This window comes from Spinacia oleracea, chromosome 2 (genome assembly GCF_020520425.1).
Source record: "Spinacia oleracea cultivar Varoflay chromosome 2, BTI_SOV_V1, whole genome shotgun sequence".
Lineage (NCBI taxonomy): Eukaryota > Viridiplantae > Streptophyta > Magnoliopsida > Caryophyllales > Amaranthaceae > Spinacia > Spinacia oleracea.
The window spans coordinates 11,691,746-11,835,924 of NC_079488.1; the positions used below are offsets into that span (position 1 = coordinate 11,691,746).

General features: G+C 38.8%; 4 protein-coding genes and 3 long non-coding RNA genes across 16 annotated transcripts; 3 read left to right on the forward strand and 4 right to left on the reverse strand.

The window, feature by feature from the left end:
- Nucleotides 1–2,917: 2,917 nt before the first annotated feature.
- On the reverse strand, nt 2,918–3,415 carry LOC130467229 (uncharacterized). The gene has a single exon (XM_056835670.1). The coding sequence runs from the start codon at nt 3,413–3,415 to the stop codon at nt 2,918–2,920; it is 498 nt and encodes a 165-aa protein (XP_056691648.1).
- A 4,134-nt stretch (nt 3,416–7,549) lies between these two features.
- On the reverse strand, nt 7,550–15,526 carry LOC110797677 (O-fucosyltransferase 35). The gene is made up of 9 exons (XM_022002783.2): nt 14,517–15,526; nt 12,436–12,594; nt 12,274–12,346; nt 12,089–12,159; nt 11,587–11,675; nt 10,938–11,070; nt 10,602–10,834; nt 9,577–10,053; nt 7,550–8,216 (listed from the first exon to the last, which is right to left on the reverse strand). The coding sequence occupies exons 1-9, from the start codon at nt 15,042–15,044 to the stop codon at nt 8,018–8,020; spliced, it is 1,962 nt and encodes a 653-aa protein (XP_021858475.2). The 5' UTR covers nt 15,045–15,526; the 3' UTR covers nt 7,550–8,017.
- Nucleotides 15,527–19,620: 4,094 nt separating this feature from the next.
- On the forward strand, nt 19,621–74,201 carry LOC110797679 (uncharacterized). Of its 8 annotated transcripts, none has more exons than XM_056836498.1 (7): nt 19,621–21,395; nt 22,524–22,620; nt 67,053–67,141; nt 71,343–71,433; nt 72,953–73,185; nt 73,541–73,824; nt 73,923–74,201. In XM_056836498.1, exons 3-6 carry the CDS (start codon nt 67,124–67,126, stop codon nt 73,664–73,666), a joined length of 468 nt encoding a protein of 155 aa, XP_056692476.1. In that variant the 5' UTR covers nt 19,621–21,395; nt 22,524–22,620; nt 67,053–67,123; the 3' UTR covers nt 73,667–73,824; nt 73,923–74,201. The 8 variants fall into 8 exon arrangements, with proteins under 8 accessions (XP_056692476.1, XP_056692475.1, XP_056692477.1 ...); XM_056836497.1 differs by lacking the exon at nt 22,524–22,620 and adding an exon at nt 22,983–23,059; XM_056836499.1 differs by lacking the exon at nt 22,524–22,620 and having other exon boundaries at nt 72,953–73,228; nt 73,519–73,824.
- LOC110780800 (uncharacterized) lies at nt 24,300–37,019 on the forward strand. Its single transcript, XM_056835672.1, has 2 exons — nt 24,300–24,630; nt 35,578–37,019. Exons 1-2 carry the CDS (start codon nt 24,300–24,302, stop codon nt 37,017–37,019), a joined length of 1,773 nt encoding a protein of 590 aa, XP_056691650.1.
- Nucleotides 67,963–70,476, reverse strand: LOC130467754 (uncharacterized). Of its 2 annotated transcripts, XR_008927489.1 has the most exons (3): nt 70,109–70,476; nt 69,786–70,016; nt 67,963–68,206 (listed from the first exon to the last, which is right to left on the reverse strand). It is a non-coding gene; the product is annotated as an uncharacterized lncRNA (long non-coding RNA). The 2 variants fall into 2 exon arrangements; XR_008927488.1 differs by having other exon boundaries at nt 69,786–70,476.
- A 15,909-nt stretch (nt 74,202–90,110) lies between the features above and the next one.
- Nucleotides 90,111–93,474, forward strand: LOC110777612 (uncharacterized). 2 transcript variants are annotated; one of them, XR_002530497.2, is made up of 4 exons: nt 90,113–90,287; nt 91,930–92,078; nt 92,166–92,866; nt 92,979–93,474. It is a non-coding gene; the product is annotated as an uncharacterized lncRNA (long non-coding RNA). The 2 variants fall into 2 exon arrangements; XR_008927490.1 differs by having other exon boundaries at nt 90,111–90,287; nt 91,930–92,866.
- A 4,251-nt stretch (nt 93,475–97,725) lies between these two features.
- Nucleotides 97,726–100,301, reverse strand: LOC110777611 (uncharacterized). Its single transcript, XR_002530496.2, has 2 exons — nt 99,683–100,301; nt 97,726–98,143 (listed from the first exon to the last, which is right to left on the reverse strand). It is a non-coding gene; the product is annotated as an uncharacterized lncRNA (long non-coding RNA).
- Between the last annotated feature and the right edge of the window lie 43,878 nt (nt 100,302–144,179).

Consider the following 144,179-nt stretch of genomic DNA (forward strand, 5'->3'; position numbering starts at 1 on the left):
TGGCGTCAACAAGAGTGGGCATGGGCTTGCAACTGTCCATCTTTGCCCGATGAATTATTTCCTCGGCATATTTTTGTTGACATAGGAACATACTCTGCGGAGTACGAGTGACTGAGATACCCAAAAAATAGCTTAACTGGCCAAGGTCGGTCATGGCGAATTCAGACTTGAGTAGTTCAATAAGCTGTGTTTTTAGAAACTCAGAAGAAGAAGTTAGAACAATATCATCCACATAAAGTAACAAATAATCTGTATCGTTCCCCCGTCGATAAATAAATAAGGATGTGTCACTTTTTGCACAAATAAACCCTATGCCCATAATGAAGTTCGCAAAACGCTGGTACCAGGCCCGTGGGGCCTGTTTAAGACCATAGAGAGCCTTACGTAGTTTGCAAACATGAGTCGGTGCGGCTTGGTTTACAGACCCTGGTGGTTGATGCATGTAAACTGTTTCTTTTAAATCACCGTGAAGAAATGCATTCTTCACATCTAGTTGATGAATTGGCCAATTTTTACCCATAGCAATACTTAGGACTGTTCGAATGGTAGCCAGCTTCACTACCGGGCTAAAAGTTTCATCACAATCTATGCCCACCTGTTGAGAGTTTCCATTCACTACAAGGCGTGCCTTGTGCCTTTCAAATACTTTATTGTCCCTGTATTTATGACGATACAACCACATGCAACGAATAATATTCACCCCCTCAGGTGGTCTGGGAACAAGATCCCAAGTATGTTGTGACATAATTGCATTATATTCCTCAGTCATAGCTGTATTCCAGTTAGGGTCTAACATGGCTAATTTGGGATTTTTAGGCAAGGGCGAGATTGACTGAGTTGTAGAGGAGAGGTTGAACATGGTTTTAGGTTTGAAGATGCCGTGAGTAGAACGGGTTGCCATTCGTTGGGGTTGTTGTATTGGTGTAGTGTTTTTGGGTATTTGAGAGATTGGAGTATTAGGAGGTAAGGAGCCAAATTGGATTGGGCTGGTTTGGCAAGGGAGTGGATTTCGCTGACCCACTGGAGTGCAGGGGATGCGTGGGTTGGTCTCCAGTGTGGGCCGTTGGTGAGCTGTAGGGGATATGGGCTTGGGAACATACTTCTCAGCAGTAGGCGGATGGGGAATGGAATTGGCTGGCTGGGCTTGTTCCATTGGTCCGTGTTGAGGAGAGATGGTGGATTGGGCCAACATGTGAGAGAGTAGGGGAGATGGGCCATAATCCCTTAGAAACTCAAATTGGTTTTTATTTAATGTTGCCAATTTCTGGAATGGGAATTCATTTTCCACAAAAGTAATTTATTTGTGGAAATGTAATAACACTTGTACCCCCGGTGACTAGTCGGAAATCCCAAAAATATGCATGGTGTGGATCTTGGAGCGAGTTTGTGTTTAGAGGTGGAGGTGAGATTTGGGTAACACAAGCAACCGAAGACCCTGAGATGAGCATAAGAAGGAATTTTGCAGAACAAAATTTCCATGGGTGCTTTATTATTTAGCGTTCTAGTGGGAAATATATTGAGGAGATAAACGGCCATATCCAACCCATGAACCCAAAAAGAAGGAGGTAGATTTGCATGGATAAGGATAGTGCGAGCGATATTATTAATTGTTCGAATTAATCGTTCTGCTTTCCCGTTTTGAGAGGAAGTGTGGGGACAGGAGAAACGGAAAATCATGCCATGATCAGATGCTAGCTTAAGAAATGGATTGTTGTAAAATTCACGGCCGTTGTCACATTGGAAGGCTTTGACATCTTTCGAATTGAGTTTTCACATAGGTTCGAAAGCTTAGGAAATAAGAAAATGCTTGGGACTTGAATTTAAGCGGAAAAACCCAAGTAAAGTGAGTGAAATCATCAAGGAGCAACAGATAATATTTATGACCAGATTTACTTGGAATAGGAGATGTCCACAAATCCGAGTGAATGATATCAAAAGCACTAACTGTATTATTCATAGAATTATAAAAAGGATGTCTGACATGTTTCCCTAAAGGACAAGATGGACATGATGTATGATCAAATCTTTTATTACAAGAACTAGAATGACTTTGTCTAAGTAAGCTAAAAATTGGAGCTCCAGGATGCCCAAGGCGGTTGTGCCAAGTAGAGGGAGACACAATAGATAGAGCGGTTGGTTGGTTGATAGCGGAAGACTTTGAGAATGGATAGAGATCCCCCACGCTATTGCATCTCGTAAGAGTTGTCCCCGTATTGAGGTCCTTCACAGAAAATCCAAAAGGGTCAAGCTCAATAGACACATGATTATCACTAGTAAATTTACGTACAAAAATAAGATTAGTGTTGATGTTGGGTGCATAGAGGACATTTTTAAGGGTGAATTGGGGTTGGGGTGGTGGTGTAGTGGTGGTGCCAATACCTTTAACTGGAATACGATTACCATTACCAACCAAAATAAACTGAGAATTATTAGAATGCAACATATTTGAGAGATTACCTGAGTTTCGAGTGAGGTGAGAAGAGGCTCCTGTACCCATGTACCATTGATCATCGGGTTGTTGCATAGTCATGGTGTTGAAAGCAGATCCGAGATCAGTTAAGGGCATGGGATGTCCATACTCATAATTTTGAACAGAATAAGCCTGCTGCTAGTTGTATGGGCCTCGCGGACCAGGCCCAAGGATGCTGGGAGGTGGCCTTGTTTGAGCTTGATTGCTTATATATGGATAGGGGCAAGAGGCAGTGGCCCAATTCTGTTGTTGGACATATTGTTGAGATGGTCTGGTCCAAACAACTTGTTGTTGGATTGGGGGTTGCCATTGGGCCGAATGAGATTGGGCTTGATTCTGACTATTGGAGTTGTTGTAATTGTTGTTATTCTGATTATTGGAGCTGTGACTATTATTGTTGTTGTTATGCGCTCGACCTCCACCCCTTCCCTTGCCTTTCCCACCTCGCTAGTTGCCGTTGCCACGACCGCGGCCTGACCGACCACCGCGGTGATGTCCACCACCACGTGGGGTGTGGTGATGGTGGTTTGCTGGTGGCGTGCTGCTGCCAAAGGTCGGCTGATTTGGAGCGACAAGGGCAGTGTCAATATTGTCCTCCTGGTTTGCGCGTCGCCGTTCTTCCATCTGAAGGGAAGAGCGCGCCTCAGAGAAGGTGGGTAGTGGTTTGGATTGCTGAATCATGGTCGCTATGGTGTCGTACTCACCCTTGGATAATCCTTTAACCGATTGCAGGACCATTCTTTTTTCTGAGATTGAGTTGTTGACATCCGCGAGTTGATCGGAAAGAAGTTTTAATTGCTGACAATATTCGGTTGTATTTGCAAATTGTTCAAGGCGGGTGTTCGTGAATTGGTCCTCCAGATAAATTGCTTGTGTTGTCATATTGTCATGGAATAATCCTTCCAGCCGGTTCCATAATTCTTGGGCGGTGGCTCCGGGTTTCATAATTGTATGGGCAAGATCTTGAGATATTGTGCCGTATATCCATTATTTGACAATAGCGTCCAACCGTTTCCATGTGGGATCATCGATGTCAGTAGGGCGGGGAACAGCAGGGTCAATGTGATCGATGACGTTGAATGCACACACATGAATTTGGAAATATTCCACCCAAGCGGCATAGTGACAAGTTTCCTGATCAAGAACCGTGGGGATGGCGTTCTTGATGTTACTTACGGCAAAGGCGGGGTGAAAAGTGGTTGGAGGAGGAGGAGGGGTAATTACGGAGTCGTCGTCGGAGGGGGACGACGGCTGCACCATAGCTGCGGGAGAAGGGAGTATGGCGCAGGAAGGGTGCCGGGTAGGATCAGAAAAAACTAGAGTATTTTTCCTTAGGCTGTGATACCATGTAGAATTGTGTAATTCTCCCTGAGTTGGGTATTCTCATTAATCAATATTTATAGGTGTACAATATTACAATCCTAATTCTATGAGAATACTAATTACACAATTCTATCTTTACAGAATATAGGGAAGAATAATATAAACATATATTCTATCAGTAACAACTGCCAAATAAAGAACTACTTTCTCCTCTCTTATGTGCATAATACAATTGAGTTTTGGACACGTGCTATTCACGCAAGATCCTTTATTTTCATTTTGTGATTTATACTTAAGAAAAAACATAGTTATGTGGGTTCTTATTAGATTCGTCTCAATAAATATTTTTTAAATATCAACTTTTTATAATTATTTCTTATTCGTATTTGAAGATTAATGTTTGAAACCGTGCATTGGAAAACGTGCCTAAATAATTAGTTTTTCGTTTGAATGTTAGCCTTATACGCACGCAACACGTGGGAATATAAGAAAAAATATATTTGCATTATTACTCCGTATATCTTAACTTGAAATAACATGAGGTTTTATAGAATGTCTTATGGCATTCTCCTTCTCACCGATCTACAAATTTTAAACGGGTGAAAAAAACTATGACTGCAGCAAGAAACTACAATAAGAAGTGGGTATGAGGCAGTCCGGGAGATTATAAAGGGGGATTGATAGCTGATTGCAAATAAGATTGTATTCCTTAAGAATTAAGGAGTGAATAAAGGGATTACAAATTTAAGGGAGAGAGAATTAAGAGATTAGAAATTTTCATAAACTACGAATGAGAGAATTTAAGTTTTCAAATTTAAGGTGGTTGAACATTATTTTAAATCCGTTGTTGATTTTTGGCTGTCAAATTGCAAAGGTCTTTCATATACTAAAATATAAGACAATTTAATTAATTACTAAAATAATCTCAGGAGTTTCAGGATATACAAACTGATGTAGATGGGATTCGATCTCAGGTCTTAGATACCACCTCCTCAAGACTTTACCAATTAAACTAGTTGACATCCACAATTATTGAATATTAATGCTCTTAGTAAGTTAGCAAAACATACTTTGTAGTACTAAAGATGAAGTTGTTTATCATTCTATGACCTCTAAGTAATTAAGTAAAACCTCTCTGTAAGAAACAAGTACTCCCTCCGTTTATTTTTGTTTTTTACGTTTTGTATTTTTCACGCGCTTTAACGAATAATTAATTTGCATCGAGATTCCTCAATTTTTTTTTATTTAAATAAGATAAATTACGTTTATTTATAATGTTTTCACTTTTATCAAAATTATGATATTGGGAAATGAGAAAATTTTAATGTCCCACTGGAAAAGTGTGAGAGATTAAATGACCCAATGGATTTAATTGATTAAAATAATAATTGGACACAAATTTTGATAGAATATAAGTTATTTATGTGATAATATAAAAATAAATGTAAAGAACATTTTGAAATACCCAAAAAGGAAAACGTAAAAAACAAAAAGAGACGGATGGAGTAGTATTTGGTGTACCTCGTAATATGTAGGAACTTCAAAGATTACCTTTAAGTAATTGTTTTGATCCCTAATACTATAAGACTCTGTTTAATTTAACACAAAACGTTTTAAAGTGAAAAAGTAATCCTAATCCTGACACCTACTTCGTATAAAGCCTTGAACTTCTATTACTATTCACCAATAGTGCACTTACTACTTTACATCTTTTTTGTACCTTCGTTTTTTTGTCTTATTCTTATCAATAGTGTGGGGACAATTATACCCTTGGTCATCTTGCTACCATTTGTCTCTTCTTTTTTCTCTCCCTCTTTTGCCTTTTCTTTTTCCTTTGTTGGCAACCCAATAATTAATTCATTCCACCGAATTTCTCCCGTCACTCTTTCTAGCCTAGCTTTCCTCCGTCTCGTCTCTCCTATTAATGTTGTTTGTGGAATGCTACAATATCAATGACACAAATATTTTAAACGTATGTATAATTTCATATTATTAATTACATGCAAATCGAACTTTAGAATTTAACGTAAATGTGTAAATGTCAATCTTTTACTTAATATTTCTACAAAATAAATTTATATAATTTGGAAAATCGTGCACCCGTTAGTACACTGCCCAACAACTAGTTTCTAGAAAAACGTTTTATACCATACAAAAACTCCTCACCTCGAGTTTGATTTTTGGAATGAAGATTCTTTTGACATAATAATTGATTCATTTGGACCCCTACTAAACTCTTACAAGTCTGTGGTCCACCGTAACAGGACGATAGTCTCGTACAAAAATATTAGTAGTACAACGGATAGTACCATGCGCAAAATACAACCAATTTCAACGGACAAAATGAGACTCAAATTATTATGAAAGTGGGAAATATGTAGAATAACTAGTTATTGGTCTGGGGCGATGTCTGTAATGTTTGGAAATAGTTTGAGTTTTATTTAGTCATTTCAAATTCACTTATAGATTTCTTTATATATGCAGTTTAATAATAATATGAATTTCATTATATATATATATAGCTTAACATGGTTATCCAACAATCGCTAAACTAATTTTTGATTAATTTACATTATTTGTGTAAATGTTTTTTATTTCTTTTGTATACTGTGTTACAAGTTGAAATACATTTTGAAGGACAAAAAAAGACACATTTGATTAGCTAAAAGAAAGCGAAACAATTTTTTTTATTCTTTTCTCAGTGATTTCATGGATATATGTTTGATTTAAATAAATTTACAGAAAAAATATATAATTTGATTAGTAAATGAATAAAAATTAAGAAAAATAATGTTATTATAAATTGTTAATCATGTACATACGTAGTTAATTGTTAATCAAATACATTCATAAAACCAATTTTTCTCTTTATTTAATTGTATTAGTGGCATAAGTTGTATCATTGGAGTTGTGGATAAAGGTGATGAGTTCAGAGATGGATATCAATATTTTTTTATGTGAGGGCACAATAAACAATAAAGTATGTGTATGACATAGTGCGACACTTACCAAGTCATATCGACACATAAAAAAATGACATGAGTTGCCTTAGAATTTTAATAATATACTTAAAAGATAACAATTCAAGAAAATAATAAGGTAAAAGCTAGTGGTGGTTCACAATTTTTCTAAAAGGTAGCTAGCAGTACATGTTCTACTCATATCAAACTATGACATCATTATCTTCACCTGGTCTTATTTGATTTTCTAGTTCATGTGAGGGTTTTTTTGCTTTTTTATATGATCTAATCTAATAAACAATAAGAATACACAATTTCTTCTTTGAACGTGGTGTACAATAATTATTGTACATGAGAGTAAATGTTAAGTTAAAATGCTTAAAAGTTAATCAAATATAATATAAAAATTATTTATTGGTGATAAAAATTTTCATTTTTAACAAAAAATTATTCATTCAAAATCACTAGTAATGCATATATAAAGGTAACTACTTAAGCCTTTAAAATGTTTATCCATCAGCTTTTTTCATAATATAAAAGTTACAAAAAAAGAAATATAAAAAATTACAAAAACTGTGTAAAAGTGATCCCGGTGTAAAATAAATTTATTGTACACCTTGTGCATACAAGACATTTTGTTCCTATTTCCGCTACATGTATTAAAAACACACGGAGCATTAAAAGTTACAAAAAAATAGGTAAAAATAATCCCAATATACAATAAATTTATTTTACATCACACCTTGTGCATGCAAGACTTTTTATCTCTGTTCCCACTACATGTTATACAAAGATCATCTGTCTGGAGAACTTAAAATCAAGCGGCGCATTTCATTGCAAGTCTAAGGGGACACAGGGCTGGAGTAAATTATACAGGTAAATATGTAGTTTCTTCCCACTTTATTTGTTCATATGAAATTAGCTACTCTATATTGCGTATTAGACAAAAAAACAAAACTTTCACCAGGGAAAAAAAAAACAAAATTTCTTGCTTACAGAGAAAGCATATTTACTTTCTATTACAACAGCAATATTAGTTGCCCTTAAGAATGATTAATTTGATCCAAACAGCCCCCATGATATTCCCCCATCCATCAGCTCAAGCTCCTGTACCCAGCTACATGTTTAAGTGAGTTCCATATTCACAAAGTTCGGTCTTCTTCTTCGTCTTCTGAGCATCTCGGGTAACAACTTTCCGAGAGTGATTTTCAGCAAAACTAGCAATAATGTTCGGATTCTTCATCTCAGAATGTGGATTGGATGACTATTTCTTCATTGATTCACATATACATCCCGGAAGTGGATTTGCATAGAAACTTTCCTCCAACTTCGGGAACTCTCCCGGTTCCCTGTAATATGGACCTCCTAATCGGTCTTTATGCTGTTTCTGCACTTTAGAACTGAACTTCTTCCAAGTGACCTTTTCTTCATCAAATTCATCAATAACTTTCACCAAATTCATCCTGCACAGGCTTTCTAATTAGAAAATCATCATATTTGTATGAGAAAAGTAGCTCAGAAAAGGATTTTATGTAAGTGGGTATTGGGCACTTCGTCAAATATAAAGTTATAACATAAAATCTGGCGAATGTGGCAAATTAGCCCCATAAGTTTTATCTCGTGTGCAAATCAACCCTCCAACTTTTAGATGTAGCAAATTAACCCCATAACTATGGTACAATGTGCAATTAGCTTCCAATTGTCATTTTCCGACTTAATTCTACCGGAAATTATTATTGTCGTCGGAAAACATATACTTTGTGTATGTATTCGAAAGATAATTCGTATGTCTTTAATTAATTTGGTAATCTTTTTGCATTATCCTCACTCTCCCTGACTGCCTTTCTCCTTCGTATCTTCATCTTCTACCTTTCTGTCTCCTCTATGTATGGCCCCAAGCAGATTTATACAATATACAATTTTCATAATATCCTCCGCCAACAAATAAAAAAGAGCTAAAGTGTATTTGGTAATTTAAAGACCTCAGAAAATTATATGGAAGTATATTGATGAAGGATTACACTAATGGTGTTCGATCTAATGGTTGGCTGCTTTTTCATATATTTTTTTAAGCTTTGTTTCTCAAAGTCATGTTTTTCCGGCAATTACAATACATTCCGGTGGAATTTAGATGAAAATTAACAATTGGGAGTTAATTACACATTAGAGTAAACTTAAGGAGTTAATTTGCTTCAATTAAAACATAAGGGGTAGAATTGCTCATCATAGTAAACTAATGGGGCTTATTTGCCGCTTCTGCCCATAAAATCTTCATGAAAGTTAATCAATTATAGAAGGAAATGAAGGGCAACTACATTGCTGGTGTAGAACATCAAGATAGCAAAGTTTTGAAGTTACCAGCCCTCCCATGTAGGGGTGGCAATCAGGCCGGGTTCATGCTCAGGTCAACTTCAGGTCGGGTTCGTGTCGACCCATTCAATTAATCGGGTTGAAAATCTCAACCCAAACCCGCTATTATCAGGTCGGGTTCGGGTCGGATTATCAGGCTGGGTCAGCTTTTGCTAGCCCTACTCCCATGTACCTTGTTGGTAAGAACCTTTCCGAAGTTCTCCTAAGGTCAGGGGTTATATATGGTTGGTAGGATGAGAGAAATGCTATCTTAACATTTGAAGTTTAAGAAAAAGTAATTGAAATTACCTATAGTGACCTTGTACTAAGATCTAAGGGCCGTTTCTCAAAGGTGTTATAATTCGAGTTCAGGGTTATTTTAGAGACTGGAATAAGTGAGATACTGCTAAGTACCTAATCACATAAGAAACAAATATCCCCCAAAAAATTACATCAATCATAGGGATGGTTTACCTGTCTGGGTTAATGGTTTTCTTAAACCCATCAAATCGCCTATGACCTTGAACCGCCTTTGCCATATTTCCATCATAGGTGTAGACAAATACATCACTCTCAAGTGCAACAACATAGTCTAGACCAGCCAACATATTCTGATGGTTCTTGAAAGGTTCCAACTCCTCTTCTGTAGCGAGAGTTGAATGTGAGAAGATATTTGGAAACTCATCTGTTAGGTACTGCATACTTCCATTTCCATATGCTTCCCCAGCAACTAAATAGATCCTTGTGTTTGATGGGAAACCCAGTCCTTTTAGAAGTAAGGAAGTCTCCCTTGGGGTTAATGGACAGCCACCAAGTCTCCTCCGCTCTGCTCCATCGATTTCCTTCTCCTTCCAATGACTGACCTCATACCGCATCTTTCGGAGCTCCTCATCTTCTTCGGCGGTCAAATTGTGACCACAACCAGTAAAAGCAAGCATATCCTTCTCATACCTGACATGCCACAAGAATAATTTCAGAATTAGGCTTGTTCAACTTATTTCCACTTATTTCAGGAAAAATAAGTTCAGTTAAGTTTACTTAAGTTAAGGAAAAATAAAGGTTACCCAATTACAATTTATAACTAAAATAAGTTTTGATAAGTTTTAATAACTTCTGTTAAGTTCAGATAAGATAATTTCGGGAAAAAAATAAGTGAGAATAAGGTAAATAGAACGCACCCTAAGTAGCTAAAGTAAATTACTCCCTCCGTAACAAATTACTTGCACCATTTTGACTTATTGCACTATTCACATAATTCACTTTGACCATATTTGATTTCTAGTATATGAAAACAAATGTTAGCATATAATATATTGTTGGCTTCATCTTAATATATATTCTCAAATATTAATATTTTATAAGTTTTTCTAATATGGTCAAAATTGTGCATTGGCAAGCCAAGTAATATGGGACAGAGGGAGTACACGGGATGCATGCATCATTGACCCGAAAGCATATAGGAGTAAACTCGGATTTCTGATGTAATTAACTGAACTGACCTCAGATGGAGAGCAAGATAAGGGCCTCCATTTTCTCTCATTCTTGCAACCAAGGTCTTCCCAAGTTCTTCAATGGGGGTTGAGTACTTTAATGCCCTGTAATTGACTCGACACCTCAGTTTTTGTATGCCATTGGGGAGACCATTGTTAGCAATCCGAGAATCAGTATGCGTGAAGTATATCACTTTGTGCTGCTTCAGAAGTGGAAGGACTTCTACTTTATAATAGCTGACCTGATAAATGGTAGTTTTAGTCAATTGCTAATTATGATAGACAATGTTGATGTTTCAGGGCATATAAAAAGATCACAAATTGAGGTGGATGTCTTTATCAAACCTTAGACCATGATATGGGTGTCTTTGAAAAAGGTTCAATATCTGCAAATTCTTGCGGCAATGCTTCAACTATATGAATTTCATCCTTCAGTGTCTCCATGAAGTGCTGCCAATCAAACAAGTCTTTAAACCCACTGTCAATGCATAACAAAATCAGTTAATTCTAGTTGTACAACCACCTTGTGATACATGCAGTTATTTTCCTAGGAAAATAAAAAACCAAATATGCATAAAATAAAATATCAACGTAAAGAAATTTCATGGTTTTATTCTGAGAAAGATCAACACCGGCGCAGAAGGATAGAGAAGAATGAAAACAACATGCTGTATCGAATACACGTGACTAGACCTGATATTACAAGATTATGCCAGTGAATCCCAATTCCCAAGTCAACCACTATGCACAAAATCTCTTACTAGTTTTACTAAGTTTCAGATAACGTAAGTTAACACAAACAGTATAAAGGAGTGCAGGAAAGTCTTAGTCTTCTCCTTTGGGAATGTAATGAGGAAAACCAGTATTGAACTGCTGTGGCTGACACTTGGTGAGGGACATGGACCTAAGGGCTAATTCTGAGTGTTGGATAAGAGAATGAAGATCAAACGCAAAATAATACAAGGGAAAGATTGTAGAAAAAAGAGTTCTTTACCTTTCATCAGCCCAGTAAGAAGTGTGATCTAGAGAAGGAAGAACAAGAGTAGCCTTCAGGATCTTAGCAACAGCAACCATATCACAGATCTGCACTCTAAAATTAGTACTTATGAGATCATAGTCGAAGCTAATACTCCCTCCGTATTTATTTAAGAGATACACTTGGCCGGGCACGGGTATTAAGAAAAATAATTGAATGAAATAAAGTAATAAAGCAAGTGGGGTTGGGTAGATATTTTAATAATTAAACAAGTGGGGACCATGTCATTTTGGGGGGTGGAAGGTGGAGTGGGTTTATGAAATTATTTGTTTAATAGGATGGTGGGTCATAGGGTAAATTAGATGTATTATTTAATTAGATGGTGGGGTTGATAAGTTACTAAAAATGGCAAGTGTATCTCTTAAATAAATACGGTCGGAAAATGCAAGTGTATCCCTTAAATAAATACGGAGGGAGTAACTCATTACATTAATACCATGAAAACAAACAACCACCATACCCCAAATCTCATCTGATTTAAGCCACCATTAGCGTTTATGAGAATGTAACCATTTGTCTTATCATCCAGCTCTGCCAAATGAAAGTTGTCAGAATCATTACATAAAAATGGGAATATACCCGTATACTAAAAATAAAAATAAAAACTTATAAAATGTAATGCACAACTTCTACGTGGATTCATACTTTTATGCTTCTTTGGGAAATCAATGCACTGGCTGAAGTTTCCGCTGTTTGGTCTGGACCATATGTCCGAACACTGCAATATAGATTTAAGCATGAGTGATGCAACATCTGAAAAAAGTTATAAAGCTTTAAATATGATCTGTATATGTATGTTGGACTTACTTTACTCACACTTTTGTCATTACCCACTACACCAGAGGACACCATCATTAAAGTCCGTTCAATATCACCGCCTTCGGCCCTAAAATTTAAGCTCTCTCTATAGCCATAATCAGGAAAGTTTTGATCTGTCTTATATTGGTTGTGGGAACCAGAATGAACCTAAGATGAAGAACATTCAAACTGTTACTGGAGGAGAAAAGGATTAAAGGACTAATTAAGCTTGACTTTTAAACAGGAACTTAAAGACACGCGTTATATCAACAGCCTCAGATTATATTTTGCATGACTTGCCCTTGCTTATATACTAAGTACGTAGTAGCAAGACACCACAAAAACAGCTAGGTCATTTTCATATATTCTTATCAAATAGCCTTGGCATTTTCCACATTAACAGAGAGGATCCTTTTTTAAAAAGTTGAATGGATACACTACATAGACCGCTGACAAAGAAAAGGTTACTCAATCTTATGGACCTGAGATCATGGAGGCAACACTGCTAGCCATATTTACCAACTCTAGGACATGCACATTGAAATAATGTTTCCTATCTTATAGCGCTTAAAGGATTAACTAGATTCTTAAAACTTGGAAAAGAGATGATCTTCCATCCAATCCAATTTCCCGTTACTTCTGCAAGATACTTGTTGGGACAGAGGGACAGCAGTCAGACATAATCCCGTCATGAATCTTCGTCCAAATTTCTTCACCTGGATAATAAATGGAGAACAGGCAAGTCCTGAACTAGAAAAGTCATTTCACCTCAAAGAAAATTTCTCTCCCCCCCTCCTTCCGTTTCATATAAGACGTGAATACATACTTTGTATAGGATGAGGCATTTCTCTTCCTTGCATTCCACTCCCCCCCCCCCCCCCCCCCCGTCCCTTATTTTTTGCTCCATTTGACTTTTCACATCTTCGAGACGTGACTTAAAACGTAAATATCTCCAATTCTATACGTGTAAAAATTATAAAAAAGTTGTTATTCTAAAATTATATATTGAACCAAGTCTAACAAGATCCAACATGAGTCACAGAACTATATTATTTCTTATAGGTTATGCAACGGGGCAAACATTTAGGGACAGAGGGAGTATTGCCATTCCAATCTTTTTCTTAGCTTCATATGACAACTGGATGACTTAGGTATCCAATCCTACGGACCTTAATTCATGAACGCAACACTGCTTGCCATATTTACCAACTCGAGAATATGCACGGCTTAAATGTATTTCCTATGTCTTAGTACTTTAGGGCTAAACTAGAATCTTATACCTCAGAAAACAGAGAATCTCCCATCATGTCCCATCGTCTTTATTGACACCTGAAGTCATTGGAGAAACAGGAAGTCCTAAATAGAAACTTTACGTTCTCAAAATCACCTCACCCAACTTTTTCTTCCCTTCTTGTAGAAGATCAAACACATAAGGATGAAAAATTCCTCAACTTACATTCTATCACCTTCCTCAAACTCCTTTTCCTACCTTCATACCCCAGCACCAACAAATGGATTAATTACATTAAAGTACATAATTACCAACTATCAAGCGGGTTAATTTCCAATCAACACTACAAGGAAGCAACAAATTACTACTCCAAAGTCCATTTTGCACCTAGTTCACCATGATTTATTGATCTAGCTCCTTGTATTTCACACATCAACCGAAATCCGCCGAAATATATTATTGTTACTTTAAATTCAAAGATGTTAACTTTATAAGTCAACCTAATTGTCCTGCATACTCCTAACGAGCACAAGTTGGAAATTCATAAGTTCCCCATAATAAGAAATGATAAAAGAAATCATAGTTATGAACTTGTGATAAATTCCTGTGTCAAATCAATTGAAACTCTGATTGTCACACCAGCCAATTGGTCCAACAGACCAAAACATATGACAAGTCTAAAAATCAACAACCTTAATTCCATATACTTACTTAACATAGTAATCCATACAAAACATGCCAAAATTAGAAATGAAACAAACAACTAACAATTCATCAAATTACTAAAAATAGATAATGAAATCCAACTATTTAAGATAAATCCCAAACATGTTCATCAAACAAATTAAGCTAGTGTTACCTGAAGATTAGACTGAGTTGATTCAATTAGTGAAGATCCAAATAACCCACCTTCAAAAATCCTACAAACACCCAAAAACAAACAAACCCCACAAAATAGAAAGAACATCCATTGACCTAATTTCTTCCTCTCTCTTAAACCAAGCTCAACAACCCCTTTAACAGTAGCAGATCCAAGAACAGAGGAAGAGGGCTTCTTAATTCTATGATTAAGTAACCCAAAATGATTCTGGGTTTGTTTCTTTTCACAAAATGAATCAAACCCATCTGGGGAAAGTGGAGTAGAAGCAGGATCAGATCTGGGGGAGTTAAGAATCAAGTCGATTTCATGATGGGTGGTGAGAGAGTTCACGCCGCCAGTAGGGGTAGTGTTAGTGGAAGTAGCGTCGTTTGCGGCGGTTGCAGCGGCGTTGGTAGTTCGTTTAAAGGAGGGAGCACGGCGGGTCATGGAGCTAGAGAAGCGTGGGCTGTTGACGATTTGAGGGACGCCATTGTCAGTGGATGAGGTGCGGTGGTGATGGAAACCCATGAAAATGATGGCGGTGGTGGTTTAGGAGAGAGAAAGCTAAAAGGAGTGGACAATCATCACCGTTAATGGAGGAAGTCAAGGTGGTGGAGAAGTGGGAGTATGGTGGTATCGCCGAACGCGGTATATGATTGATTTGATTGGTTGTATAAAAATGATTTGTTTATTGGAATTGTTGAAATCTTAATTTGATGTTGATGAAGTACGGAATATTTAATTGTTTGAGAAATGATGGGAAATAATTCAAGTAATGGTGTTTTTCATGATTGCACGACCTTTTGTAAAAGAAACGTAAATTAGATTAGCCTCCTTTCGAGTAATTCCTAAAGAATCACCTGGATTAACCAATTTTGTCAATAAACAACGAAATAATGCTACCAATGTGATTTTGCGTTGAACTGTGGTCAAGGGCCGTTAACGTTTGGAATTGACGGTGGATGATAACTGAAGAAGTTCTTGAATTGGAACTTCTGATTGAGAGAAGAAGAGAAGAGATTTTATTGAGTAAGAATTAGAATGATTCTTGTTACAGATTACAAGAGGAAGCACACCAGCTTATATACTAGTGTGTTAGTTTTCTAGGCAAACAAACACAGCTGAAAGAGTTAGTTATAACTAACTATTACATCATGTAACAACTTGTGCCATGTCACTAATCTGTGTACTAGAGTGCCATGTCATTAATCTGTGCATCATGATCTTCAACTGTCAGTAGTTGAGAGAGTAAAGCAGTGATCAACACAGCTCTTGTAGTGGACTGATCTGTGTTGCTGTCTTGCTTCTGATCATATACTCCAATAGCCCCCCTCAAGCTAGGTGGAGATAACATACCTAGCTTGGATAACAAGTCAGAGTGTTGAGGATAGGACAACACCTTTGTTAGCACATCAGCTAACTGATCAGAAGTAGGAACAAAAGTGAGATCAATCAAACCTTCTAACACTTTATCCCTAGTGAAGTGACAATCTAGCTCAATGTGTTTAGTTCTTTCATGATGAACTGGATTCTTTGCAATGTGGATTGCAGACTGATTATCACACTTAAGTTGAACTGGACTTAGGTTAGAAATACCCATTTCTTGCAATAATCGAACCAACCAAGTAATTTCTGAGGCTGCAGCTGCCATGGCTCTATATTCAGCTTCAGAAGATGATCTGGATATGGTACCTTGCTTTTTGGATTTCCAAGATATAGGGCTTGTACCAAGAAGCATGACATAACCAGTTACAGATCTTTTGGTATCTGGACAAGCAGCCCAATCAGAGTCACAATAGGCTTGTAAAATCAACTGAGAAGAGGATTGAATGAAAATCCCTTGACCAACTGTGTGAGCCACATACCTAAGCAGGTGATGCAAAGCATGAAAATGAGACACCTTAGGGGATTGCATAAACTGACTAAGAGTTTGCACTGCAAAAGAAAGGTCTGGCCTTGTGTGAGTGAGAAAATTAAGCTTGCCTACCAAACATCTGTACTGAGTAGGATCAGTATATGGCTCATCCACTGAATCAGTGAGCTTAAGTTTGACAGGAAGGGGTGTTTTAGCTAGTTTGGATACATCCAAGTTACAGTCTGCCAAAAGTTCCCTAGTGAACTTGGATTGTGTGAGAAAAACACCATTCTGAACTCTAGAAATTTCAATTCCCAGAAAATAGCTTAGTTCACCCAAATCCTTGATGCTGAACTTTTTGTGCAAGTGAGACTTGAGAGCAATGATTTCTGAGTGATGAGGCCCAGTGACCAATATGTCATCAACATAAACTGCAACCAGAGTGTGTTCATTGTTCTGTGTCTTAATGAAAAGAGAGTAGTCATTTTTTGACTGAACAAAACCAAGATGAAGCAGTTCAGAAGTAAGTTTGACAAACCATTGCCTGCTTTCTTGTTTCAAACCATATAGGGACTTTTTCAACCTACACACCTTGCTTTCTGGATTAGGAATACCATCAGGAACCTTCATGTATACTTCTTCTGTGAGATCACCATGCAGAAATGCATTATTAATGTCCAGTTGATGGATGATCCAACCCTTAGTGACAGCCAAAGCAATCAAACACCTGACAGTTGCCATTTTTACAACTGGTGAAAAAGTTTCTGCATAATCTATTCCATACTTCTGAGTAAACCCTTTAGCCACAAGTCTGGCTTTGAACCTTTCAATAGAACCATCTTTCTTCATCTTTACTCTGTAAACCCACTTACAACCAATAGCCTTCTTGCCTTTTGGAAGAATACACATATCCCAAGTGTGATTAGCAGTGAGAGCATCAATTTCCTTGTTCATTGCTGCAACCCAATCTGCAGACTGAGAAGCTTCATTAAAGTTAACTGGTTCAGGAGCTTTAACAGCTTGTGATACCAAAGCTTTGTGAAAAACAGGAAGTTCACTGTAACTGACAATGTTGCACCAACTTAGTTCAGAAACAGTACACACATAATCATCCAACCAAGTTGGAGGTTTGTGTATTCTAGTAGATTGTCTAGGTTCAGGATAGAATGGTGGTTCAGGATTGAATGGTGGTTCAGGTTCAACAGAGATGTGTGTTTCAGGTTCAAGAATTGTGTGTGTTTCAGGTTCAAGAATTGTGTGTGTTTCAGGTTGAAGGTCTGTGTTTGATGAATTTGTATCTGTAGTTGGGGAATCTGGTTCTGATGGTATATCAAATACATCAGGAATGTCAAAATCTGTATTTAAATCAAATGGAGTGTGGATTGGAAGGAAAATAGGGTTTGTGTTTGTGTGTTGGGTGGCTGAAATATGAAATGGTAGATGTTTTTCATGAAAATGGACATCCCTAGAAACAACAATCTGTTTTGTTTCTAGATTAAGCATTCTATAGGCCTTCTGATCAGGTGGATAACCAACTAAAACACAAGGAATTGATCTAGGATCAAACTTTGATCTATTGGCTTTGATTGTTGAAACATAGCCAAGACAACCATAAACTCTTAAGTGATCTAACTGAATTGGAGATTTGTTTAACCTCTCATAAGGTATTTCAAAATTGATGCTACTTAGGGGCATTCTGTTGATAAGATGAGTAGCAGTAAGCAAGCATTCACCCCAAAATCTCACTGGAAGTCTAGATTGGAAAAACAAAGCTCTAGCTGTTTCTAGTAAATGTCTATGCTTCCTCTCAACCACTCCATTCTGTTGTGGAGTGTCTGTACAGCTTTTCTGATGTTTGATCCCAAACTTATGATACAAAGGTAAGATTCTGCCTTCACAAAGTTCCTTGGCATTATCAGTTCGAAAACATTTCACCTTCAAGCCATACTGAGTATCAATAAAATTCAAAAAATTGGATAGAATATCAACAGAATCAGATTTATGCTTCATTAAGAAAGTCCATGTATTCCTGGAATAGTCATCTACAATTGTAAGAAAGAATGTACAATTGTCATGAGTCTTTGCTTTATAGGGGCCCCATACATCAATGTGAAGTAACTCAAAACATTGAAAAGTCTTAGTATGACTAATAGGGAAAGGCTGTCTACATTGTTTAGCTTTAGGACAAATTTGACAAAAACTGTCACAATTTCTTCCAACAGATGGCAAAGATTTATTCACTAGATGGAGTTTATCAAAAGGTAGATGACCTATCCTTAAGTGCCACAACTTGATATCTTCAGTAACTGAAACCAGAACTTCTGAACTCGTGTTGTTCTGCAACCTTTTAGTCTCCAAATCACTTTCAACCACAACATACAATCCTGACTCTATCTTACCAAGAACCACTGAAGTTTTCTGAGAATGTTCCTGAATCATACACTTGTCATGAGTGAATATGATGTCACAGGAAAGATCTTTACACAATTTATGAGTAGAGATAAGATTAAAATGACAGTTAGGAACATGTAGAACATTCTTAAGCACAATATTCTTCCCAATTAAAACATCACCAATATGTTTTACTTCAACTTTCTTACCATCAACAACTGTGATGGTTCTAACACCTTCTTTCAACTCAGAAAATGTATGAAATAACTCCAAATTAGAACAAATATGATCTGTAGCTCCACTATCAACAATCCACCTTGTATTAAATGAAGTGATTAGACATGTACCTGCCACATTGGCTGCATGAACAGGCTGTTCTTGCTCATTGATTAGGCTTAAAAACTGCTGATATTGTTCTTCAGAGATGTGAGTGATACTCTCATCACTTGGAACATCTTCAGTACCTTGCATCACTCCTGCAAATCTTTTGCCTCTGTGACCAGGTGGATATCCATGTAATTTCCAGCATCTTTCCATTGAATGACCTGCTATGTTGCAATGATTACAGAAGAAGGAATTTCCAGTTCTTTTGTTTGAAACTGCAAATTTGTTATTGCCAGGACCCTGTATTATCTTGGGCTGATAAACCCTGTTGTTATTGTAGTTGTTATTCCTTCTATCATCAGCAACTGCAAACACCATTGGCTTCACTTCTTGGTCTTCAGACATTCTTTGTTGCTTTTCATCTTGAACAAGCAATCTGTAAGCAGTAGCTATGCTTGGTAAAGGATTCATCATAAGAATGTTAGTTCTCACTTGAGAGTGTTTCTTGTGTAACTTCATCAACAGCTGGATTAACCTTTCTTCCTCCTTTTCTTGAACAAACTTCTGACTGACATTACAAGTACAGCCAGTACAGATGCAAACTGGTACAGCCTTGGCACTATTCAGTTCATCCCAAATCATCTTTATCTTGGTGAAAAAATCAGTGATGCTGCTATCTCCTTGAGAAACTTCACTTAGACTTTGTTGCAATCCATAGAATTGTGGTCCTGAAGTAACTGAAAAACGTTCTTCCAAATCCTTCCAAATGTCTCTTGCAGTTGGAAGAAACACTACACTTTTAGCAATTGTAGGACTCAGAGACCTTAACAAGTATGCCATGACCATGCTGTTGCATCTATCCCATGCTTGATAGTCTGCATGATTGAGAGCTGGTTTAGGCAAAGATCCATCAATGAAACGAACTTTGTTTTTGACTGCAAATGCTAACAATATGCCTCTCTTCCATTCTGCATAACCCTCTCCATCAAATTTGTCTGATACAACTGCAGCATAAGGATTTTCTGAAGTATGTATGAAGTACACACTGTTAGGATCTTGCATTGCTTCTGTTCCCATGATAAACTCAAGAGATAATCTTCAAGAAACGAAACAGAGAATTTTGATTGAACTTTGATTTGAATTGTCAGGATTGTTTTCTGATTTTGATTAACAGATTCTGGAAGAATTGCTAAGAAAAAAAACTTGCTGCTGTTCTTTTAACAGTTTTATTGAAATGCGGAAAGCTTAGCAGGATCTGTAGCCTGCTCTGATACCATGAAGAAGTTCTTGAATTGGAACTTCTGATTGAGAGAAGAAGAGAAGAGATTTTATTGAGTAAGAATCAGAATGATTCTTGTTACAGATTACAAGAGGAAGCACACCAGCTTATATACTAGTGTGTTAGTTTTCTAGGCAAACAAACACAGCTGAAAGAGTTAGTTATAACTAACTATTACATCATGTAACAACTTGTGCCATGTCACTAATCTGTGTACTAGAGTGCCATGTCATTAATCTGTGCATCATGATCTTCAACTGTCAGTAGTTGAGAGAGTAAAGCAGTGATCAACGCAGCTCTTGTAGTGGACTGATCTGTGCTGCTGTCTTGCTTCTGATCATATACTCCAATAATAACGGTTGTTAACTCAAAAGCGCGCATCATAAATCATAATAGTGTAAAGTTCATTCTCCAAACAAAAATCTCAAGAACCTAAAAAAATATTCTCTCTCCTCCTATCTGGTGAGTGGTGAGGCGATTGTGTTGAGTTCACTGTTTTCCATCTCTTTGACTTGAGATCTCAGTTAGACCTAGTTATTGGACAGGGTATTCCAATGGATATCGGGTTAGGATCAAGTTAATAGGGCTTTTATTGGGCAGGGCTCTTATTGGACAGGGCCTCTATTGGACAGGGTCATTATAGGGTCAAACTTATACTACAATTATTTTGAACATTAAAATAGTAATGATACAAAAAATTACGTGTATAGCTTCGTATTTACTTGTACTTGCACATGGCTCTTTTGTTTTTCATTTTTCATTGCTCGTTTATTGACCCGCCCACTAATGACCCGCTATTGACCCGCGACCCGCTTTTGACCCGCCCATTATCGACCCGCTAAAAATGACCCTTTCAATACCCGACCCTCTTTTGACCCGCACCGACCCTGACCCGCCCCGCCCGATAACCAGGTCTAATCTCAGTCCGTCTGAAAATCGATGATCGCTCGTCGGTGTTGGAGGGTGAATTTTGCTCAACTGGTGGTGGCAATTTCATAATCTTCCCGGGTCTGATTTTACATGCAATAAGGTAATTTAATCTACCTAAATATCTTGGATTGTTTAATTATTATTGTTATTTCTTCCCTCTAACTGTGGAAAACAATTTATGAATTACAACTTGAAAATTGTTTATGGAAATAGCAGTACTTAGGTTGTGGAAAAACTATTGAAAAAATTTCTGGGATTCGTAATTGTAAAAAAATGGTTGGATTCGTAATTGGAAATAGTAAGTAGAATAAAAGTACGCCGACATTGGAAATTGTAAGTAGAATAGAATTCCGCCGATGTTTGTGGGCTGTCTTTGATGATGTTACTTGATTATGCTAATAATCATTAAGCAGAGAAATTGAATTTCTTGTTTTTAACCACTTTGGAAAAAAACCAAGTGAAGTGTAGTTAAAAATATAAGGGGACTGACCCAAAAGATTAAAGTGATGAAATGAAATACAAGAAAATGAAATTGTTTAAAAAAATTAGTTGAAAGTGCATGAAAATGAGTAGACACGATTAATTTAATTGCATTTTTATGATAAGGTATACTATAGTTAAAAATATTAGTTGACTAGGCATGAAATTGTGTAGACCACGAAAACGTCTTAATTTGAATGTTAGTGGAGGGGATGAAAGTGAAGTAAATAGAAGTGAACAAGATGACAGACAAGATGTACTGCAAATAACTCATTGTTGCATAGTGTTTAGAAAGCAAAATATTATAAGAAATCTGAGTTTTTGGAGGCAAGGAGAGGTTACGACCCGAGCTATAGCTGGAGGAGTATTGGGGGGGGCAAAGTCTTTACTGTTAGATGGTCACAAATGGAGTGCAGGGAATGACACGAGGATTTAGGTTTGGAAAGATGCTTGGTTACCAGGAGAAGGTACGCATTTTGTTCCAACTCTGAAGGATGACAGCAACCCTGATTTATGAGTTGATGATCTTATTGACTTTGTGAATGGGTGCTGGAATTAGGATATGGTGGCTGCCACTTTCTCTGAAATTTAGTACTGGATATTCCACTCTCACGCTATGGGCCTTGTGATTTGAGATATTGGTGGCTCACTGTTAAGTTTTTTGCTTGGAATTTAAACAGGTCATGTGTAAGAATTATCCTGAATAAAGCTGGAATAAGCTGCTCTTTTTCTTGTGTGTGTGTTGAAGGTTCCCGGGGAGAGGGGTGTGGAGGATCAGGGAGAAGCTGCACTTAGCTATATGATTATTGAAGAACATAAACTCTGTCAAGTCACTGTTAGTATTGGTAGGTTGAGGCTGAATGCAATGTGTACTTAGCAATGTGGTGTAGGAGTTAGTGTTATTAGAAATTTGCATCGTGTTTCCATTAATTTCACATTGTAGTTTGTGTGCATTTTTATATGCGGGATTCTGAGCACTGTTTGTGAAATTGGATTTAAGACTCACCTTACCAGCCTAATTACTTCTCTTACTCAATATTTTATTGAATGTTGGTTGGGTTAAATTCCGAGAGCAGATGGTTGATAAATTGGAGTCTGCAAAGATGTTTTAAGACGTACTTTCATTTATTCTACTGTTATCATGTCTATTCAAGCTAATTTTTCTCAAGTCTTGTCTGACACGGATTTACTCTGCATTTGTGGACAGCTGTTTCTTCTCTTTTTGTCCTTTTCTTTGGTTGTGGAAGCGCTTCACGCATACATACAAGACGAGTCAGAGCATAAGTAGGTTCATAGAGATATGATGTGGTCTTGCTTGTGAATATCAGTTGGTTATTTTGTTAAGATTTGTTTCCTTGAAAGTTGAAACCAACTACTATTATTACTCTTTATGACAAATTGCATTGTGTAAAGAAGCTCGGGAAAGGTTCTGCAATCGACACATGTTCTATTGTGTAATCATCATTCTAGGGTTGGGAGCTAAATCTGGAAATAGAATTGGTATAGATAAAACAAGGAAAGAAAACTATTCCACAATCTGTTATGTCTTTGGTGATTTCTCCTTTTTCTGGGAGGAAGATGGAGTGTTTTGTCTATGAGATTTTTGTGTATATTTGTAACTTTTCTAAGAAAACCTACTGATTTTGTGGCTTTTGTTTGTATCATTTTAGGTCTTGACTAGGACCTCATTATGTCCATAAAAAAATTCATGGGCTTGTTTCATAATCTGAGTACATGTTGTAAAAAGAAAATTGGATCACTCTGGATGATTTGTCTGATTTCAGAAATGTTATATATAATAATCCCAGGTTGTAAGTAGAGAAAAGGTGGGTTTCTTTTTGGTGTGACATCAGGTCATTTAATGCTTATTGTACGGGTGTGTTACCAGGATGCCGGTATCAACCCTTTCCAGTAAGGATCTACAGGCAAAATATTCCTACCAGCAGTCTTATTTCTTACCAGCATCCCTAAGAAGCTGGTAGGAGGACGGCACGTGGGAAACCAAGGAGTCAACGGGTCGCTATCAATCGGGTAGGACCCTTATTAATCCGTACACCCGACCCGCGCCTATATATATGGGCATCATTTATTACAAAAGGTACGCAATCCCCATCATTAACACCTAATACTCAACATTCACCCAACATTCTATCTGACTTTAGCATCGGAGGGGGGATCCTCGAATCACCCTCGAGGCTAGTTCATCTTTGTTACCTGTGCAGGAATTCATCTAGATATCGGCACCTCATAATCTGGAAGACCTCTCCAACCGTTCCCAATCCATACCGGAACAATTGGCGCTAGAAGGAGGGGACTTCCCGGCCTTGTATTAACGGTCATCATGGATACATCCACAACCAGCAACAAAAGAGCTAGAAGTAACCTCAATCCCCCGCAACCGGCAATAAGTCTTACCCCAGTACCAGTGGTGGGAATCACAGCAGCGAAACCACCTACCCTCCCAACCAGTCAAGTCGCATCGCATGTAAATCCCACCCCAAAAACACTCAAATCCCAAATAAGTATGCCCCCTGGTTTTGAAAGCCCGAACGACGTGATCATAGAGGACGAGACGTCTTTGGAAGAAAGGGCACAGAGTACTCCATCCCCCCCACCGGTACAAAGCAACCTCACGGCATTATCTCAAAGGTTCACACCGCCACAGCTTCTGACGACTTCTGCCGTCATGAAGGCAATGGCAGAGTTGTCCAGTAGAAGGGAAGAGGGGAATCAGATTGTGGCTGCCAGTACTCCTCCAGGTTCGATGCCTGTCAGGAACCTCTATGAAACTTTGGAGTGTGAAGTGATGCTACCAGTGCCACCAGAACCAATACTTGTCCGCAATGAACCTGCTGGTAGAAGGCACCTGTTAGGTTATGATACATATGATATTACATAAATCATGCGGAAACAACCATTAACCCAGGATTACATATTATTTACACATAATCATATAGCATAATTTAGATGCATACTCTTTGTTGCGTGCCCTCCCTAGCTGCGCCCGAACCGAACAAGAACAAGTCTTTAGGACTCCAAGTGTTGTCCCTCCGTAGATAGGCCACAGCACGTCCGGATCCGCCTTAAGATTGACCAACTAGAATCGCCCTTAAGGTACTAGAATTTTCGGCACTTTTGAGCAAGATGTGTGGCTGAATTTTTCTCTCAAAAACTCACTTTGAATACTTTTAAACTCGTTATAAATTGTGAACCCAGGCCACATATTTATAGGGTTATGGAAAGGGAATTGGAATCCTATTCAGATACAAATTAATTAAACCTAGAATCCTACAAGAACTCTAATTTAATTAATTTATCAAATAGAATTAGGAATTTAATCATTAACCGAACTCTGCACGTTTTAGGAAACGTGCACGAACACAAACACTTACGCACACACACACGGCAGCCACGATGGGCCGCCCATGCGTGCGTGCGAGCAGCAGCCCACGCAGCGAGGCCTGCGCGAGCCACAAGCCCACGCAAGCACCCGCGCGCGCTGCGCGCGCTGTGCGTGCTGCCACGGCCTGCTGGGCCTGGCCTTGCGCTGGGCCTGGCGTGGCTGTTTGTGTGGCGCGCTTGGCTTGCTGGGCGATGGCCTGGCTTCGTGCTGGGCCCTCGTCCGGCAGGCCTCGTCCGATGCTTTTTCGTACGATACGCTTCCGATTAAATTTCCGATTCCGGAATTCATTTCCGATACGAACAATATTTAACATTTCCGATTCCGGAATTAATTTCCGTTTCGAACAAATATTTAATATTTCTGTTTCCGGAATTATTTTCCGATTCCGGTAATATTTCCGATTCTGACAATATTTCCGTTTCCGGCAATATTTCCGATTCTGGTAATATTTCCATTTTCGATAATATTTTCCGATACGTACCATGTTTCCGTTTCCGGCAACATCTACGACTTGGATAATATTTATATTTCCGATACGATCCATATTTCCGTTTCCGGTAATATCATCGTTTCCGGAGTATTCATTTCTTGCCTGTGACGATCTCAGCTCCCACTGAAACCAAGATCCGTCGATTCCGAATATCCATAGATAGAGTATTTAATGCCATTAAATACTTGATCCGTTTACGTACTATTTGTGTGACCCTACGGGTTCAGTCAAGAGTAAGCTGTGGATTAATATCATTAATTCCACTTGAACTGAAGCGGCCTCTAGCTAGGCATTCAGCTCACTTGATCTCACTGAATTATTAACTTGTTAATTAATACTGAACCGCATTTATTTAGACTTATCATAGAATGCATACTTGGACCAAGGGCATTATTTCCTTCAGTCTCCCACTTGTCCTTAGGGACAAGTGTGCATTTCCTAATTCCTTTGTCGCTCGATGCTTGCTCTTGAACATAAGGTAAGAGTTGTCATCCTTATTATGTCCAGAGGTGTTCCTCGGTTTCAGAGTTTAACTGATCAAATAAATAGATAATCATAGCCTATGATTCATCCGAGCACGGCCATGCATTTCATAGTTTCTAGCTCTCCGAGTGGCCTTGTACAACTTTTAAGCATCTCATCCCGATTTATGGGAGGACAATCCCAATCTTGCGATCTTGAGATTAGACTTCGTTTGATAGGTGATTACCTGAGCGTTGCCTTTATAGCCTCCTTTTACGGTGCGACGGTTGGTCAACGTCAAAGCAACCAGTTCTCAAACAAGTAATCTCAAATCACTCAGGTATTGAGGATTTAGTGTCTAATAATTTAATGAAATTTACTTATGACAGATTTTCATCTCTTACAGTAAAGTTTCATAGGTCTTGTCCGATACTAGTCTTCCCAAAGTAAGTATCTATGCAAATGATTATGACATTGCCATGTCCACATAGTTCAAGAAACAGAACTACTAGTCATCTTGCATTCTAATCGTCTAACGTTTTCTATGCGTCCAATTTTATAGAAAACTCCGACTAGGGACCATTTTCAACTTTTGACATTCAAGTTCACTTGATAGACATTTCTTAGTCACAGGACTGGTCCTGACAGTCTATCTTGAATATATCGTCAAATTGAAGGGACTCATCATTTAATAAACCACAAATTAAATGGAAAAATGAATTCTTTTCATTTATTGTGAATGATTAACCAATAATGTTTTACAAAGATTTAAACTCTAAAACTTTAAAACATTAAACAGAGACATCAAAGCCATTCTCCAATATGCTTGATTCCCATAGCTGCAGTGTGCGAGTTGTGCTTCGCCTGCGGCAGAGGTTTAGTTAATGGATCTGATATGTTGTCATCAGTTCCAATTTTTCTTATCTCGACTTCTTTTCTTTCAACGAACTCTCGTAGAAGGTGAAATCTATGAAGTACATGCTTGACTCTCTGGTGGTGTCTAGGCTCTTTTGCCTGTGCAATAGCTCCGTTATTATCACAATACAGGGCTATTGGTCCTTTAATGGAGGGGACTACACCAAGTTCACCTATTAACTTCCTTAGCCATATAGCTTCCTTTGCTGCTTCATGTGCAGCAATGTACTCCGCTTCAGTTGTAGAATCCGCAATGGTGCTTTGCTTAGCACTTTTCCAGCTTACTGCTCCTCCGTTGAGGCAGAAGACAAACCCAGACTGTGATCTGAAATCATCTTTGTCGGTTTGGAAACTTGCGTCCGTATAGCCTTTAACAATTAATTCATCATCTCCACCATAGACCAGGAAGTCATCTTTGTGCCTTTTCAGGTACTTCAGAATGTTCTTGGCAGCAGTCCAATGCGCCTCTCCTGGGTCTGACTGGTATCTGCTCGTAGCACTGAGTGCGTACGCAACATCCGGGCGTGTACATATCATAGCATACATTATTGAACCAATTAATGATGCATATGGAATCCCATTCGTTCGTCTACGCTCATCAAGTGTTTTTGGGCACTGAGTCTTGCTTAGAGTCATTCCATGAGACATGGGTAGGTAGCCTCGCTTGGAGTCCGCCATCTTGAACCTATCAAGCACCTTATTGATATAAGTGCTTTGACTAAGTCCAATCATCCTTTTAGATCTATCTCTGTAAATCTTGATGCCCAATATGTACTGTGCTTCTCCTAGATCCTTCATCGAAAAACATTTCCCAAGCCAAATCTTGACAGAGTTCAACATAGGAATGTCATTTCCGATAAGCAATATGTCGTCGACATATAATACTAGGAAAGCAATTTTGCTCCCACTGACCTTCTTGTATACACAAGATTCGTCTGCGTTCTTGATGAAACCAAAGTCACTGACTGCTTCATCAAAACGTATATTCCAGCTCCTGGATGCCTGCTTCAATCCGTAGATTGATTTCTTTAGCTTGCATACCTTCTTAGCATTCTTTGGATCCTCAAAACCTTCAGGCTGTGTCATAAACACAGTTTCTGTTAAAATGCCGTTTAAGAAAGCAGTTTTGACATCCATCTGCCATATTTCGTAATCGTAATATGCAGCGATTGCTAACATTATTCGAATAGACTTTAGCATTGCAACTGGTGAAAAGGTTTCATCGTAATCCACACCGTGGACTTGCCTGTAACCTTTTGCAACCAATCTAGCTTTGAAAACTTCAAGTTTCCCATCCTTGTCCTTTTTCAGTTTGAAAACCCATTTGCTTCCAATGGCTTGATAGCCATCTGGCAAATCGACCAAATCCCATACTTGGTTTTCAGACATGGAGTCTAATTCAGATTGCATGGCTTCTTGCCATTGCTTGGAGCTAGGGCTCGTCATAGCTTGTTTGTAAGTCGCAGGTTCATCACTTTCAAGTAATAGAACGTCATAGCTCTCGTTCGTCAAAATACCTAAGTACCTTTCCGGTTGAGATCTATATATTTGCGATCTACGCGGGGTAACATTTCTAGATTGACCATGATTCTCACCAGATTCTTCTAAAGATCTCTGAGTTTCATCCTGAATGTCATCTTGAGCATTCTCTAGAGTTTGTTGTTCGACTCGAATTTCTTCGAGGTCTATTTTTCTCCCACTTGTCATTTTGGAAATGTGATCTTTCTCCAAAAAGACACCCTCTCGAGCAACAAACACTTTGTTCTCAGATGTATTGTAGAAGTAATACCCCTTTGTTTCCTTTGGATAGCCCACAAGGATACATTTGTCAGATTTTGGATGAAGTTTGTCTGAAATTAATCGTTTGACGTATACTTCACATCCCCAAATCTTAAGAAAAGACACATTTGGAGGCTTTCCAAACCATAATTCGTATGGAGTCTTTTCGACAGCTTTAGACGGAGCTCTATTTATAGTGAGTGCAGCTGTATTTAGTGCATGTCCCCAAAATTCTAATGGAAGTTCGGCCTGACCCATCATTGACCTGACCATGTCTAGCAAGGTTCTGTTCCTCCGTTCCGACACACCGTTCCATTGTGGTGTTACAGGAGGAGTCAACTCTGATAGAATTCCACATTATTTCAGATGGTCATCAAATTCATAGCTCAGATATTCACCGCCTCTATCAGACCGCTGTGCCTTAATCTTCTTGCCTAATTGATTCTCTACTTCACTCTGAAATTCCTTGAATTTGTCAAAGGATTCAGACTTATGCTTCATTAGGTAGACATAACCATACCTACTGAAGTTATCAGTGAAAGTGATAAAGTAGCTGAAACCACCTCTAGCATTTGTACTCATTGGTCCATATACATCTGTATGGATTAAACCCAATAGTTCATTTGCTCTTTCTCCAACTTTAGAGAAAGGTTGCTTTGTCATTTTGCCAAGTAAACATGATTCGCATTTACCATAATCCTCTAAGTCAAATGGTTCTAGAATTCCTTCCTTTTGAAGTCTTTCTAAGCGTTTCAAGTTTATATGGCCTAATCGACAATGCCACAGATAGGTGAGATCTGAATCATCCTTTTTGGCCTTTTTGATATTTATGTTATATACTTGTTTGTCGTGATCTAATAAATAAAGTCCATTGACTAATCTAGCAGATCCATAAAACATCTCTTTAAAATAAAACGAACAACTATTGTCTTTTATTAAAAAGGAAAATCCCTTAGCATCTAAGCAAGAAACTGAAATGATGTTTTTAGTAAGACTTGGAACATGGAAACATTCTTCCAGTTCCAAAACTAGCCCGGAGGGCAACGACAAATAGTAAGTTCCTACGGCTAATGCAACAATCCGTGCTCCATTTCCCACTCGTAGGTCGACTTCACCCTTGCTTAACTTTCTACTTCTTCTTAGTCCCTGTGGATTGGAACATAAGTGTGAGCCACAACCTGTATCTAATACCCAAGAAGTTGAATTAGCAAGTATACAGTCTATAACGAAAATACCTGAAGATGGAACGACTGTTCCGTTCTTCTGATCTTCCTTTAGCTTTGGACATTCTCTTTTGTAATGGCCTATTCCATCACAATAAAGACAGCTTGATGTGGACTTGTCCTGCTTTGATTTAGCATTGCCCTTGGACTTTCCACCTTTCTTGAATGGTCTCTTTCTAGCCTTGAGTAAATCTTTGGCTTCACAGTCCAGTATTATTTCAGCCTTTCTGACAAGGTGAAAAAATTCTGCAACTGTTTCTTCTCTTGGTTCACTTAGGTATAGTTGCTTGAAGCGACCAAACCCACTATGTAGTGAATTGAGCAAGACAGAGACTGCCATCCTTTCGCTTATTGGTGTTCCTAGTAGACTTAGGCGATCAAAATATGAACACATAAGATCCACATGGAACCTCAGTGGGACGCCTACCCTCTGTTTAGTGCGAAGGAGCTGAACATGTGTTTCTTGGACCTCCATCCTATAACACCTGTTGGGAGAACTAACCTTTAGACCAGACATTGATTCAATCAACTCATGGACGTTCAGGTCCCTGTCCTCCGTACTTCCACGACAGATATCCCTCAGATTCTTGATGAGCGTAAAAGGTTCATAGGCTACAAACCTTTTAGCCCAATCATCAGGGATATTGTTCAGCATGAGACTCATAACCTTTTTGAGATCCGCATCCCAGGCGTAAAATCTCTCAGGGGTCATGTCTCTGGCATAGTAGCTTGGCATGGGATGTGACAGTACATACTCAAGTCCATTGAGTTTGACTATTTCAACTAGCTTAGCTTCCCATTCAAGAAAATTTGTCAGGTTCAGCTTGACCATAAGCTCAGAACCCATGATGATGTTTTGATTGTTGTTTGCCATTTTAAAACTACAATTGAAAAGAATAAACAAATAAATAACCATTCACAGTTTCTCTTAATAAACTTAAATTCTAGCATACATGCATAATTCAATGTTTATTAAGCATTTTATTCAAATTATGTGTTCTGGCAGGTGTGAATAAAATGATTCCAAGATCCTAAAATCATTGAAGAACTAAGCACAGTTTGTCGACTTAATCCTAGAACATCTTAGGTAAGCAAAAGCCTTTTGCTAATAGTCTAGAAACTATTCTTGGTTGATAGGTACGTCTAAGAACTTATTAGGTAAACCTATCGATTTTGCCACGACATAAAATGACTCCTTACTTATATCGTTGAGTTTCACCAAAACTAACATGTACTCACAATTATTTGTGTACCTTGCCCCTTTAGGACCAATAAGTAACACCTCGCTGAGCGAAAACTATTACTAGATTGATGTAAAGGATATCCAAGCAAGTGTATATTTTGGCATGGCACCTTTTAACTCAATTTTTAAGTTTGGACCTTAAGGCTCTTACTATGTTGGTTAGATTTTAAGTGAACTAAAATCCTTAATCATGCAACATAATCAAGCTTTTGATCTCATGCATTTTAAGACATATTTAAAGCAATAAATAACTTAAAGCATGCATAAGATAGATGTGATCTAGTATGGCCCGACTTCATCTTGAAGCTTTGACTTCAAAGTCCGTCTTGAAAATCTCCGTGGGAGGCACCATTTTCTTCAAATAGGATAAGCTATAACTAATTACAACTATTTGATGGTACGCAGACCATATTTGAATTGAAAAATAACTTTGGTACTTTAGACCAATTACATTCAAATTAATGGTGCGCAGACCATATTTTCTATCCTATTTGGGCCATACTAGTCACTTCATAACCTGCAAAACAGTACATATACAATATATACCATTCACCCATTCATTATCATGAATGGCCCACATAGCTGGTTAGTAAAACACATTATGCATCACGTAAACATTTGCAGCAATTAATCAAGGGCACCAATAATCTACCAATTATTCAGTCCTTATTAATTCTAATCAAGTTGTTTTAACCTTAAGGATTTGTAGACCTAATCAAGAGTTTATGACTAAAAAGAGCTCCCACTTAAACCAATAAATTCATATGCTTTACTAATTTTAAACATAAAAATGTATTTCTAGTCTAACCGGAAACATACAAATTTAATTAAAATTTAAAGCTCATATGAATTTATAATTGAATCCAAAAGTTTAATTTAATTTCAGTCGTGTTTAAATTAATTCATGATTTTAATTTTAGTAAAATAATTAGAATAAATAAAATTTATTATAATTACAATATTCAAAATTAAAATCCAAGAAAATAATTTGAAATTATTAATTTTAAAATTAATTAAAATTACGTGAACTGAAATTTTCAAATTAAACTTTCAAAACGATCTAATCGTAACGCAAACACCCTACGCATTGCACGCCCATGGGCCGCTCGCACACAGCCATCGCTGGCCATGTGCGCGCAGCCCATGCGCTCGTCGCATAGCTGCTGCATCTCCATCGCAAGCCATTGCACGCTGTGGTGCTTGCTGCGCGCGCGCCAGCGCTCGTCGCACGCGAGCCATCGCTCGCAGTGCGCGCTCGCCAGCGCTCGCTGTGCGCGCGAGCCATCGCTCGCTGGGCGCGCGACATCGCTCGCTGTGCGCGCGACATCGCTCGCTGTGCGCGCGACATCGCTCGCTGTGCGCGCGATATCGCTCGCTGGGCGCGCGACATTGCTCGCTGTGCGCGCGAGCCATCGCTCGCTGTGCGCGCGAGCAACGCTGGGCGCAGCGCTCGTGGCACGCGAGCTTGCGCTCGCTGCGCGCGAGGCTGCGCGCTCTTGCGCGAGGCAGCGCGCGTTGTGGCGCAGCTCGCTTGCTGCCCACACGCGACTGCCTTGGCTTGCCTTTCGCCCATGCCCATTCGTCCATTGCTCGTGGCCCACGACACAAGGCAGGGCTGCTGCCTTGTGCTCGTGCACTACGCCCTTGCTCATTGCATTCGTGCCGCACGGGCGACGAGCTCCCTTGCTCGTCGTCGCATGCCCGCATTATACAACACCCCTTAAGGGTAACACGAAGCGTCCATTGCTTTGTGCGTGCAAGTTATATGAACGAATCGCATAAAAATTTAAAATTTATATTTAAAATTAATGACAAATTAATAAATAGTATTAATTTCATGATTTTAGGGCGAAAAATCGAAAATTTATTATTCAATTGATTTCCGATTGTTATGGATTCAAGTCTAGGTCATAAAAATTTAAAATTTATCATAAATTTACAATTTTTATGGTGGTTTTTAATCATAGGTTTCTAATTAAATTATAATTAATTATGAAAATCAAATTAATTCTAAATTATTCTAATTTTCAACAAATTAATCATAATTACAAATCAGATTGCATAATTAACAAGGCTAGGCATTCAAACTTGTTAAACATATGCAGTAGGTCAATCAAAAATTCAAGATTTATCAACAAGAATCGCAAATATTTAATTTAACATCTTAAATTTACGAAATTTTGCATTCGAAAAACTAAAACCTCCGAAAAGTCATAGTTAGGCTTCGAATTTGAGAATTTTGGGTTCGGCAGAAAAAGACTCTTTTTGTCAAAATTTTAGAATGCCTTTTACATGCGGAATTGACACAAAAATCACTCGATTTGGATGAGTAACGAAGAAACTGCCTAAAAACTGCGTACGTATAATTAAATAAACGCAATTTGCAATTAATTAACAATTACGAAAATTAATCACCCCTTTTAATTCTTGCAAATTTGTAATATTTAACCATGTTCATGAAATTTAGATTATGAAAATAATAAGGGGCTCGTGATACCACTGTTAGGTTATGATACATATGATATTACATAAATCATGCGGAAACAACCATTAACCCAGGATTACATATTATTTACACATAATCATATAGCATAATTTAGATGCATACTCTTTGTTGCGTGCCCTCCCTAGCTGCGCCCGAACCGAACAAGAACAAGTCTTTAGGACTCCAAGTGTTGTACCTCCGTAGATAGTCCACAGCACGTCCGGATCCGCCTTAAGATTGACCAACTAGAATCGCCCTTAAGGTACTAGAATTTTCGGCACTTTTGAGCAAGATGTGTGGCTGAATTTTTCTCTCAAAAACTCACTTTGAATACTTTTAAACTCGTTATAAATTGTGAACCCAGGCCACATATTTATAGGGTTATGGAAAGGGAATTGGAATCCTATTCAGATACAAATTAATTAAACCTAGAATCCTACAAGAACTCTAATTTAATTAATTTATCAAATAGAATTAGGAATTTAATCATTAACTGAACTCTGCACGTTTTAGGAAACGTGCACGAACACAAACACTTACGCACACACACACGGCAGCCACGATGGGCCGCCCATGCGTGCGTGCGAGCAGCAGCCCACGCAGCGAGGCCTGCGCGAGCCACAAGCCCACGCAAGCACCCGCGCGCGCTGCGCGCGCTGTGCGTGCTGCCACGACCTGCTGGGCCTGGCCTTGCGCTGGGCCTGGCGTGGCTGTTTGTGTGGCGCGCTTGGCTTGCTGGGCGATGGCCTGGCTTCGTGCTGGGCCCTCGTCCGGCAGGCCTCGTCCGATGCTTTTTCGTACGATACGCTTCCGATTAAATTTCCGATTCCGGAATTCATTTCCGATACGAACAATATTTAACATTTCCGATTCCGGAATTAATTTCCGTTTCGAACAAATATTTAATATTTCTGTTTCCGGAATTATTTTCCGATTCCGGTAATATTTCCGATTCTGACAATATTTCCGTTTCCGGCAATATTTCCGATTCTGGTAATATTTCAATTTCCGATAATATTTTCCGATACGTACCATGTTTCCGTTTCCGGCAACATCTACGACTTGGATAATATTTATATTTCCGATACGATCCATATTTCCGTTTCCGGTAATATCATCGTTTCCGGAGTATTCATTTCTTGCCTGTGACGATCTCAGCTCCCACTGAAACCAAGATCCGTCGATTCCGAATATCCATAGATAGAGTATCTAATGCCATTAAATACTTGATCCGTTTACGTACTATTTGTGTGACCCTACGGGTTCAGTCAAGAGTAAGCTGTGGATTAATATCATTAATTCCACTTGAACTGAAGCGGCCTCTAACTAGGCATTCAGCTCACTTGATCTCACTGAATTATTAACTTGTTAATTAATACTGAACCGCATTTATTTAGACTTATCATAGAATGCATACTTGGACCAAGGGCATTATTTCCTTCAGCACCGACATGTTTCTCGAAGAAGAGGGAGGTCCTCCCGACATAACGAGTCGATGTCCGAGCAGGAGGGATCGATCCGGGATGATAGGATTTCAACACCGCATCGAGAGGAATACATCGTACAGTCTCCACAACCCGGCTGGAATAGATACGAAGGGTACATGCCTCATCAGGAGCCGATGAGACGAACCATACATCCCAAAGACTCTCCCTTGTGCAGGGGCATACTGGAGCAACCCATGGAAAAGGTAAAGATGCCGACGTGCAAATACAACGGGACCACAGACCCCGAAAATCACTCCACCGCCTTCGAACAACACATGATGTTGTACTCTGACTCAGACGCCATGTGGTGAAAAGTGTTCCAAACCACCCTTTCAGGGGTGGCAGCCGACTGGTATAAAAAGTTACCAGCAGGATCAGTATTCAGCTTCCGGCAGATACAAGAGGACTTTGTAAGACGGTTCATTAGCAAAGTTGAACGAAAGAAGACATCAGGAGAGCTGATGTCGATCTCGCAAAGGCCGAAAGAGTCGCTGAGAGAATACCTGACCCGGTTCAACAACGAGTCCATCACCATTCCTGATTTGCAACAGGAAATAGCAGTTTTGGCCCTGTTAAGAGGAATGCAGGAATGTGAGTTCAAGAGATACTTGGGGAGGAAGTCGTTCACTTCGCTAGGGGAGGCTTTGAGAAAAGCAAATGAATACATCAGGAGCGATGAGTTAATGCTGATATCACCCATGGTAGCAGGGAAGATAGTGCAGCCAGCCAGGAAGGATCAGGCTCCCACACAACAGCACAATTACCGAAAGGATAACAACAGAAAAGAGGGCCTCCAGCAGAGAGGAGGATTCCAGAATAGGCAGTCGGTAGGGGCGTATCAGGTATATACCCCACTCAACACTGCCAGAGCCACCATCTACGCAGTGAACAAATCAGCCGCATGGAGGAAGCCGTTACCGTTGGATTCTCCAGGTAACAATAAGAACTTTTGTGCTTTCCATAACGATCATGGTCATTGCACGGAACACTGTAAAGAGTTGAAAGACAACATCGAAGAGTTGGTAAGGAAGGGATATCTTTCCCAATACAGAGCCCGGCAAGAGGGCCAAGGTGGAAGCAACAGGCAGGGCGGTTCGCATAGTCACGCCCCATACATACCTACTCAACCGGGGTACCCACAGTCCGCTGGTAGGATCGAGCAAGCACCTCCACCAAGACAAGAAAACCGGTCATTGGCAGAAACGAGTAAAGAGGGGGCTGATAGAGGAAAGAGACCCACCATTTGGGTGATCTCAGGAGGGACCGTGCACGGAGGAACGATTAGTGGGGCAGTGAAGAATCTGAAAGAACATCGACACTTGGTAAGCTACCATAGTACGAGAAAATGGCCAGAGCCACCCCCGTTGCCGGCCATCGCTTTCACTTCAGAGGATTGTCGTGGCATCATATACCCCCATGACGACCCGTTGGTATTAGAGCTGGAAGTGGCGAACTTTCCAGTCAAGAGATGCCTGATCGACGGAGGCAATTCGGCAAATATCATCTTCTGGGAAGCTTTCGTCCAGTTAAACATAGACCACACAGAGTTGTCAAGAGTAAACTATCCTGTGATCGGATTCTCAGGAGCTAGCGTATACCCCGAGGGCAGCATCCGTTTGCCAGTTCAGATAGGCAAAGGAGCATCGGCCAGAGATATGATGGTCGATTTCTTGGTGATCAAGGTACCGGCAGCATACAATGTCATAATTGGTCGACCGTTCATCCATGACGCACAGGCAGTAGTTGTTAGGTTATGATACATATGACAATTCATAAATCATGCGGAAAAACCATTTAGCCAGGAATACATATTATTTACACATAATCATATAGCATAGTTTAGATGCATACTCTTTGTTGCGTGCCTTCCCTAGCTGCGCCCGAACCGAACAAGAACAAGTCTTTAGGACTCCAAGTGTCGTCCCTCCGTAGATAGTCCACAGCACGTCCGGATCCGCCTTAAGATTGACCAACTAGAATCGCCCTTAAGGTACTAAAGATTTTCGGCACTTATAGTCAAGAAATGTGTCTGAATTTTCTCTCAAAAACTCACTTTGAATACTTGAATAATCTATGAAAATATGTGACCCTAGGCACCTATTTATAGAGTTATGGAAAGGGTTTTGGAATCCTATTAGGATACTAATTTATTTAATTATAACCCTACTAGGATTCTAATTAAATAATCATTATCTAATAGTTTTAGGATTTAATCACACTTCGAATCCCGATTGCTTCAGGATTCCCGCACAAGCATTGCACGAGTACCGTACACCCGCGCAAGCCTTGCGGCCCACGCTAGGCGCACAACGCTCGGCCCACTGCTGTGCTCTCGCGCGCGCGCCCAAGGCCTTGGCTGGGCCTGGCCTTGCGCTGGGCCTGGTCGAGGCTTGGCGTGCGATGGTGCGCGTTGGCTCGCTGGGCGACGGCCTGGCTTCGTGCTGGGCCTTCGTCTAGCGGGCCTCGTCCGATGCTAATTCGTACGATACGCTTCCGATTAAATTCCCGATTCCGGAATTCATTTCCGATACGAACAATATTTAATATTTCCGATTCCGGAATCAATTTCCGTTTCGAACAAATATTTAATATTTCCGTTTCCGGAATTATTTTCCGATTCCGATAATATTTCCGATTCTGACAATATTTCCGTTTCCGGCAATATTTCCGATTCTGGCAATATTTCCATTTCCGATAATATTTTCCGATACGTACCATGTTTCCGTTTCCGGCAACATCTACGACTTGGATAATATTTATATTTCCGATACGATCCATATTTCCGTTTCCGGCAATATCATCGTTTCCGGAGTATTCATTTCTTGCCTGTGACGATCTCAGCTCCCACTGAAACCAAGATCCGTCGATTCCGAATATCCATAGATGGAGTATTTAATGCTATTAAATACTTGATCCGTTTACGTACTATTTGTGTGACCCTACGGGTTCAGTCAAGAGTAAGCTGTGGATTAATATCATTAATTCCACTTGAACTGAAGCGGCCTCTAGCTAGGCATTCAGCTCACTTGATCTCACTGAATTATTAACTTGTTAATTAATACTGAACCGCATTTATTAGACTTAACATAGAATGCATACTTGGACCAAGGGCATTATTTCCTTCAGTCTCCCACTTGTCCTTAGGGACAAGTGTGCATTTCCTAATTCCTTTGTCGCTCGATGCTTGCTCTTGAACATAAGGTAAGAGTTGTCATCCTTATTATGTCCAGAGGTGTTCCTCAGTTTCAGAGTTCAACTGATCAAATAAACAGATAATCATAGCCTATGATTCATCCGAGCACGGCCATGCATTTCACAGTTTCTAGCTCTCCGAGTGGCCTTGTACAACTTTTAAGCATCTCATCCCGATTTATGGGAGGACAATCCCAATCTTGCGATCTTGAGATTAGACTTCGTTTGATAGGTGATTACCTGAGCGTTGCCTTTATAGCCTCCTTTTACGGTGCGACGGTTGGTCAACGTCAAAGCAACCAGTTCTCAAACAAGTAATCTCAAATCACTCAGGTATTGAGGATTTAGTGTCTAATAATTTTAATGAAATTTACTTATGACAGATTTTCATCTCTTACAGTAAAGTTTCATAGGTCTTGTCCGATACTAGTCTTCCCAAAGTAAGTATCTATGCAAATGATTATGACATTGCCATGTCCACATAGTTCAAGAAACAGAACTACTAGTCATCTTGCATTCTAGTCGTCTAACATTTTCTATGCGTCCAATTTTATAGAAAACTCCGACTAGGGACCATTTTCAACTTTTGACATTCAAGTTCACTTGATAGACATTTCTTAGTCACAGGACTGGTCCTGACAGTCTATCTTGAATATATTGTCAAATTGAAGGGACTCATCATTTAATACTAAACCAAGATTAAATGGAATATGAAAACACATTTCATATATGATAAATGTGAAGGAAATAATGCCCTTGGTCCAAGTATGCATTTAATCTTAAGTCTAATAAATGCGGTTCAGTATTAATTAACAAGTTAATAATTCAGTGAGATCAAGTGAGCTGAATGCCTAGCTAGAGGCCGCTTCAGTTCAAGTGGAATTAATGATATTAATCCACAGCTTACTCTTGACTGAACCCGTAGGGTCACACAAATAGTACGTAAACGGATCAAGTATCTAATGGCATTAGATACTCTATCTATGGATATTCGGAATCGACGGATCTTGGTTTCAGTGGGAGCTGAGATCGTCACAAGCAAGAAATGAATACTCCGGAAACGATGATATTGCCGGAAACGGAAATATGGATCGTATCGGAAATATAAATATTATCCAAGTCGTAGATGTTACCGGAAACGGAAACATGGTACGTATCGGAAAATATTATCGGAAATGGAAATATTGCCAGAATCGGAAATATTGCCGGAAACGGAAATATTGTCAGAATCGGAAATATTATCGGAATCGGAAAATAATTTCGGAAACGGAAATATTAAATATTTGTTCGAAACGGAAATTGATTCCGGAATCGGAAATATTAAATATTGTTCGTATCGGAAATGAATTCCGGAACCGGGAATTTAATCGGAAGCGTATCGTACGAATTAGCATCGGACGAGGCCTGCCGGACGAAGGCCCAGCACGAAGCCGGGCCATCGCCCAGCAAGCCAAACGCGCGCCACAAGCCCAGCCAAGGCAGCGCCCAGGCCTACCGCAAGGCAGGCCCAGCGCGCGCCAAGGCCACGGCTGCGTGGGCCTCGCTGCGTGGGCTGATGCTCGCACGCACGCGCATGGGCGGCCCTTGTGGCTGCCGTGTGTGTGTGTGTGAGTTTGTGTTCATGCATGATTCCTAAAACTATTAGAGTTAGTGTATGATTAAATTCCTATTCCTAAAAGGATAAATTAATTAAATTAGAGTTCTTGTAGGATTCTAAGTTTAATTAATTCGTGTCCTACTAGGATTACAATTCCCTTTCCATAACTCTATAAATACGTGCCTAGGGTCACATATTTTCCGAGATTAATTCAAGTATTCAAAGTGAGTTTTGAGAGAAAAATTCAGCCACATTCCTTGCTCAAAAGTGCCGAAAATTCTAGTACCTTAAGGGAGATTCTAGTTGGTCAATCTTAAGGCGGATCCGGACGTGCTGTGGACTATCTACGGAGGGACGACACTTGGAGTCCTAAAGACTTGTTCTTGTTCGGTTCGGGCGCAGCTAGGGAAGGCACGCAACAAAGAGTATGCATCTAAATTATGCTATATGATTATGTGTAAATAATATGTATTCCTGGGTTAATGGTTTTTCCGCATGATTTATGTAATATCATATGTATCATAACCTAACAGTGGTATCACGAGCCCCTTATTATTTTCATAATCTAAATTGCATGAACATGGTTAAATATTACAAATTTGCAAGAATTAAAAGGGGTGATTAATTTTCGTAATTGTTAATTAATTGCAAATTGCGTTTATTTAATTATACGTACGCAGTTTTTCGGCAGTTTCTTCGTTACTCATCCAAATCGAGTGATTTTTGTGTCAATTCCGCATGTAAAAGACATTCTAAAATTTTGACCCAGAATTCTCAAATTCGAAGCCTAACTATGACTTTTCGAAGATTTTAGTTTTTCGAATGCAAAATTTCGTAAATTTAAGATGTTAAATTAAATATTTGCGATTCTTGTTGATAAATCTTGAATTTTTGATTGACCTACTGTATATGTTTAACAAGTTTGAATGCCTAGCCTTGTTAATTATGCAATCTAATTTGTAATTATGATTAATTTGTTGAAAATTAGAATAATTTAGAATTAATTTGATTTTCATAATTAATTATAATTTAATTAGAAACCTATGATTAAAAACCACCAGAAAAATTGTAAATTTATAATAAATTTTAAATTTTTATGACCTAGACTTGAATCCATAATAATCGGAAATCAATTGGATAATAAATTTTCGATTTTTCGCCCTAAAATTATGAAATTAATATTATTAATTAATTTGTCATTAATTTTAAATATAAATTTTAAATTTTATGCGATTCGTTCATATAACTTGCACGCACAAAGCAATGGACGCTTCGTGTTACCCTTAAGGGGTGTTGTATAGTGCGGGCATGCGACGACGAGCAAGGGAGCTCGTCGCCCGTGCGGCACGAATGCAATGAGCAAGGGCGTGGTGCACGAGCACAAGGCAGCAGCCCTGCCTTGTGTCGTGGGCCACGAGCTATGAACAAATGGGCATGGGCGAAAGGCAAGCCAAGGCAGTCGCGTGTGGGCAGCAAGCGAGCTGCGCCACGACGCGCACTGCCTCGCGCAAGCGCGCGCAGCCTCGCGCGCAGCGAGCGCAAGCTCGCGTGCCACGAGCGCTGCGCCCAGCGTTGAACGCGCGCAATTGCTCGCGCACAGCGAGCGATGGCTCGCGCGCACAGCGGGCGATGGCTCGCGCGCACAGCGAGCGATAGCTCGCGTGCACAGCGAGCGATGGCTCGCGCGCACATCGAGTGATGGCTCGCGTGCACAGCGAGCGATGGAGCGCGCGCAGCGTGCGCTGGCGAGCGCGCACAGCGAGCGATGGCTCGCGTGCGTCGAGCGCTGGCGCGTGCACAACGAGCACCACAGCGTGCGATGGCTTGCGATGGAGATGCAGCAGCTATGCGACGAGCGCATGGGCTGCGCGCACATGGCCAGCAATGGCTGTGTGCGTGCGGCCCATGGGCGTGCAATGCGTAGGGTGTTTGCGTTGCGATTAGATCGTTTTGAATGTTTAATTTGAAATTTTTCAGTTTACGTAATTTTAATTAATTTTAAAATTAATAAATTAAATTATTTTCTTGGATTTTAATTTTGAATATTGTAATTATAATAAATTTTATTTATTCTAATTATTTTACTAAAATTAAAATCATGAATTAATTTAAATACGACTGAAATTAAATTAAACTTTTTGGATTCAATTATAAATTTATATGAGCTTTAAATTTTAATTAAATTTGTATGTTTCCGGTTAGACTTGAAATACATTTTTATGTTTAAAATTAGTAAAGCATATGAATTTATTGGTTTAAGTGGGAGCCCTTTTAGTCATAAAACTCTTGATTAGGTCTACAAATCCTTAAGGTTAAAACAACTTGATTAGAATTAATAAGGACTGAATAATTGGTAGATTATTGGTGCCCTTGATTAATTGCTGCAAATGTTTACGTGATGCATAATGTGTTTTACTAACCAGCTATGTGGGCCATTCATGATAATGAATGGGTGAATGGTATATATTGTATATGTACTGTTTTGCAGGTTATGAAGTGACTAGTATGGCCCAAATAGGATAGAAAATATGGTCTGCGTACCATTAATTTGAATGTAATTGGTCTAAAGTACCAAAGTTATTTTTCAGTTCAAAGATGGTCTGCGTACCATCAAATAGTTGTAATTAGTTATAGCTTATCCTATTTGAAGAAAATGGTGCCTCCCACGGAGATTTTCAAGACGGACTTTGAAGTTAAAGCTTCAAGATGAAGTCGGGCCATACTAGATCACATTTATCTTATGCATGTTTAAGTTATTTATTGCTTTTAAATATGTCTTAAAATGCATGAGATCAAAAGCTTGATTATGTTGCATGATTAAGGATTTTAGTTCACTTAAAATCTAACCAACATAGTAAGATCCTTAAGTTCCAAACTTAAAAATTGAGTTAAAAGGTGCCATGCCAAAATATACACTTGCTTGGATATCCTTTACATCAATCTAGTAATAGTTTTCGCTCAGCGAGGTGTTACTTATTGGTCCTAAAGGGGCAAGGTACACAAATAATTGTGAGTACATGTTAGTTTTGGTGAAACTCAACGATATAAGTAAGGAGTCCTTTTATGTCGTGGCAAAATCGATAGGTTTACCTAATAAGTTCTTAGACGTACCTATCAACCAAGAATAGTTTCTAGACTATTAGGAAAAGGCTTTTGCTTACCTAAGATGTTCTAGGATTAAGTCGACAAACTGTGCTTAGTTCTTCAATGATTTTAGGATCTTGGAATCATTTTATTCACACCTGCCGGAACACACAACTTGAATAAAATGCTTAATAAACATTGAATTATGCATGTATGCTAGAATTTAAGTTTATTAAGAGAAACTGTGAATGGTTATTTATTTGTTTATTCTTTTCAATTGTAGTTTTTAATATGGCAAACAACAATCAAAACATCATCATGGGTTCTGAGCTTATGGTCAAGCTGAACCTGGCAAATTTTCTTGAATGGGAAGCTAAGCTAGTTGAAATAGTCAAACTCAATGGACTTGAGTATGTACTGTCACATCCCATGCCAAGCTACTATGCCAGAGACATGACCCCTGAGAGATTTTACGCCTGGGATGCGGATCTCAAAAAGGTTATGAGTCTCATGCTGAACAATATCCCTGATGATTGGGCTAAAAGGTTTGTAGCCTATGAACCTTTTACGCTCATCAAGAATCTGAGGGATATCTGTCGTGGAAGTACGGAGGACAGGGACCTGAACGTCCATGAGTTGATTGAATCAATGTCTGGTCTGAAGGTTAGTTCTCCCAACAGGTGTTATAGGATGGAGGTCCAAGAAACACATGTTCAGCTCCTTCGCACTAAACAGAGGGTAGGCGTCCCACTGAGGTTCCATGTGGATCTTATGTGTTCATACTTTGATCGCCTAAGTCTACTAGGAACACCAATAAGCGAAAGGATGGCAGTCTCTATCTTGCTCAATTCACTACACAGTGGGTTTGGTCGCTTCAAGCAACTATACCTAAGTGAACCAAGAGAAGAAACAGTTGCAGAATTTGTTCACCTTGTCAGAAAGGCTGAAATAATACTGGACTGTGAAGCCAAAGATTTACTCAAGGCTACAAGGAGACCGTTCAAGAAAGGTGGAAAGTCCAAGGGCAATGCTAAATCAAAGCAGGACAAGTCCACATCAAGCTGTCTTTATTGTGATGGAATAGGCCATTACAAAAGAGAATGTCCAAAGCTAAAGGAAGATCAGAAGAACGGAACAGTCGTTCCATCTTCAGGTATTTTCGTTATAGACTGTATACTTTCTAATTCAACTTCTTGGGTATTAGATACAGGTTGTGGCTCACACTTATGTTCCAATCCACAGGGACTAAGAAGAAGTAGAAAGTTAAGCAAGGGTGAAGTCGACCTACGAGTGGGAAATGGAGCACGGATTGCTGCATTAGCTGTAGGAACTTACTATTTGTCGTTTCCCTCCGGGCTAGTTTTGGAACTGGAAGAATGTTTCCATGTTCCAAGTCTTACTAAAAACATCATTTCAGTTTCTTGCTTAGATGCTAAGGGATTTTCCTTTTTAATAAAAGACAATAGTTGTTCGTTTTATTTTAAAGAGATGTTTTATGGATCTGCTAGATTAGTCAATGGACTTTATTTATTAGATCACGACAAACAAGTATATAACATAAATACCAAAAAGGCCAAAAAGGATGATTCAGATCTCACCTATCTGTGGCATTGTCGATTAGGCCATATAAACTTGAAACGCTTAGAAAGACTTCAAAAGGAAGGAATTCTAGTACCATTTGACTTAGAGGATTGTGGTAAATGCGAATCATGTTTACTTGGCAAAATGACAAAGCAACCTTTCTCTAAAGTTGGAGAAAGAGCAAATGAACTATTGGGTTTAATCCATACAGATGTATGTGGACCAATGAGTACAAATGCTAGAGGTGGTTTCAGCTACTTTATCACTTTCACTGATGACTTCAGTAGGTATGGTTATGTCTACCTAATGAAGCATAAGTCTGAATCCTTTGACAAATTCAAGGAATTTCAGAGTGAAGTAGAGAATCAATTAGGCAAGAAGATTAAAGCACTGCGGTCTGATAGAGGCGATGAATATCTGAGCTATGAATTTGATGACCATCTGAAAGAATGTGGAATTCTATCAGAATTGACTCCTCCTGGAACACCACAATGGAACGGTGTGTCGGAACGGAGGAACAGAACCTTGCTAGACATGGTCAGGTCAATGATGGGTCAGGCCGAACTTCCATTAGAATTTTGGGGACATGCACTAAATACTGCTGCACTCACTATAAATAGAGCTCCGTCTAAAGCTGTCGAAAAGACTCCATACGAATTATGGTTTGGAAAGCCTCCAAATGTGTCTTTTCTTAAGATTTGGGGATGTGAAGTATACGTCAAACGATTAATTTCAGACAAACTTCATCCAAAATCTGACAAATGTATCCTTGTGGGCTATCCAAAGGAAACAAAGGGGTATTACTTCTACAATACATCTGAGAACAAAGTGTTTGTTGCTCAAGATGGTGTCTTTTTGGAGAAAGATCACATTTCCAAAATGACAAGAGGGAGAAAAGTAGACCTCGAAGAAATTCGAGTCGAACAACAAACTCTAGAGAATGCTCAAAATGACATTCAGGATGAAACTCAGAGATCTTTAGAAGAATCTGGTGAGAATCATGGTCAATCTAGAAATGTTACCCCGCGTAGATCGCAAAGATATAGATCTCAACCGGAAAGGTACTTAGGTATTTTGACGAACGAAAGCTATGACGTTCTATTACTTGAAAGTGATGAACCTGCGACTTACAAACAAGCTATGACGAGCCCTAGCTCCAAGCAATGGAAAGAAGCCATGCAATCTGAATTAGACTCCATGTCTGAAAACCAAGTATGGGATTTGGTCGATTTGCCAGATGGCTACCAAGCCATTGGAAGCAAATGGGTTTTCAAACTGAAAAAGGACAAGGATGGGAAACTTGAAGTTTTCAAAGCTAGATTGGTTGCAAAAGGTTACAGGCAAGTCCACGGTGTGGATTACGATGAAACCTTTTCACCAGTTGCAATGCTAAAGTCTATTCGGATAATGTTAGCAATCGCTGCATATTACGACTACGAAATATGGCAGATGGATGTCAAAACTGCTTTCTTAAACGGCGTTTTAACAGAAACTGTGTTTATGACACAGCCTGAAGGTTTTGAGGATCCAAAGAATGCTAAAAAGGTATGCAAGCTAAAGAAATCAATCTACGGATTGAAGCAGGCATCCAGGAGCTGGAATATACGTTTTGATGAAGCAGTCAGTGACTTTGGTTTTATCAAGAACGCGGACGAATCTTGTGTATACAAGAAGGTCAGTGGGAGCAAAATTGCTTTCCTAGTATTATATGTCGACGACATATTACTTATCGGAAATGACATTCCTATGTTGAACTCTGTCAAGATTTGGCTTGGGAAATGTTTTTCGATGAAGGATCTAGGAGAAGCACAGTACATATTGGGCATCAAGATTTACAGAGATAGATCTAAGAAGATGATTGGACTTAGTCAAAGCACTTATATCAATAAGGTGCTTGATAGGTTCAAGATGGCAGACTCCAAGCGAGGCTACCTACCCATGTCTCATGGAATGACTCTAAGCAAGACTCAGTGCCCAAAAACACTTGATGAGCGTAAACGAATGAATGGGATTCCATATGCATCATTGATTGGTTCAATAATGTATGCTATGATATGTACACGCCCGGATGTTGCGTACGCACTCAGTGCTACGAGCAGATACCAGTCAGACCCAGGAGAGGCGCATTGGACTGCTGCCAAGAACATTCTGAAGTACCTGAAAAGGCACAAAGATGACTTCCTGGTCTATGGTGGAGATGATGAATTAATTGTTAAAGGCTATACGGACGCAAGTTTCCAAACCGACAAAGATGATTTCAGATCACAGTCTGGGTTTGTCTTCTGCCTCAACGGAGGAGCAGTAAGCTGGAAAAGTGCTAAGCAAAGCACCATTGCGGATTCTACAACTGAAGCGGAGTACATTGCTGCACATGAAGCAGCAAAGGAAGCTATATGGCTAAGGAAGTTCATAGGTGAACTTGGTGTAGTCCCCTCCATTAAAGGACCAATAGCCCTGTATTGTGACAATAACGGAGCTATTGCACAGGCAAAAGAGCCTAGACACCACCAGAGAGTCAAGCATGTACTTCGTAGATTTCACCTTCTACGAGAGTTCGTTGAAAGAAAAGAAGTCGAGATAAGCAAGATTGGAACTGATGACAACATATCAGATCCATTAACTAAACCTCTGCCGCAGGCGAAGCACAACTCGCACACTGCAGCTATGGGAATCAAGCATATTGGAGAATGGCTTTGATGTCTCTGTTTAATGTTTTAAAGCTTTAGAGTTTAAATCTTTGTAAAACATTATTGGTTAATCATTCACAATAAATGAAAAGAATTCATTTTTCCATTTAATTTGTGGTTTATTAAATGATGAGTCCCTTCAATTTGACGATATATTCAAGATAGACTGTCAGGACCAGTCCTGTGACTAAGAAATGTCTATCAAGTGAACTTGAATGTCAAAGATTGAAAATGGTCCCTAGTCGGAGTTTTCTATAAAATTGGACGCATAGAAAACGTTAGACGATTAGAATGCAAGATGACTAGTAGTTCTGTTTCTTGAACTATGTGGACATGGCAATGTCATAATCATTTGCATAGATACTTACTTTGGGAAGACTAGTATCGGACAAGACCTATGAAACTTTACTGTAAGAGATGAAAATCTATCATAAGTAAATTTCATTAAATTATTAGACACTAAATCCTCAATACCTGAGTGATTTGAGATTACTTGTTTGAGAACTGGTTGCTTTGACGTTGACCAACCGTCGCACCGTAAAAGGAGGCTATAAAGGCAACGCTCAGGCAATCACCTATCAAACGAAGTCTATTCTCAAGATCGCAAGATTGGGATTGTCCTCCCATAAATCGGGATGAGATGCTTAAAAGTTGTACAAGGCCACTCGGAGAGCTAGAAACTGTGAAATGCATGGCCATGCTCGGATGAATCATAGGCTATGATTATCTGTTTATTTGATCAGTTGAACTCTGAAACCGAGGAACACCTCTGGACATAATAAGGATGACAACTCTTACCTTATGTTCAAGAGCAAGCATCGAGCGACAAAGGAATTAGGAAATGCACACTTGTCCCTAAGGACAAGTGGGAGACTGAAGGAAATAATGCCCTTGGTCCAAGTATGCATTCAATGTTAAGTCTAATAAATGCGGTTCAGTATTAATTAACAAGTTAATAATTCAGTGAGATCAAGTGAGCTGAATGCCTAGCTAGAGGCCGCTTCAGTTCAAGTGGAATTAATGATATTAATCCACAGCTTACTCTTGACTGAACCCGTAGGGTCACACAAATAGTACGTAAACGGATCAAGTATCTAATGGCATTAGATACTCTATCTATGGATATTCGGAATCGACGGATCTTGGTTTCAGTGGGAGCTGAGATCGTCACAAGCAAGAAATGAATACTCCGGAAACGATGATATTGCCGGAAACAGAAATATGGATCGTATCGGAAATATAAATATTATCCAAGTCGTAGATGTTACCGGAAACGGAAACATGGTACGTATCCGAAAATATTATCGGAAATGGAAATATTGCCAGAATCGGAAATATTGCCGGAAACGGAAATATTGTCAGAATCGGAAATATTATCGGAATCGGAAAATAATTCCGGAAACGGAAATATTAAATATTTGTTCGAAACGGAAATTGATTCCGGAATCGGAAATATTAAATATTGTTCGTATCGGAAATGAATTCCGGAACCGGGAATTTAATCGGAAGCGTATCGTACGAATTAGCATCGGACGAGGCCTGCCGGACGAAGGCCCAGCACGAAGCCGGGCCATCGCCCAGCAAGCCAAACGCGCGCCACAAGCCCAGCCAAGGCAGCGCCCAGGCCTACCGCAAGGCAGGCCCAGCGCGCGCCAAGGCCACGGCTGCGTGGGCCTCGCTGCGTGGGCTGATGCTCGCACGCACGCGCATGGGCGGCCCTTGTGGCTGCCGTGTGTGTGTGTGTGAGTTTGTGTTCATGCATGATTCCTAAAACTATTAGAGTTAGTGTATGATTAAATTCCTATTCCTAAAAGGATAAATTAATTAAATTAGAGTTCTTGTAGGATTCTAAGTTTAATTAATTCGTGTCCTACTAGGATTACAATTCCCTTTCCATAACTCTATAAATACGTGCCTAGGGTCACATATTTTCCGAGATTAATTCAAGTATTCAAAGTGAGTTTTGAGAGAAAAATTCAGCCACATTCCTTGCTCAAAAGTGCCGAAAATTCTAGTACCTTAAGGGCGATTCTAGTTGGTCAATCTTAAGGCGGATCCGGACGTGCTGTGGACTATCTACGGAGGGACGACACTTGGAGTCCTAAAGACTTGTTCTTGTTCGGTTCGGGCGCAGCTAGGGAAGGCACGCAACAAAGAGTATGCATCTAAATTATGCTATATGATTATGTGTAAATAATATGTATTCCTGGGTTAATGGTTGTTTCCGCATGATTTATGTAATATCATATGTATCATAACCTAACAAAATGTTCAACCCCAATGTTTTATAACCATGGGCCTCAAACCCATCTTTAAAACAGTTCATGGAATTCAAAGCTATGCTTGATTTCCAGTGCCACAATGTGAGTGTTGTTTCTCACTTGTTGCATAGGTTTAGTTATCATGCTTTGCCAATCTTAATATCCTTTCATCGAATGTTCTTCGAGATATGATGATAAGATCTTTGGAGTGTGTTTATTTTGTGATCTATTCCTTCTAGCTACAAGAGTAGTTCTACGCATCTTGCAATGAAGAACCATCAAGTCAGAAGACATATGATCTACCCAAGTTCAGTGAAGAAACTCTTTAACATAAACAAACAACCCTGTTTTATTGCTTCTTAGGCAATAAGTACTTTTACTTCAACTGTTTAGGTTGCTAATGATGCTTTGTTTGGATTTACTTATCTAAGCAGTTCACAGATATGTGGAAGACTTTCCAGTTGTATCTTAGAACATAGAAATTAATATTTAATTTCCCACGCAACAACTCATGGTCTCCAATCCATGTTGTCATTTCAAAACACGATGCTCTATAGCTCGTCCTTGCCAATGGTTAACTCCAAGGGAATCTTGCTTGATCCTTTGCCAGTGTTTATGCGTGTAGCATCAATATTTAGCATATCTTTATTTCCTTGAGTCAAGAACTAATCTTATGTACCTTTTCAAGTACCATAAGTTTTTCTTGATCTCAATCTAGTTGATCTTCACTTAGATCAATAGAGATTGGTATATGTTCGTCATGCCCAAAGTCATACGATACGTTTTTGGCGATCCTCATATTATATCATACATGATAAATTCTTTTGCAGAATAATTCCCAATTGAATTCTATTCATGTAACTTTAGCTTATCTAGTTTCAGTAGATACTAATTTCAACTAAATTCTTTGACATATAATATAGGTTAAGAATCTCATTTAGACTCTTTGATGTTTAACTTAGTAAATGCTTATACATAGTTCAAACATCCTTTACTTAGATTTATTCACATGGGTCGAATATCTCCAATGGAGACTTTCGTGTTTGATTTAGTAAATGCCATTACTTAATCTAAAACAATATTATAAGATATTTGTAAATAGATCTTAATACCCAATATGTACTAAGTTTTTCCATGGTCCATTATTGATGAATAATTTCAAATCTAAGTCATTAGCATTTGAATGTTATTTCACAATAGAGAGATATGTGTGTGATACACATAGGACCAAATAAGTTTTTATGTGCTCCCACTAAACTTCTTATACATCTATAAGAATCATGTATATTTTATGAAACTAAAATGCTTATTAGCTTCACTTAAAATACAGTTCCAATTCCCAATTGCTTGCTTAAATCTGTACTTAGATTTTATAAGCTAGCTTTCCTTTTCAAGCATTTATTTGTATCCACAAATTCTATGACATACCATGTACATATTATATTCCAACATTTGATTGAGGAATACGTTTTGTCATCCAATTGCCATATGTACCAATATGCAATCATTGCTTGAATTATAGACTTAAGCATTACGATTTTGCATGAGGTTTCAACACAATCCATGCCATGAATTTGCTTGTAACCTTTAGAAACTAATCTAGCTTTGTGTGTGAACACAATTCCATATTTGATGGTTTTTATCCTTAAAACAAACTTGCAACCAATAGGTGTGAAACTATTCTTGCAAATCAACAAAATTTCAATTTTGTCATCAAAACATTGAGTATGTTTTATGGCCTCTAACCATTTTAAAACATTTGAGTCTATATATGGCCTCTAACCATTTTAGGGAATCTGGGTTTCGTCATAGCTTTCTTACAAGTCACAAACTCATTAATCTACATGATAATAGTTTGACTGCAAGTTGTAGGTTTCTTCACTATTTAATAGAAGAATCTCATAGTTTCATTGACCTGATCTCTATGTTTCTTCACTATCTAATAGAAGAATCTCATAGTTTCAGTGACTTGAATTCTATGCCTACTTGGGTATAGAACATCAAACAATAGAATATCAATAGCCACTTGAAAGTCCTTTGAATATTATGTTCTCCTTGAAGCACTTGTAAAGTCTTCTAAGAGATGTCTATTCTTTAAAGCCACTTCTAAAGTCCTTAAAGAATAAGTTCGGATTTTCTGAAGCACTTCGAAAGGCCTCCGGAATGTCCGTTTATGTTTGTTGTTCGCCTCGAAAACTTTCGAGGTCTATTTTCTCCCACTTGTCATTTTGGAAACGAATCTCCAAAAGGACATCATTTCGAGCAAACAAACATTATGTTCTCAAAAATTCGTGGTAGAAACAATACCCTTGTGTCTCATTTGAATAAATCACAATGAAACATATATCTATACTTGGGCCTTAGTTTGTTGAATAACAAACACTAAGCTCCCACTGAGTTTAGCAACTCTCTAGATATATATTATCGAAAAGATATTCTGAAATTTCTTTTCTATAGCTTTGACGAATTTAGTTTAGTTTGGTGGTAGTTGAGCATTTTGTTTTAGAAATTAAAGGAAAAGTCTTTATGATCCATCATTGATCGAATCAAGTACTAATCGACTTCGATCATTCCAACTTAGATATGCCATATCTTATGGAGCTAGATTGTGAATTTTACTACACAATCATTGATGATCATTCTTGATTTAAGTAATCATCAACATGATCTAACCTAGATCTTTATGATTTCTTACCAAGTGGGATTTATACTTCTGAATCTTTGAACTAGCCAAACAGATTCAAACTTATATCACATTGAGTAAATAAACCTATATTCACTCAAATCTGTGTGAAAATAATAAAGTCATAAAACCTTTCTTCAGCTTTGAACTCTATTGTCTAGGCGTTCTAACAATAGTTCATATTCTTTGTTACTTTCAACAAGTAAGACTAGCTTGTCTTAAGTTGATCTAGAAATCAACCAACTTTCAAAAGTCCATTAAAATAGAGCTTGTGAATGTTAACTTGTTGACATGGTCTAAGCAACAATGCCAAAGATTAGTGGAACTCAAATCAAGGGGTTGATTTGAACCTAGTAAAGTTCTTTAAAGAGTTGTTTGTTTTAATCAAGCATATTGACTCAACCTGTAATTGACCATTTCATTCAAATAAACAAACAAACATTGTTTTTGTTTTTCTTGAATGTGAGTCTTTCTGTGTTTGAAAACAGAAATTTAGGTATGTTGATTATGGAACAAAATAGCCATTAAGTTCCAGCCTTTGAAAGGACTTAAAACAAACTAGATGACCCTACAACTAATGTAGCATTGCCATGCTTCATTTCCCACTTGTAGGTCATCAGTGTATCCTAGCTTCCATTGTTTGAGTTATTACCGAAGTAAGAACCTCAAGCGGTATATGATACCAAGGAAGTTTGATTGCTAGGTCACTTCTCTTTAAACATAAACTTATAGGTAGAAACGGAATCGTAAATTCCTTTCATTTGTTCCTTTGTTTTCCTATTTCTTGTACCCTTTCTTATAGTCTTAAGAATTGAATTCTTTAGTGTTGACTTTTATACTTTGCTAGACATGTCCAATGTCACCAACAAGGTTTTTACCATTTTAATTTATGTTGAATATTTTGCTTCAACTAGATGATCTTACCAGAAGCTTCTAAAGTTCTCTAAGCATCGATCTATTCGAATGTCTAGGGACTAGACTCATTCGAGAATTAAATGGACAAAGATATTAGGTTGTTAACCATTGGTAAAGCTGAGTGTTTAAACTCAATGCTTTATGATCTCAAAACTACATTGTATTTTGAATTCACAAGCACCAATCGGTTTGCCATTCGACTTTGAACCATAAAAGTCGATATAAGAAACTTACATTTTAAATTGCTCACTTTCTCTCATTTCCGTGAATCGTTCTTGGATTCATTACCAATCGAGGAAATTTACTGTTACCTTTCTAAAAGGATTTACCGCAGTGCAAGATATTTAATTATAAACAATAATTAAAACATTCATTGAAGTATGCAAAGTCTAAACATTTATCATGAATAATAACTTGAAAATGAAAGCAATCATGCAATTTAAACAAGTTATTAGCATTTTATTCGAATTTATTGTTCCGGAAGGTGTGAATAAAATGATTCCAAGATCCTAAAATCATTGAAGAACTAAGCACAGTTTGTCGACTTAATCCTAAAACATCTTAGGTAAGCAAAAGCCTTTTGCTAATAGTCTAGAAACTATTCTTGGTTGATAGGTACGTCTAAGAACTTATTAGGTAAACCTATCGATTTTGCCACGACATAAAAGGACTCCTTACTTATATCGTTGAGTTTCACCAAAACTAACATGTACTCACAATTATTTGTGTACCTTGCCCCTTTAGGACCAATAAGTAACACCTCGCTGAGCGAAAACTATTACTAGATTGATGTAAAGGATATCCAAGCAAGTGTATATTTTGGCATGGCACCTTTTAACTCAATTTTTAAGTTTGGAACTTAAGGCTCTTACTATGTTGGTTAGATTTTAAGTGAACTAAAATCCTTAATCATGCAACATAATCAAGCCACAATGTTATGCATAATTAAGACATATTTAAAGCAATAAATAACTTAAAGCATGCATAAGATAGATGTGATCTAGTATGGCCCGACTTCATCTTGAAGCTTTGACTTCAAAGTCCGTCTTGAAAATCTCCGTGGGAGGCACCATTTTCTTCAAATAGGATAAGCTATAACTAATTACAACTATTTGATGGTACGCAGACCATATTTGAATTGAAAAATAACTTTGGTACTTTAGACCAATTACATTCAAATTAATGGTGCGCAGACCATATTTTCTATCCTATTTGGGCCATACTAGTCACTTCATAACCTGCAAAACAGTACATATACAATATATACCATTCACCCATTCATTATCATGAATGGCCCATATAGCTGGTTAGTAAAACACATTATGCATCACGTAAACATTTGCAGCAATTAATCAAGGGCACCAATAATCTACCAATTATTCAGTCCTTATTAATTCTAATCAAGTTGTTTTAACCTTAAGGATTTGTAGACCTAATCAAGAGTTTATGACTAAAAGGGCTCCCACTTAAACCAATAAATTCGTATGCTTTACTAATTTTAAACATAAAAATGTATTTCTAGTCTAACCGGAAACATACAAATTTAATTAAAATTTAAAGCTCATATGAATTTATAATTGAATCCAAAAAGTTTAATTTAATTTCAGTCGTATTTAAATTAATTCATGATTTTAATTTTAGTAAAATAATTAGAATAAATAAAATTTATTATAATTACAATATTCAAAATTAAAATCCAAGAAAATAATTTAAATTATTAATTTTTAAAATTAATTACGTAAACTGAAAATTTCAAATTAAACATTCAAAACGATCTAATCGCAACGCAAACACCCTACGCATTGCACGCTCATGGGCCACTCGCACACAGCCATCGCTGGCCATGTGCGCGCAGCCCATGCACTCGTCGCATAGCTGCTGCATCTTCCTATCGCAAGCCATCGCACAAGTGGTGCTCGCTGCGCGCGCGCCAGCGCTCGACGCACGCGAGCCATCGCTCGCCAGCGCTTGCTGCGCGCGCTCCAGTGCTTGATGCACGCGAGCCATCGCTCGCTGTGTGCGAGCAATTGCGCGCGATCAACGCTGGGCGCAGCGCTCGTGGCACGCGAGCTTGCGCTCGCTGCGCGCGAGGCTGCGCGCGCTTGCGCGAGGCAGTGCGCGTTGTGGCGCAGCTCGCTTGCTGCCCACACGCGACTGCCATGCCTTGCCTTCGCCCATGCCCATTCTTCCATAGCTCGTGGCCCACGACACAAGGCAGGGCTGCTGCCTTGTGCTCGTGCACCATGTCCCTGCTCATTGCATTCGTGCCGCACGGGCGACGAGCTCCCTTGCTCGTCGTCGCATGCCCGCACTATACAACACCCCTTAAGGGTAACACGAAGCGTCCATTGCTTTGTGCGTGCAAGTTATATGAATGAATCGCATAAAATTTTAAAATTTATATTTAAAATTAATGACAAATTAATAAATAATATTAATTTCATAATTTTAGGGCGAAAAATCGAAAATTTATTATTCAATTGATTTCCGATTATCATGGATTCAAACCTAGGTCATAAAAATTTAAAATTTATCATAAATTTACAATTTTTATGGTGGTTTTTAATCATAGGTTTCTAATTAAATTATAATTAATTATGAAAATCAAATTAATTCTAAATTATTCTAATTTTCAACTAATTAATCATAATTACAAATTAGATTGCATAATTAACAAGGCTAGGCATTCAAACTTGTTAAACATATACAGTAGGTCAATCAAAAATTCAAGATTTATCAACAAGAATCGCAAATATTTAATTTAACATCTTAAATTTACGAAATTTTGCATTCGAAAAACTAAAACCTTCGAAAAGTCATAGTTAGGCTTCGAATTTGAGAATTCTGGGTTCGGCAGAAAAAAACTATTTTTGTCAAAATTTTAGAATGTCTTTTACATGCGGAATTGACACAAAAATCACTCGATTTGGATGAGTAACGAAGAAACTGCCGAAAAACTGCGTACGTATAATTAAATAAACGCAATTTGCAATTAATTAACAATTACGAAAATTAATCACCCCTTTTAATTCTTGCAAATTTGTAATATTTAACCATGTTCATGCAATTTAGATTATGAAAATAATAAGAGGCTCGTGATACCACTGTTAGGTTATGATACATATGACAATTCATAAATCATGCGGAAAAACCATTTAGCCAGGAATACATATTATTTACACATAATCATATAGCATAGTTTAGATGCATACTCTTTGTTGCGTGCCTTCCCTAGCTGCGCCCGAACCGAACAAGAACAAGTCTTTAGGACTCCAAGTGTCGTCCCTCCGTAGATAGTTCACAGCACGTCCGGATCCGCCTTAAGATTGACCAACTAGAATCGCCCTTAAGGTACTAAAGATTTTCGGCACTTATAGTCAAGAAATGTGTCTGAATTTTCTCTCAAAAACTCACTTTGAATACTTGAATAATCTATGAAAATATGTGACCCTAGGCACCTATTTATAGAGTTATGGAAAGGGTTTTGGAATCCTATTAGGATACTAATTTATTTAATTATAACCCTACTAGGATTCTAATTAAATAATCATTATCTAATAGTTTTAGGATTTAATCACACTTCGAATCCCGATTGCTTCAGGATTCCCGCACAAGCATTGCACGAGTACCGTACACCCGCGCAAGCCTTGCGTCCCACGCTAGGCGCACAGCGCTCGGCCCACTGCTGTGCTCTCGCGCGCGCGCCCAAGGCCTTGGCTGGGCCTGGCCTTGCGCTGGGCCTAGTCGAGGCTTGGCGTGCGATGGTGCGCGTTGGCTCGCTGGGCGACGGCCTGGCTTCGTGCTGGGCCTTCGTCTAGCGGGCCTCGTCCGATGCTAATTCGTACGATACGCTTCCGATTAAATTCCCGATTCCGGAATTCATTTCCGATACGAACAATATTTAATATTTCCGATTCCGGAATCAATTTCCGTTTCGAACAAATATTTAATATTTCCGTTTCCGGAATTATTTTCCGATTCCGATAATATTTCCGATTCTGACAATATTTCCGTTTCCGGCAATATTTCCGATTCTGGCAATATTTCCATTTCCGATAATATTTTCCGATACGTACCATGTTTCCGTTTCCGGCAACATCTACGACTTGGATAATATTTATATTTCCGATACGATCCATATTTCCGTTTCCGGCAATATCATCGTTTCCGGAGTATTCATTTCTTGCCTGTGACGATCTCAGCTCCCACTGAAACCAAGATCCGTCGATTCCGAATATCCATAGATGGAGTATTTAATGCTATTAAATACTTGATCCGTTTACGTACTATTTGTGTGACCCTACGGGTTCAGTCAAGAGTAAGCTGTGGATTAATATCATTAATTCCACTTGAACTGAAGCGGCCTCTAGCTAGGCATTCAGCTCACTTGATCTCACTGAATTATTAACTTGTTAATTAATACTGAACCGCATTTATTAGACTTAACATAGAATGCATACTTGGACCAAGGGCATTATTTCCTTCAGTAGTGTCTACATATCATTTGACCATGATATATCTCTCAAACCTGGAAAGAACCGAAAGGGTGCATGGCAGCCAAGAGACCGCCAGATCATGCTATCTGACAGCTATAAAAGCACCGGGAAGAATGGTACCTAAGACCAATCTGACCCGAGAAGTAAACGCGCCAACCAAGAAACGAAAAGGAGAGCTCAGTATGGAAAATTTCGACGATAGGCCTGTTTGCATCTCTAGGCCGGCATCGGATGGAGAAACGCGAGAAATTGAGTTGGTGAAAGGAGTCCCAGAAAAGACAGTGAGGATTGGGGCTGACATGGAATTAGATCAGCAGATCAATCTTATCGGTTTATTGCGAGAACACGCAGATGTTTTCGCCTTCTCAGCGGATGAAATGCCAGGAATAAGCCCAGATATAATAGTACACCGCCTGAATGTCGACAAGACAGTCAGGCCGGTAAAGCAAAAGAAGAGAAATTTCTCCAATGAGAAAAACATTGCAATAAAGGAAGAGGTGGAGAAACTGCTGGCAGCAGGGTTCATAGAAGCTTGTGATTACCCCGAATGGTTGGCCAACGTGGTCATGGTGAAAAAGCCAAACGGTAGTTGGCGAATGTGTGTAGACTTTACCAATCTGAATGGGGCGTGCCCTAAAGACTGCTATCCGTTGCCGCGAATAGACAGATTGGTAGACTCAACCAGTGGCCATGCTTTGTTGAGTTTCCTGGACGCTTTTTTGGGATATCACCAGATAAGCCTAGGTAAGGCCGATAGAAAGAAGGCCGCCTTCATCACAGACACAGGGGTATACAATTACAGAGCTATGCCATTTGGGTTGAAGAATGCAGGAGCCACCTACCAGAAGCTGGTAGACAGGGTATTTGCTTCCCAGAAAGGGAGAAACATAGAAGTATACGTGGATGATTCAATAGTGAAAAGCCGATTGGCTAGTGACCACATGGATGATTTGAGGGAAACGTTCGAAACACTAAGGAAGTTTAGGATGAAGCTAAACCCCAAAAAATGTGTGTTCGGAGTCCGATCAGGAAAGTTTTTGGGTTTCCTAGTAAGCGAAAGGGGAATCGATGCCTATCCAGACAAGGTGGAAGCGATCATGACTTTACCAGAGCCTGGCTGCATTAAAGACGTGCAAAAATTGACAGGAAGGATGGCTGCGTTGACTCGTTTCATCAGCAAATCAGCAGATAAGTCGTTGCCCTTCTTCAACGTACTAAAGCAAAACAAAAAATTCCAGTGGGGAGAAACAGAGCAAGCAGCGTTTGAAGCCGTAAAACGGCACTTGCAAACCTTACCCACAATAGCAAGGCTAGAGGAAGGAGACACACTGCAACTATACATATCTGCTTCTGAGCACACAGTAGCAGCGGTACTGATAGTAGAAAAGGATAAGACCCAGATGCCGGTGTACTTTGTCAGCCATATCCTACAAGAAGCAGAAAAAAGATATTCGTTGGTAGAAAAGCTGGGATTGGCAGTACTGATTGCAGCCAGAAAATTAAGACCCTACTTCGACGCACACGGCATCGAAGTTCTCACCAACTATCCACTGGAGAAGGCAATGCAAAAAATGGACACATCAGGTAGACTCCTGAAATGGGAAATTGAACTATCAGAGTTCCACATGAAATATCGACCCAGAACAGCTATAAAAGCGCAAGCGCTGTCTGACTTCATAGTTGAAACGTCATACCAGGAGGAGGAAGTAGAAGAGGAAAAGTGGAAAGTGGCAGTAGATGGCTCTGTTACCAAGTCAGAAGCAGGAGTTGGAGTAGTAATTACTTCGCCAGAAGGAGATCAGTTCGAATATGCTATTAAGTTCTCTTTCCAAGCATCGAACAACGAGGAAGAATACGAGGCTGCAATTGCTGGAATACAAATTTGCGTGACAGCTGGTGCCCATAAAGTCATACTCACTACCGACTCACAGTTAGTAGCCAACCAGTACTCAGGAGAGTACGAAGCAAAAGAAGAGTCTATGAAACGATATGCCGACAAGCTCAAACAATCAGTAGCCCAGTTAGCCAGTTTCGAAATAAGTTTAGTGCCTCGATCGGAAAACACACTAGCAGACTCCCTGTCAAAGCTAGCCAGCTCAAGTGTTTTGAGCAAAACAGTGATGATCGAGGTCATGCATCGAAGAAGCACAGAGATAGCGGGAAAGGAAGTCATGGTAATCACAAATCAACCAGAATGGTATGACACCATGTGGGCATACAAAAGAGACGGAACTCTGCCATTAGAAAATATTGAAGCACGAAAGCTGGTGAGGGACTCGTGTTGGTTCATAATCATCAGGGGTCAACTCTACAAACGGGGTTTCAGTGTGCCTCTGTTAAGATGCATATCAGCATACGAATCCGCTCGGCTTATAGAGGAAATGCACGAGGGAACGTGTGGGAATCATTTAGGAGGGAAAACCCTTGCGCTGGTATGTCAAAGGCAGGGATATTACTGGCCAACAATGTTAACTGAGGCTCAAGAGTATGTCAAGAAATGCGAAAAATGTCAAATGTTCTCGGCAGTCATCAATCGTCCAGCGAACGATCTCATGCCAATCTTAAACCCAATACCATTCGCCCAATGGGGAATGGACATACTGGGCCCATTCACGACGGCATCAGGTGGTCAAAAGTTTCTGATTGTGGCAGTGGATTATTTCACCAAATGGATAGAGGCAGAGCCAGTTGCAAAAATAACCGCGAATCAGATAAAGAAGTTCATGTGGAAGAATATAATCACCAGGTTTGGATTACCTACGGCAATCGTCATGGATCACGGGGTGCAGTTTGACTGCTCACTAGTACAAAGCTTCTTAGGCCTATACAACGTTAAATTTGCCTACTCATCTGTTTGTCATCCTCAAAGTAATGGACAGGCAGAAGCTGCAAACAAGCAAATACTGGCAGCAATGAGAAAGAAACTGGACGATTATAAAGCTGGCTGGGCTGACATTGTTCCAGAAATACTATGGGGCAACAGAACCACTATCAAGGAAGCAACGGGAGAGAGCCCTTTCCGTCTATGTTACGGATCAGAAGCAGTCATACCAGCAGAAGTGGGATTACCCACATTCAGGGTCCAGCATTACGCAGAGGATAAGAACGACCAGTTGTTAAGACAGGAGCTGGACCTTCTTCCAGAAGTTAGGCTCAGAGCAGAAATAAGGTCGGCAGCATACAAACAGCGTATCAGCAAGGCTTACAATAAAAGAGTGAAACACAGACAGCTGGAGGTAGGAGACTTGGTGTTACGGAGAACTGCAGCTACTGGTAAGGCGAAAGTGCAAGGAAAACTGACCCCAAACTGGGAAGGGCCATATCAGATATGGGAGGAGATCGTACCAGGAGCATTCAGGCTAATGGACATGGGTGGAGTAGCGCTAAAAAACTCATGGAACGCCAGTGTCCTTAGAAAGTTTTACGTATGAACCATCAACTGTAATCACTAACTCAAAAGGCCGGTAGAGCCACGCCCGTTATGGCCCATGAAATGAAATCGAGAAATTATAATCAAAACTTGGATTCAAACCCTTAAAGTAGGTCAGCAAGGCTCCTATCAGCTTGCTGACTCGGGGTGATACGATTCAAACCCTTAAAGTAGGTCAGCAAGGCTCCTATCAGCTTGCTGACTCGGGGTGATACGAATCAAACCCTTAAAGTAGGTCAGCAAGGCTACTATCAGCTTGCTGACTCGGGGTGATGTATGAGCAAAATTCGGATTCAAACCCTTAAAGTAGGTCAGCAAGGCTCCTATCAGCTTGCTGACTCGGGGTGATACGAATCAAACCCTTAAAGTAGGTCAGCAAGGCTACTATCAGCTCGCTGACTCGGGGTGATGTATGAGCAAAATTCGGATTCAAACCCTTAAAGTAGGTCAGCAAGGCTCCTATCAGCTTGCTGACTCGGGGTGATACGAATCAAACCCTTAAAGTAGGTCAGCAAGGCTACTATCAGCTCGCTGACTCGGGGTGATGTATGAGCAAAATCCGGATTCAAACCCTTAAAGTAGGTCAGCAAGGCTCCTATCAGCTTGCTGACTCGGGGTGATACGAATCAAACCCTTAAAGTAGGTCAGCAAGGCTACTATCAGCTCGCTGACTCGGGGTGATGTATGAGCAAAATTCGGATTCAAACCCTTAAAGTAAGTCAGCAAGGCTACTATCAGCTTGCTGACCCGGATCCAGCAGATTAATAAATTAAAGAATAAAATAACAGCGCAAGAATATGAACATAAAACACCATCTGATAGCATAAATTCGACAGCCAACACCAAGACTAAATTTCGTTAGCTGTTAAAACGGCACAGGATAAGTTTAATAAAGTTTACAAAAACGGGCTTAAAATGATCTAAGGAAAAGGTGCCACAAACAGCTGGTAACAAAAGTGCGTTTAGAAAAAAGAGACTAATCACGATAAGCAAAAACGCCAGATGAACCGCAGGAGGATACCGGTGATGACTGCCCGCATCTTCAACCTTGTGGATGATCCGTCTGGTTGGTGCTGGAAGATAGGATGGCAGGATCCAGATAATCTTCTTCTTTCAACTCAATGGGAGGAAGAGTCAAGGGATCAGCATTCTGAATGATCTCCTCAGGAATGATCTGTGACTCCCAACCGGTTGGTACCTTGTGCTTTTCCTCCACCAGAAAAGCGTACTCAATATCCTCATAGTCCTCCTTGGTAAGGCCAATACCATGAACACCACAACGGTGGGCAGCAAACCAGCCACCGTTATGACTATCCGTGATACGTTTACTATAAGTCTGGGACCGAGAAAATCGCAAGGCGCCATCCCGAGCACCGGTCTTGTAAGCAGCTTTGGCCTTCTCATCCGCCTCCAGCAACTTCTCAGACAGCTCTTTGTTCTTAGTCTCCGCTGCCTCCAACTTATTCGCAACATTCTCCAACTCTTTGTTGCGTTGCTTCACCCTTTTCAGCTCAGAAGATTTCTGGTCCAGATCATGTTTGGCGTCATTCACCTGCTTCTCCAGATCAGCCTGCCTTTTCTGGAGGTCTTCATTCTGCTCCTGGTAGCAGAGGTACAGCTTCACAAGCTCCACTGCCGAGTTGCATGCCTACAAAAGACAGTTCCTTAAAAGCAGCAAAAAATACAAAACATAAGACCAAAACATACTATAAAAATGAATACTGACTACATACCTTGAGCATATCATTCATATGTTGGGCAGCCGGAGCGTCGACCTCAGCAGCAGGATTGTCACGAGGGGTGGCCAAATTTTTCAAAGTCCTCCAACCCATGCAACCACCTCCTTTGCAGTCATCAGTAAGCACTGACTCGCCGCGAAGAAGGTCAATCTCCGGTTTCCAAGGCTCGTTAGGCTCACCAGGAGGAACCTCAAAATACTTCATCTTCCTCGGGGTCAGCGGTACCGGAGTCTTTTCAATCCACTCCCCAGGACGAACAAAAACACCCATATTCAAGCCAGAGCTGGTACCAGCACTCTGACCAGGACGGATGTACCCAGAAGAGGTATGCACAAAGGGAGGAGGCAGGACAGGAGGAGTCTTCTGGCCCATACCAGCAGCATCAGTATCGTTCACCTCCTGCTCCTGATTCTGACGACTCGGGGTCATCAAATCTACAACCATCATCTCAGGCTGAGCATTCGTCTCAACATTACCAGCAGCATCATCCCCTTGTCCAGCAACATTGATCTCTGCACCCAACCCAAGCTCCTTCTCAGGAGTTTTGTCTCGAGGCTTTTCAGAGTCAGGTTGCGCAGACTCGTTATGGCGAGACCGAGTAGATCGATTAAAAGGATGATTACGATCACGGGGACGCCTACCAGCTAAAGTAGCCCCACGACCACAGTCCAAACTCTTAAAACCCCCCGCCATTTCAGAAATACCGGCAGTGGATGTCGTACCAAAAGTTTTGGGAGGAATGACTTCAACAGTCCAACCGCCGGTAGAAGCAACAATTGGTTCGCGAATAGTAAGAGGTTTGGGTGCAGGAAGGGAACTTAACCTTTTGGTTTTCTTGGCAGGGGACGCACTAACAGGCTCCTCCCGAGATGAACCGCGTTTCTTGTTTGCCTTTGTTGCGTAGCTGGACAAAGTAGAAAATACGCCTTTCGGGTTTGGAGGATTGTTGGTAGTAGGACGACCGTCTGTGCCCAACCCAAGAATACCAAAATCAAGAGTGTGTAGACCTGGTAAGAAGCAAAAATAAAATAGTCAAACACAGACAGCAAAAACAAAACAGCAAAGTATACTTAAACAATATAGAAGGGGGATATAGCTATCAGCCCCACGACCATACCAAGAGTATGGGTGTGGCACAAGCCAACTGCAGACAACGGCCCATTTGCCAGAATATATTTGGCAGGAGGCAACCAATATTTGGGAACCGTCACAGACTTCTGCAAACCAACATCAACATGTAAACAAGACACAAACTGATGCGCCCTTTTTTCCCGGAAACCCAGCTCCCGAATAGGGTAATGGTTCATATGAGGACGGGGGACATGAAAGCGAGTCCGAATGGGGAAGTCAGACGGCACTCTCAACCAGTAGAACTTCTTCTCCCAATCTTTACAACTTGACAGCTTGGGGTTGACAGTCATTTTGCTTGCCTTGGTATAAAAAGACCACCACCCCGATTTCTGCTTATACTTTTTCAACCAGATCAATCGCCTAAACAAGTTAATAGTTTGGGGCCATTGCTTAAAAGACAGCAACCAGGTAAAGGCCACCACATTCCTTACTACCTGAGGCGTTACTTGCGCCAAGCATACGTTCCATGCCCGAAAAACTTTCACGATAAAAGGATGTAGAGGAAATCGGAGGCCAAAGTCGATATGATGGGCATATACACCAACGTGACCGGGAGGACAATCCAGCATCACACTCCCCTCATCAGGTACCACAAGACGGTAACCTGTAGGCAACTTCAGGTACTCTTTTGCCCAACGCGGATGATTGTCCCTGACAGCCCTATCACGAAAGCTGGTAAGCAGCTTAACTTTACCAACAGCACTACCCGCAGGAGGGGGGCACTCAACCCTGAACCTCATCTCCTCTGTATCAGAATCCGGTTCCTCATCCAAATCTCCTTCCCTCACAACCTGCTCACAGAGAGAGGTAACATCCTCACCATCGTCCCACAACAAGTTCAAATCATCATCAGACTCTAAAACTGAGTCCCCAATATCCTCATCCTCTTCCCCATCACTACCAGCAGAATCATCAGCATCGTGGGCACGACTGCTAACTTCGCCACCATCCATTTGACGGCTCCCACCAGCCACATTCTCCAAGTGAGCACCCTTAACGACATCCTGGTTAAAAGACACAACAACATTGCCAAAATTAGTGCCGTAATCACCATATCCTTTACCGGCAGGGTCCAAAAATTGCGTCCAGGATCGCAATTCATAGCCAAGGGAAATAGAAGGGAAATCCACTGCCGGAAGTGTTTCGGAATTATCTAGTATGTTCAAATCACGACGAATGTCAGCCCGTACCTGATTCCGCACATGAGCGCGTAATTCAAAGGCAGCATCCCGGTAAGAAGGCTCAAAGTAGTCCGAGGTAGACGGTCGGTCGTCATCCTCAACGTTAACATCCTCGGACGCGGAGGCGAGATCAGCATCATCATACCCAACCCCACTCAATTCGTTCTCACTATCCAACTCACTCGACATTTCAAACTAAAAAAAAAAAACAGCACAAATGGTACTCGAAGGGAGGAAGCAAAAAGAAGTAAGAATATACCTTCAAAACGCAGCAGGTATATCGCAGCCCAGAACCGGAAAAACACACCTCCACAGAAATCTACCTTGTCCGAAGCAAGTAAAGCGGCAAAGGAACGAAATTATACACTTAGGTCTTTTGCAATTCCAGAAAAAGGGAAGAAATTTTCACAGAAGAAGAGAGAGGGTTTGAAAAGGCAAGAATGGAAAAGTTTGCTAAGAATGTGAAGGAAAAGCTAAATAGTCAAAACAGAAATGCGGGTGATTTGACAGTTAAAAGAAGTTAAAAAGGCAAAACAAATCTCAGCCGTGGAAATAATGTAACCGTACGACACGTGTTACCCAAGGCACAGATGAGCGACACGTGTAGCAATTTTGAGCGGTACAAATTCAAAAACCTTTTCAAATTCTAAATCTATAAAAAGTCTCAAGGGGGCTAGTCAGCACCAAAAGTCCCAAGGGGGCTAGTCAGCACCAAAAGTCCCAAGGGGGCTAGTCAGCACCAAAAGTCCCAAGGGGGCTAGTCAACATCAAAAGTCTCAAGGGGGCTAGTCAGCACCAAAAGTCCCAAGGGGGCTAGTCAGCACCACAAGTTTCAAAGGGGCTAATCAGCGTCGCAAATCTAAAGGATATTCTTTGAGAAAGCCCTCGTTGCCCTCCTTTTTCTTTAAGCAGCGTACTTTCACAAAAGTTCAGGCAGCATTCATTATGAGGGGGCTAGTCAACATTCGAAGCATAATCAACACGCCTGAACATTTCGCAAAAATACGCGGTCTAGGGGGCTAGTTGTAGGGGGAGATTCCTCTTTTCAGAGCAAGCACGTCAGTCCAGCCCGATGTGCTTACTCTGAGGGGGCTAGTTGTACGGGTGTGCTACCAGGATGCCGGTATCAACCCTTTCCAGTAAGGATCTACAGGCAAAATATTCCTACCAGCAGTCTTATTTCTTACCAGCATCCCTAAGAAGCTGGTAGGAGGACGGCACGTGGGAAACCAAGGAGTCAACGGGTCGCTATCAATCGGGTAGGACCCTTATTAATCCGTACACCCGACCCGCGCCTATATATATGGGCATCATTTATTACAAAAGGTACGCAATCCCCATCATTAACACCTAATACTCAACATTCACCCAACATTCTATCTGACTTTAGCATCGGAGGGGGGATCCTCGAATCACCCTCGAGGCTAGTTCATCTTTGTTACCTGTGCAGGAATTCATCTAGATATCGGCACCTCATAATCTGGAAGACCTCTCCAACCGTTCCCAATCCATACCGGAACACTTATAATTGATACAGTCTCATAGCAAGTATATATATGTGTCTCAGAAATAATATAATCTCAAAATTCTCTCAACCCTGAAGTTTGCGGTCCTATGCTGCTTGTAAATCGTTTTATCGCTATTCAAATGTTTTCTCGTCAGTGGCATCAATTAAGATTTTGTAGGTCCAATTTGTTTGCATGTTATTGATATAGTATCCCTTCAAAGACCACAAAGTAAGATGCTTCATTTAAACTGATATGCTTTGTGTTGTATCTATGTCGTAGTGATCATTTTATTTCTTTCCTTGTAGGCATTATCTCATTGTTTCAGCAGTGACAAATTCGTTGGTCAATCTTGTTGGTGTTTGGTTCTTTAGGAACTATGCTCGAAGAAATCTTGGTAAGTTTACCATCCTTTTTCAGTTGTCTTCTGTTTCTTTTCTTTTCCGTGTCAGATTTTTGTTTCTGGTATTTTCTTTGTCAGATTCTTGTCTTTAGAGGAATCCAGAAAGTTCCATATTTGTCAAAAGTAAGATATTTTGAGATAAAGTTTGGAACATCATGCATGGCAACCAAGGTTTGATTAGCCATGTTTGTTCATAGCCTATAAATAGAGCAATCCATTCTTCATTTCCTTCTTTATCTTGATTTAATGAAAAGTAGTTTCCTTTCCATGACTACCAAAAGTTGTGAAATGCGAATGATGATTACCGGTTTGATGAGAGAGATGAATTTCTGGATAAAACATAACAGCACAATGCCTCTAAGAGGCTGAGGCTGATGCGAAGCTGGCTAAGAGTTGTTGGACTTGCATAACTGCTCCCATGTGATAATTGAGGAGAGATTCCAATTAACCCTAATCTCTAACGCGATGACTGCTTGCTGCTCACAAGTCTCAAGAGTCTCAAGAGTCTCAAGAAGAAACAAGTACTAATTGTTTATTTTGAGGATTTAGTCCATTATAAACGAAAAGCAAATACACGGAGTATTAATTGATATTTCAGCTCTATTGGAAGAACACTATGTTTAGAATACCAAGGTTTGATTAGCCATGTGTTGTTCCATAATTTTTTCTGTTCTTTGAACTGTTCCATTGAGTGTTTACTCTCTTTAACATAACCTTTTTACTTTTCTTGGTCAACTTTCGTGAAGTCGTGGACGGTTCCTTATCGTTCATGTTAGCTGTAATAGCCTATAGTCTAACCCTGGATTAACGGGATACCACACAAGGAACCATCCTTTAAGTCATTACAAAACATGATATGTTTGAAGGTACTTGACCACAATAACATAGATAATACAAGACTTACAACCCATTCCTTCAGCCAAAATACATTACTTGTCTACATACGTAAGACCAGCTAACCACGAAACCCAAGATACTACTTAATTACATTATTCATCACACAATATATACATTAAGCAAAAGAACCACCATCGGTCTACCTGCACGATCCACAAGGGTCTGCCCCCACCAGGACAGGTTCAAAAACAAAACACACAGTCAGCACAAAGCTGAGTACACATCAGTTTGAAATAGGGAATAATGTGGAACATAATAATAAAAGAGAAGAAAAATGGAAACAAAATAGTCACCTTATATGCAAAACAAACTATCGATTTCAGAATCAAATGTTTACAACACTTTTTTATAAAAAAAAAAAACTTGGTTTAAAGAAGTTCTTCAAAGGGTTGCCTTAAGGGAAAGTGAACACGAATAGGGAGGGATTATTCAACCAACTGTACCTAGACCAGTGGGGCCGTCGCCTCCTCTTTAAACTTACGCTTGCAAGACTTTACTAGGACATGTCCCTAATTACGGGTCTATCCCGCCTCTACGAGTCTACTTTTGTAGCACTGATCGCTTTACGGCCAAGCCGCTTTAACGGGTCTATCCCGTTGAACTACGAGTCCACCATTGTGGCACTCGCTTTAAATGTTTTTCATCACTGTGATACACGGCTACTTCCCTAGACCAAAAGGTTTTAGCTATTTAATTATGTAAAGTTGGTTTGATTCAAGACAAATCATGGCTTCACACCCTAGTACTTTTAGAAAGAAAACTCAAATCAGAGTTTTACTTAAGTCAAAATTTGAAGATTCACTTAACAACTTGATTTTTGTTTCTAAAGCAATGTGGTTGGGTAGTAACCCACCCAAACACTTCTTTAACTTATTTGAAAAGATATTATTTAAAATAATCTTTAATAGTTGTCATTGCCTTAGTTCAACATCGTGGTTGACCATAGGAGTTAGTCTTAAGAAAAATCAATTCAAATCACAAATATTTCAAAATAAATTTTTTGGAAACCGGTAGTAAGAAATTTAGTGAGGCTTAACTTTTGTGTTAACACCTTATCGTTTATAGTTGAAATCCCTTGGGTGAAATCTAATGAATCCATGTGAACATCGTAAGAATTTAATTCCTTGACAAATTGATTTTAGAAATTTAAAAGTAATTTTCTCTTAAACACGCTTTCAATAAGGATTTCGGTTTCAATTTAAATGCTTATAAAGGCCTAATAGTTGAACTTTTCTAAAACCAAATTAGTAAACACCCTTATTCTACTGAAATTTATGATTAAAAAAGGGGAATAATGTGATTTCAGAATTAGTTTTCTATTTGGTTGTTTAAGCAAGTCACACAAGAATTTATTAATGGAAAGCCCAACTAGATTAAATTTTGAAAACATGCAACTTAAGAAATGCAATCTTCCTCACAAAACCAAGGGGCTATTACTCTTTTCATACAATCAGAAATCTCAAGTTACCATTCACAACAACAAATCACCACAAAAAGATAGAAATTCATCACCAAAACCCTTAATCACCAAGATATTAAACTAAGGCAATTCTTGTTTGGAAAAATCCATACTTTCATAACATGCAAACATTCTAAAACATTTTTGATATCAAATACAACAAGAAAACATGGTTATTAAACATTCACAAGCCCCACAACTCTTTAATTCGACCAAGAATTAAAATCCATCCATAAATCTCAATTTCATTGTTTTTTCAAAATTCCAGTTCTGAGTGTGTACCTTACAACAGAGATTTTGTGGACCTAAACTCCTCTTTTTCCCACGAAATTTTACACCAAGATGCACCTCATATCAATGAACAAAAATCATCAAGAAGTCAGTCCAAGATCTCCAACGCATTTTTATTTATAACCTCAAATAGTGACTGAGTTCCAGATTTACCTGATTAAAATTTTGCCTCTAATTCTCCAAGTTCCCAAGATTTTTCCTACGAATATCTTGCTACCCACTCTGTAATAAACATCAAATATTAGTTTGATAAACTTGCATGCAAGAAAAGAGAAGAGGAAAACGGAGGAGAAGAGAAATGGTAGCTCAGCTACCTTCGCTGGTTTTGGGCGAGTAGAAGAGAGAGAAAGAAAGGTTCTGGGCAAGTGGTAAATGAATTATAAATGGGTGGAGGTTACTATGATACTGAGGTATGTTCCTTGGGGATGCAAAATGTCAAAAAGCCCCTTATTTGGATGAGTTTAAGAGGGTTAAAAGGATCTCTCACTATGATCTTGCTGACCAGATTTTCCACTTGTTCCTAGGCATGGTTAAAAGCTCTCTTCTAAATTTAACTTAATCTATTCCCAAAAATAATGCTTAATAATTAACTATACCAAGTATATGGTCCAATTTCACAGTCAAAACTCCTCTCAAATAAATAATTCCTTCATCCGAGGTTGCAGAAAACACTACGTGATAACTTATACTGTAATTAAATTAACTACTTGTTTTAATAGTTACTTAACTAGTATATATGGATTTATATATATATATATATATATATATATATATATATATATATATATATATAGATTTACACTCAAATGAGAAGGGAGCTTAAAATGAGAAGAATGAGAAGCAATCTCATGCGTTCAATGTAATTAGATCTGACAGCTCAAATGCTCCAACTTTCGCGTTTTAATAATGGCAAAATCGTAAATATTGGAAAGAAATATGAGCAAATATTTCCGCTCTCCCGATTTCCAGAAATTTGCTCCATTCTCTCTCTCCTCGTGCTTCACTTTCAAGAGCTCCTCCATTTTCTCTCTCCATCTCCTTCGTGATTCTCTCTCCTCCATTTTCACTCTCCCTTCGTGATTCTCTCGCCACCGCCACCGCCACCGCCACCGCCACCGTCACCGTGTCCTCACCTGCTCCAACCACGGTGCCGCCACCATCTCTACGCTGCCATCATCTATGCGTTGTCTCCTTTATTGCAACTGGTGAGTGATTCTTTGCTGATTTATGAAATTGTAGGGTTATATTTTGAGTTTTATTACAATTTTGTTGAAATTTAATGTTCACTTCATGATTTATTAGTTAAATTGTTCTTTCTTTCTCTGATTGTTTCTTGAAATTGTAGATAATGAGATAATTTAGGTCGAATTGTGTTTAATTTTCTGCGAATTTTGGTGCAATTAAGTAGTGTTGTGATTGATGTTTGCAGTATGTCGAATCTTGGTGCAATTAACTCAAATTGGATAGTAAATTCAAAGCTTTTTTTTATGTGTTTATGATTATGAAGATTTATGATTTTCTTATTCAGTTCAATTTTATTGGTCACAGTTCATGGGATTGCAGAATAATTCGAGAAAGGAAGGACCTGAGCAGGAGACTAATTTCTCAGAGAATTTAAGTTGGAAATATTTTGCAGCATGTAATACTTGAGTGGGATTGTTCTTCTTATTAGCTTATAATATATACACATGGATCCTTTGGTGGTTCTTAGACACTTCACACAGTTGCTTGATTTTACAAGGAGATTTTGTTTGAAATTTTTGTCACTAGAATCTTTTGTTTGAAATTTTACAAGATGAAATGCATCGGTTACTAGAATCTTTGGATTGACAGATCAAGATGAATGTATTAGTTACTAGAATCTTTTTTTAGTGCCTAAGTCTCTGCCTGCTACACTGTTAGTATTGTTAGTTTGTACTGATAGACTACACTGTCATGGTTCCTACTAAACTTTCGCGTTGATGAAATCAGTAAGAAATTATAAACTTGAGAACTACATTTTACAGTTGTTCAGAAAGGGTTTTAGCTATAATACTCTTTTACAGGACAAGCAGAGATTTTGTCATGCCTTTCACCATTAGATTAATCCACACAGGCAGAACATTTTAGATTTTGTAGATTTTTGATTGATTGAAATTTATTTTACATAGTCATAGTAGTTTTATTAAACTTGATTGAACTTGTTTGGAAGTTATTGAACTCGATTGAAACTTATCTGAACTTATCCAAACTAATCTCAACTAACCTAAACTAATTACTAGATCTTAAACTGATTTTATTAAGATTAAAAGGACCGACGTACCCTCAACAAAGCATTGTAGACAAATTAATGTAAGAAATATAAAGCTTGACTTAGGCTGCGTTCTTTTCCCGAAAGTTCATGAGCTATTAGACTGGTTGGATATGGCCGAAATTTACTGAAATTTCTCATATCTTATCAATTGGATCTTGTAAGACTTGATCCTACATGATTGAAAAATAGTAAACTAGGATCTATCTTGCATTATAGAATTGGCTAATCAAACTGATCGGCTTCTTACTTCTGATTTGTACTGAACTAGGATCTTATTCGAACACCTTCACTGCATTTATAGTGGAAAGTGTATGCACATACATCACCCAACCGTACTGTAGATGCGAGCTTCGTGCATTTGGCTGTTTGGGTTATGTAGTTATTGTTTGTTTTGCACTGAATTGTAACAAGTCCTCGAAGTATTCTACTTCTTATGTGACTTCCTGACAGTGGCTAATTGAATTCACTCAAATGTTCAATGTGCATAGGTAGGAATCAAAAGGTTGAAATAGATCATGAGTCATGTTAAAGTTTGCTGGCAGTTTTAGCTTTTCTACCTGTTTTTCCTTTTCCAAACCACATTTGTGTATTCCCTTTTCTAGTCACAGCTATCTGTAAGCATTGATCATTGATTTGTTGATATGAATTACCGTGACACCATGTTTCTCTAACATGGCTGCTTCGAGTTCATCAGGACAGAATCTGTATTTAGCTTATCATGCATTATGTTCAAAGCAGATTGCAGACTAGTTTTCTAACAGTTCTGTTATGTAGCAGGCTGGGTTTTAGCTGCTTAGATTCACTCATTCATCAGGATCTTGATTTTATGACTGACTTTTACCAAATCTCTCATGTTTTGTTTCAGATTTAAGAAGATCTGCACCCACCCTTGCATCAAAATTTGGATACACACCTATTGCTCTAATACCACTGGTAAAAAATATCCTACCTAATGAGGCTCAGAAACCCAGTGCTTTGATGCAGAAACTGCCACCAGTGGCACCAAGAGTTTTCTTATTCAAGAAGAAAAAGATTAAGAAGTTGGTTGGCATCTATGCTGATTGGATTGATGAGGAATCCTTCTTGCCCGTTTGGCTAGTGAGTATCAGCAATGAATTCTGGATTAGGGATTGTGACATGGGTACTTCTTTTGGCTAGTGAATGAGGGTTCTGTATTAGATATCCTAGAATTAGATAAATTCAAGAATCGATTTGAGTTGATTTCATTGAATCTGTGATTTGTTTTTTTTCCTTTCATGAATATCCAAGTAGTTTATAAGTGTTGAGTTTGGTTATATTTGCGATTCTCTTGCTTCTGGTTCATTATTCTCCTGGTTTTGGCTGATGTAGTTTGTATTTTGAGTATTAACAATATCTTTGATTCTCACAGGTTGTTGTAACTCTCACAGGTTGATGTTGTAACTCTCACAGGTTGATGTTGTAACTCTCACAGGTTGATGTTGTGATTCTTAGTGATGAAGAAGACAATATTGGTATTCCTGATCCTTTCAAAGCGTCATCTCTAGCTGCACTCAATGCTAGGTTCAGTAGGCTTAGTTTAGTAGGCTCAAGGAAGTGAGGGTGATAAGACCTTCGTTGAAGATTTAGAGAAGCAAGCCCCACAAGAGAAAGCTAGGAAGCAAGGCGGTTTGCAGGGACAGGTGAAATAATCTGTGAAGACCAAGCATCCCCAACTACACTATGAATCAAAATTGTACATGCTGCTTCAAGGAGGAAGTAAGTACTGCAGCACCAAAGTTGGAAAAACTGTGATTTGACTTCCTTTGTGTTCTGTTTTGTGAAGTTCTGAAAAAAAAATCTGATTGCATTCACAGGTTGATAGTTCTCGTACCTAATTGGATTCCAGGTTTGGCTGGTCTATTGAAGCAGCAACAAGGGCATGGCAGATTGCATTGGCAGCCATGATCTAGATAGAAAGAGGAGAAATCTAGGTCAGCTAATTAATTATTTGGCAAGAGTTGACCTGCGTTGACTTCGTGAAATATGTTGATGTTGGTCTGTTATTGCTATTAGCTCAACTTTTCGAATTGTTTTGATTTACTTTTTTTTTTTGGTTTTTGCTTTACTTTTGTTGATTCTATTTAAAAACACTAGCCTACTAGCTCAATAGGTAGAGCATTGTGCAAATGCACAAGATGTGGGTTCGAATCCCACGTAGGTTAATCTTTACTTTTGCTCATCGTGTCTAAATGAGCAAATATTTTAAAATTTCAGATTACTTAACATTCAAAAAATTTGCTCATTTTTTATCGTTTACACAAATGAGCAAATATTTTTGCTCATTTCTTATACTTTACTCAAATGAGCAAATATTTGCAAATATTTTTGCTCATTTTTTATAGTTTACGCAAATGAGCAAATATTTTTGCTCATTTCATATACTTCACACAAATGAGCAAATATTTTTGCTCATTTATAAAATTTTAAAGTTCGGGTTTGTTAATATTCAATTCTTTTGCTCATCGTGTCTAAATGAGCAAATATTTTAAAATTTCAGATTACTTAACATTCAAAAAATTTGCTCATTTTTTATCGTTTACACAAATGAGCAAATATTTTTGCTCATTTCTTATACTTTACTCAAATGAGCAAATATTTTTGCTCATTTCTTATAGTTTACACAAATGAGCAAATATTTTTGCTCATTTTTTATAGTTTACACAAATGAGCAAAAATATTTTTGCTCATTTTTAAAATTTTAAAGTTTGGATTTGTTAATATTCTAAACTTTTGCTCATTGTGTCTAAATGAGCAAATATTTAAAATCTTGGCTTACTTAAACATTCAAAAATTTACTCATTTTTTTATTTTTTACACAAATGAGCAAATATTTTTGGTTTTTTTTAAAAATTTTAAAGTTCGGACTTGTTAATATTCAAAACTTTTGCTCATTGTGTCTAAATGAGCAAATATTTTAAAGCTCATATTACTTAACATTCAAAAAAATTGCTCATTTTTTATATAGTTTACACAAATGAGCAAATATTTTTGCTCATTTTTTATAATTTAAACAAATGAGCAAATATTTTTATCTGCTTTTAAAATTTTAAGTCTAAGTTTGTTACTTCATTATTTAAAACTTTTGCTCATTGTTTGTAAATGAGCAAATATTTGAAAATCTCAGATTACTTAACGTTCAAAAAAATTTCTCTTTATAATGGTTTACACAAATGAAAATATTTTTCCGCATTATTTATATTTAATGTTCGGATTTGTTAATATTCAAAACTTTTGCTCATTTTGTCTAAATGAGAAAATATTTTAAAATCTCATATTACTTAGCATTCAAAATTTGCTCATTGTTTGTAAATGAGCAAATATTTTTGCTCATTTTTTATCGTTTACACAAATGAGCAAAATATTTTTGCTCATTTCTTATAGTTTACACAAATGAGCAAATATTTTTGCTCATTTCTTAAATGAGCAAATATTTTTGCTCATTTTTCATCGTTTACACAAATGAGCAAATATTTTTGCTCATTTCTTATAGTTTACACAAATGAGCAAATATTTTTGCTCATTTCATATTTCACACAAATGAGAAAGTATTTTTGCTCATTTATAAAATTTTAAAGTTCGGGTTTGTTAATATTGAATACTTTTGCTCATCGTGTCTAAATGAGCAAATATTTTAAAATTTGAGATTACTTAACATTCAAAAAATTTGCTCATTTTTTATCGTTTACACAAATGACCAAATATTTTTGCTCATTTCTTATACTTTACTCAAATGAGCAAATATTTTTGCTCATTTCTTATAGTTTACACAAATGAGCAAATATTTTTGCTCATGTTTTATAGTTTACACAAATGAGCAAATATTTTTGCTCATTTCATATACTTCACACAAATGAGCAAATATTTTTGCTCATTTATAAAATTTTAAAGTTCGGGTTTGTTAATATTCAATACTTTTTCTCATCGTGTCTAAATGAGCAAATATTTTAAAATTTCAGATTACTTAACATTCAAAAAATTTGCTCATTTTTTATCGTTTACACAAATGAGCAAATATTTTTTTCTCATTTCTTATAGTTTACACAAATGAGCAAATATTTTTGCTCATTTTTTATAGTTTACACAAATGAGCAAAAATATTTTTGCTCATTTTTAAAATTTTAAAGTTTGGATTTGTTAATATTATAAAATTTTGCTCAATGTATCTAAATGAGCAAATATTTAAAATCTTGGCTTACTTAAACATTCAAAAAATTTACTCATTTTTTTATGTTGTACACAAATGAGCAAATATGTTTGCTTTTTAAAAAAAAATTTAAAGTTCGAACTTGTTAATATTCAAAACTTTTGCTCATTGTGTTTAAATGAGCAAATATTTTAAAGCTCATATTACTTAACATTCAAAAAAATTGCTCATTTTTTATATAGTTTACACAAATGAGAAAATATTTTTGCTCATTTTTTATAATTTAAACAAATGAGCAAATATTTTTATCTATTTTTAAAATTTTAAAGTCTAAGTTTGTTACTTCATTATTTAAAACTTTTGCTCATTGTTTGTAAGTGAGCAAATATTTGAAAATTTCAGATTACTTAACCTTCAAAAAATTTGCTCATTTATAATGGTTTACACAAATGAAAATATTTTTCCGCATTATTTATATTTAATGTTCGAATTTGTTAATATTCAAAACTTTTGCTCATTTTGTCTAAATGAGAAAATATTTTAAAATCTCATATTACTTAGCATTCAAAATTTGCTCATTTGTTATAATTTACACAAAGGAAAATTTGGTAATATTAATCCAACCTTTGGCCGATTTTCTTTTATTAATCCCACCTACGACATATTTTTTAATAATCCCACCTTTACTACCCGACGACTTTTATTGGGCTTAAGTGGCCGGTAATCGGTGAAAAAGTCAACGAGATGGTGATGAATTGATGATGATGACTGAATATATCGAGAGAGAGTACTGCCATGTAGAGAAATAATGCCGCTTACAACAGTTTTATGACTTGTTGGGCCCAATAAAAGTTGTTGGGTAATAAAGGTGAGATTATTAAAAAATATGTCGTAGGTGGGCTTAATAAAAGAAAATCGGTCAAAGGTTGGATTAATATTACCAAATTTTCCTTACACAAATTAGCAAATATTTTTCTTAATTTTTATAGTTTATAAAAATGAGCAAATATTTTTGCTCATTTTTAAAATTTTAATGTTCGAATTTGTTAATATTAAATTTTTTTGCTCATCGTGTCTAAATGAGCAAATATTTTAAAAATTCTAATTGTTTAACTTACAAAATATTTTACACAAATGAGGAAATATTTTGGAAATTTCAAAACTCTCTTTATTGAACCAAATTTGATAAACCGAACTCATCATATTTATTGCAATAATTAATACCATGTTCAATACTTCATCAAAAAAATATCACAGACAACAATGGGAATATAAAAATAGACCAAAACCAATAAAACAAACTAAAAATAAGATCAAAATAAGATCAAAATCGATCAAAATACATTAAAAAAAATTGCACAATAAATTTGAAGTACAATGGCAGTGATATGAAGAACAGGTATTGCTTTGGCTAATTAGCATAAACTCCAAAAAACAATATCACTAATCCAAAAATCTTGATTGCTTCATAATCAATCAAGCTGCCATTGATGCTACTTTCACCAACTTCACACTCTCGTCATCTTCCTCCTCACCTCCGCGGCTCCGCCTTCCTCCACTAACACACTCCACCGCTGCCGACAGTTTTGTTCTACACATGTGAAGCTATCGATTAACCTCGGTGAGACTCCTTTCTTCACCATCACCAAAGTTCTCGGCGAACTCAGATTTCCCCACGACGTCACGCTCGGTATATCTCTCCTCCGCCATGCCCCTCCTGTGGCTCGGCCCTATCACGATCTTGGATTGGATTGGATTTTTGCAAATCTACAATAAACTTTTATCAAATCGAAACACATCCCATTAGAAATTATTGGAAATATATTCAATTCTTGAGATTATAGTTAGAATTCCATCCCAAAAAAAGAAGGATTAGAACTAGAATTGAAGGGGAGAAATCTACGAAGATGGAGGAGGAGAGAGAAAGGACTGAGAGATGGAGAGGAGAGAGAAAGGGGTGGACGGTGGAATTTGGTTTCCAGATTGTTTTTAGCTCATTAAACAAAATTAATTCGTGCGGTTACTGGTTAGGACTAATTATTTTGTGCGGTTAGGATCCCTTCTCATTCTTCCTATTTTAAGAATCTTCTCATTGGAAGGGGACCCTATATATATATATATATATATATATATATATATATATATATATATAATAAATAGTTTTATAGCATATTTGTAACTAACAACACAAAAGAAAAACAAATCAAGTTCGTTTGATTTATTTAATTAATTCAGAAACTTGATTAGCACATAGGATAAGGGTAAGCTATTACAGGCTACCCTACTTAAAGAAGTTTCGTCCCGAAACTTTAATCATTACCTTCAAAGAGTTGAGGATATCGTTGTCGCATATCAATTTCTTTCTCCCACGTAGCCTCTTCCGCCCCGTGATTCGACCACAAAACTTTCACCAAAGGGATGGCTTTGTTCCTCAAGTTCTTATCTTTCTTATCCAATATGCGGAGAGGTTTCTCCTCATAGTGCAGAGTTTCATCTAGTTGTAATGGTTCGTAGGTGAGCACATGTGAAGGATCGTACACATACTTCCGTAGTTGCGACAAGTGAAAAACGTTGTGCACCCGGGATAGCTCCACTGGTAAAGCTATTTCATAAGCCACCTCTCCAACTCTGCTGAGGATTTCATAAGGTCCTACGTATTTTGGACTCAGCTTCTCTCGCATTCCAAACCTTTTCACTCCCCGAGTAGGGGAGACTTTAAGGAAGACTTTATCCCCGACCTCGAATTCCAATTTCTTTCGTCTCAAATCAGCGTACTTCTTCTGACGATCCTGAGCTGCCTTCATTCTTGCCCGGATGAGTTGGATTTTCTCCATGGTTTCTTGTATCAAATCTGGGCCTACTGGAATTCCTTGATTGATATCTTCCTAGCAGATCGGCATCCGACACCTTCGTCCATACAGAGCTTCATAGGGTGACATTCCAATGGTGGTCTGGTGACTGTTGTTGTAGGAAAATTCGATTAGGGATAGCGTTTCTTCCCACGAACCTTTAAATTTTAGAGCACAGGCTCTCAACATATCCTCCAGCGTCTGAATAGTTCTTTCTGTTTGGCCGTCCGTCGCAGGGTGGAAGGCCGTACTAAGTTTTAACTTTGTTCCGAAGGCTTCCTGCAGTTCCCTCCAGAAGTTTGACAAGTAACGTGGGTCTCGATCCGGCACTATTTTTTTTTTTGGCGATCCATGTAACCTGATTACTTCCTTGATATGTACCTCAGCCATTTGTACTATGCTCCCGGTTTTTCTCATAGCTATAAATCGGCTAGTTTTTGTCAGTCGGTCTACTATTACCCAAATGGTGTCGTTTCCTCGTTTGGTCTTTGGTAGCCCTACTACAAAATCCATTGATACCGATTCCCATTTCCACTCTGGAATTTCCAACGTTTGCAGCATTCCCGATGATTTTTGCCGATCGAATTTAACTTTTGGCAAGTCATGCACTTGGCTACAAATTGAGATATGTCGTTTTTCATTCCTTTCCACCAAAACAACTTCTTCAATCTTGCGTCATCTTGTCCCTGTCTGGATGGATGGAGTAATAACTGCTATAGGCATCACTCAAGATCTTTCTCTTCAACTCCTCTTTATCTGGTACACACCACCTTCCCTGAATTCTGATGCTACCATCCTCATGTTCTCGGAATTCTGATCTTCTTCCTTGAGCTAGTTCCTCCCGAATATTTTTAAGGAAGGTATCTTGGTTCTGTTCTGTTTTTATTTCATCAAAAAGTTCAGGTTGAGCGGAAATTGCATTCAACTGGACTTGACACTCTCCCTTCCTAACTACTTGTAACTCCAGTCTTCGCATATCTTCGTACAATTCGTGAGGTATCACCGGCATAGAGCTTATTTCCTGTCGCGGTCTTCGACTTAAGGCATCTGCTACTTTGTTTGCTTTCCCAGGGTGATACTGGATGTTGAGATCGTAATCCTTCATCAATTCTAGCCATCTTCGCTGTCTCAAATTCAACTCCTTCTGCGTAAAGATATACTTTAAGCATTTATGATCTGTGTAAATGTTGCACGTAAACCCATATAAATAATGTCGCCATAGCTTCAAGGAAAAGATTACTGCAGCTAGCTCGAGATCATGTACAGGATAATTTTTTTCATGAGGCCTGAGCTGGCGCGAAGCGTATGCTATAACTTTCCCGTTTTGCATCAACACACATCCCAATCCTTCCTGTGAAGCATCACTATATACCTCGAACCCCTCAGTCCCTGAGGGTAGAACTAACACTGGGGCACTGATCAGCCTCCTCTTCAGCTCCTGAAATGCTTCTTCGCACCTGGTTGTCCACTGATACATGGCGTTCTTCCTTATCAGACCGGATATGGGTAGGGCAATCTTTGAGAAATCCTTCACAAATCGTCTATAGTATCCCGCTAAACCTAGGAAACTCCTTACTTCTGACACATTTCTTGGTGTTGGCCACTCCTCTACCGCCTTGACTTTTTATGGGTCCACTGATATTCCTTCTCGTGAAATCACATGCCCCAAAAATTGTACTTTCTCCAACCAAAATTCACATTTTCTCAACTTTGCATACAACTTATTCTTTCTCAATACTCCCAAAGCTTCCCTTAGGTGCTTCTCATGCTCCTCATGACTCTTGGAATAGATTAGAATATCATCTATGAAGATTACTACGAACTGATCTAAATACGGTTTAAAATATCTTTGCATCAAATCCATGAATGCCGCCGGTGCATTGGTTAGTCCAAAGGGCATAACAACAAACTCGAAGTGACCGTACCTTGTTCTAAAAGCCGTCTTCGGTATATCCTCCTCCGTTATTCTCAGTTGGTGATATCCAAACCTCAAATCGATCTTGGAGAACACACTGGCTCCGCGCAGTTGATCAAACAAATCGTCGATCCTTGGCAATGGGTATCTATTCCTAACTGTGATTTTGTTGATCTCCCTGTAATCGATGCACAACCTCAGTGTCCCGTCCTTCTTCTTAACGAATAACACAGGCGCTCCCCAAGGTGATACGCTGGGTCTTATATACCCTTTTGTAGCAGCTCTTCTAATTGCTTCTTTAACTCCGCCATCTCCGCTGGTGCCATTCGATATGGAGGTTTAGAGATTGGAGTTGCTCCTGGTACTAAATCAACGTGAAAATCGATCATCCTACGCAGTGGTAATCCGGGTAGCTCTTCCGGAAAGACATCGGAAAACTCTTTTACTACCTTAATTTCTTGATTCTCCGCTGATTTTCCCAAAATTTCATGACATGCCTTACTTCCCTCCGTTATTGCCTTCATTGCCACCCCTTGATACGATACTTGTTTGCCCTGTGGTGTTTTCAATTTTAACGTTTGAACGTAACATTCTATGACATCTTTGTTCCTACTTAGCCAATCCATTCCTAAATTTGCATCATAGGTTCCTAGGTCGATGGGCAATAAATCTACTTCAAAGGTAGACCCAGCTATAACTATGGTACATTCCCTTAAGACTTGACTACACACCATAGTGGTTCCGTCTGAAATAGTGATTAACAACTCAGCTAGTAATTTACTCGGTTTCACCCTTAACTTATCCTTAAAAACGTTTGACACAAAAGAATGGGATGCTCCGGAATCGAACAATACATAAGCAGGTTTACAACAAATGGGAAATGTTCCCGAGATTACGTTACCTTCTTCGCCGGGTACAGGTCCTTCCAGTTCCTCTCCTTGAATGGAAAAGATTCTTCCAGTTGCCTGGACTTGATTCCTGTTGGATCCGCCTCTTCCACCACGGCCTCGATTGTTGTTGAAATTGAAGGAAATAATGCCCTTGGTCCAAGTATGCATTTAATGTTAAGTCTAATAAATGCGGTTCAGTATTAATGAACAAGTTAATAATTCAGTGAGATCAAGTGAGATGAATGTCTAGCTAGAGGCCGCTTCAGTTCAAGTGGAATTAATGATATTAATCCACAGCTTACTCTTGACTGAACCCGTAGGGTCACACAAATAGTACGTAAACGGATCAAGTATTTAATGGCATTAAATACTCCATCTATGGATATTCGGAATCGACGGATCTTGGATTCAGTGGGAGCTGAGATCGTCAAAGGCAAGTAAATGAATACTCCGGAAACGATGATATTGCCGGAAACGGAAATATGGATCGTATCGGAAATATAAATATTATCCAAGTCGTAGATGTTGCCGGAAACGGATGGAAATATTACCGGAAATGGAAATATTACCGGAATCGGAAATATTGCCGGAAACGGAAATATTGTCAGAATCGGAAATATTATCGGAATCGGAAAATAATTCCGGAAACGGAAATATTAAATATTTGTTCGAAACGGAAATTAATTCCGGAATCGAAAATGTTAAATATTGTTCGTGTCGGAAATGAATTCCGGAATCGGGAATTTAATCGGAAAGCATATCGTACGAATTAGCATCGGACGAGGCTGCTAGACGAAGGCACATCACGAGGCCAGGCCGTCGCCCAGCAAGCCACACACATCCAACAACATGCCAAGGCCTCGACCAGGCCCAGCGCAAGGCCAGGCCCAGCCAAGGCTTGGCGCGCGCGCTCAGCGATGGGCTGCGAGCAGTGGGCCTCAGCGCTGTGCGATCAGCGTGGGCCGCGAGGCTTGCGCATGGGCGTGCGGTGCTCGTGCGCTATGTGTGTGTGTGCTATACGAATCCTAAAGCTATCGGAATTCGTGCATAGATTAAATCCTAATCCTAAAAGATTAAATTAATTATTTAGAGTTCTAAAAGGATTCTAATTAATTAATTAGTATTCTAAGAGGATTCGAAATCCTTTCCAAGGTTCTATAAATATATGCCTAGGGTCATAAATTTATATACGAGTTTTTCAACAAGTATTCATACAATAAAACAGTGATTTTTGAGCAGAAAAATCAGTCACATTCTTGCCCATAATTAGCCGAAAATTATAGTACCTTAAGGGCGATTCTAGTTGGTCAATCTTAAGGCGGATCCGGACGTGCTGTAGACTATCTACGGAGGGACGACACTTGGAGTCCTAAAGACTTGTTCTTGTTCAGTTCGGGCGCAGCTAGGGAGGGCACGCTACAAAGTGTATGCACCTAAATTATGCTAAATGATTATGTGTAAATAATATGTTTCCTGGCATTAATGTTTTCCGCATGATTTATGTTTTGTCATATGTATCATAACCTAACAGAACTTCCCTCGGTTCCCACGCCCTGGGTTTCCAAATCCGGCCCTCGTGGCCTCAACTTCTCCCTTGCCAGTGTTTCCTGACTCTCTTCCTTGGCCTTGACGATCACCCAAATTTCCAGCTTGAGGACATTCTTTAATCCTATGTCCATTTTGCTTGCACCTAAAACATACGTTCTGTCCATCGCAACTTTTTTAAAATGATTTCCTCCACACTTCCTACACTTCCAGTTGGCTCGTTCTTGAGGACTAGGAATAGTTGCATATGACGATGTGGCCCTTGACTTCTGAAACTCTTGACGGGGTCTCTTGTTGCTCCCTTCTTTTGCCTTATCCCCATTCTTCCTCTTTGTAACCTCTTCTTCTCGCTGGTCGATCCTTTCTTGCTCCAACGCTTGGTCATAAAGTTCTTGGAAGGTGGCGTAACGACCAATTCTTTTCTGATATTTGAAGTTCAGGCCCTCAAAGAACCTTGTCATCTTTAGTTTGTCAGTACTCACAAAATCAGGTGCAAATCGTGATAGCTCTAGAAACTTTGCCGCATATTCCAGTACTGTTTTCGTTCCTTGGCGGAGGAACATGAAATCATTTTCCATCTTACGTTGCACTGCAGGTGGATAGAATCTTTCTCGCAGCTTCTCAATAAATGTCTCCCAAGTGAATTCTGGTTGTTGAGAAATCTCCTTCGTTGTTCTCCACCAAATGTCAGCTTGTCCTTCCAGATAAAATGTTGCCAGCTTGACCTTCATCTCATTAGGGCAGTTTACACACTTTAGTAACTTTTCCATATAAGCTATCCAATTTTCAAATTTTACTGGATCCACGGTGCCATCATAAGTGTCAGGCTTATGAGCTGCCAACCTTTTGTAAAACTTTCCTTCTTCGTCTTCCTTCTGCTTGTTATGAGCTTCAAGTATGGATAACAACCTGGAGTTCATTTCTTCCAACATCTTCATTCTGGAGTGCTCGGTTGGGCTACCCATTGTCCTAAACGGATTGCAACATATTATTAATGAATTTATAACACTAATAGGTTCTAACATTACATAAAAAAAACACACAAGTTGAATCTTCAACTTGGGTATTACACATAATCATCCATACATATAAAGAACAAGGGTTACATAGCCTCTCCCGAGGAAAATCACCTTAGCATAATTTACTGAGGATTTAAATAGGATTCCTTGATAATTTAAAGAGCATCAAGAGTTCAGGTGCATGCACACCTCCACACATAATCTTGTTTAAAAGAAAATACATTACAACCACATCGAAAATAAATAGAAATGCACGAAAACTTGGTCTAGTCCAACCTACAAGGGTCATAGTAATACCCACTATCATAGCTACTTTCTGGTGTTGGTTCAGGTTCATAGTTGGGATCCTGCTGCACCTGGTCTGAAATGGAACTCACCGTGGTACTAGTACTAGGTGTAGACATGGAACTAGATCTTCTTCTAGTGTTCATGGGTGCTCTTCTACTGGTAGAACCCCTCTCGAACTGTCTCCTATAAGCAGCGGTTCTTCTCTTAGCTTCATCCGTTGCAGCTCTAGCCCTCATTTCCCACTTCCTCTCTTCCGCTTCATACAAGTTACGGATTTCAGACAATATCTCCCCCATAGGTCTCTCGCTCCTAAAATCCCCTAAGTCCAAGTGGGTATACTCAACAGAATCAATGGCACCACTAATTCCCATATTGGGTGCAAAAGGGTGTACTTCCTTCCAATAATAATCGATCCTAAGCCCCTTCTATGGTTCAGTAAGAGGTAAACTCTGTATCAAGCAATAACATTTCACAGCTTCCCTTTCATAATGATTGTCAGCATTATGTGGTCGCATAGCCTCATTATACCCTTTGATCATTTCTCTCACAAACTGAATATGGTCCCAAACATCATCTTCTTCTTGCACTCTATACGTGTCCGGTGTACGGTAAGGCGGAATTGGTGCAGGGCATCCAATGTTACTACTTCCCATGCTTTCAGTTTGACTGGCAAGATCCTCCCATCCTGACATCTGCATCAATGCATTTTACAAAAAAAAAAATCCAATAATTCACAACATATAAAGTTAGATCTCCTTGTTAACTTACAATTTTATAATCACACTATCACAACTATTCTTCTCCTATATATATCACATACCTATCACAATCCACAATTTCTCCTAAAAAAAAAAATTCTCAATACTCTTACTTCATTTTTACTTAAAGGACTACCCAAACTTTCATGCCTTTTCACCACAAAAATCCTTCATTTTTATTTATTACCTTATAGGCAAAACTTCGGCTCTGATACCAACTGTAACAGCCCGCAAATATAGGCATTCATTAACTAAACAGCGGAAGTCTAACCCTGGATTAACGGGATACTACACAAGGAACCATCCTTTAAGTCATTACAAAACATGATATGTTTGAAGGTACTTGACCACAATAACATAGATAATACAAGACTTACAACCCATTCCTTCAGCCAAAATACATTACTTGTCTACATACGTAAGACCAGCTAACCACGAAACCCAAGATACTACTTAATTACATTATTCATCACACAATATATACATTAAGCAAAATAACCACCATCACTGAACCCATCACGGCCTACCTGCACGATCCACAAGGGTCTGCCCCCACTAGGACAGGTTCAAAAACAAAACACATGGGTCTGCCCCAACAGTCAGCACAAAGCTGAGTACACATCAGTTTGAAATAGGGAATAATGTGGAACATAATAATAAAAGAGAAGAAAAATGGAAACAAAATAGTCACCTTATATGCAAAACAAACTATCGATTTCAGAATCAAATGTTTACAACACTTTTTTTTAACAAAAAAAAAAACTTGGTTTAAAGAAGTTCTTCAAAGGGTTGCCTTAAGGGAAAGTGAACACGAATAGGGAGGGATTATTCAACCAACTGTACCTAGACCAGTGGGGCCGTCGCCTCCTCTTTAAACTTACGCTTGCAAGACTTTACTAGGACATGTCCCTAATTACGGGTCTATCCCGCCTCTACGAGTCTACTTTTGTAGCACTCGCTTTACGTTATATTTGGTTGTTTAAGCAAGTCAACAAGAATGTATTAATGGAAAGCCCAACTAGATTAAATTTTGAAAACATGCAACTTAAGAAATGCAATATTCCTCACAAAACCAAGGGGCTATTACTCTTTTCATACAATCAGAAATCTCAAGTTACCATTCACAACAACAAATCACCACAAAAAGATAGAAATTCATCACCAAAACCCTTAATCACCAAGATGTTAAACTAAGGCAATTCTTGTTTGGAAAAATCCATACTTTCATAACATGCAAACATTCTTAAACATTTTTGATATCAAATACAGCAAGAAAACATGGTTATTAAACATTCACAAGTCCCACAACTCTTTCATTCGACCAAGAATTAAAATCCATCCATAAATCCCAATTTCATTGTTTTTTCAAAATTCCAGTTCTGAGTGTGTACCTTACAACAGAGATTTTGTGGACCTAAACTCCTCTTTTTCCCATGAAATTTTACACCAAGCTGCACCTCATATCAATGAACAAAAATCATCCAGAAGTCAGTCCAAGATCTCCAACTCATTTTTATTTATAACCTCAAATAGTGACTGAGTTCCAGATTTACCTGATTAAAAGTTTGCCTTTAGTTCTCCAAGTTCCCAAGCTTTTTCCTACGAATATCTTGCTACCCACTCTGTAATAAACATCAAATATTAGTTTGATCAACTTGCATGCAAGAAAAGAGAAGAGTAAAACGGAGGAGAAGAGAAATGGTAGCTCAGCTACCTTCGCTGGTTTTGGGCGAGCAGAAGAGAGAGAAAGAAAGGTTCTGGGCAAGTGGTAAATGAATGAGAAATGGGTGGAGGTTACTATGATAATCAGGTATGTTCCTTGGGGATGAAAAATGTCAAAAAGCCCCTTATTTGGATGAGTTTAAGGGGGTTAAAAGGATCTCTCACTATGACCTTGCTGACCAGATTTTCCACTTGATCCTAGGCATGGTTAAAAGCTCTCTTCTAAATTTAACTTAATATTCCCAAAAATAATGCTTAATAATTAAATATACCAAGTACATGGTCCAATTTCATAGTCAAAACTCCTCTCAAATAAATAATTCCTTCATCCGAGGTTGTAGAAAACGCTACGTGATAACTTATACTGTAATTAAATTAACTACTTGTTTCAATAGTTACTTAACTAGTATATATGGATTTATAGATATATATATATATATATATATATATATATATATATATATATATATATATATATATATATATATATATATATATATATATATATATATATATATATATATATATATAGTTTTATAGGTCATATTTCTAACTAACAACACAAAAGAAAAACAAATCAAGTTCGTTTGATTTATTTAATTAATTCAGGAACTTAATTAGCACATAGGTTAAGGGCAAGCTATTACATTAGCCGACTCCAAATTATTTTGGGACTAAGGCTTTGATGTTGTTGTTGTTTGAACTGTTCCTGTGGTTGTAGTTTTCATGAAAAGTCATAGTTTGTTACTCCTACTTGATTCAAGGTTTTGGTTTTCCTTCTATTTGTTGTACTACTAGGATCAATGTCCACTTCTTTAATTTCTTCTTTTGCATCCACACTCATTTTGTGTTTGTTTTCTGAAGTTTGTAGCTACTACTGATTATCCAATGTGATTTGCTCAAGAGAGAGTTGGAGGAGGCGAAGAGTGTTAAGAAAGATGTTCACAGTTATAGTTTGTTTGACTACCATTCTTTTTAAGGTGTACCTGAATTGTGTACCTTGGCTTCTATTATAATTTTGGGACGGAGGGAGTATTCCTTAATGTGGCACGCACCTTTTTGTTTGTTTCGGAGCCGTTTTGGCGCCTCGTTGGTCAAGTCTTCATGCTTCCCAGTGAAAATCAGTCTCCTCCTGGCTACCTAAGATCGGGAAGCTTCAGTTGGACTCATTCATGAGAATGTCAGTCCATCGACCTTGCTTGAACCTATATTGTATGATTGCAAATACACTTTATTTCACTCCTGAATGTCTATTAATGGTGTCTTTAAATATCCTTTGTGGATATTATATGAGTCTCTTTGTATGCATGATCAAGTGCTCCGTATTTAATTACTGGATCGGATAAGTTTTGAAATGGACTTTTTGAAGCAGCCCATCTATCTACAGGAACTACAGTTCGAGAAGCATATGCTACGATCCTACACTCAGCACATTTTTATGTATGTGGAGCCATTGAGGCAACACAAAGCATTCGAAAGTCGGGTTCAACTCGTGATTTAGTCATTCTTGTTGATGACACAATTAGTGAGTATCATCGAGGTGGGATCGAGGTTGCAGGTTGGAAAATGCATACCATTCAAAGAATCAGGAACCCTAAAGCTGAACCAGAAGCCTATAACGAGTGGAACTACAGTAAATTCTGTCTTTGGCAGCTAACAGATTATGACAAGATCATTTCATAGATGCGGACCTTCTCATACTCAGAAATCTAGAATTCTAGACTTCCTATTCGGGGTTGCCGGAGATTTCTGCCACATGGAACAGTGCTACTCTTTTCAACTCTGGAGTCATTCTTGTTGTAATGTACTTTGTTATGGTTATAAATCGAATATAATTGTTAGACTGGAATGTATATGTCTAAGATTGTACTGTAAAATATAAAATATGTAAATTCGAAAATAATTGGTAGATTAAAATGTATATGTCTACGATTGTACTGTAGAATATAAAACATACTAAATAGAATATAATTGTAAGATTGGAATGTATATGTTTACGATTGTACTGTAAAATATAAAATATATTAAATCAAATATAAATGTTAGACTATACTGAATATATATACGATTTAATATTTTTTATATATTTGAAATTTAAGTTAGATAAACTGAATGAGTTCAAACAACATGGAATTTATTACATTATAGTAAAACAGACATCAGGAATGACACGTGTCATTTCTTGGTATAAAATATTGCCGCTAAAACTATTTTCCTAAAACTCTTTATTTTTTTATTTACTATTCTTTTTTTATAAACCGTTTATGTATAGAAATATTTCATTTGGATATATTACGTACGGGTTATAAAAAAATTCAGAGATATGCACTATGAGGATGGTACACCAAACTTGGTGAAGTATGGTATTAAGGATGGTAGATGTAGATATGATACGGAAGTAATGACTTCTATCCTTGAAGTAGCAGAAAAGTGCTCAACGAGGGTCTGATTGCAGTGGGTCAACCTTTTGATGTTGTTATAGAGGATCAAGTGGAAAGTGATGATGAGATAGTAGGAGATGATGAGCTAGAAGAATTTATTGAGATTGAGGATGATGATGTGGTTGAGATTGAGAACCCAAATCCAGTTGTTCGTGGGCCTACTATTGAGATTTCTAGTGGTTCTGAGCAGGGCTGGTTCTGGGGCGCACGAGGTGAGCGACGGAACAGGGCCCCCAACACTACTACAGAAATGTCATTTAATAACGTTCTTTTAATAGCGCTTTTACCTCTTCCGCTATCAAAAGTATAAAAAATAACATATTATAGCGCTTAAATAAAAAACACGGTCAAACGTACACATATTATAGCGCTTAGATCTTGTGCGTTGTCGTATTACCCATTTATTATAGGACTCCTAAAATAAACACTATTAAAAAATATAGGAAAAAAGTAAAAAAAAAATTAACCGCCTCAGCTCTCTTTCTTCCCTCGGATCTGCAAAGCCTCAAAACCCCAAAAGTCTCAATAGACGCCGAAACCATCCTTCACACAGCGGCAATTTCCTTCACCCGGTGGTGCTTCATCTCAATGTGAAATCGAATATCAAGGTAATTTATCAATAATTTTTGCGAAATTTTGTTGATTTATGTTTGGTTTAATTTTCTTGAATTGGTTTTGCTGGGAAGAAGGGGGTTTGTGTTGAATTACGATTGGTTTTTATTTGTTTTGGTGTTTTGTTCCTCTTAATTGGTATACATAGGTAATGAGTATTTATATTGTAATTTGGTTCTGATTCTTTATTTTTATAATGGGTTGTTGAATTATTTGATTTCATGATCGAATTATTTGATTTCTGGCTACCATAATACCATTAATGAATTCACTCATTCCATTCCGTGTAAATTAATTACGAGCAAATAGTAATAGGTTCGTAAATTTTTCTTGAAGTGTTCAAGTGTCTGGGAAGTTATAGCGTGTAATTTGCTGGTCATATGAGGAATACAGGTAGGTGACATTTTTATTGTGATACATCAGTATTGTTGTACTTGTTTTTGGTTGCAATCTACACTTATATTAATATGAGAAAAGACAGGAATCTCTCTCCTTGTTAGTGTTTCTTCTGGGAAAATTCCTTTATGTGAAGAAAATGGCCTTGGCCCTTGGGTGTTGGGCTTTATTTTATGTGTTCTGCAGGAGAAATTTAACCAAATTGTGTTTGTCGTTGTTCCTTAAATTTTCTTGACGTCGGTATTTTTTTCCCCACTACAGTATGTTGTTGTGTTTTATATATTGTTGCGAGTTGTAGACTGGTTTGCTACTAATCTGTGTTCCATTGCTAGTATCTTTTGTTTCTCAGATCAATTGCATTTGCTGAAATTTTGAACATGCTGCTTTGTCTCATGGAACATAATTTGTGTCATATAGGCAGTATAAGTAATTTGAGTGATTTTCATATAAGGTGATGAGTTGTGAATCCTGTGATACTTTAAGTATTCATAACCAGTGTCAAAATAATATGAGCCTCATACAAATGCAGGAGTTGGGTTGGTCTCCAAAACAAAGTGAAAATCCTCTTCCCTATCTCTTCTTCGAAAAAATGCGAAACATAATTTCCGACTTCATCGGAAAAGCTCATTGATTTCTTTAGAATATGTGACGGATATAAAAAAAATTCATTTTTTGTTTGGTGTTTTGAGGTTCTTTAGTTACGGCTGGGGATGTCGAAATTTAAATGTATAGTTGAAGTTGTAGTTAGGTTCACCCCTTATGAACTTATGGAGTGTAGAGACTGGTGCTTCTGTGTGTAACATATGGAGTGTAGATACCGGTGCTTTTGTGTATAAAAAGAATATGAGTAAAACAATATGGTACGTAGGATACACTTGAAGTTACTTCAATATGTATTTGGAAGTTTGGACTTATTCTTGATTCAGTTGTGTTCATTTGATTGCTTGTAAGTTTTTTTTCATTATCATATATCCGAAATTATAGTTCCCTTTCCTTCCCTATAAATCTATTTGAAGGCAGAAGTAGGCTAAATTTCACTTTTACAGAAACATCAGGATATCAGGTTATGTAACGATATCTGGGATGATTTTTTCCTGTTCTTTTGACTAGGTAGAGGAATGACTTGATTTATCATGATGGATGATGCTGTGATTGTTGTAATATTATTATTTTTCCCTCTCCTTCAATAGTCTTTGTTCTCTATTTGTACTGCCAGTGTAAGTTTGTGTGTATTGTCTCCAGGCCATTTATTCGGTTCATCTCTGATGAAGCTGCTGCATATCAGCTTGCCACAAATGAAATACAGTTTTTTGATCCTGCTGATTTCTCTAAAGGATTTATATCTCATCTCAAAGTTAAACGAACAGATGTTGGTTTGATCTAATATCTCGGTTGATGCTTCAAAGCTTTGTTTTTGTGCTAAGCTAATATAATTTGTATCCATGTTCTATAACTTAAATGTCACCTTTGACTTGTAGGTAATAGTCTTCACAACAGAAAAGTGTCCCATCATATTATGTGTCAGCGACATTGAAAGACTACTGCTTCAATCAGACATGTTATGCAATTTGTTCGACAACTTGTTGCCTACGTTGAGTGGTTCTGTCTTGGTGCTTGGGTCTCGTATCTTAGATGCAAACACTATGAGAAAGCGGATGAGAGGCTTACCTTATTGTTTCCCTACAATATCGACATAAGGCCTCCAGTAGATGAGACTAATCTTGTTAACTGGAACTCCCAACTAGAAGAGGACGTGAAGACGATCCAGTTTCAGGATAACAAGAACCACATTGATGAGGTTCTTGCAGCTAATGATCTTGTATGTGATAATCCGAGATATATCTGTCATTCAGTACTTTAACCCTCAACGATCATATCGATAAAACTGTTATGTCTGCAATATTATTTCATTTAATGAATAACAACGAGCCTGAATACTTAAATGGGAAGCTAGTCATATCTTCTGGCAGTTTGTCCCACAAGTTGAGTTTATTCCAAGAAGGCAAAAGAATGGGCAGAAAGATGGAAACAAATTGTGAAACTGGAAAGGAAATGGATGATTCTGCTGCTGTGAAACCTGATGGGAAGAATGAAACATCTGGACCGGTGTTGAATTGCTGATAACAAAGGTGATTCAGTTCCTCTGACAAAGAACTCTGAGAATTCAGCTCATCCAAAGGTAAAATGCTTCTGATCCTTTTACGATATTGATTTTTCAGTAGAATCACCATTGTCATTTTGTCAGTTTGATTCACCAATGTCTTACACTGAAATGTGATCATATTGAGCAGGAAGTAACTCCAGACAATGAATTTGAAAATCACATTAGGCCAGAGGTCATTCCTGCAAATGAGATTGGAGTTTCATTCAATGACATTGGATCCCTGGATGAGATTGAAGAGTCCATACAGGAACTAGTGTGCTTCCCTTGAGAAGGCCAGACCTGTTCAAAGTTGGACTTTTGAAAATACTCTGTTTTGGCTGGAATTCGAGCTGGATTAGACATGGTTGGTGACCATATAAGCAAACATCACAATATTTTCTTTTGAAGTTGGTTGAAGTTGTTTTCCTAGGGAATCATCAGGTAGTTTAGTATATGAGACAACCATTCAGTTCCCTTTCGGTCAACTTTTCCATGTCCTAATTTTTTTACGTTAGCCTTTGTTAAGTCAATTTTATTTTTCTATACAGTTCTTACGGTAATGTTAATCCTTTCGTATTTTTTTCCTTCTATATATATATATATATATATATATATATATATATAGGGTAGGGATCCGGTGAGAACACCTCCTTATGTAAGAACACTTCTTATGGTGAGAACACTTTTGCACTCTCTATGTTCTATATTTATTCAACAATGTTCTAAATTTGCTAACTCATGTTCTAAATTTATTCAACGATGTTCTAAATTTATTTAACCATATTCTAAATTGGTTCAACCATGTTCTAAATTTATTCAAGCATGTTTTAATTTTATTCAACCATGTTCTAAATTTTTAACTTCATGTTCTAGATTAATTCAAGCATCTTCTAAAATTATTCAACCATGTTCTAAATTCTTAACCTCATGTTCTAGATTAATTCAAGCATGTTCTAAAATTATTCAACCATGTTCTAAATTTGTAAGCTCATGTTCTAAATTTATTCAAGCATGTTCTAAATTTATTAAATGATGTTCTAAATTTATTCAACGATGTTCTAAATTTATTCAACGATGTTCTAAATTTGTTCAACCATGTTCTAAATTTATTCAAAGATGTTCAAAATTTATTCAACAATGTTCTAAATTTAGAACATGAGAATGTAGTCAACACATATACATATATACATGTTCTAAACTTTTAAGCTCATGTTCTAAATTAATTCAAACATGTTCTACAACTATTAAACATGTTATAAAACTATTCAAGCATCTTCAAAATTAATTCAAGCATGTTCTAAATTTATTCAATCATGTTCTAAATTTTCAAGCTCATGTTCTAAATTTATTCAATCATGTTCTAAATTTATTAAATGATGTTCTAAATTTTTTCAAGCATGTTCCAAATTTATTCAAGCATGTTCTAAATTTATTCAACCATGTTCTACATTTATTTAAACATGTTCTAAATTCATTCAAACATGTTCCACTTGTATACCCATAGAAAATATCAACACTTTCTTCAAATATCAACGGATTTTGTATACTTCAACCATTTATCCTTTTATATTAGATTTACTTCCTCAATATTCGAACTTCCTTATACTTTACTCACATATAAATATCGTAAAGAAAAATGTTCCAATCTACTCCTAGTGTGACCACAGCTAAAAAGTAGACTAGGAGGGTAGTAAAACTGGTTGTAACTAATATGTCCAAGCCATCGAGGAAGGTAGGGATTGGTGCAACTAAGAATTAGCACAGATGGCTTAAGTTTTAGAACATATGCATCACTAGTTTAGAGCATAAGCAATGATGCTTCAGAACATAGTATCGCCGGCAAAAGTTCATGGAAAATTCAGCACATTCCATATTTGATGGATAATTTTGCTGAAGTACAAATTGCAATTCAAATATTTCCGGAAAAAGAGAACATATCTCTACTTTACTACTCTGTATCAACCAGTAATAATCAACATGAATTTGGATTCAGACAAGCAAAATTAAGAACATGAATACCAGAAATTTAGAACAAACATAGATGCACATTTCAATAAACTTCCATAACATTCAATACAAACTAAAAAAATTAAAATCTAGAAATAATAATCGATCCGAATCAAACGGAAGAATCAAAAAATTAAACTAATGAAATTCCATAATTGAAAAGTAGACCCTAATTTGAAATCGTACCTTTTAATTAGACCTAAATAACACAAAATCTTGAAATTCGGCCGGCGAGGAAGATTGCTGGTGGTGTTTGAATAGGAGAGAGAGGGGAATTGAAGAGAGAGAAAGAGTTCTTGAGTTCCATAAATAGTGAGAAGAAAAAACGTGATAAACAATTAAATTGGTTTATTAATTATTTGTTTATAAAAATTACGAAAATGCCATTATAGAAAGTGTTCTCACCGTAAGGGAGTGTTCTCACGAGAGCCTTCCTCTATATATATATATATATATATATATATATATATATATATATATATATAGAATATCTTATATCCTATTGTTTTGCATTACTTTGCAGATTGTCAGTTTCCAAGTTATGAGAAAGACCAGATTGATGAAGTAAGAATTCAATGGGTGCGCCATGTTTTCAACAACTATATATTAGTTAGGTTTCGTTGAGGGAACCAAAAATTATACACTATTAATTAATATAATTTTCTTAATTTAATGTTTATGGTCTGTATTTTAGAACATATGCTTAATCATTTTTATTATGGTTACAATTACAAAATTCTTTTCATTGACGCTTGTAAATTAATGTTCAAATATTTACTATACTCGTCAACATATGGGTGTTCTTTTGAAATATGTGCAGTTATTGTGTGGAGTAAAATGAAATACAATGAAGCCAGCGAAATAAGAAAAATCAAAATTAAAAAGTTATAACAACGCTTCATATACATTCGATTTTAGAAAATAATTTAAAAGTTGGCGGCAAAACCTTTAATAGCACAACTTTAATAGCATTATAATGTGCTATAAAAGAAATATTTGAATGTTTTTAAAAAGTACTTTTAATAGTGCTTTTTAAAAGCGCTATTAAAAGTACCTTTTACTTTTAATAGCGGAGCCATCAACAGCCTTTCAAGAAGCGCTGTGAAAAGCAAAAATAAGCGCTATTAAAAGCATATTCTGGCGTAGTGCAAATTTAAATGTTGTATTTAGTGTAATTAGCTTCCCAAATATACCAAAATACTATATTGGAGTATTGGTTAAGGCTACATGCCAATGTGGCAAGTAGTCGCGTTCGAATCCCCTTACTCTAGAAATTGAATTTTGATTTCAGCAATATGACAGCTAGCATACTTTGACTCCTTACTCTCTTTCCCTTTTTATGGAGTAATTATGACGCTAGATGTACTTTCATAGTTTGACTCCTTGCCTTTTTAGTTTTCCAATCTATACTAATATGAAGAGTCCCATGTACAATGAGAATCACCAATTTTGATACATTAATCCATCTTTCTCCAGTTCTCATCCAATTACCGAAAAACCTTGCATCCTTAACTTGCTTATCAAATATCGTTTTCAATGCTAAATTTTCTATATTACCATGAAATTGATAATATTATATGTTGTTTCTCTATCAAATTTCATTCTATTTTCGATTTAATTTTACCAAAATTCAATTAAATTATGCTAGTTTTCATTAACTTTTGCCAATATTTTTCTTAATTAACTGTTGAAATTTTCATTAGGGTATATTTTTAATCGTCACACTTTCTTTTTTCGACCACCCAATTTAATTTTTATACTTCTTTTACGGCATGAACTCACTAATTTATTACATCTCTCTTCTCACTATCAAAAATTAAGGTCTCACTTATTCTCTCCTTCGGTTAAAATACTTTTGTGTTTAAATATAATAGATAAGCCAAATTCTACTTATCATATAAAACCGAAACTTAATGTGACGATTAAATTTGAGTATAATGTTTTATTTATTTACTCACTTACTCTAACCAGAAAGCCGAATTGTCGAATAATCTAAAAAAAAGATTTAAAATTCAAAACTCTCTTACCGAAAAAAATAGGTGAGTCTAGGGAAGGGTTTGAGGCGGGTGTGGATACACGGGTGGGTGGTGGAGTAGGGATGTATTTTGTTTTTTACCCCTCGAGACGAGGATTGAGAGCGGTGGCTATCATTCCTATCACTAGTGGAGGGGATGGGAATGAAAATTTTTAGGTGGGTACGATGTAAAGGTCGCATCCCGCCTCTAAATAAAGTAAATGGTGGGGTTATGTGTTAATTAGATATGACTATCGAAGGGAATGGTGGATGAAGTAAACATATTTTTGACACAGGTGATGAATGATCGAGGATGAATATAATTTTGTCCACGTACCCTTTTATTGTTTTATTTTTTTTAATAAATAAGACAACAATATGGCAATAACGAAATTATTCATCATTTATTTTAATTAGGAGAGTATCTATAAATAACGAAATCATATATGGAAAATTTCTAGAAAGTCAATTAAAACAATCTTCCTCGGAATTACACCTGAAAAAACTAAAATTAAAATTAATGCCATATTAAGTATCAACTCAACAATATTAACGGATTATGTAAAATAATAAACGCACAAAATCAAGAAATAACCAATATTAAAATAAAATAAAATAAAATAAATCAAAGCATAAAAGGCTTACCATTTACTAAAAATAATATTTTATTTTTATGGTGCGTTCTATTCACCTGATTTTCACTTATTTTTCCTAAACTTATCTTTTCTATACTTATCTGAACTTAACTGAACTTATCTGGACTTATTAGAACTTATTTTAGTTATAGATCGTATTTGGTCAACCCTTATTTTTCCTGAACTTATCTTATCTAAACTTAACTGAACTTATCTGAACTTATTTTTCCTGAAATAAGTGGAAATAAGGTGAACATAACATAGCCTTAATTAGGTAAGTGTTTACATTTTTGCATCGTAAATGACACAAATGATAAGTCTTTAAGGAAAGTGTATCTCTTTTTAAAATACGGAAGGAGTATATAATTTTCTTGTTTTTTTTCGGAATTACCTCAAAGAGAGAAAGATTGTTATACACCTTAAAGCCAGACATAATTCTCAGCCTCCTTACGAACAACATCAAGAACAGAGTCAATAAGCTCAACACCTTCAGTATAATGATCTTTTTCCCACTTATCACCGGCCCCAGACTGCCATAAGACGAAGTTATCAGGCCGGAAAATCTGACTGTGAGGTCCAGACCGGACACTATCCATGGTTCCCGATCATATGCATTCCAGGAGGCTCAACCTGACCACGGGTACTAATTATCTCATCCTGCATTCATTCAGCAGAAAAAAGGAAATCACAGCAGCACTAATTGTTTTATGACATACAAAGATGAAGGAAACATACTCAGGGATAGGGGACCCAGGGGGTGAATGCTAAAAAGGGAAAGAAATGGAAAATTTAGAGAGACATAAGTTTGAGTTGTATAAACTAGCATTTCACAAATCACAACGATCTTAAGTTCTTAACATACATGAATATCAATTGTTTAAGAAAATTCGGCATAAGCTAAATAGGTTGTCACTAATAAAAACAGCAGCCCACTTGTATGGTAGATGGTCTCTGAAGAAAATATGAAGCCTTTTTTGGTGCCAGCAAAAAAGCTCATCTAGCTAACTATAATACTTTATACACTAAAAAGACATGTCCTTCGTGTCTTCAATCTCTTCATCTTCCTTTTGGTTTAGAAAAGTAAATGCAGAATGTACAACAATGCCGTGTTGAAATTATCCAACCCAACATATACAATTCAGAAAAGAGCAAACCCAAAAGGGGTTTATGTAGATTTCATGCATCCCAAAAGTTGCATACAAAGAGCAGAATCAGGTTACATGAAATCAGCAAACAACATGACAAAGATACAATCTCCAGTGGATCTCAGCATCCAAGGCTCTAACTCTATTCCTAGATGATAACCCCCATAAATGTTCAGCTCTTCCTAGAAAAGGCATCTACTTTCCTCACTACCCAATCTATAATACCAACTAAAGGCACCCAATTTCATAGCGGAAAACTTATCAAATTGTCTTCACCCTCATAATTAGCACATACCATAAGTTACTCTAAAACCCACTATAAAAACCATTCAATTCCCACACTGGGCACACTCTCCTACTTGCTCAATTAACAATATCTTAAAAAATCAATCATCTCAATACTCGGTAAAAATTTAAGAGATGTGACAATGGAGGAAATCAAAACTCAGGTGCAATTGAGTTTTTTCAAACTACAGAACATCTCAATACTCGGTAAAAATTTAAGAGATGTGACAGACCTCGGTCATCAGAGATGGTAGATTACTCACAAAAGTACATGCTATATAAGGTGAAAATAAAATTGTCTAAATAATTGATAAAATCAAATTAGACAATTTGATAATTGTCTAAAGATCGAATTGTCTAAACAAACTGACAATTTAGACTTAAGTATTTACTAATTGATGTTTAATATAAGACCCCAAATAAACCAATCAGTACAAAAATCAATCCCTAGATTCGAAATGCAGATTCCATCTAACACCCAACTACTCAAAATCAAAATATCACCACAATTAACAACAAACAATCCCACATTAAAGAAATCAAATTCAATTAAAACTACAACAGCCCAGAAACCTTAACAGATCTAACAACCTAACAGACGCTACCCCCTAACTAACTTAGAAACAAAACAAACGCCGACCAAAATCATCTAGTCAAATTATGCAACAAAAATATGCAAAATAAATCAATTAACTTAAAAGCAAAGATCTCAAATTTTTATTTTTTTTCTTAAGAAAAACAACGAGGTTGGGGATAAAGAGGAGACCTATTTAGCATCGAGAGGGTTTTTTATGTAGGCGGCTTCAGCGGACTTGCGAGCGTGCTCAAAGAAGAGAAGACGATTGAAATCACTGTTGTCGCCTGAGAAGGAGGAGAGAGGGTGCGAGTGTGTGAGTGTGGTATCGCCGGTCACCTGAGAAGGAGGAGATAGCCGGTCAACTGCAGGGAGATGGTTCACATGTGAGAGACTGGCTGCAGGGAGGAGAGACCGAGAGAGCAGAGTTGGTTTACTTTTTTTTAGTTTAAAGGCTGCGTTTGTTTTTTGGGAAATTTTCTGATTTTAATTATTTTTTATTTATTTATTTTTTTTTGTTCTTAAAGGTTGCTCTTGTTTGATAAGGGCAACCTTTGATGAACAGCCTATAAGGATTTTTCCTTTAGTGGAGATGAATAGCGGAAGAAAAAAAAAGATCTATAGCTCATGATACCATATAGAGAATTGGAAAGCTTGAGTATTTCATTAATCATAATTGCCTTTATATAGGCTTGATACAAGCGGCTAGGTTAATATGAGAATCCTAGTATAAACTAAACCTAAGAGATAAGTATTGACTAAGTCATTAACAAACTATTAACAATAAGATAAATATTCTAGCTAAATATAAATACAAATATTCATAAGATGATATATTGTGATTGACTTCGTCAATCTCTATCATGGGTGACCCTTATTTTTCACGAACGTACTTATCTAATATGAATATAACTTAACTTCCTGAACTTACTAGAACTTAACCCTTAATTATTTTTTTTCCTGAATTTATCTTATTAGAACTTATTTTCCCTGAAAAAAGTGAAAATAAAATGAGCATAACAGATCCCACGTAAGAGATTTTAGATCTAAACTTTCTAACCCTATTTGAAAATACATATTGTGATAAACCTAACAATATTCTACATTTTTTGTCCACAATCAACAAACAAGATTATACGTATTTAATGACATGTGCTAAATATATTTGTGTAAACATAGGAAATTTTGGTATTTACTACCTTAAAAATACACCACTTTTGTATTTACTACCTTATGAAATTTTTATTTTAAATTACTACCTTAAACTTCCAAATTTTTTTTATTTACTACCACTTTACGGTTTTCTCATTTTTAAATTAAGATATCTCTTTCGTTTCTTAATCGTTTATTGTGATTCAAAGTTCGTTATTCTCCTTGCTCTATAGGGATTGCATTGAGAATGACATTTTAAAACAATTCGTTTGATAATTCATATATATTTTAAACTTTTACATATAATATTTAATTAGTTTTACCTTTTGTAAAATTTTAAAAGCAAGATCTCTATGGAATCCTTACACATAAATGAGAAGAATGAGCTTTGAATCACTTAAAATGATTAAGAAACGAAAGAGATATCTCAATTTTAAAATGAGAAAACTGTAAAGTGGTAGTAAATAAAAATAAATTGAAACTTTAAGGTAGTAATTTAAAATAAAATTTTCATAAGGTAGTAAATACAAAAGTGGTGTATTTTCAAGGTAGTAAAAACCAAAAAATCCGTAAACATACAATATAAGTTCAACAAAAATGGAGGATCAAACGGCCATATCCAGTAAATTCATAACAGACTCACCTTATTTAACTCACGTAGAAAGGAAGAGAAAAGTGGTACTCCATACATTTTGTTCATCTTATCCACAGTGATATTTAATAACATGAAAATTTGCAAGAAATCTAGAGTACAATTCATGTCCTTTCGCCTTTAATGATTTTCATGACCCTTTATCTTTTAATTTTTTCTATTAAATTCAACTAATATACGGAGTATTAATTTATATTCCTATATTCACTGTTTTATTAGTTAAATACGAAATGAAATACATTTACTCTTTTTCGATAAATTGAAAAATTAAACTCACCATGAAAACATAACAAAAGTTGGCATGACACAAGATCAATACTAATTCCTACTCCCTCCATCTCAAAATGTTCTTTACGTTTTGTATTTTGCATGCGATTTAACGACTAATTAATGTGCATCGAGATTCCTCTATTTTTTTTAATTTAAACAAGACAAATTACGTTTGTTTACAATATACCTCATTGTTCATGGAATGATGTACTCTTTTTTCCCCCTTAATAAAGGTTTTGTCTCAATGAGTTTTCTTGGTAAGGTTTTTAATGAGGCAACATGTCAAGCTTATTATGAAGAATGATGTACTATTTTTCCTCACTAGTTTTTTTCCACAGGGTTTTCCTAGTAAGGTTTTAACGAGGCATAATCTTCAATAATGGACATCCAAGGGGGAGTATTATGAAATATTATGTGGATGTCCATTATACCACTAGTATCTTTCTAGAATATTCTAGATATTAAGGTTTATTACTCTCCAAATAAATCCTACTCTATTGTATATGTTTGGGCTCCCAATTGATATTCAATTGGGCCACTAAGTCCAAAGCCCAATGGCTCTAAAACAACAGCATCAAACCTTACCACTATGGCTATTCAGCCATCCATTAAGGCCCAAGGCCCAATAGCAATAAATGACCTATGGGCATTTATTATGCAAACACTATAAATAGGCCACCAAGGCTCACACCTCAAGGTACGTCCAATTTATCGCCTTAAGACTACTCTTCTAGAGAACTTCTCTCTAGAATCCGAGCATCGTTCTTACTTAGGCATCGGAGGGGCTTTCCTCGGAAACACCCCCGAGGCTAGTGACTTTGCTCTTGTGCAGGTGAATTCGGACTCGACCCATTCAAGCAAGCAAGATCTTCAACACATACAAAAGGGCCTTCATTTGAAACCCATTGTTTCCATCTTTACAACACCGGAACAATTTGGCGCCGTCTGTAGGGATCAACACTTCAAAGCCTTTGAAAGACATTAACCACCTCTTCCTGCAAAATGGTTAATGATGTTATCAACAACAATGATGACGAGATGATAGTGCGGTCAGATTCGGAATCTGACGAAGAGGAGCACCCTCAATCGGTAGCGAGGTCACAGCCAAGCAGAGCTACGACCGCCACAAACGCAGGACCTCCGATTCCAACTAGGGAAGAGCTCACTGCGGCCATGACCATCATGCAAAACTTCCTCTTCAACGAGAAGCAGCAAGGATTGGCAAAAGACCGCAGAGAAGAGAGGAGGACCAGGCGAAGGCTGAACGAGCCACCCAGTGTAGAAGTGTCCAGACCCGAACGAGAGCTCCTTCCCTTGACAGGAACACACTTGACGTCGAGGTGGATGGAAAGCACGTGGGACACCCAAAAAAGGGCACAACAACAACCAGATTGGTTTGCGACACCATCGCCTACTCCAACAGCTCTCCAAAGCGAATCGACTACTCATAACACTCGGATCCGAAGCTCGGTGCTCAGCAGGTTGAGGCCCTCGGTCCACTCAAGGTTAAGACCCTTGATCCATACGAGACTCGGGGTAGGCGAATCAAGCAGATCTGGCGAACGACCCGAGGTCAGTAGCCGAGAAAGAAGAAGAGACATGAGGCATGATCGAACCCCTAGCCCCCATCGTACGCCCGAACGTTCTAATCACAGAACCTCAGCGAACGAAGGCATCAGGGCTAGACTCGGGAAAAGAATCATGACTCCCACGTCATCCCCTTTCTCGGACGAGCTGATCATGGAAGAAATACCGAAGGCAAGACTGCCAGCACACCTGACATATAGCGGAATCACGGATCCGAGGGATCATGTCATCTCCTACGAGCAGCAAATGTTCTTGAGTCCCTACTCCGAAGCATGTTGGTGTAAATATTTCCCAACCACGCTAACCGGAGTGGCGGGAGAGTGGTTTAGATCGCTGCCGAAGGGATCGATCAAGAGCTGGAAAAGGCTGAAAAAGAGATTCTGCACACAGTTCGTGAGCAACAATCGCCCCGAGCGAACCACAGCAGAACTGACCTCAATCCAACAAGAAAGAGACGAAAGTCTAAGAGAGTTCATGGCCAGATTCATGAAGGAATCAACAAACATACCAAACTTGCAGCCAGACGTGGCCATCTTCGCCTTGAAGCACGCGCTCCAGGAAGGGAAATTCCGTGACAAGCTCTCGATGAAAAACCCCTCCAAAATAGCCGACGTGCTCCAAATGGCTGATGCGTTCATCAGAACCGAAGAGTTCAACAAAGCCGCTGCAAGGTTGAAGGGATCGTCGGATCCGAGAGACACAAAAAATGCCCAGAGCAAGCCCGAGGGCGGCTCAAGGAAAGGGAAGGAGAAAGTAGGAGTTAGAGAGATGAGCCCGAAGAAAGACGGGAGAAGGGGTGAACTTCAACCCAAATACACTAACTACACTCCACTAACTCTGCCCCGAAAAGAAATCTTTAGCCTCAACAGAAATGATGAAAAGTGGAAACTACCTGGGAAACTCAAGTCCAACCCAGCTCGGAGAAACAAGAACAAATGGTGCGAGTTTCATGATGACTTCGGTCACCACACCGAAGAATGCAACTCGCTGAAAGACAACATTGAGGACCTCGTTCGCCGAGGTTACCTGAAACAATACTTGTTAGACCGAAGGGAGGAAAAAGAAAAGGCCGCAAGTGGCAAACAACACGAGCAACCCCAGAAAAGGGTCTACGAAGCAACAGGGCACAAGAAGAATGACATCCTAGTGGTGTTCGGGGGACAGAGGTCTGGCCAGGCCAGCAAGAAACACCTAAGAGCTCTCACCCATCGAGTCAACTTCAGCGCAGTGGGAGACAACCAACCACACCCCCCGAACATGACCTTCACTGCCGATGATTTCTTCGGAGTCCAATACAAACATGACGATCCTCTAGTCATTTCCATGGACCTCAATAACCACAACGTACACCGAGTGTTGGTCGACGGAGGAAGTGCCGTCAACATCATCTTCAGAAACTGCTTCGAGCAACTGATCCTCGAAGAGCCAGAGGAAGCACTGACGAAAGTCAGTTACCCCCTGATCGGATTCAACGGATCCGCAGCTATCCCTCGAGGAAAAATCACCCTGCCAGTCACAGTGGGCGAAAGCCAAGCAGCAAAAACCCTTCGGGACGAATTTTTGGTGATGGACTGCGACTCCGTATACAACGTAATCATGGGAAGAACCATGATTCACAAAATGCAAGCAGTCCCCTCCACATACCATCAGCTGATGATATACGTCTCAGACGCAGGATTCGCCGAACGAATTAGAGGTGACCAAGAGGTTGCAAGAAGAACCTGCCACACCGCCGTCCGAAAGCCCAAATTAGGAGACAGTTCCGAGGCGGAGAAGGATGCTCCCCTAGAGGAGAGCGAGGCAAAAAAGAGAAAAGCAGGCACGAGCAGCTTATCTCCCGCAGAGGTCGATGCCCGCCCCGAAACCCTATCTCCCGAACCAGATCAGGAAATGGAGGATATCTTCCTCGAAGAGGGTTCAGATAGGAGCGTCCGAATAGGCAAGGGCCTAAGCTCGGGGCTCCGAATCGATTTGATCCAACTGCTCAGGGATCACAAAGACATTTTCGCATGGTCAGCAGCAGATATGCCAGGGATAAACCCGAAGCTGATTTTTCACAAGCTGGACGTCAACGCTGAAGCTCGGCCAATCAAACAAAAGAAGAGGAATTACTCATCGGAGAAAAACAGAGCCATCGCCGAAGAGGTGAAAAAGTTGCAGGAAGCCGGATTCATCGAGCCATGCATGTACCCAAAATGGTTGGCCAACGTGGTGATGGTCAAGAAAGCGAACGGCTCTTGGCGAATGTGCGTGGATTTCACAGATCTGAACCGAGCCTGCCCCAAGGACTGCTATCCCTTGCCGAGGATAGATCAATTGGTTGACTCCACCAGCGGCCATGCACTGCTCAGCTTCATGGATGCCTTTTCAGGCTACCATCAAGTGTTCATGCACCCCGACGACAGAGCAAAGACAGCATTCATCACGAGCGCAGGAGTGTTCAACTACAAAATGATGCCCTTCGGCTTGAAAAATGCCGGCGCTACATACCAGAGGCTAGTTGATCACGTCTTCGCCGACCAGAAAGGGAAGAACGTCGAGGTCTATGTGGATGAATCCATCGTAAAAAGCATTAAGGAGGAAGACCATGTCAAGGACTTGGCAGAGACCTTCGGAAACCTGAGGAAATACAGCATGAAGCTGAACCCAAAAAAATGTGTCTTCGGGGTGAAGTCGGGGAAATTCCTCGGATTCATGGTGAGCGAAAGAGGGATCGATGCGAACCCGGACAAAGTCCAAGCAGCGTTGGATTTACCCGAGCCAAGGACCAAGAGAGACGTGCAGAGGCTAACCGGCAGGTTAGCCGCACTAACAAGGTTCATATCAAAAACCTCGGACAAGGGAGCCCCTTTCTTCAAAGCACTAAAACCAAAGAGCCTCCCCGGGGGAGAAGCAGAACCGGTCAAGAAAAAGGGGGTCCTGAGGAAGGTGGACCCCGAGCTGATATGGGAGCAGGAGCAAAAAGAGGCTTTTCAGCAACTCAGAGTCCACCTAGCTAAACTGCCGACACTGGCCAGACCAAAGGAGGGGGAAACCATGTACCTATACGTCGCAGTCAGCCCTGGAACCGTCAGCGCAGTGCTTCTCCGGGAAGAAGAGAGGAAACAACAGCCAATCTACTTCACCAGCCGAACACTCACAGGGGCCGAAACTCGGTACCCGCTCATCGAGAAAGTCGCATATGCAGTGGTGGTAGCTGCACGAAAACTGAGGCCATACTTCGACTCCCACCAGATCACAGTACTAACCGACCAACCACTCGAGAAAGTACTCGACAAAATAGAGAGGTCAGGAAGATTGGCTGCCTGGGCCTTTGAACTATCAGAGTTCGGCATCAAATATCAGCCAAGGACCGCCATCAAAGCGCAGGCGTTGGCAGACTTCTTGGCCGAATGCTCATACCAGGAAATGCTGGATGATACGAAAAGCACTTGGGAGGTCTTCACTGACGGATCTTCCACAGTAAACGGCTCAGGAGCAGGAGTTGTACTAATCCCCCCAACGGGGAAAAGCATAGAGTATGCATTGAAGTTCGGATTCAAAGCAACTAACAACGAGGCCGAATATGAGGCCACAATCGCAGGAATAGAGCTTTGCTTATCCCTGGAGGCCGAGCATGTTTGCCTCAAAACTGATTCCCAGCTTGTAGCCAACCAGATCCGAGGGGAGTATGAGGCCAAGTGGCCCAGCATGACAGCTTACTTAGCGAAAATTAAATCCTTAACGTCAAAGTTAAGATCCTTTGAAGTCATTCTCATCCCCCGAGGACAAAACACACAAGCAGACGCACTGTCAAAACTCGCAAGCTCAACACTCATCGACCTAAACAGGTCGGTCCACGTGGAAGTTCACCAAGAGAGAAGCATTGATCTGCTACCCCCCACAGTATGCAGTTTACGTCCCGAACCTAGCTGGATGGACGCAGTAATTGCATACAAAGAAAGGGGAGAACTTCCCGAAGATAAGCTACAGGCGAGAAAGCTGAAAAGATTCAACAAGTGGTTCATCATCAACGCCGAAGGAGAGCTCATGAGGAAATCATTCTCCGCTCCGCTGCTAAAATGTGTGGGTCCAACAGACGCTGACTATATCCTAAGAGAAATCCACCTCGGGATATGCAAAAACCACATCGGAGGCAGGACATTGGCACACAAAGCCCTTCGGGCCGGATACTGGTGGCCCACCATGGTTTTCGAGGCAAAGCAGATGGCAAGGAAATGCGAGAAATGCCAGAAGTTCGCACCAGCTATCCATCAACCAGCTCAAACCTTACAATCAACACTGTATCCCTTACCATTCGCACAGTGGGGGTTAGACATCATTGGTCCCTTCCCCTCAGCTACGAACCAGAAGAAGTGGTTGATTGTAGGAGTCGACTATTTTAGCAAATGGATCGAAGCTGAGGCTGTCTCCTCCATCACCGAACCTCAGGTCCGCAAGTTCATATGGCAGAACATCATCATAAGGTTCGGCATACCAAGACTGATGGTCTTCGACCACGGGAAACAGTTCGACAACACCCCGCTACAAAAGTGGTGCAAACAGTTCGGCATACACCTAGCTTACTCGACAGTTTGCCACCCACAAAGCAACGGGCAAGCCGAAGCTGCAAACAAACTCATCCTCAACACGCTCAAGAAAAGAGTCGAAGATGACAAAAGCAAGTGGTTAGAAGAGCTACCCGGAACGCTATGGTCCCTTCGGACCACCGAGAAAGAAGCTACTGGGCAAACACCGTTCCACCTTGTATACGGATCCGAAGCTGTCATCCCTGTGGAAATCGGAACAGAAAGCTTGAGGATCCAGGCATACAACAGGTATGATGGACTCCAAGGAGAAAGCAACAACCAACTTCTGTCTGAAGCTCTCGACCTACTAGACGAAGCTCGGAACGATGCAAGGACACTCAACGCAGCTTATTTGCAGAGGGTCAGCAAGCATTATAACCGAAGAGTCAACGCCAGACCTCTAAAAATCGGTGATCTAGTACTCAGAAACGCCGCCTCGGTTCAGAAAGGACGGATCCACGGCAAACTCTCAGCCACCTGGGAAGGATCATACATCATCCATTCCGAAAAAAGGCCAGGCACGTTTATGCTGAAACAGTTAGATGGAACAATCTTGAAGAACCATTGGAATACCGATGTTCTTAAGAAATATTTTGTATGATCTCTGTCTGTAAACCAAGTAAGTTGTTTAATGAGAAGAGGAAAGCCGTTTGGCACCATGTGTTTCATTAAACCTATCTCTATATTTCAAATTCATTTGTCCCTTTTGAAGGAAATAATGCCCTTGGTCCAAGTATGCATTCGATGTTAAGTCTAATAAATGCGGTTCAGTATTAATTAACAAGTTAATAATTCAGTGAGATCAAGTGAGCTGAATGCCTAGCTAGAGGCCGCTTCAGTTCAAGTGGAATTAATGATATTAATCCACAGCTTACTCTTGACTGAACCCGTAGGGTCACACAAATAGTACGTAAACGGATCAAGTATTTAATGGCATTAAATACTCCATCTATGGATATTCGGAATCGACGGATCTTGGTTTCAGTGGGAGCTGAGATCGTCACAGGCAAGAAATGAATACTCCGGAAACGATGATATTGCCGGAAACGGAAATATGGATCGTATCGGAAATATAAATATTATCCAAGTCGTAGATGTTGCCGGAAACGGAAACATGGTACGTATCGGAAAATATTATCGGAAATGGAAATATTGCCGGAATCGGAAATATTGCCGGAAACGGAAATATTGTCAGAATCGGAAATATTATCGGAATCGGAAAATAATTCCGGAAACGGAAATATTAAATATTTGTTCGAAACGGAAATTGATTCCGGAATCGGAAATATTAAATATTGTTCGTATCGGAAATGAATTCCGGAATCGGGAATTTAATCGGAAGCGTATCGTACGAATTAGCATCGGACGAGGCCCGCTAGACGAAGGCCCAGCACGAAGCCAGGCCATCGCCCAGCAAGCCAACACGCACCATCGCATGCCAAGCCTCGACCAGGCCCAGCGCAAGGCCAGGCCCAGCCAGGGCGTGGGGCGCGCGCGCGAGAGCACAGCAGTGGGCCGAGCGCTGTGCGCCTAGCGTGGGCCGCAAGGCTTGCGCGGGTGTACGGTGCTCATGCAATGCTTGTGCGGGAATCCTAAAGCAATCGGGATTCGAAATATGATTAAATCCTAAAACTATTAGATAATGATTATTTAATTAGAGTCCTAGTAGGATTATAATTAAATAAATTAGTATCCTAATAGGATTCCAAAACTTTTTCCATAACTCTATAAATAGGTGCCTAGGGTCACATATTTACATAGATTATTCAAGTATTCAAAGTGAGTTTTTGAGAGAAAAATTCAGTCACATACCTTGCCTAAAAGTGCCGAAATTATTAGTACCTTAAGGGCGATTCTAGTTGGTCAATCTTAAGGCGGATCCGGACGTGCTGTGGACTATCTACGGAGGGACGACACTTGGAGTCCTAAAGACTTGTTCTTGTTCAGTTCGGGCGCAGCTAGGGAAGGCACGCAACAAAGAGTATGCATCTAAACTATGCTATATGATTATGTGTAAATAATATGTATTCCTGGCTAAATGGTTTTTCCGCATGATTTATGAATTGTCATATGTATCATAACCTAAAGTGGTATCACGAGCCTCTTATTATTTTCATAATCTAAATTGCATAAACATGATTAAATATTACAAATTTGCAAGAATTAAAAGGGGTGATTAATTTTCGTAATTGTTAATTAATTGCAAATTGCGTTTATTTAATTATACGTACGCAGTTTTTCGGCAGTTTCTTCGTTACTCATCCAAAATGAGTGAATTTTGTGTCAATTCCGCATGTAAAAGGCATTCTAAAATTTTGACAAAAACAGTATTTTTCGGCCGAACCCAGAATTCTCAAATTCGAAGCCTAACTATGACTTTTTGAAGGTTTTAGTTTTTCGAATGCAAAATTTCGTAAATTTAAGATGTTAAATTAAATATTTGCAATTCTTGTTGGTAAATCTTGAATTTTTTATTGACCTACTGTATATGTTTAACAAGTTTGAATGCCTAGCCTTGTTAATTATGCAATCTAATTTGTAATTATGATTAATTTGTTGAAAATTAGAATAATTTAGAATTAATTTGATTTTCATAATTAATTATAATTTAATTAGATACCTATGATTAAAAACCACTATAAAAATTGTAAATTTATGATAAATTTTAAATTTTTATGACCTAGACTTGAATCCATGTTAATCGGAAATCAATTGAATAATAAATTTTCGATTTTTCGCCCTAAAATTATGAAATTAATATTATTTATTAATTTGTCATTAATTTTAAGTATAAATTTTTAAATTTTATGCGATTCGTTCATATAACTTGCACGCACAAAGCAATGGACGCTACGTGTTACCCTTAAGGGGTGTTGTATAGTGCGGGCATGTGACGACGAGCAAGGGAGCTCGTTGCCCATGCGGCACGAATGCAATGAGCAAGGCCATGGTGCACGAGCACAAGGCAGCAGCCCTGCCTTGTGTCGTGGGCTATGAGAAATGGACGAATGGGCATGGGCGAAGGCAAGGCACGACAGTCGCGTGTGGGCAGCAAGCGAGCTGCGCCACAACGCGCACTGCCTCGCGCAAGCGCGCGCAGCGAGCGCAGCGAGCGCAAGCTCGCGTGCCACGAGTGCTGCGCCCAGCGTCGATGCCGCGCGCAGCGAGTGCTGGCTCGCACCAAGCGAGAGCTAGCGAGCGCGCACAGCATGCGCTGGCAAGTGCACGAAGCGAGCGCTGGCCCGCGTGCAGCGAGCGCTAGCGAGCGAACGTAGCGAGCGATGGCTCGCGTGCATCGAGCGCTGGCGCGCGCGCAGCGAGCACATGCTCGCGTGCATCGAGCGCTGGCGCGCGCGCAGCGAGCACCAGCTCGCGCGATGGCTTGCGAAGGGTAGAAGCAGCAGCTATGCGACGCAGCGCATGGGCTGCGCGCACATGGCCAGCGATGGCTGTGTGCGTGTGGCCCATGGGCATGTGATGCGTGAGGTGTTTGCGTTGCGATTAGATCGTTTTGAAATTTTAATTTGAAAATTTCAGTTTACGTAATTTTAATTAATTTTAAAATTAATAATTTAAATTATTTTCTTGGATTTTAATTTTGAATATTATAATTATAATAAATTTTATTTATTCTAATTATTTTACTAAAATTTAAATCATGAATTAATTTAAATACGACTAAAATTAAATTAAATTTTTGGATTCAATTATAAATTTATATGAGCTTTAAATTTTAATTAAATTTGTATGTTTCCGGTTAGACTAGAAATACATTTTTATGTTTAAAATTAGTAAAGCATATGAATTTATTGGTTTAAGTGGGAGGGCTTTTAGTCATAAACTCTTGATTAGGTCTACAAATCCTTAAGGTTAAAACAACTTGATTAGAATTAATTAGGACAGAATAATTGGTAGATTATTGGTGCCCTTGATTAATTGCTGCAAATGTTTACGTGATGCATAATGTGTTTTACTAACCAACTATGTGGGCCATTCATGATAATGAATGGGTGAATGGTATATATTGTATATGTACTGTTTTGCAGGTTATGAAGTGACTAGTATGGCCCAAATAGGATAGAAAATATGGTCTGCGTACCATTAATTTGAATGTAATTGGTCTAAAGTACCAAAGTCGTTTTTCAATTCAAATATGGTCTGCGTACCATCAAATAGTTGTAATTAGTTTTAATTATAGCTTATCCTATTTGAAGAAAATGGTGCCTCCCACGGAGATTTTCGAGACGGACTTTGAAGTTAAAGCTTCAAGATGAAGTCGGGCCATACTAGATCACATTTATCTAATGCATGCTTTAAGTTATTTATTGCTTTAAATATGTATTAATTATGCATGAGATTGTGGCTTGATTATGTTGCATGATTAAGGATTTTAGTTCACTTAAAATCTAACCAACATAGTAAGAGCCTTAAGTTCCAAACTTAAAAAAAAATTGAGTTAAAAGGTGCCATGCCAAAATATACACTTGCTTGGATATCCTTTACATCAATCTAGTAATAGTTTTCGCTCAGCGAGGTGTTACTTATTGGTCCTAAAGGGGCAAGGTACACAAATAATTGTGAGTACATGTTAGTTTTGGTGAAACTCAACGATATAAGTAAGGAGTCCTTTTATGTCGTGGCAAAATCGATAGGTTTACCTAATAAGTTCTTAGACGTACCTATCAACCAAGAATAGTTTCTAGACTATTAGCAAAAGGCTTTTGCTTACCTAAGATGTTTTAGGATTAAGTCGACAAACTGTGCTTAGTTCTTCAATGATTTTAGGATCTTGGAATCATTTTATTCACACCTGCCGGAACAATAAATTCGAATAAAATGCTAATAACTTGTTGAAATTGCATGATTGCTTTAATTTTCAAGTTATTATTCATGATAAATGTTTAGACTTTGCATGCTTCAATGTATATTTTAATTATTGTTTATAATTAAATATCTTGCACTGCAATAAATCCTTTTAGAAAGGTAACAGTAAATTTCCTCGATTGGTAGTGAATCCAAGAACGATTCACGGAAATGAGAGAAAGTGAGCAATTTAAAATGTACGTTTCTTATAGCGACTTTTATGGTTGTTTTCGATCATCAAAGTCGAATGGCAAACCAATTGGTGCTTGTGAATTCAAAATACACTGTAGTTTTGAAATCATGAAGCATTGAGTTTAAACGCTCAGCCTTACCAATGGTTAACAACCTAATATCTTTGTCCAATTAATTCTCGAATGAGTCTAGTCCCTAGACATTCGAATAGATCGATGCTTAGAGAACTTTAGAAGCTTCTTGTAAGATCATCTAGTTGAAACAGAATATTCAACATAAATTAAAATGGTAAAAACCTTGTTGGTGACATTGGACATGTCTAACAAAGTATAAAAGTCAACACTAAAGAAATCAATTCTTAAGACTATAAGAAAGGGTACAAGAAATAGGAAAACGAGGAACAAATGAAAGGAATTTACGATTCCGTTTCTACCTATAAGTTTATGTTTAAAGAGAAGTGACCTAGCAATCAAACTTCCTTGGTATCATATACCGCTTGAGGTTCTTACTTCGGTAATAACTCAAACAATGGAAGCTAGGATACACTAATGACCTACAAGTGGGAAATGAAGCATGGCATTGCTACATTAATTGTAGGGCCATCTAAGTTTGTTTTAAGTCCTTTCAAAGGCTGGAACTTAATGGCTATTTTGTTCCATAATCAGCATACCTAAATTTCTCCTTCAAACACAGAAAGACTCACATTCAAGAAAAAAAAACAATGTTTGTTTGTTTATTTGAATGAAATGGTCAATTACAGGTTGAGTCAATATGCTTGATTAAAACAAACAACTCTTTAAAGAACTTTACTAGGTTCAAATCAACCCCTTGATTTGAGTTCCACTAATCTTTGGCATTGTTGCTTAGACCATATCAACAAGTTAACATTCATAAGCTCTATTTTGATGGACTTTTGAAAGTTGATTGATTTCTAGATCATTTTAAGACAACTAATCTTACTTGTTGAAAGTAACAAAAGATATGAACTATTGTTAGAACGCCTAGACAATAGAGTTCAAAGCTATAGAAAGATTTTATGACTTTATTATTTCACATGGATTTGAGTGAATATAGGTTTATTTACTCAAATATGATATAAGTTGAATCTGTTTGGCTAGTTCAAAGATTCAGAAGTATAAAATCCACTTGGCAAGAAATCATAAAGATCTAGGTTAGATCATGTTGATGATTACTTGAGACCAAATATGATCATCAATGATTGTGTGTTGTAATTTCACAATCTAGCTCCATAAGATATGGCATATCTACGTTGGAATAATCGAAGTCAATTAGTACTTGATTCGATCAATGATGGATCATAAAGACTTTTCCTATAATTTCTAAAACAAAATGCTCAACTACCACCAAACTAAACCAAATTCGTCAAAGCTATTGAAAAGTAATTTCAGAATAACTTTTCATAAAATATATCTAGAGAGTTGCAAAACTTAGTGGGAGCTTAGTGTTTGTCATTCGACAAACTAAGGCTCAAGTATAGATATATGTTTCATTATGATTTATTCAAATGAAACACAAGGGTATTGTTTCTACCACGAATTTTTGAGAACATAATGTTTGTTTGCTCGAAATAATGTCCTTTTTGGAAATTCGTTTCCAAAATGACAAGTGGGAGAAAATAGACCTCGAAAGTCTTCGAGGCGAACAACAAACATAAACGGACATTCCGGAGGCTTTTCGAAGTGCTTCAGAAAATCCGAACTTATTCTTTAAGGACTTTAGAAGTGGCTTTAAAGAATAGACATCTCTTAGAAGACTTTACAAGTGCTTCAAGGAGAACAGAATATTCAAAGGACTTTCAAGTGGCTATTTGATATTCTATTGTTTGATGTTCTATACCCAAGTAGGCATAGAGTTCAAGTCACTGAAACTATGAGATTCTTCTATTAGACAGTGAAGAAACACGGAGTTCAGGTCACTGAAGCTATGCAATTCTTCTATTAGATAGTGAATAAACCTACAACTTGCAGTCAAACTATTATGTAGATTAATGAGTTTGTGACTTGTAAGAAAGCTATGACGAAACCCAGATTCCCTAAAATGGTTAGAGGCCATATATAGACTCAAATGTTTTAAATGGTTAGAGGCCATAAAACTTACTCAATGTTTTGATGACAAAATTGAAATTTTGTTGATTTGCAAGAATAGTTTCACACCTATTGGTTGCAAAGTTTGTTTTAAAGGATAAAAACCATTAAACATTGAATTGTGTTCACACACAAAGCTAGATTAGTTGCTAAAAGTTACAAGCAAATTCACGGTGTGGATTGTGTTGAAACCTCATGCATAATCGTAATGCTCAAGTCTATATTCAAGCAATGATTGCATATTGGTACATATAGCAATTGGATGACAAAACGTATTCCTCAATCAAATGTTGGAATAAACTATGTACATGGTATGTCATAGGATTTGTGGATCCAAATAAATGCTTGAAAAGAAAAGCTAGTTTATAAAATCTAAGTACAGATTTAAGCAAGAAATTGGGAATTAGAAATGTATTTTAGTGAAGCTAATAAGTATTTTAGTTTCATAAAATGTACGTGATTCTTATAGATATATAAGAAGTTTAGTGGGAGTACATAAAAACTTGATTGGTCCTGTGTGTATCACACACATATCTCTCTATTGTGAAATAACATTCAAATGCTAATGACTTAGATTTGAAATTATTCATCAATGATGGACCAAGGCGAAACTTAGTACATACTGGGTATCAAGATCTATTTGCAAAGATCTTATATTAATGTTTTGGATTAAATAATGGCATTTACTAAATCAAACACGAAAGTCTCCATTGGAGATATTCGACCCATGTGAATAAATCTAAGTAAAGGATGTTTGAACTATGTATAAGCATTTACTAAGTTAAACATCAAAGGATCTAAATAAGATTCTTAACCTATATTATATGTCAAAGAATTTAGCTGAATTTAGTATCTACTGAAACTAGATAAGCTAAAGTTACATGAATAGAATTCAATTGGGAATTATTCTGCAAAAGAATTTATCATGTATGATATAATATGAGGATCGCCAAAAACGTATCGTATGACTTTAGCCATGGCGAACATATACCAATCTCTATTGATCTAAGTAAAGATCAACTAGATTGAGATCAAGAATACTTATGGTACTTGAAAAGGTACATAGGAATAGTTCTTGATTCAAGGAAATAAAGATATGCTAAATATTGATGCTACACGCATAAACACTGGAAAAGGATCAAGCAAGACCCTTTGGAGTTAACCATTGATAAGGACGAGCTATAGAGCATCGTGTTTTGAAAATGGCAACATGGGTTGGAGACCATGAGTTGTTGCGTGGGAAATTAAAATAATAATTTCTATGTTCTAAGATATAGTTGGAAAGTCTTCCACATATCTATGAACTGCTTGGATAGGTAAATCCAAACAAAGCATCACTAGCAACCTATACAGTTGAAGTAAAAGTAATTATTGCCTAAGAAGCAATAAAACAGGGTTGTTTAAAGTTCTTCACTGAACTTGGGTAGATCACCTATCTGCTGGCTTGATGGTTCTTCATTGAAAAATGTGTAGAACCACTCTTGAAGCAAGAAAAACGTCTGCTAACTTGATGGTTCTTCATTGCAAAATGAGTAAAACCACCATCGAAGTAAGAAAGACTAGATCACATAATAAACAAACTCGAAAAGATCTTATCATCATATCTCAAAGAACATTCGATGAAAAGGATGTTAAGATTGGCAAAGCATGATAACTAAACCTATGCAACAAGTGAGAAGCAACACTCACGTTGTAGCACTGGAAATCAAGCATAGCTTTGAATTCCATGAAATGTTTTAAAGATGGGTTAGAGGCCCATGGTTGTAAAACATTGGGGTTGAACATTTATCATATATGAAATGTATTTTCATATTCCATTTAATCTTGGTTTAGTATTAAATGATGAGTCCCTTCAAATTTGACGAAATATTCAAGATAGACTGTCAGGACCAGTCCTGTGACTAAGAAATGTCTATCAAGTGAACTTGAATGTCAAAGGTTGAAAATGGTCCCTAGTCAGAGTTTTCTATAAAATTGGACGAATAGAAAACGTTAGACGACTAGAATGCAAGATGACTAGTAGTTCTGTTTCTTGAACTATGTGGACATGGCAATGTCATAATCATTTGCATAGATACTTACTTTAGGAAGACTAGTATCGGACAAGACCTATGAAACTTTACTGTAAGAGATGAAAATCTGTCATAAGTAAACTTCATTAAAATTATTAGACACTGAATCCTCAATACCTGAGTGATTTGAGATTACTTGTTTGAGAACTGGTTGCTTTGACGTTGACCAACCGTCGCACCGTAAAAGGAGGCTATAAAGGCAACGCTCAGGTAATCACCTATCAAACGAAGTCTAATCTCAAGATCACAAGATTGGGATTGTCCTCCCATAAATCGGGATGAGATGCTTAAAAGTTGTACAAGGCCACTCGGAGAGCTAGAAACTGTGAAATGCATGGCCGTGCTCGGATGAATCATAGGCTATGATTATCTGTTTATTTGATCAGTTGAACTCTGAAACCGAGAAACACCTCTGGACATAATAAGGATGACAACTCTTACCTTATGTTCAAGAGCAAGCATCGAGCGACAAAGGAATTAGGAAATGCACACTTGTCCCTAAGGACAAGTGGGAGACTGAAGGAAATAATGCCCTTGGTCCAAGTATGCATTCTATGTTAAGTCTAATAAATGCGGTTCAGTATTAATTAACAAGTTAATAATTCAGTGAGATCAAGTGAGCTGAATGCCTAGCTAGAGGCCGCTTCAGTTGAAGTGGAATTAATGATATTAATCCACAGCTTACTCTTGACTGAACCCGTAGGGTCACACAAATAGTACGTAAACGGATCAAGTATTTAATGGCATTAAATACTCCATCTATGGATATTCGGAATCGACGGATCTTGGTTTCAGTGGGAGCTGAGATCGTCACAGGCAAGAAATGAATACTCCGGAAACGATGATATTGCCGGAAACGGAAATATGGATCGTATCGGAAATATAAATATTATCCAAGTCGTAGATGTTGCCGGAAACGGAAACATGGTACGTATCGGAAAATATTATCGGAAATGGAAATATTGCCGGAATCGGAAATATTGCCGGAAACGGAAATATTGTCAGAATCGGAAATATTATCGGAATCGGAAAATAATTCCGGAAACGGAAATATTAAATATTTGTTCGAAACGGAAATTGATTCCGGAATCGGAAATATTAAATATTGTTCGTATCGGAAATGAAATCCGGAATCGGGAATTTAATCGGAAGCGTATCGTACGAATTAGCATCGGACGAGGCCCGCTAGACGAAGGCCCAGCACGAAGCCAGGCCATCGCCCAGCAAGCCAACACGCACCATCGCATGCCAAGCCTCGACCAGGCCCAGCGCAAGGCCAGGCCCAACCAAGGCCTGGGGCGCGCGCGCGAGAGCACAGCAGTGGGCCGAGCGCTGTGCGCCTAGCGTGGGCCGCAAGGCTTGCGCGGGTGTACGGTGCTCATGCAATGCTTGTGCGGGAATCCTAAAGCAATCGGGATTCGAAATATGATTAAATCCTAAAACTATTAGATAATGATTATTTAATTAGAGTCCTAGTAGGATTATAATTAAATAAATTAGTATCCTAATAGGATTCCAAAACCTTTTCCATAACTCTATAAATAGGTGCCTAGGGTCACATATTTACATAGATTATTCAAGTATTCAAAGTGAGTTTTTGAGAGAAAAATTCAGTCACATACCTTGCCTAAAAGTGCCGAAATTATTAGTACCTTAAGGGCGATTCTAGTTGGTCAATCTTAAGGCGGATCCGGACGTGCTGTGGACTATCTACGGAGGGACGACACTTGGAGTCCTAAAGACTTGTTCTTGTTCGGTTCGGGCGCAACTAGGGAAGGCACGCAACAAAGAGTATGCATCTAAACTATGCTATATGATTATGTGTAAATAATATGTATTCCTGGCTAAATGGTTTTTCCGCATGATTTATGAATTGTCATATGTATCATAACCTAACACCTTTATATATACATGCAGCCTTGGATCTGATCAACCCGAGACTAAAAGCAGGTTGACTTTGCCCATTCCTTGATAAAATGCAAGAAATGACCAAATCATACACTTCGGGGAATCGTCCAGAATCCTCGGATTCGCGATACCCAAATAAACCTTGTTCGCAACAAACAGTCGCTCGAATCAAGTTATAAAACTGCGGCTCAGATCCACGGATCGCCAAAGTCATAACTAAGAGGCAGACTAGCGATCTCTTGCCCAGGTTTTCGAACCACAAAAGATCGGAAGAACAATTCAGACCTCTTAGCAGATCGACGGATTTGAAGAGTCTGGAAATTAAAGAGTCTCTTAGCAGATCTACGGATTTGAAGAACTCGCAAAATTACAGAGTCTCTTAGCAGATCTACGGATTTGAAGAACTCGCAAAATCAAAGGGTTTCTTAACAGATCCACAGATTTGAAGAACTCGCAAAATTACAGAGTCTCTTAGCAGATCTACGGATTTGAAGAACTCGCAAAATCAAAGGGGTTTCTTAACAGATCTACGGATTTGAAGAACTCGCAAAATTAAAGAGTCTCTTAGCAGACCTATGGATTTGAAGAACTCGCAAAATCAAAGGGTTTTTTAGCAAGTCTGGAAAAAAGAAGAGCTCGAAAATCTACGGATTCAAAGGCAAAGGCAAAATTGAAAAGAGGCAGCCAAGTAACAAACATTCATTTTTCATTCAATATTCGGGGAAGTACAAATACATCAAACAGCTCGGTGCATACCCGAGGACCCTCAAAAATTGAAAACAAAATGAAACAATTAAAATCGGCAGCCATCAACAGACAATACCGGCCTACCGAAGTACTAAGAAAGCAAAAAGAAACAAGTACAACGCAGCGCCGAGGCAAAAGGGGGAAAGGCAAGCACACATTCGGAAGTCCTCAACTGGAACCGACCGACTCTGAAGAAGAAGACTGCCCGAATCCCTAACTCTTGGGAGTCTCAGGAGCAGCCCCTAGGGGAGCATCCTTCGAAGAACCCCCAACAGTAGTGTCACCTTCGGAATTCGCCTTCTGGGCCCGAGCCTCTGCAAGAGCAGCTTGGCGTTCAGCTTCAGCTTCGTCTCGATCAGCCTGGCACTCCACCAAGTGATCCTGGGCCCGCATCCAGAGAGGAACTTTCTCATTCCAAGGGAAATGAGGCATATGCTTCGCAAACATGCGCCGAGCACCCAGGATGCCATTCCAATACTGCTCTCTACACTGATCAGCAGTGTAGAGGTCAACTCGCTCTTGCTCCAACTTCCGAATGGCCGCATCCTTCTCTCGGATCTTCAGCCGGAGAACAGGCACCTTGTCAGCTTGGTTCTGAATCATCTCCCGATGCTTGACAAACTGATGAAGGCTCGCCTCCGCATCCTGGCTCTGCTTATCGGCCGCCTCAAATTTAGACGTCATCTCCTTGAGAAGTCTGTCTTTTTCTTCAAGTTCGCTCGCAAACTTGGCGGCCATATCTTTCCTCTCCTTGTCGAAGGAAGCTATTTTTTCAGCATCCTCTTCGACTTGGAAGGTGAGCTTTCCAACTTCGGCCCCGGTCTGCTCAGCAGAAGCTCTAGCCTCACGACTGTACTGAAGGTACAACTGCTTGACCTCCACAAGCTCGGAGAAGAGCTGCCCAGCTTTCTGGTCCAAGATAGGAATATCACGAGCATAAGCCTCCTGATATCTCCTCAGTTGTCTCTCCTCAACCGAGCTGCACTCGGAAGCGAACGAGGACCAGAAAACAGCCTGGGAGCGAAGGAAAGATGAGCAAAAGTAGGAAAAACATAAAACAAAAACACAACTCAAAGAGAAAATCCAACACTTACCTCATTCAGGTAGTACTGGGCCATCATAGCCGGGTTCCTCTCTTCAGCTCCAGGAACCCTCCACTGCGGGTTGGCCCGAAGAAGATTCTCCCGAGCAGCTTCGGGACCCACCAAAGATCCCACGTGAGCCATGGGATTCTCTCCCAAAACCGGAGCCCTAGCATATCGAGCCATCGCCTCCCTTACTTCCTCGGGGATCCGTTTCAGCGGAACATCCGAGCAAGGGTCAGCATGGATCAATCTATCCAGGGCCAAGGTCGAAGTAGAACCCAAAGTCGAGTGGCGCCTCTTCCTCGTCAGACCCTGTTCAGGCTGCTCCTCCTCAGCAGAGGGAACATCCTTCTCAGCCTCGGGAACCTCAACATTGGGGCCTGTGAGATCCACCATCTCCTTATCTGGACTTCTCTCTCTTTCGAGAGAAACGTCAGCAGATTCCTTCTTCTCCTCGGCCACGATAGGGGCATCCGAGCCAGGAACAAAGTCGGCTTCAATCTGCTCCATCACCTTGGTGATATCCTGGATCTCGATCCCTAAAGCAGTAGACGGCTTCAGCGGAGAGGGGATGGTATCTTCCTCGGCCAACGGTTGATCCACGGGCGGCGGTTCCGCAACCACCACACTCTTTAACTTCTGCCCTGGCAAGGGCATGAAGTGAAGAAGATTCTTGGGAGGAAGCATGTCTTCCGAAACCGTTTCCTACAAAACAAGCGTTCAAAGATCAGCTTCGAAAAAGGGAAAGACGGACTACAAGAAAACCCCCCAAGTCAGAGCAAATACCTTCTCCGAGGACTGAGAAACCTTCGCCTTCTTCGGATGCGCGGAAGACCTCAGAAGAGTGCTACCCTTCCTTTTCCTTTGATCCTAAAAAGGGAGAGCAAGGGTCAATAAATTTAGAGGAAGACAAAAAAGGAAATAAAGAAAAAAGGTGAAGTACCCGGTTCCTAGATAAAGAGATATCTATCCGAGCCGGAGATGAAACCGAAGGAACGGCACGCGGCACAGCGTCAGTCCCAGGACCCTAGAAAGATGGTCCAGGACCAAGACGTTAGCCGACGGCCAACCAAAGAGAAAGAAAAGACAAACAAAAACCGAGCCTATAGAAACACTCACCGGATCTGAAGTTATCCTCAAAACAGGAAGCACGACCTTCACTGGAACAGCTTCGGGAGAGGAGGCAGAATCCCACGGTGAAGGAAATAATGCCCTTGGTCCAAGTATGCATTCTATGTTAAGTCTAATAAATGCGGTTCAGTATTAATTAACAAGTTATTAATTCAGTGAGATCAAGTGAGCTGAATGCCTAGCTAGAGGCCGCTTCAGTTCAAGTGGAATTAATGATATTAATCCACAGCTTACTTTTGACTGAACCCGTAGGGTCACACAAATAGTACGTAAACGGATCAAGTATTTAATGGCATTAAATACTCCATCTATGGATATTCGGAATCGACGGATCTTGGTTTCAGTGGGAGCTGAGATCGTCACAGGCAAGAAATGAATACTCCGAAAACGATGATATTGCCGGAAACGGAAATATGGATCGTATCGGAAATATAAATATTATCCAAGTCGTAGATGTTGCCGGAAACGGAAACATGGTACGTATCGGAAAATATTATCGGAAATGGAAATATTGCCAGAATCGGAAATATTGCCGGAAACGGAAATATTGTCAGAATCGGAAATATTATCGGAATCGGAAAATAATTCCGGAATCGGAAATATTAAATATTTTTCGTATCGAAAATGAATTCCGGAATCGGGAATTTAATCGGAAGCGTATCGTACGAATTAGCATCGGACGAGGCCCGCTAGACGAAGGCCCAGCACGAAGCCAGGCCGTCGCCCAGCGAGCCAACGCGCACCATCGCACGCCAAGCCTCGACCAGGCCCAGCGCAAGGCCAGGCCCAGCCAAGGCCTTGGGCGCGCGCGCAAGGGCACAGCAATGGGCCGAGCGCTGTGCGCCTAGCGTGGGCCGCAAGGCTTGCGCGGGTGTACGGTCCTCGTGCAATGCTTGTGCGGGAATCCTGAAGCAATCGGGATTCGAAGTGTGATTAAATCCTAAAACTATTAGATAATGATTATTTAATTAGAGTCCTAGTAGGGTTATAATTAAATAAATTAGTATCCTAATAGGATTCCAAAACCCTTTCCATAACTCTATAAATAGGTGCCTAGGGTCACATATTTTCATAGATTATTCAAGTATTCAAAGTGAGTTTTTGTGAGAAAATTCAGACACATTCCTTGACTATAAGTGCCGAAAATCTTTAATACCTTAAGGGCGATTCTAGTTGGTCAATCTTAAGGCGGATCCGGACGTGCTGTGGACTATCTACGGAGGGACGACACTTGGAGTCCTAAAGACTTGTTCTTGTTCGGTTCGGGCGCAGCTAGGGAAGACACGCAACAAAGAGTATGCATCTAAACTATGCTATATGATTATGTGTAAATAATATGTATTCCTGGCTAAATGGTTTTTCCGCATGATTTATGAATTGTCATATGTATCATAACCTAACAGTGGTATCACGAGCCTCTTATTATTTTCATAATCTAAATTGCATGAACATGGTTAAATATTACAAATTTGCAAGAATTAAAAGGGGTGATTAATTTTCGTAATTGTTAATTAATTGCAAATTGCGTTTATTTAATTATACGTACGCAGTTTTTCGGCAGTTTCTTCGTTACTCATCCAAATCGAGTGATTTTTGTGTAAATTCCGCATGTAAAAGGCATTCTAAAATTTGACAAAAATAGTTTTTTTCTGCCGAACCCAGAATTCTCAAATTCGAAGCCTAACTATGACTTTTCGAAGGTTTTAGTTTTTCGAATGCAAAATTTCGTAAATTTAAGATGTTAAATTAAATATTTGCGATTCTTGTTGATAAATCTTGAATTTTTGATTGACCTACTGTATATGTTTAACAAGTTTGAATGCCTAGCCTTGTTAATTATGCAATCTAATTTGTAATTATGATTAATTAGTTGAAAATTAGAATAATTTAGAATTAATTTGATTTTCATAATTAATTATAATTTAATTAGATACCTATGATTAAAAACCACCATAAAAATTGTAAATTTATGTTAAATTTTAAATTTTTATGACCTAGGCTTGAATCCATGATAATCGGAAATCAATTGAATAATAAATTTTCGATTTTTCGCTCTAAAATTATGAAATTAATATTATTTATTAATTTGTCATTAATTTTAAATATAAATTTTAATTTTTTATGCGATTCGTTCATATAACTTGCACGCACAAAGCAATGGACGCTTCGTGTCACCCTTAAGGGGTGTTGTATAGTGCGGGCATGCGACGACGAGCAAGGGAGCTCGTCGCCCATGCGGCACGAATGCAATGAGCAGGGGCATGGTGCACGAGCACAAGGCAGCAGTCCTGCCTTGTGTCGTGGGCCACGAGCTATGGATGAATGGGCATGGGCGAAGGCAAGGCACGGCAGTCGCGTGTGGGCAGCAAGCGAGCTGCGCCACAACGCGCACTGCCTCGCGCAAGCGCGCGCAGCCTAGCGCGCAGCGAGCGCAAGCTCGCGTGCCACGAGCGCGGAGCCCAGCGTTGATCGCGCGCAATTGCTCGCGCACAGCGAGCGATGGCTCGCGTGCATCGAGCGCTGGAGCGCGCGCAACAAGTGCTGGCGAGCGCGCACAGCGAGCGATGGCTCGCGTGCATCGAGCGCTGGCGCGCGCGCAGAGAGCACCACTTGTGCGATGGCTTGCGATGGAAGATGCAGCAGCTATGCGACGAGCGCATGGGCTGCGCGCACATGGCCAGCGATGGCTGTGTGCGTGTGGCCCATGGGCGTGCGATGCGTAGGGTGTTTGCGTTGCGATTAGATCGTTTTGAATGTTTAATTTGAAATTTCCAGTTTACGTAATTTTAATTAGTTTTAAAATTAATAATTTTAAATTATTTTCTTGGATTTTAATTTTGAATATTGTAATTATAATAAATTTTATTTATTCTAATTATTTTACTAAAATTAAAATCATGAATTAATTTAAATACGACTGAAATCAAATTAAAATTTTTGGATTCAATTATAAATTTATATGGGCTTTAAATTTTAATTAAATTTGTATGTTTCCGGTTAGACTTGAAATACATTTTTATGTTTAAAATTAGTAAAGCATACGAATTTATTGGTTTAAGTGGGAGCCCTTTTAGTCATAAACTCTTGATTAGGTCTACAAATCCTTAAGGTTAAAACAACTTGATTAGAATTAATAAGGACTGAATAATTGGTAGATTATTGGTGCCCTTGATTAATTGCTGCAAATGTTTACGTGATGCATAATGTGTTTTACTAACCAGCTATGTGGGCCATTCATGATAATGAATGGGTGAATGGTATATATTGTATATGTACTGTTTTGCAGGTTATGAAGTGACTAGTATGGCCCAAATAGGATAGAAAATATGGTCTGCGCACCATTAATTTGAATGTAATTGGTCTAAAGTACCAAAGTTATTTTTCAATTCAAATATGGTCTGCGTACCATCAAATAGTTGTAATTAGTTATAGCTTATCCTATTTGAAGAAAATGGTGCCTCCCACGGAGATTTTCAAGACGGACTTTGAAGTCAAAGCTTCAAGATGAAGTCGGGCCATACTAGATCACATCTATCTTATGCATGCTTTAAGTTATTTATTGCTTTAAATATGTCTTAATTATGCATAAGATTGTGGCTTGATTATGTTGCATGATTAAGGATTTTAGTTCACTTAAAATCTAACCAACATAGTAAAAGCCTTAAGTTCCAAACTTAAAAATTGAGTTAAAAGGTGCCATGCCAAAATATACACTTGCTTGGATATCCTTTACATCAATCTAGTAATAGTTTTCGCTCAGCGAGGTGTTACTTATTGGTCCTAAAGGGGCAAGGTACACAAATAATTGTGAGTACATGTTAGTTTTGGTGAAACTCAACGATATAAGTAAGGAGTCCTTTTATGTCGTGGCAAAATCGATAGGTTTACCTAATAAGTTCTTAGACGTACCTATCAACCAAGAATAGTTTCTAGACTATTAGCAAAAGGCTTTTGCTTACCTAAGATGTTTTAGGATTAAGTCGACAAACTGTGCTTAGTTCTTCAATGATTTTAGGATCTTGGAATAATTTTATTCACACCTGCCGGAACACATAACTTGAATAAAATGCTTAATAAACATTGAATTATGCATGTATGCTAGAATTTAAGTTTGTTAAGAGAAACTGTGAATGGTTATTTATTTGTTTATTCTTTTCAATTGTAGTTTTTAATATAGCAAACAACAATTCATTCAACATTCGATCAATTCTCGAAAAGGAGAAGTTGAACGGGAAAAACTTCCTTGACTGGCAAAGGAACTTGCAAATAGTTCTTATGCAGGAAGAAAAGGAGTATGTCCTAGAAGAGGCGATGCCCGAAGCCGCAGGCGACGGGGTCACTCAGGCAGCCCTCAATCGTTGGATTGATGCCAACAAGGATGTGAAATGTCTAATGCTCGCCACCATGAGTGCGGATCTGCAGAAAACGCTCATCAACTCAGATGCTTTCACAATCATCAGTGAGTTGAAGAACATGTTCCAAGATCTGGCTCGAGTCGAAAGATTCGAGACTCATAGGCAAATTCTTGAGACCAAGCTTAAGAAAGGCGAGCCCGTAAGTCCACATGTTCTCAAAATGATTGGACTCATTGAGAATATGAGTCGGCTGGATCAGCAATTTTCTTAGGAAATGGCTATAGACACCATCCTCCATTCTCTTCATAGCGGGTATGATCAGTTCAAACTGAACTACAGTATGAATAGTCTGGACAAAACGCTCACTGAGCTTCACGGTATGCTGAAGACCGCTGAAAAGACGCTCAAAAGTGATAAGCAGGATGTGCTTATGGTGCGTGGGGGCAAGTTCAAGAAATCTGGAAAGAAGAGGAATTCTAAGAAAGGTGGCGACAAGGCCAGCCCAACTAAGAAAACTGGCGCCAAATCTGAAAAGAGGAAGGTCAGTCAACCCACTTCTGAATCCGAATGCTTCTACTGCAAGAAGAAGGGGCATTGGAAGAGAGATTGCTTGAAGCTAAAGGAAGATCAGAAGAACGGAACCGTCGTTCCATCTTCGGGTATTTTCGTTATAGACTGTATACTTGCTAATTCAACTTCTTGGGTATTAGATACAGGTTGTGGCTCACACTTATGTTCCAATCCACAGGGACTAAGAAGAAGTAGAAAGTTAAGCAAGGGTGAAGTCGACCTACGAGTGGGAAATGGAGCACGGATTGCTGCATTAGCTGTAGGAACTTACTATTTGTCGTTGCCCTCCGGGCTAGTTTTGGAACTGGAAGAATGTTTCCATGTTCCAAGTCTTACTAAAAACATCATTTCAGTTTCTTGCTTAGATGCTAAGGGATTTTCCTTTTTAATAAAAGACAATAGTTGTTCGTTTTATTTTAAAGAGATGTTTTATGGATCTGCTAGATTAGTCAATGGACTTTATTTATTAGATCACGACAAACAAGTATATAACATAAATACCAAAAAGGCCAAAAAGGATGATTCAGATCTCACCTATATGTGGCATTATCGATTAGGCCATATAAACTTGAAACGCTTAGAAAGACTTCAAAAGGAAGGAATTCTAGAACCATTTGACTTAGAGGATTATGGTAAATGCGAATCATGTTTACTTGGCAAAATGACAAAGCAACCTTTCTCTAAAGTTGGAGAAAGAGAAAATGAACTATTGGGTTTAATCCATACAGATGTATGTGGACCAATGAGTACAAATGCTAGAGGTGGTTTCAGCTACTTTATCACTTTCACTGATGACTTCAGTAGGTATGGTTATGTCTACCTAATGAAGCATAAGTCTGAATCCTTTGACAAATTCAAGGAATTTCAGAGTGAAGTAGAGAATCAATTAGGCAAGAAGATTAAGGCACTGCGGTCTGATAGAGGCGGTGAATATCTGAGCTATGAATTTGATGACCATCTGAAAGAATGTGGAATTCTATCAGAATTGACTCCTCCTGGAACACCACAATGGAACGGTGTGTCGGAACGGAGGAACAGAACCTTGCTAGACATGGTCAGGTCAATGATGGGTCAGGCCGAACTTCCATTAGAATTTTGGGGACATGCACTAAATACAGCTGCACTCACTATAAATAGAGCTCTGTCTAAAGCTGTCGAAAAGACTCCATACGAATTATGGTTTGGAAAGCCTCCAAATGTGTCTTTTCTTAAGATTTGGGGATGTGAAGTATACGTCAAACGATTAATTTCAGACAAACTTCATCCAAAATCTGACAAATGTATCCTTGTGGGCTATCCAAAGGAAACAAAGGGGTATTACTTCTACAATACATCTGAGAACAAGGTGTTTGTTGCTCGAGATGGTGTCTTTTTGGAGAAAGATCACATTTCCAAAATGACAAGTGGGAGAAAAGTAGACCTCGAAGAAATTCGAGTCGAACAACAAACTCTAGAGAATGCTCAAGATGACATTCAGGATGAAACTCAGAGATCTTTAGAAGAATCTGGTGAGAATCATGGTCAATCTAGAAATGTTACCCCGCGTAGATCGCAAAGATATAGATCTCAACCGGAAAGGTACTTAGGTATTTTGACGAACGAGAGCTATGACGTTCTATTACTTGAAAGTGATGAACCTGCGACTTACAAACAAGCTATGACGAGCCCTAGCTCCAAGCAATGGCAAGAAGCCATGCAATCTGAATTAGACTCCATGTCTGAAAACCAAGTATGGGATTTGGTCGATTTGCCAGATGGCTACCAAGCCATTGGAAGCAAATGGGTTTTCAAACTGAAAAAGGACAAGGATGGGAAACTTGAAGTTTTCAAAGCTAGATTGGTTGCAAAAGGTTACAGGCAAGTCCACGGTGTGGATTACGATGAAACCTTTTCACCAGTTGCAATGCTAAAGTCTATTCGGATAATGTTAGCAATCGCTGCATATTACGATTACGAAATATGGCAGATGGATGTCAAAACTGCTTTTTTAAACAGCATTTTAACAGAAACTGTGTTTATGACACAGCCTGAAGGTTTTGAGGATCCAAAGAATGCTAAAAAGGTATGCAAGCTAAAGAAGTCAATCTACGGATTGAAGCAGGCATCCAGGAGCTGGAATATACGTTTTGATGAAGCAGTCAGTGACTTTGGTTTCATCAAAGAACGCGGACGAATCTTGTGTATACAAGAAGGTCAGTGGGAGCAAAATTGCTTTCCTAGTATTATATGTCGACGACATATTACTTATCGGAAATGACATTCCTATGTTGAACTCTGTCAAGATTTGGCTTGGGAAATGTTTTTCGATGAAAGATCTAGGAGAAGCACAGTACATATTGGGCATCAAGATTTACAGAGATAGATCTAAAAGGATGATTGGACTTAGTCAAAGCACTTATATCAATAAGGTGCTTGATAGGTTCAAGATGGCAGACTCCAAGCGAGGCTACCTACCTATGTCTCATGGAATGACTCTAAACAAGACTCAGTGCCCAAAAACACTTGATGAGCGTAGACGAATGAATGGGATTCCATATGCATCATTGATTGGTTGAATAATGTATGCTATGATATGTACACGCCCGGATGTTGCGTACGCACTCAGTGCTACGAGCAGATACCAGTCAGACCCAGGAGAGGCGCATTGGACTGCTGCCAAGAACATTCTGAAGTACCTGAAAAGGCACAAAGATGACTTCCTGGTCTATGGTGGAGATGATGAATTAATTGTTAAAGGCTATACGGACGCAAGTTTCCAAACCGACAAAGATGATTTCAGATCACAGTCTGGGTTTGTCTTCTGCCTCAACGGAGGAGCAGTAAGCTGGAAAAGTGCTAAACAAAGCACCATTGCGGATTCTACAACTGAAGCGGAGTACATTGCTGCACATGAAGCAGCAAAGGAAGCTATATGGCTAAGGAAGTTCATAGGTGAACTTGGTGTAGTCCCCTCCATTAAAGGACCAATAGCCCTGTATTGTGACAATAACGGAGCTATTGCACAGGCAAAGGAGCCTAGACACCACCAGAGAGTCAAGCATGTACTTCGTAGATTTCACCTTCTACGAGAGTTCGTTGAAAGAAAAGAAGTCGAGATAAGCAAAATTGGAATTGATGACAACATATCAGATCCATTGACTAAACCTCTGCCGCAAGCGAAGCACAACTCGCACACTGCAGCTATGGGAATCAAGCATATTGGAGAATGGCTTTGATGTCTCTGTTTAATGTTTTAAAGTTTTAGAGTTTAAATCTTTGTAAAACATTATTGGTTAATCATTCACAATAAATGAAAAGAATTCATTTTTCCATTTAATTTGTGGTTTATTAAATGATGAGTCCCTTCAATTTGACGATATATTCAAGATAGACTGTCAGGACCAGTCCTGTGACTAAGAAATGTCTATCAAGTGAACTTGAATGTCAAAGGTTGAAAAAGGTCCATGGTCGGAGTTTTCTATAAAATTGGACGCATAGAAAACGTTAGACAATTAGAAAGCAAGATGACTAGTAGTTCTGTTTCTTGAACTATGTGGACATGGCAATGTCATAATCATTTGCATAGATACTTACTTTGGGAAGACTAGTATCGGACAAGACCTATGAAACTTTACTGTAAGAGTTGAAAATCTGTCATAAGTAAATTTCATTAAAATTATTAGACACTGAATCCTCAATACCTGAGTGATTTGAGATTACTTGTTTGAGAACTGGTTGCTTTGACGTTGACCAACCGTCGCACCGTAAAAGGAGGCTATAAAGGCAACGCTCAGGTAATCACCTATCAAACGAAGTCTAATCTCAAGATCACAAGATTGGGATTGTCCTCCCATAAATCGGGATGAGATGCTTAAAAGTTGTACAAGGCCACTCGGAGAGCTAGAAACTGTGAAATGCATGGCCGTGCTCGGATGAATCATAGGCTATGATTATCTGTTTATTTGATCAGTTGAACTCTGAAACCGAGAAACACCTCTGGACATAATAAGGATGACAACTCTTACCTTATGTTCAAGAGCAAGCATCGAGCGACAAAGGAATTAGGAAATGCACACTTGTCCCTAAGGACAAGTGGGAGACTGAAGGAAATAATGCCCTTGGTCCAAGTATGCATTCTATGTTAAGTCTAATAAATGCGGTTCAGTATTAATTAAAAAGTTAATAATTCAGTGAGATCAAGTGAGCTGAATGCCTAGCTAGAGGCCGCTTCAGTTGAAGTGGAATTAATGATATTAATCCACAGCTTACTCTTGACTGAACCCGTAGGGTCACACAAATAGTACGTAAACGGATCAAGTATTTAATGGCATTAAATACTCCATCTATGGATATTCGGAATCGACGGATCTTGGTTTCAGTGGGAGCTGAGATCGTCACAGGCAAGAAATGAATACTCCGGAAACGATGATATTGCCGGAAACGGAAATATGGATCGTATCGGAAATATAAATATTATCCAAGTCGTAGATGTTGCCGGAAACGGAAACATGGTACGTATCGGAAAATATTATCGGAAATGGAAATATTGCCAGAATCGGAAATATTGCCGGAAACGGAAATATTGTCAGAATCGGAAATATTATCGGAATCGGAAAATAATTCCGGAATCGGAAATATTAAATATTGTTCGTATCGGAAATGAATTCCGGAATCGGGAATTTAATCGGAAGCGTATCGTACGAATTAGCATCGGACGAGGCCCGCTAGAGGAAGGCCCAGCACGAAGCCAGGCCGTCGCCCAGCGAGCCAACGCGCACCATCGCACGCCAAGCCTCGACCAGGCCCAGCGCAAGGCCAGGCCCAGCCAAGGCCTTGGGCGCGCGCGCAAGGGCACAGCAATGGGCCGAGCGCTGTGCGCCTAGCGTGGGCCGCAAGGCTTGCGCGGGTGTACGGTGCTCGTGCAATGCTTGTGCGGGAATCCTGAAGCAATCGGGATTCGAAGTGTGATTAAATCCTAAAACTATTAGATAATGATTATTTAATTAGAGTCCTAGTAGGATTATAATTAAATAAATTAGTATCCTAATAGGATTCCAAATCCTTTTCCATAACTCTATAAATAGGTGCCTAGGGTCACATATTTACATAGAGCATTCAAGTATTCAAAGTGAGTTTTTGAGAGCAAAATTCAGTCACACAATTGCCTATAAAGTGCCGAAAATAATAGTACCTTAAGGGCGATTCTAGTTGGTCAATCTTAAGGCGGATCCGGACGTGCTGTGGACTATCTACGGAGGGACGACACTTGGAGTCCTAAAGACTTGTTCTTGTTCGGTTCGGGCGCAGCTAGGGAAGGCTCGCTACAAAGTGTATGCATCTATACTACGCTAAATGATTATGTGTAAATAATATGTTTTCCTGGCTTTATGGTTTTTCCGCATGATTTATGAATTGTCATATGTATCATAACCTAACAGTGGTATCACGAGCCTCTTATTATTTTCATAATCTAAATTGCATGAACATGGTTAAATATTACAAATTTGCAAGAATTAAAAGGGGTGATTAATTTTCGTAATTGTTAATTAATTGCAAATTGCGTTTATTTAATTATACGTACGCAGTTTTTCGGCAGTTTCTTTGTTACTCATCCAAATCGAGTGATTTTTGTGTCAATTCCGCATGTAAAAGGCATTCTAAAATTTTGATAAAACTAGTATTTTTCTGCCGAACCCAGAATTCTCAAATTCGAAGCCTAACTATGACTTTTCGGAGGTTTTAGTTTTTCGAATGCAAAATTTCGTAAATTTAAGATGTTAAATTAAATATTTGCGATTCTTGTTGATAAATCTTGAATTTTTGATTGACCTACTGTATATGTTTAACAAGTTTGAATGCCTAGCCTTGTTAATTATGCAATCTAATTTGTAATTATGATTAATTTGTTGAAAATTAGAATAATTTAGAATTAATTTGATTTTCATAATTAATTATAATTTAATTAGATACCAATGATTAAAAACCACCATAAAAATTGTAAATTTATGTTAAATTTTAAATTTTTATGACCTAGACTTAAATCCATGGTAATCGGAAATCAATTGAATAATAAATTTTCGATTTTTCGCCCTAAAATTATGAAATTAATATTATTTATTAATTTGTCATTAATTTTAAATATAAATTTTTAAATTTTATGTGATTCGCTCATGAAACTTGCACGCACAAAGCAATGGACGCTACGTGTTGAAGGAAATAATGCCCTTGGTCCAAGTATGCATTCAATGTTAAGTCTAATAAATGCGGTTCAGTATTAATTAACAAGTTAATAATTCAGTGAGATCAAGTGAGCTGAATGCCTAGCTAGAGGCCGCTTCAGTTCAAGTGGAATTAATGATATTAATCCACAGCTTACTCTTGACTGAACCCGTAGGGTCACACAAATAGTACGTAAACGGATCAAGTATTTAATAGCATTAAATACTCCATCTATGGATATTCGGAATCGACGGATCTTGGTTTCAGTGGGAGCTGAGATCGTCACAGGCAAGAAATGAATACTCTGGAGACGATGATATTGCCGGAAACGGAAATATGGATCGTATCGGAAATATAAATATTATCCAAGTCGTAGATGTTGCCGGAAACGGAAACATGATACGTATCGGAAAATATTATCGGAAATGGAAATATTGCCGGAATCGGAAATATTGCCGGAAACGGAAATATTGTCAAAATCGGAAATATTATCGGAATCGGAAAATAATTCCGGAAACGGAAATATTAAATATTTGTTCGAAACGGAAATTGATTCCGGAATCGGAAATGTTGAATATTGTTCGTATCGGAAATGAATTTCGGAATCGGGAAATTAATCGGAAGCGTATCGTACGAATTAGCATCGGACGAGGCCTGTGAAGGAAATAATGCCCTTGGTCCAAGTATGCATTCTATGTTAAGTCTAATAAATGCGGTTCAGTATTAATTAACAAGTTAATAATTCAGTGAGATCAAGTGAGCTGAATGCCTAGCTAGAGGCCGCTTCAGTTGAAGTGGAATTAATGATATTAATCCACAGCTTACTCTTGACTAAACCCGTAGGGTCACACAAATAGTACGTAAACGGATCAAGTATTTAATGGCATTAAATACTCCATCTATGGATATTCGGAATCGACGGATCTTGGTTTCAGTGGGAGCTGAGATCGTCACAGGCAAGAAATGAATACTCTGGAAACGATGATATTGCCGGAAACGGAAATATGGATCGTATCGGAAATATAAATATTATCCAAGTCGTAGATGTTGCCGGAAACGGAAACATGGTACGTATCGGTAAAATATTATCGGAAATGGAAATATTGCCAGAATCGGAAATATTGCCGGAAAAGGAAATATTGTCAGAATCGGAAATATTATCGGAATCGGAAAATAATTCCGGAAACGGAAATATTAAATATTTGTTCGAAACGGAAATTGATTCCGGAATCGGAAATATTAAATATTGTTCGTATCGGAAATGAATTCCGGAATCGGGAATTTAATCGGAAGCGTATCGTACGAATTAGCATCGGACGAGGCCCGCTAGACGAAGGCCCAGCACGAAGCCAGGCCGTCGCCCAGCGAGCCAACGCGCACCATCGCACGCCAAGCCTCGACCAGGCCCAGCGCAAGGCCAGGCCCAGCCAAGGCCTTGGGCGCGCGCGCAAGGGCACAGCAATGGGCCGAGCGCTGTGCGCCTAGCGTGGGCCGCAAGGCTTGCGCGGGTGTACGGTGCTCGTGCAATGCTTGTGCGGGAATCCTGAAGCAATCGGGATTCGAAGTGTGATTAAATCCTAAAACTATTAGATAATGATTATTTAATTAGAGTCCTAGTAGGGTTATAATTAAATAAATTAGTATCCTAATAGGATTCCAAAACCCTTTCCATAACTCTATAAATAGGTACCTAGGGTCACATATTTTCATAGATTATTCAAGTATTCAAAGTGAGTTTTTGAGAGAAAATTCAGACACATTCCTTGACTATAAGTGCCGAAAATCTTTAGTACCTTAAGGGCGATTCTAGTTGGTCAATCTTAAGGCGGATCCGGACGTGCTGTGGACTATCTACGGAGGGACGACACTTGGAGTCATAAAGGCTTGTTCTTGTTCGGTTCGGGCGCAGCTAGGGAAGGCACGCAACAAATAGTATGCATCTAAACTATGCTAAAGGATTATGTGTAAATAATATGTTTTCCTGGCTTTATGGTTTTTCCGCATGATTTATGAATTGTCATATGTATCATAACCTAACAGTGGTATCACGAGCCTCTTATTATTTTCATAATCTAAATTGCATGAACATGGTTAAATATTACAAATTTGCAAGAATTAAAAGGGGTGATTAATTTTCGTAATTGTTAATTAATTGCAAATTGCGTTTATTTAATTATACGTACGCAGTTTTTCGGCAGTTTCTTCGTTACTCATCCAAATCGAGTGATTTTTGTGTCAATTCCGCATGTAAAAGGCATTCTAAAATTTTGACAAAAATAGTAATTTTCTCAAATTCTCAAATTCGAAGCCTAACTATGACTTTTCGAAGGTTTTAGTTTTTCGAATGCAAAATTTCGTAAATTTAAGATGTTAAATTAAATATTTGCGATTCTTGTTGATAAATCTTGAATTTTTGATTGACCTACTGTATATGTTTAACAAGTTTGAATGCCTAGCCTTGTTAATTATGCAATCTAATTTGTAGTTATGATTAATTTGTTGAAAATTAGAATAATTTAGAATTAATTTGATTTTCATAATTAATTATAATTTAATTAGAAACCTATGATTAAAAACCACCATAAAAATTGTAAATTTATGATAAATTTTAAATTTTTATGACCTAGGCTTGAATCCATGATAATCGGAAATCAATTGAATAATAAATTTTCGATTTTACGCCCTAAAATTATGAAATTAATATTATTTATTAATTTGTCATTAATTTTAAATATAAACTTTAAAATTTTATGCGATTCATTCATATAACTTGCACGCACAAAGCAATGGATGCTTCGTGTTACCCTTAAGGGGTGTTGTATAGTGCGGGCATGCGACGACGAGCAAGGGAGCTCGTCGCCCGTGCGGCACGAATGCAATGAGCAGGGGCATGGTGCACGAGCACAAGGCAGCAGCCCTGCCTTGTGTCGTGGGCCACGAGCTATGGATGAATGGGCATGGGCGAAGGTAAGGCACGGCAGTCGCGTGTGGGCAGCAAGCGAGCTGCGCCACAACGCGCACTACCTCGCGCAAGCGCACGCAGCCTCGCGCGCAGCGAGCGCAAACTCCCGTGCCACGAGCGCTGCGCCCAGCGTTGATCGCGCGCAATTGCTCGCGCACAGCGAGCGATGGCTCGCGTGCATCAAGCGCTGGAGCGCGCGCAGCAAGCGCTGGCGAGCGCGCACAGCGAGCGATGGCTCGCGTGCGTCGAGCGCTGGCGCGCGCGCAGCGAGCACCACTTGTGCGATGGCTTGCGATGGGAAGATGCAGCAGCTATGCGACGAGCGCATGGGCTGCGCGCACATGGCCAGCGATGGCTGTGTGCGTGTGGCCCATGGGCGTGCGATGCGTAGGGTGTTTGCGTTGCGATTAGATCGTTTTGAATGTTTAATTTGAAATTTTCAGTTTACGTAATTTTAATTAATTTTAAAAAATTAATAATTTAAATTATTTTCTTGGATTTTAATTTTGAATATTGTAATTATAATAAATTTTATTTATTCTAATTATTTTACTAAAATTAAAATCATGAATTAATTTAAATACGACTGAAATTAAATTAAACTTTTTGGATTCAATTATAAATTCATATGAGCTTTAAATTTTAATTAAATTTGTATGTTTCCGGTTAGACTAGAAATACATTTTTATGTTTAAAATTAGTAAAGCATACGAATTTATTGGTTTAAGTGGGAGCCCTTTTAGTCATAAACTCTTGATTAGGTCTACAAATCCTTAAGGTTAAAACAACTTGATTAGAATTAATAAGGACTGAATAATTGGTAGATTATTGGTGCCCTTGATTAATTGCTGCAAATGTTTACGTGATGCATAATGTGTTTTACTAACCAGCTATGTGGGCCATTCATGATAATGAATGGGTGAATGGTATATATTGTATATGTACTGTTTTGCAGGTTATGAAGTGACTAGTATGGCCCAAATAGGATAGAAAATATGGTCTGCGCACCATTAATTTGAATGTAATTGGTCTAAAGTACCAAAGTTATTTTTCAATTCAAATATGGTCTGCGTACCATCAAATAGTTGTAATTAGTTATAGCTTATCCTATTTGAAGAAAATGGTGCCTCCCACGGAGATTTTCAAGACGGACTTTGAAGTCAAAGCTTCAAGATGAAGTCGGGCCATACTAGATCACATCTATCTTATGCATGCTTTAAGTTATTTATTGCTTTAAATATGTCTTAATTATGCATAAGATTGTGGCTTGATTATGTTGCATGATTAAGGATTTTAGTTCACTTAAAATCTAACCAACATAGTAAAAGCCTTAAGTTCCAAACTTAAAAATTGAGTTAAAAGGTGCCATGCCAAAATATACACTTGCTTGGATATCCTTTACATCAATCTAGTAATAGTTTTCGCTCAGCGAGGTGTTACTTATTGGTCCTAAAGGGGCAAGGTACACAAATAATTGTGAGTACATGTTAGTTTTGGTGAAACTCAACGATATAAGTAAGGAGTCCTTTTATGTCGTGGCAAAATCGATAGGTTTACCTAATAAGTTCTTAGACGTACCTATCAACCAAGAATAGTTTCTAGACTATTAGCAAAAGGCTTTTGCTTACCTAAGATGTTTTAGGATTAAGTTGACAAACTGTGCTTAGTTCTTCAATGATTTTAGGATCTTGGAATAATTTTATTCACACCTGCCGGAACACATAACTTGAATAAAATGCTTAATAAACATTGAATTATGCATGTATGCTAGGATTTAAGTTTATTAAGAGAAACTGTGAATGGTTATTTATTTGTTTATTCTTTTCAATTGTAGTTTTTAAATATGGCAAACAACAATCAAAACATCATCATAGGTTCTGAGCTTATGGTCAAGCTGAACCTGGCAAATTTTCTTGAATGGGAAGCTAAGCTAGTTGAAATAGTCAAACTCAATGGACTTGAGTATGTACTGTCACATCCCATGCCAAGCTACTATGCCAGAGACATGACCCCTGAGAGATTTTACGCCTGGGATGCGGATCTCAAAAAGGTTATGAGTCTCATGCTGAAGAATATCCCTGATGATTGGGCTAAAAGGTTTGTAGCTTATGAACCTTTTACGCTCATCAAGAATCTGAGGGATATCTGTCGTGGAAGCACGGAGGACAGGGACCTGAACGTCCATGAGTTGATTGAATCAATGTCTGGTCTAAAGGTTAGTTCTCCCAACAGGTGTTATAGGATGGAGGTCCAAGAAACACATGTTCAGCTCCTTCGCACTAAACAGAGGGTAGGCGTCCCACTGAGGTTCCATGTGGATCTTATGCGTTCATACTTTGATCGCCTAAGTCTACTAGGAACACCAATAAGCGAAAGGATGGCAGTCTCTATCTTGCTCAATTCACTACACAGTGGGTTTGGTCTCTTCAAGCAACTATACCTAAGTGAACCAAGAGAAGAAACAGTTGCAGAATTTGTTCACCTTGTCAGAAAGGCTGAAATAATCTTTGAAGCCAAAGATTTACTCAAGGCTAGAAGGAGACCGTTCAAGAAAGGTGGAAAGTCCAAGGGCAATGCTAAATCAAAGCAGGACAAGTCCACATCAAGCTGTCTTTATTATGATGGAATAGGCCATTACAAAAGAGAATGTCCAAAGCTAAAGGAAGATCAGAAGAACGGAACAGTCGTTCCATCTTCAGGTATTTTCGTTATAGACTGTATACTTGCTAATTCAACTTCTTGGGTATTAGATACAGGTTGTGGCTCACACTTATGTTCCAATCCACAGGGACTAAGAAGAAGTAGAAAGTTAAGCAAGGGTGAAGTCGACCTACGAGTGGGAAATGGAGCACGGATTGCTGCATTAGCTGTAGGAACTTACTATTTGTCGTTGCCCTCCGGGCTAGTTTTGGAACTGGAAGAATGTTTCCATGTTCCAAGTCTTACTAAAACCATCATTTCAGTTTCTTGCTTAGATGCTAAGGGATTTTCCTTTTTAATAAAAGACAATAGTTGTTCGTTTTTTTTAAAAGAGATGTTTTATGGATCTGCTAGATTAGTCAATGGACTTTATTTATTAGATCACGACAAACAAGTATATAACATAAATACCAAAAAGGCCAAAAAGAATGATTCAGATCTCACCTATCTGTGGCATTGTCGATTAGGCCATATAAACTTGAAACGCTTAGAAAGACTTCAAAAGGAAGGAATTCTAGAACCATTTGACTTAGAGGATTATGGTAAATGCGAATCATGTTTACTTGGCAAAATGACAAAGCAACCTTTCTCTAAAGTTGGAGAAAGAGCAAATGAACTATTGGGTTTAATCCATACAGATGTATGTGGACCAATGAGTACAAATGCTAGAGGTGGTTTCAGCTACTTTATCACTTTCACTGATGACTTCAGTAGGTATGGTTATGTCTACCTAATGAAGCATAAGTCTGAATCCTTTGACAAATTCAAGGAATTTCAGAGTGAAGTAGAGAATCAATTAGGCAAGAAGATTAAGGCACTGCGGTCTGATAGAGGCGGTGAATATCTGAGCTATGAATTTGATGACCATCTGAAAGAATGTGGAATTCTATCAGAATTGACTCCTCCTGGAACACCACAATGGAACGGTGTGTCGGAACGGAGGAACAGAACCTTGCTAGACATGGTCAGGTCAATGATGGGTCAGGCCAAACTTCCATTAGAATTTTGGGGACATGCACTAAATACAGCTGCACTCACTATAAATAGAGCTCCGTCTAAAGCTGTCGAAAAGACTCCATACGAATTATGGTTTGGAAAGCCTCCAAATGTGTCTTTTCTTAAGATTTGGGGATGTGAAGTATACGTCAAACGATTAATTTCAGACAAACTTCATCCAAAATCTGACAAATGTATCCTTGTGGGCTATCCAAAGGAAACAAAGGGGTATTACTTCTACAATACATCTGAGAACAAAGTGTTTGTTGCTCGAGATGGTGTCTTTTTGGAGAAAGATCACATTTCCAAAATGACAAGTGGGAGAAAAGTAGACCTCGAAGAAATTCGAGTCGAACAACAAACTCTAGAGAATGCTCAAGATGACATTCAGGATGAAACTCAGAGATCTTTAGAAGAATCTGGTGAGAATCATGGTCAAACTAGAAATGTTACCCCGCGTAGATCGCAAAGATATAGATCTCAACCGGAAAGGTACTTAGGTATTTTGACGAACGAGAGCTATGACGTTCTATTACTTGAAAGTGATGAACCTGCGACTTACAAACAAGCTATGACGAGCCCTAGCTCCAAGCAATGGCAAGAAGCCATGCAATCTGAATTAGACTCCATTTCTGAAAACCAAGTATGGGATTTGGTCGATTTGCCAGATGGCTACCAAGCCATTGGAAGCAAATGGGTTTTCAAACTGAAAAAGGACAAGGATGGGAAACTTGAAGTTTTCAAAGCTAGATTGGTTGCAAAAGGTTACAGGCAAGTCCACGGTGTGGATTACGATGAAACCTTTTCACCAGTTGCAATGCTAAAGTCTATTCGGATAATGTTAGCAATCGCTGCATATTACGATTACGAAATATGGCAGATGGATGTCAAAACTGCTTTCTTAAACGGTGTTTTAACAGAAACGGTGTTTATGACACAGCCTGAAGGTTTTGAGGATCCAAAGAATGCTAAAATGGTATGCAAGCTAAAGAAGTCAATCTACGGATTGAAGCAGGCATCCAGGAGCTGGAATATACGTTTTGATGAAGCAGTCAGTGACTTTGGTTTCATCAAGAACGCAGACGAATCTTGTGTATACAAGAAAGTCAGTGGGAGCAAAATTGCCTTCCTAGTATTATATGTCGACGACATATTACTTATCGGAAATGACATTCCTATGTTGAACTCTGTCAAGATTTGGCTTGGGAAATGTTTTTCAATGAAAGATCTAGGAGAAGCACAGTACATATTGGGCATCAAGATTTACAGAGATAGATCTAAAAGGATGATTGGACTTAGTCAAAGCACTTATATCAATAAGGTGCTTGATAGGTTCAAGATAGCAGACTCCAAGCGAGGCTACCTACCCATGTCTCATGGAATGACTCTAAACAAGACTCAGTGCCCAAAAACACTTGATGAGCGTAGACGAATGAATGGGATTCCATATGCATCATTGATTGGTTGAATAATGTATGCTATGATATGTACACGCCCGGATGTTGCGTACGCACTCAGTGCTACGAGCAGATACCAGTCAGACCCAGGAGAGGCGCATTGGACTGCTGCCAAGAACATTCTGAAGTACCTGAAAAGGCACAAAGATGACTTCCTGGTCTATGGTGGAGATGATGAATTAATTGTTAAAGGCTATACGGACGCAAGTTTCCAAACCGACAAAGATGATTTCAGATCACAGTCTGGGTTTGTCTTCTGCCTCAACGGAGGAGCAGTAAGCTGGAAAAGTGCTAAACAAAGCACCATTGCGGATTCTACAACTGAAGCGGAGTACATTGCTGCACATGAAGCAGCAAAGGAAGCTATATGGCTAAGGAAGTTCATAGGTGAACTTGGTGTAGTCCCCTCCATTAAAAGACCAATAGCCCTGTATTGTGACAATAACGGAGCTATTGCACAGGCAAAGGAGCCTAGACACCACCAGAGAGTCAAGCATGTACTTCGTAGATTTCACCTTCTACGAGAGTTCGTTGAAAGAAAAGAAGTCGAGATAAGAAAAATTGGAACTGATGACAACATATCAGATCCATTGACTAAACCTCTGCCGCAAGCGAAGCACAACTCGCACACTGCAGCTATGGGAATCAAGCATATTGGAGAATGGCTTTGATGTCTCTGTTTAATGTTTTAAAGTTTTAGAGTTTAAATCTTTGTAAAACATTATTGGTTAATCATTCACAATAAATGAAAAGAATTCATTTTTCCATTTAATTTGTGGTTTATTAAATGATGAGTCCCTTCAATTTGACGATATATTCAAGATAGACTGTCAGGACCAGTCCTGTGACTAAGAAATGTCTATCAAGTGAACTTGAATGTCAAAGGTTGAAAAAGGTCCCTGGTCGGAGTTTTCTATAAAATTGGACGCATAGAAAACGTTAGACGATTAGAATGCAAGATGACTAGTAGTTCTGTTTCTTGAACTATGTGGACATGGCAATGTCATAATCATTTGCATAGATACTTACTTTAGGAAGACTAGTATCGGACAAGACCTATGAAACTTTACTGTAAGAGATGAAAATCTGTCATAAGTAAATTTCATTAAAATTATTAGACACTGAATCCTCAATACCTGAGTGATTTGAGATTACTTGTTTGAGAACTGGTTGCTTTGACGTTGACCAACCGTCGCACCGTAAAAGGAGGCTATAAAGGCAACGCTCAGGTAATCACCTATCAAACGAAGTCTAATCTCAAGATCACAAGATTGGGATTGTCCTCCCATAAATCGGGATGAGATGCTTAAAAGTTGTACAAGGCCACTCGGAGAGCTAGAAACTGTGAAATGCATGGCCGTGCTCGGATGAATCATAGGCTATGATTATCTGTTTATTTGATCAGTTGAACTCTGAAACCGAGAAACACCTCTGGACATAATAAGGATGACAACTCTTACCTTATGTTCAAGAGCAAGCATCGAGCGACAAAGGAATTAGGAAATGCACACTTGTCCCTAAGGACAAGTGGGAGACTGAAGGAAATAATGCCCTTGGTCCAAGTATGCATTCTATGTTAAGTCTAATAAATGCGGTTCAGTATTAATTAACAAGTTAATAATTCAGTGAGATCAAGTGAGCTGAATGCCTAGCTAGAGGCCGCTTCAGTTCAAGTGGAATTAATGATATTAATCCACAGCTTACTCTTGACTGAACCCGTAGGGTCACACAAATAGTACGTAAACGGATCAAGTATTTAATGGCATTAAATACTCCATCTATGGATATTCGGAATCGACGGATCTTGGTTTCAGTGGGAGCTGAGATCGTCACAGGCAAGAAATGAATACTCCGGAAACGATGATATTGCCGGAAACGGAAATATGGATCGTATCGGAAATATAAATATTATCCAAGTCGTAGATGTTGCCGGAAACGGAAACATGGTACGTATCGGAAAAATATTATCGGAAATGGAAATATTGCCAGAATCGGAAATATTGCCGGAAAAGGAAATATTGTCAGAATCGGAAATATTATCGGAATCGGAAAATAATTCCGGAAACGGAAATATTAAATATTTGTTCGAAACGGAAATTGATTCCGGAATCGGAAATATTAAATATTGTTCGTATCGGAAATGAATTCCGGAATCGGGAATTTAATCGGAAGCGTATCGTACGAATTAGCATCGGACGAGGCCCGCTAGACGAAGGCCCAGCACGAAGCCAGGCCGTCGCCCAGCGAGCCAACGCGCACCATCGCACGCCAAGCCTCGACCAGGCCCAGCGCAAGGCCAGGCCCAGCCAAGGCCTTGGGCGCGCGCTCAAGGGCACAGCAATGGGCCGAGCGCTGTGCGCCTAGCGTGGGCCGCAAGGCTTGCGCGGGTGTACGGTGCTCGTGCAATGCTTGTGCGGGAATCCTGAAGCAATCGGGATTCGAAGTGTGATTAAATCCTAAAACTATTAGATAATGATTATTTAATTAGAGTCCTAGTAGGGTTATAATTAAATAAATTAGTATCCTAATAGGATTCCAAAACCCTTTCCATAACTCTATAAATAGGTGCCTAGGGTCACATATTTTCATAGATTATTCAAGTATTCAAAGTGAGTTTTTGAGAGAAAATTCAGACACATTCCTTGACTATAAGTGCCGAAAATCTTTAGTACCTTAAGGGCGATTCTAGTTGGTCAATCTTAAGGCGGATCCGGACGTGCTGTGGACTATCTACGGAGGGACGACACTTGGAGTCCTAAAGACTTGTTCTTGTTCGGTTCGGGCGCAGCTAGGGAAGGCACGCAACAAAGAGTATGCATCTAAACTATGCTAAAGGATTATGTGTAAATAATATGTTTTCCTGGCTTTATGGTTTTTCCGCATGATTTATGAATTGTCATATGTATCATAACCTAACAGCCTGCCAGACGAAGGCCCAGCACGAAGCCGGGCCATCGCCCAGCAAGCCAGCGCGCCACAAACGCACCAGCCAAGGCTGCGCCAGGCCCACCGCAAGGCAGGCCCAGCGCGCGCCAAGGCTACGGCAGCGTGTGGGCTTGCGGCGGTGGGCTGCGAGCACGAGGGCTGCGCGCGCGCATGGCGCCCCTCGTGGGCTGCTG

Coding starts and splice junctions, on each gene's coding strand:
- LOC130467229 (XM_056835670.1), bottom strand. CDS start 3,415: ATGAAACCCGGAGCCACCGCCCAAGAATTATGGAACCGGCTGGAAGGA.
- LOC110797677 (XM_022002783.2), bottom strand. CDS start 15,044: ATGGGTTTCCATCACCACCGCACCTCATCCACTGACAATGGCGTCCCT. Junction 12,595..14,516: donor CAACTCAGTCTAATCTTCAG/GTAACACTAGCT, acceptor TCTTCATCTTAG/GTTCATTCTGGTTCCCACAA. Junction 8,217..9,576: donor AAAACCATTAACCCAGACAG/GTAAACCATCCC, acceptor AAGCCTGTGCAG/GATGAATTTGGTGAAAGTTA.
- LOC110780800 (XM_056835672.1), top strand. CDS start 24,300: ATGCCCCCTGGTTTTGAAAGCCCGAACGACGTGATCATAGAGGACGAG. Junction 24,631..35,577: donor TGTCCGCAATGAACCTGCTG/GTAGAAGGCACC, acceptor TGTGGTGAAAAG/TGTTCCAAACCACCCTTTCA.
- LOC110797679 (XM_056836498.1), top strand. Junction 71,434..72,952: donor TTGGAAATATTTTGCAGCAT/GTAATACTTGAG, acceptor GTTTTGTTTCAG/ATTTAAGAAGATCTGCACCC. Junction 73,186..73,540: donor CCTTCTTGCCCGTTTGGCTA/GTGAGTATCAGC, acceptor TAACTCTCACAG/GTTGATGTTGTGATTCTTAG.